We start from the raw sequence: 144,179 nt of genomic DNA on the forward strand, positions 1-144,179 counted from the left end.
TTCTTTACTGTCGTGGACTGCTCCTCCTGGCATGGGCTCTGTGCAGGTTTCTAAACTATTTCTTTTGGCTCTCTTCCCTCATGGCAAGTCCTCTGAAAGTCGAGGTGTTATCACCCTATCCTTCAGCCAGCTTGTTTTGACCATTGTCCCATGATCCAACAGACTTTCTCTATTTCAAAAAGTTTGTGTGTTTGTTTCCCACTTTTCTCTCAAGTTCCCTTTTTTATTGTCATCTTGATCCAGACTTTTCCATTTCGTATTTTTCTTACTTTATATTGACTTGTCTTTGCAGATGAAGTCGGTGAAATTGTTTTATTTTTTTGTTACATCAGGCATTCCTGTCCAATATTCCAAAAGGCCTGGCACAGCTCCACCGACAATGATAATGATTTCTTTTATTTTTTTCTCTTTTTTTTTTTTTTTCAGCCTGGGGCTGACTCACTGCATATTGAGTCCATCAACGATATTGCAATTTCATAAAACAAACATTCATGCAATATAGATAACTAGTTTCCCCAAATCAGCCCATTGTATCAGAATGAATAAGAGGTGATCTTATAAATCTGAAAGAACAACTACAAGCATTGGAAAAATGTTGGAAAGTATTGATTTAATTACTCAGTAATTGTGAGATTTTTTAAAAATAAATTTCATACAATTTTAGTTTTACCCTGAGTAATTCTCAAAATAACAATGCTGCTTGTCTTACCACTTGAAAAATACCAAGTCAAAACGTCACAAGATTTAAATACTCCTTTGGCAGATACAGGTGATTACAGTATTTCCTAGCCTGATAGAGAAGACATTTATTTACCTGGAATGCAGAATAATCTAAGTAACCTTTCCGGTTATTTAACTCATTGCTAACTGCTTTCCTGTACATACGTGAGTGTGTTTACAGATACCTAGAACTCTAGATGGAAAAGCATCAGAAATAACTAGCTTTTTAGCGATAGTTTAGGAAAAAGATGAGTTAAGGTAAGGATTGACTGTCACAGTGTTTCTTATCTAGTTACTATTGTCAAGACAATGAGGTTAATATGGAGTCTCACTAAAACAGGTTTATTTTTCATGTGAGTTTTCAGTCTAATGTTACGGTGTTTCAACCTATAATGACATAAATGGGGCTTCATATTTGAAAGAAGTATCTACTTAGAAATGGAGCCAAACAGTTCAAGCTTGTTTTAAACTGCTAGCTATCCCCCAAGAGCTACTTACTGATTTACCTCTGTTTTCTAGTTGAAGTATACATTTTCTTCTATTGTGTGGACCACACAGTCAAAATGCTAAGAAATAATTTTGAAATGGAGAAATAGTGTGATTGATTCCAGTGTTGCCACAGAGAATTTAACTTAATTTCCTCTGTAGTCTTGTATCATTGAGACATTGTTCATGAGAATCTCTAAAATCCTTTGGATCAACTTCCTTTTTGATCTGTTAGGAAGATCTTCAGCTAAGGGCTCTGACAACAGCTTTGCGGGGTTCATTTTGGTTTATTTTTGTTGTAGGAAAAAGCAAGATGAGCAAAAGCATTCCACCTGCAGGTGAAGGCATTTTTACACCTATCATCTGAGCTAAACCTGTCTAGATTATACACCAACACCAGAGAAGTCACTGCAACATTGCTGGGCAGCCACTGAAAAGGTCCCTTATCAGCATGTTGGCTATTGCTGGAATAGGAACTATGGCATTATTGCCATGGAAGCAAAGTCAGCAAAACAGCTTTATGGTTGGGTTACCTCTTCACAGCAAAGCTAACTGTGATGCTTAGTGCTAAAATGTCTGCATACAAGTTATCCCAGGCTGGATGTGAACCAGCACATCTCTCCTCAGCTCTACTTTTCCCCAACCTGATGCTGAAGAAAAAATGCATGCAGTTATAATCTTTAGGATATAAGCCTGGAAGGGTGGGGAGTCAGGTCGTTTCTGTGCAGCCAGTCTGCCTTGCAAGACTCACAGGTTCTGGGAACCTTCTCAGTAGGAAGACTGTGGAGAACTGTAGGGATTACTGTGTTTCAGCTTCTCCTGCTCTAGACCATTTTTTCCACACTGGAACATCCAGCATGTTCCAAAATAGTGTAATTCCCACAATGAGGGGTCCTGTCCATCAGGGTACTGAGCAATACCTCCCAGACCTGGAGCATCTGCTTAGTCTTTCAATTCCTGCATCTGATTTAAAAGTTCCCATCACTTTCAGTGGGTTTTTGAACAGGTTTAGGAGACCAATAGACCTAATTATATTTTGTTATCATGATAGTGACTTAGAATAATAGAATCCTAGAATCCTAGAATGGGTTGAGTTGGAATCAACCTTAAAGATCATCTAGTTCCAACCCCCCTGACGCGGGCAGGGACGCCTTCCACTAGACCAGGTTGCTCCAAGCCCCATCCAACCTGGCCCTGAACACTGCCAGGGATGGGGCAGCCACGGCCTCTCTGGGCAACCTCTTCCAGTGCCTCACCACCCTCACAGTGAGGAACTTCTTCCTTACATCTAATCTAAATCCACCCTCTTTCAGTTTAAAGCCATTACCTCTTGTCTTATCACTACATGCCCTTGTAAAAAGCCCCTCTCCAGCTTTTTTGTAAGCCCCCTTCAGTTACTGGCAGGCTGCTGTAAGGACTCCCCAGAACCTTCTCTTCTCCAGGCTGAACAACCCCAACTCTTTCAGCCTGTCCTCATACAGGAGGTGCTCCAGCCTCTGTGTAAGAGACTGTTCGTCTCTGTTTGTCTCGACATTCCTGCTGCAGTTACCGTTTGTTAGCCTCAACATCCTATTGCTGTGGGGAGTACGTGCTGAAGGGGAGAAAATGTCCCTGAAGAAACCACCGTATCCACCTGAAGCTAGCAGTCCCCGTGGAAATGGGTGGACTCTTCGGAGAAACTGCGTACTCCTCTCTCAAAAAAGGAACTGAAAGGAACTGAAAAAGGAACTGAAAGGCATTGAAATCAGGGCTTGGAACTGGGACTTTGGCATCGCCTGTCTGCTGGAACCTGGAACTTGGACCTCCATCACCTGCACCGAGACCGAGCCAACGGGACATCGCTGGCTTCGTGGTGGTGGCAACTAGTCTTGCTGCATCTCTTCCGTTTTCTTGCTTAGGACTGTCTCTTTTTCCTTTCTTCTTCCCTCTGTCCTGTCGCTATTATCAGTTGTTATAGGAAATAAAACTTAGAAGGTTGTACGGCACCTGACCTCATTTGTGTCTTAATCTCGCTCTTGGGATCATTTAAGAACCGTCCCCAATATTGGATTGGGACACCTTGATCATCTTCATGGCCCTCCTCTGGATCTGCTTGAGCAGGTGACCATTCCTTAAGAATAATTCTTTCAGTTATATGAATTCAGTGATTAATGAAAGCCTGATTTTCTATCTGACAATCATTGGGAAGAGTTCACTTCAGTTCTGCCATTTTTCCACTTTTTTCATTTTAAAATAGCTTTATTTTTCTTGACAATATCAAACCAAATAAAAAAGGATTCTTATCTGAACTACTTCTCTTTTGGAAAGGGTGCACTCCAGGAAACATCCACCTAAACTAGCAACTAAGTTAAATTACATAAACAGCTCAGATGAAGGATCCTACTTTTTCTTTTCTAGTATCCTGCATTAAAAGCCTGTGTTTGTTTTTCAGAAAGATGGAAGAGGTGTTCAATAGCAAAATAGATTTTGGACTACTGAAACCCTTTAATCAGCTGCTTGTACTAGTATCATTAGCTTTCTCTTCTAGGAAAAGCCAGAACAAGCATTTGGAAAAGCAGGGTTCCCATTTACACAGAATCTAATAAATCTGTATTAGAGTACTCCTGGGCACCAGAGTTGCTTGGAAACAAATGGACATGATTCATTGCCATTTATTAACACCCAAGACAGAGTTCTCTGAGAGAAGTTTAGTCAAGTTTGAGAAAAAAATGCATATAAGCCTGTTCCTGTTCAGGAAGTGGTAATATATTTAATCTGTCCTTTAGCATCTACTTATCTTTAATATATGCTTGCTCCCATTGTTTCCCTGTGAAAACTACATCTTTCTCAAATTATATTTTTGGCTGAGGTTTTTCAAAATAAGGCTATTTTTCCTCTCTGCCTACAAAACTCTAGTTGCTTTTTGTTGCCATCTGCAGTCAGAGGTAAATGAAGGAAACAGAAGTGATTTAGTAATATCAATATGATTTAAAAACCATTAAAAAAAAAACCACAAAAAACAACCTACATTTTTGAGTTCTAATTTGCTGGTTCTCTGGCCAGTTTTAGCAAAACTTCAGTTATCCTATTTTGTACTTAAAGGGCTAAGGGAAATCAGAGTATATTGCACATAGTGGTAATTCAAAGGCAGAAAAAGTTCTCACATTTCATTTATATCGCTCTTAACAGTAGGATATGAACAGGTTCAAGATTTAAAACTAAGTTCAGGGTTCATCACACCTATCTTTGTTCATCTTAAAGTTCAGTACCTATCTTATGCTTGTTGTCTAGACTCCTTCTAATGGGCAAGGCCTTCCTTACAATGTTGAATCCCATTTGGGATGGTAGAATGAATAAGGCCCCAGAGGTACATATGATGGAATTTAAACTTAAGTTACTGAAGTTGAACTGGTCCGTTGCCCAGTTTGTTTCTTTTGATATGTATGTGTAATTGCTATTAATAACATCAAGAATACAATGCATGAATTGAATATATTGCTCATTTGATTTATAAAACTGTTTTACTAATTCCCTGTGATTTAATGCTTCCTGACAAAATCATTAAAATTAGATATGATAGTGTGGTGGGTTGACCTTGGCTGGATGCCAGGTGCCCACCAAGCTGCTCTATCACTTCCTTCCTCTGCAGGACAGGGCAGGGAAGAAAATAAGCTTGAAAAAACCTCGTGGGTCAAGATAAAGGCAGTTCAATAAAGCAAAAGCAAATGCTGCGTGTGGAAGAAAAGGAAAACAAAAGATTTATTCTCTACTTCCCATCAGCAGGTGATGTCCAGCCACTTCCCAGGCAGTAGGGCTTTGATATGTGTCGTGGTTGCTCTGGAAGACAAATGTCATGATAACGCATGTTGTCGTCCCCCCCTCGTCCTCCTTTCTTAGCTTTTATTGCTGAGCAGACACCGTAAGGTACGGAATATCCCTTTGGCCAGTTTGGGTCAGCTGTCCTGGCTCTGTCCCCTCCCAACATCTTGCCCACCCCCAGCCTGCTGGGTGAGATGGGGGCAATGTTGGAGAGCCAGCCTTGATGCTGCGCCAGCCCTGCTCAGCGGTGGCCAAAACACTGGTGTGCTATCAGCACCTTTCTAGCTACCAATATAAAACTGCGAGGGCTGCTATGGGGAGAATTAACTCCATCCCAGCCAGACCCAATACAGATAGATATGAAGTATGGAGACTCTAGAAAAGCTCAATCTTATAAAAAGGATAAGAGATTTCGGAGAGTTTTTAATCTCAATAGTTTCTCACGATAAAGGGTTGAGTCACTGAAATTAATCTTAGCAGGAAAAGGTCAGCATCATTGTTTACTCTTCTTTACCTTTAGAAAGTGTCAAGATAAACAAAATCTGTGGCAGTGGTTCAAAACCGGATCAAAATTTAAGTTAATTCAAAGTCAATAAACAAACGTTAAAAGTGGTTCAAATATAGATGTATGTTTCATTGGACTCTAACTGCTTATTTTGGAAAATAAGGAAATTATATGACTTTGCCAAAAACTTTAGATTCTTGATTTTGTAGCTTGATGTGAAATTTTTTAAATCTTAAACATTTCTTTGAGAAACCTCTTGCATTTATACCTTTATTCTCTATCATTTTTACAAGTAATTTATGTTGCCTTCGGTGGTGGGTTAAGCTTGGCTGGCTGCCGGGTGCCCCCCAGGCTGCTCTCTCACCCCCCTTCCTCAGGACAACTGAGGGAGAAAACGAGATGAAAAATCTTGGGGGCCAAGATAAGGACAGGGAGATTGCTCACCAGTTATTGTCACAAAACAGGCAAACCAGACTTGACGTGGGTAAGGCTAATTAAATTAATTGCCAATTAATGACAGAGTAGGATAGCAAGAAATAAAAATAAAATTCAAAACACCTCCTCCCCCCCACCCCCTTCTTCCCAGGCTCAGCTTCATTCCTTCACTCCCAGCTTTCCTACCTTGTCCTCCCGGAGGGCGCAGGGGGACGGGGAATGGGGGTTGGGGTCAGTTCATCCCACGTTGTCTCTGCCGCTCCTTCCTCCTCACGCTCTTCCCCTGCTCCAGCGTGGGGTCCCTCTCAAGTTAGATGGAAGTTTTTTGCAGTATTAGAAAGACAGAAGGTGTGATTGTACCAGTTCCCCCATTGTATGCTGAAGAATATAGGAGAGGATTTGGCGTTCCCTTTGAGAAGCTTAAAGGTTAACATTGCCTACTGGTTATTTTGAGTGTACAAAATAATTTTCAACAGCTCTGAATGACTATTGTAAAATGATTTATTGCGTTCTGTCTGCACAAAAAATCTCTCTCCTCTAGAGTTCATCGCATTCTTTTTGAATGTCAGAAAGTTTCACAAATAAACTTTGAGAAGGTGATAAGTGTTATTCCTTAGCAGGTAATGTTCCGGACTGCCATACTGTAGTATTGGTAGATATGAGCTGATGTCCATGTGTAACTGCATCTTTTCCTTCCCCCAACGATGGGGACCCACAGTTCAGTTGCAATAAATATTAAAGAGTTCGAAGGAGGTGTCATCAGCTTCTTTCTGCAGTAATCTAAGCACAATCTTAAACAAAGAAGCCTTTTGTGTTAAACCGGTCCTAAGATCTTTTACAAGACAAATCTGTCTTTTACTTTTTTTTATTTGATCTTCTAAAAGAATACACATTTTAAATGCATGCTGGATTATAACATAGCTAATGAACATCAGTGCTGGTGCTGATCTCACTTAGCATCACCCGTCTTCCTCATAATTTTGGTATTCCTTGTCTGTCTGCAAAGATACCAATTACTTTCTTGCTGTAGTCTCTGTTATCTTGGCAATCACGTGACTGTTGCAGATTAGTGGTTTGAACATAAAGAAAAGTGAAGTGTCTTTGTTTTCTATGAGAGTGTTTTCAGTCAAACTTATCTGGCAGCTAAAAGAACATCTTATTCTCATCTTGTATAGTTAAAAAATGCTGTCTTCCTGGAATGATACCATAACATTTGACAGCCAAAAATCAACAAACAAAAATTAATAAATAAAAAAAAAATCAGCAATTCGTTTGTGAGCATTTTGGGTACGGCTACCTACCTCCTTACATCGCACATCCCATGAAGTCCCATCTGCTAAATACCCTCTTATGTAATATGTAAATATTTACTGCTTCCCCAAATTTGCAACCTAGCAGTGATCTGTTGTAAATAGAAATTACACATTTTGAAGTGTGATGCTCTGTAAAGTCGTTGAAAGGAAGTGCATTTGGGGTTATCACGGAATTTTGATGATCTTCCTTCTGCAGTGTGCTGCAGGATTCCCATGTTTGCAAATGTTTTCGTTAGTAATAAAATCATCAGAGCTTCTTTTATACAACTCATTCCAATTAATCCAAGTCTTTTGTTACATCTTAAACTCTCATTACAATTTACAACTAAATCTAACTGTATAAAATTATCTTTACTCCCACCGTTTCTTGCTTTGTGAGTTTTGATGCGTTATATAGCCTCGTCTCCTTCTGGGAAGATTTTGCTAGCTGTAGGCATGTTAGAGTTAGAAAGATCAGTGAGTCGGTGCAAGACACCTATGTACAGATACTGAGGGTTCAGTATGGGAAAGGGTAGCAGAACTTGATTTGTTATTAGTAAATGATCTATCCAGTAGCATCACAAGGTGTTTTAAGCATGGCATATGTGTTTAAGATCTTCAAGCAGACATTCAGTTGCAGTGATACTGATATATATATACCATCCAACTATTTGATCTTTTCTTACACTTTATGTACATAAAATAAACATATACTTATTTTCATTTGTACAATTCATAATAGAATCTAAAATACTGAAAGGATGCTTCTCCCATCCTTGATCAAATCCTGTAAGCCCATAAATAGGAGCAATAGCAGTGACAACAGCAATGGGCTTGAGACATTCTTAATCATACAGATCTTATAGATATGCTTATTTTGGACTATTATAGTTCAAAATGAACATCACATTTCAAGCACAGGAAACTATTAAGTCAGCCATGCTAATACATGTGCTATAAACTGTGGGACCATGCAGTATCTGTGCTATATAAACAAATCTGTGCTATATAAACAAGAGTGATAAAACTGGGCAGAACTCAATAGTCAATGAGTATGAATAAACCTTGGAAAGAACAGTATTCCTGATAAGTGAGTAGAAAGATTCAGCTGGGGAAAAAATTACACAATCAGTTATGAACCATTCCCCACTTCCTCCCAGTCTCTATAGCTACGGAGCTTGTTGTACTACTTTTTAAAAAAAAAACTTACAAGCTTGTGCATGGTTTCCATATTTCCTCCTTCTCTTTTTGTCAATGCAACTGATTGTACTGAAGAGCAATTTACCAGTACAAACTTCAACTTCTGAAGTTTCAACATTTTGATTTGCGCTGTTGAAAACCTTGAAAGAATTTCTGATTAATTCCTCTGGTAGAATTCCAGCAGGAAAAAAATTTAACTCCCACCTGATTCATAGTAAACTGTATTCAAGGTCAAGAACTTCATTAGAAGTTTAGAGATATCAGCAGAAGACAGAGAAAAGGGGAAAACCCAAAATACTTGGAGCTTTACTCCTACAAAATGGGGTATAGAAAAGAGAAAGCTGTGTTTAAAGGTAAGCTAAGGAAGGCCAAATTTGCTGTTATAGCACTAATAAATCCTGCGACAGGATGGGGAGATCATCAAAGAGTGGTTTTATGGGAAGGCACAAGCGGGTGTCTCACAATATCTCTTAAGGCTTTTTGGGTAGAGCCATGGCTACAACCACAGAATACTGCAAGAAAAGAGAGGAGCTAACCAATGTATCATAACAAAGACCATCAATTTAAAAACCAACTGATTGACCTTAGGAATATCATAGTTGTCCAGATGACAATATAAGGATATGCAACTGCATTTTAAGAAAATTTCTGAAAAACAGAAAAGATTTTCGGAGAATTCGTATTATTAAACCACACACAGTAATTTCTAGGAGGTGTTGGGTAGTAAATGATTACTTTAGGTGGGATTCCTTCCCAGGTCTACAGTGGACTAGCTACATTCAAAGTTTACATCTCATAATCCATTAATAGGCAGTGGACAGAAATAGGTACTTTTGGGGCTAACAGGCTTAGGCTGCACCCAGCTTTGATAGGTTTGTCTGGTAAAATTCAGACACCAGGGACAGGAATAGATCTGAGGCATTTCCTTAAGTCCTAATTAATTGTCAACTATTTTCAAACAAGAATCAATTTAGAGTAATTCGGTCCTCAGCCTTGAAATATGCATATTCCTCATTAGTGGAAGCATAGTTGTTATCTGAATGTACAAGGTGTGTCGGATGAATCTGGCAAAGTGGCATTTAAACTGACTATCGTTTCAAGACAAGAAGAGCTCAGGTGGCATGAAGCCTAATAAGAAATATCTTTAAAACATTTGGTTTACCCTGTTAGGTGGAAAAAAAATGTATTTCATTCTGGTTTTTTCAATAAACATGCTTGTCCCTACTTTATCCCCAAAGGTAGGAGTACGGAGAGATGCCCCCAAGAAAAGGGCAGTTGGCAGATCCCCCATTCCTGGACTGATATGCTCTTATCTCCCAGCGGAGAAGAAAGGCCACCAGGTTCTCTGTACAAGCCGCAGGGTGCAGGAGAATGGGTGCCAGTGCAGGAATGGGAAGGAGTGCACTGGGCCAACTGGGGTGCCCCATGTCCTCAGGGCAGGGAGCTGGAAAGAGAAGGGGAGCATCACTGGGGCTGTTTTAAACCTCACCTTTCTCCTTTCTACTTTGGCTTCTATTTAGACCCACCCAAACAACTCATCCATTCAATGTTATCTGGCCTTTGTTTGTGACATAAAGGGACTTGAGTCAGGGTTTCCATATTAAGAACGCAGTCAGTATTATATCTGATTTAGAGAGTACTAGAGGTAAAGAAGGCCAGTAGCATTGGCTAGAAAAGGCTTCTCAGCTTCTGTGGGAATGAAATAAGGTTCTGTTAGAAATTACTCTGAAATACAAGGAGTTGTGGAGAGAACATTTTCTTTGTGTGGGATTTAGAACCACTTTAGAGAATGCTGCAATAGGAACGTGCTATCATCTGTTATAGTCCACTAGGTCCAAACTAGCTCTGGTGTCGGAATACCTTTTAAAGAAGATAAACCTAGAGGATGTAGTGGATGAATGGAAGTTGCCGTTTGCTAGAGATAATAATAAAATCAAAATACTGGGAGAAAGGAGAGGAGCTTCCCAAATACTTCTGGTAAAGAAAATGCAGCTCACAATTTAATGAGAATCGAGGATAATCTGAAAGCAATTTGTTTTAGTCTTTACTGTCTACAGAGTTTGATGAATATTATTGGAAAATCCTGACTGCAAGAATCACATATTAGGCTAATCCGAATGAAGAAATGGAATGAGTTACATGTAGGTGCAAGGGTCTCTCAGGAGACCGTGGGTGATTACAAATGATGCATTGAAAGTCAAAAAGAGGACTCAAGAAGAAAAAAAATATAAAACGGTAAGAGATGCATATAAGTCAAAGAAATGCACCACTAATTTTATTCTTTCATCCTCTTAAACTTAAAATTGAAGGTACACTGTTTCTCTATTGTCGTGGTTGCAGCCCAGCCGGTAACAAAGCACCAGGCAGCTGCTCGCTCACTCTCCGCCCTGGCCACGGTGGGATGAGGAGAAAATATAAAGGCAGGCTCATGGGTCGGGACAAGGACAGGGAGGGATCGCTCACCACTTACGGTCACAGGCAAAAGACAGGTTCAGCTTGGGGAAGAAACAAAATCAATTTAATTTGCTACCAATCAAATCAAAACAAGGATACCAAGAAGTAAAACCCAACCTGGGAAGAGCTTCCCCCCCGCCTTCCCGCCTTCCCGCCTCAGCCCCACTCCCGCTTCTCTCTCCCTGGGGAACAGGGGACGGGGGCTGGGGTCGGTTCCTCACCCCTTGTCTCTGCCGCTCCTTCCTCCTCAGGGGGAGGAGGACTCCGCGCTCGGCCCCTGCTCCGCCGTGGGGTCCGTCCCTTCCACAGGCTGCAGTCCTTCAGGCACAGACCGCTCCAGCACGGGCTTTCCCCTGGCGCCCCGGCCTTTTTGGGTGGCCTCCGCTCCCCCAATCCCCTTCACGGGCTGGGGGGACAGCCTGCTGTGTGTCCTGATCCAATATCGGGGAGAGTTCTTAAACGATCCCAAGAGTAAAATCAAGACACAAACGAGGTCAGATGCCGTAAAACCTTGTAAGTTTTATTTCCCATAACAACTGATAAGAGCAACAGGACAGAGGGAAGAAGAAAGAAAAAAGGCAGACCTAAGCAAGAAAACGGAAGAGATGCAGCAAGACTAGTTACCACCACCACGAACCCAGCGACGTCCCGTTGGCTCGGTCTCGGTGCAGGTGATGGGGTAAGCTCCAAGCTCCGATCTCCAAGCTCCAGCAGAGAGATGATGTCAAAATCCCAGCTCCGAGCGGTGCTGCCCATGTTCCTCCGTGCCCAGGTGTTCACAGTGGTCACGCTGGGGAGGGGGGGGCGACCAGCGGCGTCTTCAGCCTCCGCACATCTTCCTCACCCCGATTTACTCTCCACCCGGCTCGCGCGCAAGCGCAGCTTGGTAGGCGCAGCCCAGGACGCTGTCGTTCGAGCTTCGGGAGGATATGGTGGTTTCTTCGGGGACATTTCGTCTCCTGCAGAGCGTACTCCTCCACGGCAACAGGATGTTGAGGCCAGGAAACGGTGGTGGTGCAGCAGCAAGGACGAGAGAAACACAGTCCAACGCAGTCTCTTACACCGTCTCACCGCGGGCTGTGGTGGCATCCCCTCCTCCTCCTCCTCCTCCTTCACTGACCTCGGGATCTGCAGAGCGGTTCCTCTCACATTCCACTCCCATTACTCACTGCAGGTTCCCCTTCTTAATTACGTTCTCCCTGAGGCGCTACCACCGTCGCTGAGGGGCTCCGCCTGGGCTAGCAGCGGGTCTGCCTTGGAGCCTGGGAACCTTCGAGCAGCTTCTCACAGGAGTCACCCCTGCAGCCTCTACCCTGCTACCAAAAAAACCCACACCACACAAACCCATAACACCTACCAACCCTGCAAAGCAGTTGCTTTCCTACTCTTCACACTGCAGAAAGTTTTCTGTCCAGAACTGAGTTATTTCAGCTGCACTGACATGAAATTTCAGTTCCTAATCAAATGCTTTTGTGGAGGCATGGAGCTTCCTTCCTAGATTTGGCCCTTTTCCACAAGATTCGTCCCACACCAACTGTGTTAAGGAAATCCTACCATCCCCCATATCCTGAAAGGTTGGTCATTTCTCTCTTGATTAATGAATACAGGCCAAAAATCTGAAGGACCTTTCAGAAGGTTCTCTGGTTGTTCATGGCCCAACTTGTTCTATGCCACAGCTACTTTCTGTGTCTGAGGGCAACCAATATTTAGTTATTGGTACTGGTGTTAGCAATGGCTGTAGAACCAGATGGACAAATTGATTTGCACTTATGAAACTATAGTTGAGGTACATTAAAAGTGCATTAAAATTATGTAATTAAACCAAGACCCCTTGTATTGGTTTTGTTTGGCAAGGTTTTGGTAGCGGGGGGGGGTTACAGGGGTGGCTTCTGTAAGAAACTGCTGGAAGCTTCCCCTGTGTTCAAGAGAGAGCGAGCCCATATTAGCCGGCTCTGAGACGGACCCGCCGCCGGCCAAGGCCGAGCCAATCAGTGATAGTGGTAACGCCTCTGTGATAACATTTTTAAGAAGGAAAAAGTTGGGACGGAGAGAAACTGCCGCCGGAGTGAGGAGTGAGAACATGTAAGAGAAACAAGCCTGCGGACACCAAGGTCAGTGAAGAAGGAGGGGGAGGAGATGCTCCAGGCGCCGGAGCGAAGATTCCCCTGCAGCCCGTGGTGAAGACCCTGGTGAGGCAGGCTGTCCCCCTGCAGCCCAGGGAGGTCCACGGTGGAGCAGATCTCCACCTGTAGCCCATGGAGGACCCCACGCCGGAGCAGGTGGGTTCCCGAAGGAGGCTGTGACCCCGTGGGAACCCTGCGCTGGAGCAGGCTCCTGGCAGGACCTGCGGATCTGTGGAGAGAGGAGCCCACGGAGCAGGTTTTCTGGCAGGACTTGTGACCCCGTGGGGGACCCACGCTGGAGCAGTGTGCTCCTGAAGGACTGCACACCGTGGAATGGACCCACGCTGGAGCAGTTCGTGAAGAACTGCAGCCCGTGGGAATGGCCCACGTTGGAGGAGTTCGTGGAAGACTGTCTCCCGTGGGTGGGACCCCACGCTGGAGCAGGGGAAGAGTGTGATCAGCCCTCGTCCTGAGGAGGTGAAGCGGCAGAAAATAACGTGTGATGACCATAAACCCCATCCCTGTCCCCCTGTGCCGCTGGGGGGGCTTGGTGGTGAAATCCGGGAGGGTAGTTGTGCCTGGGAAGAACGGAGGGGTGGTGGGAAGGTGTTCTGAGATTTCGTTTTACTTCTCATTACCTTGCTCTGGTTGATTTGTAATAAATTGAGTATGTTTTGCAAATTGAGTCTGTTTTGCCCGTGATGGTAATAGTGAATGATCTCTCCTGTCCTTATCTCGACCCGCGAGCCTTTTGTTATATTTTCTCTCCCCTATCCAGCTGAGGATGGGGGAGTGATAGAATGGCTTTGGTGGGCACCTGGTGTTCAGCCAGGGTCAACCCATCACACCCCTACGGGATATTTTACCTCCTTATGCGATTCCATTAGAAAGACATTGTTTTTGTTGAACCCAAAGGTGTAGCTCAAAAACTATTTTCTGATGTAGAGCTGTAGAGGATATTTTCATAATCTCCAGTGACAAATGAAACATATATTCCATGTTGATCCAGGCATGCTACTGTGTAAAAATCACAACATATTATCCTTTATTATTGCTTGTCTGGATAAACAATGTATTCAAAGATACCCAATATATACTGAGACTGTGCTCCTCTGTCACTTAAGATGTAAGTGAAGAAGATGCACACAATTTTGTTTTGTCATGTGATCTCTTTGTAATTACTAATAAAGTGTTGTTTATTTTTTCTTGGAGTTGAATGAATAAACACTTCTGTTCAGATTTCTGTATTTCATTGACATACCACTGATATGAGTAATGCATATGCAGTACGCATTATAATCTGTATTTGAGTGGTAGATGTTTCGTGATATTAATCTACTTCCTTTGAGTAAGAAGCCTTGCAACGTATACTGTACATAATCAGGCAACTGTTTATCCTTCTGTTCTTATGAACAGCAGTTTAAAAACTTGCCAGTCAGGAGGGATCCCATCTGCCTCAAATATTTTACCAACCCGTGTAGTCAACAAAAGGAAAGGAATATTTTGTGCCTCTCTCTGTGACTCAACTGCTTCAGTCTTCTTGCCCCGCTTTGCAGTAGATGGATGGAATGGAACCATTCTTTGTCTAGTTATATCGTAGAAAAAGGCAGGACAGATTTGTGACTGGGTTGAGGGAGCTCTGACCTTGCTAGCGTTGTGCTTGTGAATGGATTACAGTGGCAGGGAACAGGGAAATGTTTGCATTCCCACCCTTCATCTTTTATTGACAGAGGGATGGTTCACAGCTCTCAAAACTGTTCACAACATGTTGAGGCTTGCAACTCCAGTTTGAAAACATCAGTTATTTTTTTACATGTAGATGATTCCCTAAATCTTGATGGGTTTTGACTTGCATAAAAATTCTGAAGAACAATCTCAATGATTTTTTTTTCAAATATATCCAGTTGCACTCTGACAACTTGAATTTTGTGCCGCCACTCCAAGGTGAAGTCACCAGCCCTGACACCTCTGCAGTCAGTCATCCATGCAAAGACCACAACCTACCATTTTCTACCAGCAGGCCAAGAACGGACATGGACACAGCACATCTTTGAGGCATTGTCTCAGATGATAACGCGGCCAGTAAGGGTCGCTTAGTCAGACACTATCATAGTGGTTGTACCAGAGGACAACAGCAGTTTGTGCTTCAGAATTCCGAGGATCAGCACATGGCTGGATGAGGTTTCTGTCCTGGATATCCAAATACTGGTGCTGGAAGAAAGCATTCCAGTATTTTTGTTTTGTTTCCACTTAGTGCGTACTTATCATCATTAAAAATACTATAAATAAGTGATTTGTCTTTAAAGAGAAGCTAATGTTGGAGCTGAGATCTGACATTTAGAAGCTCTGGGAAATACTGCTAGGAGTGTAGCTGGGTGGAAAACACTTTTCTATCCTGTATATTTTTGATAATTTGTATTTATTTCACCTCTCCAAAAAGTACATAAATTAATTTTGACATTTTTTTATAACTCAAAATCCTGGGGAAATAGAATTTAATGTAACTTAGATATTTCATTTCAAACACTTTGAGAATTAATATTTTTTCTATAATTAAAAAAAAATTATCATAATTAACTTATACTTATGCTCCTACAGACTTACATCATGTGATTCTAAAGTTCTTAATGAAAATTCTGAACTGCGAGATTGTCAGGTTAAATTTCACCCATTTCCAAATCTTTGTCAAAAAGAAAAAAAAAATCTTCCCCGCGGGAAAACTGTGAATTTCTGCAGATGTAAAATGTTTCACTGAAATAAATCCCAAACTCCTTATAACAGTAAGTCTTTATTTTATACTCCTTAAGGACAGCAGCACTTTGTGGAACCTTTAAAAGTTAATGTTTCAAACGGTACCAAATGTTCTTTTCTAGCCATTTCTTTCTCAGCCAGGGTGTGGATAAAGCGTGTTTGCAGTATCTTATTAATCAGTACCCTCATATCCCAGTTGATTCAACTTTTCTGTCAAGTTGGTTCCCTGCTGTAGGAAATTCTATTTGTTTGTACCATTGCAATAGCCAGGAAATTAATGGAATGCAGATCTCCTATGTTCATCTTCTAAGCCTACAACACTAACTTTACCATAGCCAATAAAAAAAGAAGAGAACCTATTTATCATCCCCTGAGATGTCTTTCTGGCAGCGAAGTTCTTCTATTAATAAATACAGCAAAATGCATTTGTTTCACGCCAGTGCTTTCATGATCCAATTGTTTTGCTGAGCACGCCGTGCAGCTTGCACACCGGACCTTTGGTTCCTATTGCGTTCCTTGTCTGTCTTTATTGTTACCTAGTGCTGAGCTCCATAGGCAAGTCTGCCCCTTCCCCCAAAGAAAAAGAGCTCTAAGGACTTGAACAGCACACCAAAGTCTGCTGTCAAAATGGTTTTTCCTCATGCTCCGTCCTTGTTATAGAAGGACAAGTTGTGGATTTGGCCTTAGCTCTGGATTGCCCTTGGAGTCCCAGTGTAGGTCCAAGTGCCTGTTCGTGGAGCAGGTCATTCTATTCAGGTCACGTACAAATGGGGCAAAGCATGCACAGATTTACCCTGGAGCACCTATCCTGTCTTGGGGTTTTCCTAAGCCCAGCATGCATCTTTGGAGCTGAAAATCAATTCAAGTAAACAAGTAATAATACAGATGGAAAATGACTGGAAGATAGAGGTTCACTCTCATGCCTGCTTTTAATTTTGTGCAGCCGAGGCCAATTTGTGAGTGCAGTCAGTGCTTCAAAACATGTCTGAATCTAAAGCTCTTCACATTCAACATTCCTCCCTCTATTGTGACAGGGCCAAAGAAGGGAATTTTGCTCTTCAGTCCTTAGATTCAGAGATTGATTGTCATTCTTCATAAAGCACTCCAGGTTTAATTCAGCTGCTTGGAAAGCTCTCATGAGCTCTCATGGTAATTTCAGTGATCCCGCTGAAGGTAAACAGTCCAAGAGGACTGTTAAACTGACTTTTTCTATTAAGAAGAGGTATGCTGCGGAGTCTACGCCGACTGCTGGGTGGTGTTACACTGAGGCTGTGTTTGAGAAGGTGGCTGGCATTTTGGACTGGCCAAAGTTTTTGGAACGTTAGAATACCTGATCTTAAATTCAATAAACTCCAGTAATCCAGTTGTCTATCATAGTGTGCCAATTTGGCGAACGTTATACCTGGCCCATTACGCAAACAAAAATAATTTTTTTCTGAAAGGTGAAAAGACATTCGTGATTAACACCCTACAAAATGAGCCGTTGAGAAGTTGTCATGACAAAAAGTAGCCTGCCCTTTTTTACCAGCTACTCTAGCAAGGGGGAAAGGCTGTGGTTAATGATGTGGAAAGTAGTCCTTAGTATCTCAGCATCACTGCCTTGGCTGTCAAAATAACTATTCATTTCCGTGGCTTGAAATGGTCTCTGCACAGCTGTTTTATGAAAGTGCTTTGAAAGCCAAGCATTGTTGCCGTGTGCGTTTATGGAACTCGCATGGTAGCTTCAAAGAAGAATTACATGAATTTAAACTACATGAAGCCCTAACTACAGTGAACATGATGATTTAGATAATTCCTGATGGTCTCACATAGAAAATCAGACATTGCACACATTATTGTACAGTAAAATCATCCAGCTACTTCTATTCTTTAAGCATTTGTCTGCAACGGAGCAGTTTTCCCTTTTAGCACTGCTCTACACTAAGGCCGACAATGTGGATGTGATTGCAGTGTACTGATCTTTAATGCTATAATTGTCATACCGTACTTTGTGCTCCTGTAATAGGCCTGCACGATACTGGAAGTGAACGGTGACAATGGATATCCCATGGAAACTCAATAACCCACCTATGCTATGCGGGATACTGCTCCTACCGAAATCAATGGCAGTGTTTCCGATTATATCAATATGAGCAGTATTCTGTCTGTCTGTGGGGGAATAAAAATCAGAGGCAAAGAAGAAAGGAGCTGCATGAATCATGTACAAATTAGCTCCTCAGTGTTTGATTTTAATAAAAGGTTGTTGGAAAAACGGAAGAAAGGTAAGATTAGGAATGTAATTTAACCTTGGTTAAACTGTTCTCGTCAATATAATTTCATCACATGAACTTCCTTTTGTAATAAAACAATAGAAACATTAACTAACAATTGTCCTGCTTGAGATCTGCCTTCCTCTCCCCCCAGAGTGTCTGGCTCATCAGCTTAGGGATCGTGGGCTTTAGTGTCTGCCTTTCTGAAAAGCTACTTGGGGCATCTATGTTCATCGCTGCGGCCGTGTGAGTGGGACCTGTGATGGGTTCCCACCCCGTCCTGACAAACGCCGTCATTTGCCTGCGGCGGCTCAGCTCACCATCCTCATTACCAGAGACCTGCCTGGCCTGCCTTCTGGATGGCCTTTCCTCGTTAAGATACTTCCCTTTCTTCCCTGCTCTCTCCAAACTCTCCTCAGACTCACAAATCCAGGTACTCTCTCGTGTAGACAATTATTTTGTGTTTTCATACTTCAGGTCGTATTCTTTTACTGCAGCGATCTGCTGCCTGTTCTTGGTTGGCATCTACCTGCCATCTGGATGGACTGTCACTTTTAATAGAGCACCTTTCAGGAATACAGAAGAGCTTACAGGTGGGACAGGACCATCTGCAAACTGCTGGTAAATGGTCTCTATGATCTGTGTCAAATTCTCATCTTGTGCTTAATTCATGCAAAATGAAATTAAAAAGCAAAAATTAAGCCAGTGTTAGGATTCAAGCCGCACTCATGTTTTCGCAACTTTACTTTCAGAATTCCTTAAAAGCAACCTTCAAACTAAAGCTTTGTGTCAAATTTTTGTAGCTCCTAATTGGGCAAAATATCATGAGGGGAAGTTCAAAAATGGGAGCTGGCAGATGTGCATGAATGCAGGAACTCAGAACGGGTGAGATTTTCATGAAGAACAAGACACAATTCAAATTCTAATGCATCAAAATGAAAATTGTAACACAAAGTGGTGGGCCAAAAGATTAGAAATTCTTGCGGTTTACTTTCTTACTGTCTTAGTGTCATGGTTTAGCCCCAGCCAGCAACTAAGCACCAGGCTGCTGCTCACTCATTTCCCCCCACCCAGTGGGATGGGGGAGAGAATCAGGGAAAAACAAAGTAAAGCTCATGGATTGAGATAAGAACAGTTTAATAGGACAAAAAGGGATAAAATAATAATAATAATAATAATGGAATACAAAACAAGTGATGCACAATGCAATCGCTCACCACTCACTGACCGATGCCCAGTTAGTTTCCGAGCAGCGATCCACCTACCTCAGCCAACTCCCCCCAGTTTCTATACTGGGCATGACATCACACGGTATGGAATACCCCTTTGGCCAGTTTGGGTCAGCTCCCCTGGCTGTCTCCCCTCCCAACTCCTTGTGCTCCACCAGCCTTCTCGCTGGCTGGGCATCAGAAGATGAAAAATCCTTGACTTGGTATAAACGCTGCTCAGCAACAACTGAAAACATCCGTGTGTTATCAACATTCTTCTCCTACTGAACCCAAAACACAGCACTGGACCAGCTACTAGGAAGAAAATTAACTCTATCCCAGCTGAAACCAGGAGACCTGGCTGTTTAAGTGTAGCACTTTAGACTGTTCTAGTGGTATCAGACGTGAAGTATTATTGAAGCACGAAGCAAGAGCTTAATCTTAACTTTGAAGTGTTTATAAGGTACTGTAGACATAACAACACACTAGATGAGAAATATGGGATAACATTTTTTAAAAGACAAAGTAATAATATGTGTCATTCTTTTATTTCATAATAGATTTCTAAATTATATTATAAATTTTATGTATTCTGCCTTGTGAGTAATTCAAATATTTGACTATCAAACTGAAAAAAAAGGAAGAAGAAAGAAAAGGAGACATGGGAATGATAAATTTTTATTTGAACTGTGTGAAGCCTCCATTTTAAAATAATTATGTAACTTTAGTGTTTTTTTGTACTTATTAAGAAACTACAGATTAAAGTAACCTCAGTAAAGTCACCATGTTTAACACCATTTATGCAATGTTGGGTTACATCAAAAGCAGTTACGTTTCTTTATGAAATTCAATGAAATTTTCATCCAAAACACAGAGGTGTATGTTGTTGTTCAAACCAAAGACATGCACGAAGCAGTTCCCCGAACATTTATTTGTGGCAGGTTTTGCCTTGTTTGGGGAGAAAGTGTCTATTATTGCAGTTACAGAATTTCACTCTGGGATTAAGTTATTTCTCATATTTTTCCTGAACGCACTATCATAGCCTTTTCTGTTGACGACAAGAAGAAATGCCAACAAAGGCGTGTTTGTAGCGGTCGGAAAAGTAAAGGGGCATTTGGAGCGTGGTGAACACTAGTGGACAAAGAGCTGCATAAGTCCTGTAGGTGATGCTGTGCCTTGTGCACGAGGGGGAGAGAACAAGGAAAAATTAAACACAAGGAGGACAGATAGCTGGTGGTGGGCAATAATGAATGACAAAAGAGGAGCGTGAGGGTTGGGGGCTCAGACGTGGGTGGCAGAGGAGCTGGTGAGTGACACTCAACAGAACACTTCTGAGAGCACCCACTTGTCCTAGGAGGCATCCGTGGGGCTGAGAACACAGCACTGCTTGGAGGAGTGACTGGTGAGGGAGAAGAAGTCTTTAGGAACCCCTCTTCCACGTTGAGTTTCCTCCTCCAGGTGGTGGGTATGGACAGCACGGACAGGGCCAGGATGAGAAGGTGGAGTGAGTTGGTTGGGCCTCAGACAGAGGAAGAGGTGAGGAGACATGTGCAGCCAAAGCTTCAGCAAGAGGATCTGGAGGAGCTGGCAGTGTGACGACGATCCGAAGCGCTTGGGTTATACGTGTGTGCCAGGGTTTACCTTTTGCCTCAGAAAGGTCATGAGCGAGGGTTTCCCTAGGGAGGGGGATGTGCCCATGCCCACCAGCCTCGGAAGGAAATGTCTCCATGTGCCACCCCGCATCCTGACGTCCAAGGGGACGCTGGCTCTGAGGGGTTCTTCACACATGCCACCACTCTCCCCTCCTCCCCCGAAGACAAGATGTCCCATCTCTTGGTGTCCGGCAGGATGTCAGGGTGAGAAAATGGAGCCATTGGAGGACAGACATGGAGAAGTGATTGTGGAGCCCAGTTTTGGAGTAGATGGGCTCCAAGTGACACTGACGGCTTGGGGGGCATGCACGAGCAGCCGGGGGGCACACAGGGGCAGTGGGCTGAGGAGAAGGTGTGGAGAAGTGGGGCTGGGTGGGCAGGGGCTGCCGGCTAGCAGGGCACCCAGGACAGGACAGGGGGATGCACAGGAGGGTCCTGCAGTAGGCAACGAGGTGGGTGGGCCACCCCATGCCAGTGTGAGCAAATGCACCTCTTGCCAAGATGAAAGAAGAGGTGAGGGCACGAAGAAGAGAAGGCTGCCGAAGAAAGAAACTGAAATTCAGGACCGGCCCGGAACTCTCGTCCTGACCAAGGGTTGCGACTGAGTGGCTCTTGGCTGGTTTTTGTTGCGAGGGAAAACCAATGAGCCCGGTGGTGTCATCTGAGATCCAGACAGGCAGATGAGCCTTCAGCTCTTTCAGATGAGTTGCCTTTGTTCCAATGTTTCGTCTGAACATGAAACACAACCAAAATTCAAAGTGAGAGTCCCACAAGCCTGCAAGGCTAATCCCATGCTTTGACAAGGCTCAGAGCAAATCCCCCTCAGACGATTCACATGTGTTGCCTCGCTGATTTAGTGACATGACATGTTCAGCAGGATCCCCTCTGCTCCAAAATTAAACCCAAACAGTGCAAAGATCATTCCTCCATTCCCTCCAAGGATGAGAGGAATTGGCCGAAGGCTAAATCCCTTTGTAGCAGGAGTTGGATGCAGTTGCACTGTGGACAAGGGAAGGGAAATTGCAATGAAACAGCAGTTGTATTGGCTTGTGAAAAAAAAAATGCAAGCCATGTTCTGAAGCGCTGTGGTAAAGTCCAAGCATTCTCCACTACAGGGGTTTCAAATTTTAAAACCTCCTCATGCTTCACTGATGTAGCACTGCCAGCCAGATGACTTCTAGAAAGAGGCTGCATCTGCATCTGTCCTCTCTCCCATCAATACGTCTAGCTGCCAGCACACACAACCTGCATTAACTTTCCCTTTCTACTTTTTGATTTTGCTGAGAGCATAAAATAATACAGGGCATATTCTGTCGCTGACAAGTGCTTTTCAGCCTTCAACTGGCAAAGGCAAACCTGACATTTATTTCCCATAGAAAACACTCTTGCACAGCAGTAAGTGGACTGGGAAACCACGGTATGCTTTCCATGGCTAGCTGCTTTTCTTTCCAAGTGCCATAATTTCGGTTGTGATTATTGGCGGAACCGCAGCATTTCTGAAGCAAAGACCCTGTAACCTGAGGGATGGTGACTGGCATTTACTCTTGTGCGCTGCCCTAGACCTTTCCTGGGCATCAGTTTCAGGCGATGGGTAAAGTTAGATGGCAACTGGGTGCCTCACCTGCTCGGTGGGAGCAGTCACAGCCTCGAGATGCTGAGGGAACTTCTGGGTGCAAGGGTTGGTTCCCGGTGCCTTTAGGTACACGCTGACACTGAGGACTGTAACTTTGGATCTCGTATCTAAGCTAGGATTGTAATTTTGGAGCTGGTATCCAACTACCTGAAGTTTAGCCATCTGAAAGTTAGCTGTCTAGTCTATTTAAGACTCACTTTTACTAGTCCTAGCTCTTCATGCGTGGCACACACTATGTAATGCAGTTTAACTGCTCAGCTACAGCACCCTACCATGGCAGCTCTGCAACTTCTAGGTCTAAATTACTCTATATTTGTCTGGCTGTTATTTCTCCATGTCTAGGTCCTGTGAAATAACAGGCTGACTAAAGATCTGACTAAAGATTTTTATTCCAGATCCTGCACAATCTGGAATAAAAATAGTCTGCAGAGAAGGATCAAGCTAACATCAAAAATGTCCTGAAAAGCCTCACATCCAAACTAGATAGGGCTCTTCAGATGCTTTGTAAAGAATATGTTGACATCCATTCTTAGGTCCCTGATTTTGTCTATGTGATAGCTCAGGGAGCCTAGGAACCTCACTTCAGGCTCCAGATGATGAAACACCAGCAGTTGTATCCAAAGCTTTTCCGCAATTAATTTAATATTCTTTGGTTTGCACATACACTCTTTCAGTAAATTAGTGATAATGATGATGAGCGATATAGTGACGTTGTTATATTTCAGTTCATGTGGACTCCTTTCCTCGATTTACAGCCTTATCTATTTATGTGTAAGTTAAATTTGAAACAATTCCTCCTGCCCCCTTAATATCTAGACTGTTCATTCTCTGTAAGGTTTTGCCGGGGGGGGGGGGGGGGGGAGAATCCTTTCCTCTGAGAACAGCAGTATATGTGAGAGTTTGATAGGGTCTTAATGACCTAAATTGACCAAAGTTCTTCTTGATGAGACAGCTCTGCGAGCCATTTTATCTTCAGTTTGCAGGAGCTAATTAAACTAATTTGAAGACAGAGAAGACAGCACCAAAATGCAAAGACAGACATGATTGTTCCCAGAGGATAAAATATTCACAATGTCTTCAACCAAACTTTGGCAATACTCAGTGTTAGGCTTTGATTCAGACCCACCTAGAAATAACTAATTATTTCCAGAAAGTCTCTGCTTGAATCCTGATGAAAGTGTCACTTTGTAAAAAGTGTAATGTTTTCCATTTCTTTTCTTAACAATTGATTAGTATTGGAGAAACAGTACACATAATAACAATTGATTCATAGAGGGGTAGTTTCTTTTATCGTGTATTACTTCCTCGAATCAAATGTTCCAGTTGTGTTGGCCACGTCAGGCTAACAAGATCTCAATTTTCTGAACTCAGTATTTTTTATTTACCATAATTGACATACAAGTAATTGATTTCTGTCCAGAACAAACATCAGCTTCAGAAATCCTCCAGTTGTCATTGATAGACGTTGCCTCAAAGTAGTCATTAACTTAGTAATATTGATGCTTAGGGCTTGAAGGCAATGGGAATCTTTCTATTCACTTCAGTAAAATCTTCATCAGACCCCTCTGTGAGCAATGAATACGGTGGATATTAAAGCAACATTCTTGCATAATGTTGCAGCTTTTACATTTCCACATAACAATGAACAAACTCTCCTTAAAAATACTTTTGAGGAATTACCACAGCACATTCGGTTGGACAAAGAGGAAAGAACATTCGGGTGACCCCCATCACGCGCCCGCCAGAGTGTTTCTGTTCGACACATACGTGACACCACGTGCAAAGGCAGCGAGGAATTCCTTTCCTTTCTGTGCCTGTTAGAGATCCCAGCGTCATTAAAACGCTAATGTAATACCCATTTATTTTGTAATCCCATGCACAGCACACAGTAAACTACATGCTGAGTAGGTGGGCAAGTGGCATTTTGAAGGCACCGCGAGCAGTCTTCCAGGACTGACACACAGCGCTGTGATTAGACTCCGAATGAGAACAGAGGAATGCCACCCCAAGCACCTGTACGGTTATAAAACAAGCAGCCACTCTTTCTCCAGGGTCATTTTTGCCTCCCCTAGAGATTTCAACATGTGCTTTAAGGTATTTGCAGGGAAGCTTCTGTAAAAGCTGTCACAGGAGGGTCACGGTGTCACTTTGGAACAAGAAGACTGGAGCACTGTCTGGAAATATATCAGGAACTGGAAAATGGGGAACCAGTCAAGAGTGGAGTACAACTGTGAGACAACGGCTTTCCCAAATTCTAGGGTCAGGGTGATGGCAGAAGCGCAGCTATCCAGATATCTGCTATACAGTTAGGGCCAAACTGTGCCGTGAATTTTATTGATAAATACTTATTCTCAGTTACACTCAGAAACAAAAACAGAGCCCGGATGTAATCTTCCTGCAGGACACTTGCTAATAAAGCAAGGTATCTTGTTCAGCAGAGGAAGAACTGCTGAATCCTCTATGAGCTGGACACACTGAAAAAGAAACCTAACCCCCTTGCTCTGTGATCGTCTGTGACGGCTGTCGGTCTTCAAGTGGCTCAGGCCTATTTCTGATGTGTTCTTATTGTATGAAATTGTCTCAGACTTCTGAGCAAGTAACTCAGCTCTGCAAAGCCACAGGAAGGTCTGTAGTGAGAACGATGCAAAATACGAAGGGTAAAATTGCAAAGAGAGATGGGGGAGATGGTGTTTGTTAGCAGCTGACAGATTGAAAAGGAAAAATGTCAACACAGAAAGGAAGAAAACCCTAAAGGGAGAAAGGTGGAGTCAGCAGATGACAACTCGTCAGCATGGAGGTTTCAATCCAGGGACAGGGGCCAGCTCTTTCCTTCCCCACTGTCACCTTCTAACCAGCAAAACCTCTTCAGGTGTCTTTTCAGGGCGGCGAGCACGCTAAAGCTTAGACTTGCAGCGTTTGGGAGTGATAGCCAACAATTGCTTTACACTATAAATCTGTGCATTTCTTGCTTGCAGAGCCTTTTTTGCCCACAGCTCTTCAGCTGGCTCCTGCAGGCTCCTTTGAGCCCCAGCAAAGTGACCAGGAGAGGGTTGCAGAGGCGCGAAGGGAAACCTTGAGATAAGTCCATCAAGGCTCGCTGACCACTAGGAAGGATGTGGAGGAAGGGGAGATAAACATTTTTGGAAGAATAGGTTGCTTCAGGTTTCCGCCATTAATCCTCACCTCTTCTTTATCACGATTCAGCCCTTTTCATTGACCAATGCTTGGGTCAAACCCCCTTCTCACCCCAGAGGTCCATCAGGAGGAGTTAAGCTATGGCAGTCAGTAACGGGATAATTTAGGTTGGAGAACTCGAACCTCTTGTGACGGTGGTTCAGGTGGAAAAATACTCCAGGCCAAAGTGTGAGGTATGAGTCTGCTCCTGCTCTGACTGGGTCTGTAGAGACTTTATAGGCTCCTGCTGGTCATGGAGCTCGTCCTCACCCAGGAGACACCTGGCAGTATGAGGTTGACGGAGAACAAAAATCCTCACATACTAAGATGTGACAAAATGGATATCAGAAGCAGAGAGCCACTAAAAGAGCTACCTTCCCCTCTTTTTCTCTTCAGGAGTACTCCTAGGTATTTGCACAGCACCAACACAGACGACAAGCCAAAATCTGCAACCAAACTAATGCTGTTTTCTAAACATTGAAAATATTCATGGCTTTTAATTTTAATTTTTTTTAGTACCGTCGAGAAAATGACAGCCACGTCCAGTAAGTCGCTTGATAGTTATTTATATTTTCTTTTCTGTTCCAATTACATGAATTAAAATGCATGACGTGCCAAAGGTATGTATTTGGAAGGTCTTTGGAACTAAATATTGTTAGCAATGGGAGATTGTTGACTATATTCACGCAGCTCAGCTGGCTGTTATCAGAGGGGTTTTTTTGTTACAAGTATTTAGTCATATGCCATTTTGTGAATCTCTGCTATGCTTTGAACATTTCACAACTTCTACTAGCTGAAGAGCTTCTGATGTTTCAGACTTATTATTTATAAATCCCTATGAGGTTGCAAATGACATTCAGTGGCAATTAGAAGAAAGTTCATGGATCAAAAATTATGACTAATGGAGACAAATTAGACATTGTGTAGCGCTTTAAAATTAAACCCCACCAATATTAGTCTAATCAATACTGTTTATAGAAAAATTACTTGCATACTACAAACCCCCCCAACTTAAAATAAGAGACATTTTCCTGAAGCAAATGAGCTGTATATCAAAAGACAAAATAATTGCATATAAAAAATGCCACCAAAACTGCTTTTTCACCATGGAAGAATAACTCAAGAACAAACAATTTTCACAAAACTCCCACTAACAGCAGCGGTTCATTATAATCAGTAAGTCAAACATTCACTTAGCATCACTGATGCTGACAATTAGTCTTTTGTCTTTTTCGCATCTGCTGCTTTTAGCAAGATTCATTTAATCAAGAAGTTTATCCAGATACTAATTTATTTACTGATACACTCTCGGTTTATTTTGCAGCTTCCATTCATGATCAGAAGATCCTAATTCTTTCCTTTTTAAGAGACTCTGTTAATAACTGTATGATTTAAATAAGTAAACACATGGTTATACTAAATACATACATAAATAAAAATTAAAGGTTTGTCTACACTGACTTTAAAATAAGTGATATTAGGAATACATCCCAGGGTGTGATTTGTAATCATTTTTGTCACACATCAGAGCAAAAATCAATACAGATTTGCAGGAACAAAACAAGGTATGTCTTGATTAAAGACCAGATGTTACTCTCCTTCATTAATCTGGAAAACAGCGTGAATATGGGTGACAGACTTAGGCTCATTATCAGTGCTTGTATTGTGAAAATATTTTTTTTCAATCAGTGGCAAAACAGAAAAAAAAATCCTTTACCATAAAGAGATTTCTTCTCTTTTTCTTATAAAACAGCTTCTCTCTTCTCCCTGCCCTCTAGAAAATAATGATCAGGTTCAAAATGAATTGTCCATGGTGGGATAATTGAAATAACCTTTGAAGTTTTCATAGTTGTATCTAACTAGATTCAATTAAACAGTTTTTTTAAATGCAGCATCAAAAATATTGAATAAAATGTTTTAACTTAAAAACAAAATCACTTTTTTTCTATGCATTAATAGAACTCAAATCAATTCTATGAAATTTTGATGTAGACTGTATTTCTACTAAGCAAGCTGTTTCTCCGGTGCATATTGCCAGTTCATAATCCGCAACACTTTTCAGAATAGCTAATTCTCACGTGCGTCACCCTCCTAGCAGCAGCCCTTCAGAATGCCACGCAGCATCACCTCTCCTGTAAGCGTGCAGAAGCATTTTCGGCACTTACCCAAATTGCTTCCAGCAGACTCCCAACAATGGTCGTAACCTGGACATCTCAAAATGTAACCTCTGAGCTTATAGAGATCTTCACACAAATAATCGCCTTTCATGATCAATAGTACTGTGGTTTCCTTGATAAGAAAGCAATTTATGTAATTCGAGAAACTCAAGTGAAAATAAGCTTCCTTTAAAAGAAACACTTTGTTTGTAAGCCACAGAAGAAATAGAAATTGAAAGTCAGTCTTCTTTTTTTTGGTGCAATACCATTGATGCAGGTTTTGCTAGCAACTGGAATGATGTACTGAGATAGGAAATAAAAAATAAATTAAAAAAAAAAGAAAAAAACCTAAGCTTTTGAATAAGCCGGCCATCTCCAAATCCTAACGGTTCAAAGCCAGAAATAACTTTTCCAGACACGCCCCATCCTTTTCTGCTGAGTAATTCCTATGCATATTAGGAAGGATAGGTGATTTTTTTGCCAAGAGAGAAGAATTTTAGTTGAAAGAAATTAAAAGACAAGAAAAGAAAAAGGTCTGACAACCACCCTGGTTACTTGACATTTACCCATCCTCTCACCTGCTGAATTTCCCAGTAAAATGTTATGTTCTTTTCTGGCGCTGGGATTTACCTTAGGATGAGAAGAGCTTAGGGCCTGTCCTGCAGCTTGGGTCTGTAGGACTACATCTATAAATCTACTTTAGTAAAATAGCGGTGGTTTTGGTGCAGACATGATAACTTGTATTGTCCCGAGGGAGCACCCAATAAAACTGGCAATGGCAACCCGCGCATAGCCGGGCTGCTGGGGAGGGGCAGGGAATTTAGCTGTCGAGTTCCAGTACCGTCTGGCTGCACTGCAGAGAACCGATATTCTTTAGTAACGTAGCTCTAACTTTCATTCTGGCATGTGTCTGGAGTTTTAAACCGAGAGGCTCTGCCCAGCTCCCGTTCAGGCTTCCGAATCCTACTCAGCATACACAGACTTTTCCTATACTTCGTCACCCCTCAGGCACAGCAAAATGAATTTGTTTTATTTTCACTTGGAGGGGTATTCAGTTCTCAAAGGACAAAGCAAAATCTGTAAAGGAAAACAAAACAACTTTGGAAATGCTGTACTTGATTACCTTCCCCGGACACGCAGGCCGGTAGATGGAAGGGAGGTCGCTTTCCCTTTGAGTGCTGGAAGTCCCTAACGGGAGCTCTAACAACAGAAGTATTATCGTGAAGCCAGCTCATATAACAGCTGCTATTTCTAAGGGTCCACAGAGCAAAAGAGAGAGCTTAGCCTTGTCTCTTTTCTTAAAAAAAAAAATAAAATAAAAAGGGAAATGAGGTTAGTTTTGGACTGACTTGCGGCTGTCAGCACAAGGGTAACGTTTCATTGCTGGCTAACTTCACTTACTCTTTCAAAACTGTAGTGTAGCCATCTAATTTGGGGGTCTGTAAGTTCTTTTCTCAGGCATATTTCTTGTGTCAAAGAGGAAATGCTTGAGGTACCTTGTGGCTATGTAAATATGTGCCATTTCTGAGTCATGTTTAGACTAGACACACATTCATACGTTAAAAATTTAATTCCCCCAACATCGGCCTAAACAAATGTAGGAAATGCATTCTGGGTGTTAGAATGAGTTATTCTTATCAGGATGATTCTCTTAAGCTAATAGATGTTACATCAGACAGAAGAAGGTGTATGAAATGACTCGTTTTCAGAGTTTGAAGGCTTAAAAAATAAAATTACCTGGGTATCCACAGGCTTCCTGAATAAAGACAAATAACTTGTAAACTAGCAAAGTTTCAGAAAAGTGACTCCATTAATTTAAAGATTTCAGTGAAGTGTAATGAATTGGCTTTCTTCACAGTAAATAAAATTTGTAAATTGTAACCTGACAGATGCCCTTACAAAAGCTAGAGGAAGATTTAAAAATCACATGGCAAAATAATGTCTATATTGCTGTATTTTAAATTGTATGAAAGCAATAGCACAACATTTACAGTTATTTAGGTAATGACAGCTTATTAGGGAAAAACTGTTATTCTCTTTATCACATCTTCACTTGCTCCAAAAGTGTTAAGGCCCTTGTTTAATATTGACACAAAGCAGCAAAAATAAATCACAGCAGAAGAGACGAGCATATCTCTGGCTGGACAGGGCTGGGATTCTGAATGAAGACACATCTTGCGGAGCTGACACACATAGTGGGAGTACAAGAATGAATAATCACGATTCTAGGCGAAAAGTCTCCCATTAGATCAATCCCTCTATTAAATAATGGCTCCCGATGGCTTTTTTTCAGTGAGTTTGTGTCATGACACACCAGAAGAGCTGTAATCCAGCCCTCATGCTGATTTAACTCACTCTAAGAGCAACCAGCAAGTTGCACAGGAGTGATGGAGGGCCTTCCTCCTCCTCCTCCTCCTCTGCTGCCATCAGCTCTTGCATGTGCTAGGCATGCCCTACCAGATGGGAAATAACTAAGGATCTCGCTCGAAAAATGCAATTTTTCTCCTTCGTTTTCCCTTCGCTACACGGCTGTGGGTGGCGATTTGCACACACACAAGCAGGTTAAAATGAGACGGCTGCGTACCGTGCCCGCTTACCCACCGCCCCCTCTCACGGGCATGCCACCCCCTCTGTGGCAACGAGTGAACCGCATGTGTAACTCTGTCAGCCCCAAAACTAAATCAAAGCCTCTTCTGGGCTGTATGAACATGCCATGCTGTAGGCTGAAGACGGTCAGGAGCTGCTTCGTGTATGATGAAGTGCTTCCACTGCAAGACAACTTAGTCTAATAGCTTCCGGACAGATTCAAGCCTCCCATCACTATCTGAAGGCCCTTAGAAAGAAATTCTCCATCCTATCATTACTGATAGTCACAAAGGTATCACAAATGTTGTCTGCAGTCATTTGAACCAAGAGTTTAGTGGTTTGACAGGTCTGGTGATCCGACTGGAAGAAGTTTGGTGTCGTATATAAAGTTTTCTGGTCTCATTTCTCACACTTTGTGGGAGTGATATCCAAATATATTTTGTGTTGGCACAGCTATACATTACTTGAGAGCAAACCTGTTCCCATTAAAAATTCTGAGGTACGGGGAATAACTCAGGGATGACATTAACTCCTTCAATAATAGGTTAAAGAAATTGCAATAAGAGGGAAGAAAATAACTTTTACAAAGTCAAAGAAAAGGCTATGGCATTGCTCAGGTGTTTTTGGCCAATGTTGCAGATTCTCCATCTAGAAAAAATACTGATTTTTTTAAAAAAGCTTGCTGATAGTTTAAGGAATTATATAACAAAGTTTCAGTTTTCACAGCACACTATTTCAGAATAATTTCTGTAAGGTTCCCTTCACTATGTTTGCAAGAATTAATTTTGCCATGAAAATATTATACAGAGGAGGTGTCTTTCTCATATGTTTTGGGAGCTGTTTATTCCACTGTGCAATGTGAAAATTGCTCATGAAGTGATCTAGATATCATCGCATATAACAGCAAAGCAACAACACTTAAAATGGGTAAACTATGTGTCATTGGTGAAGCCAAAGAGGTAAGAATCAGATTTGGTGACAAATATGAGCCTGTTCTCTTGTTTTGTGATCTGGTTTATTTTCATACCATTTATTGCTTGATCTGTGTCTGCTGTTCCAAATTACGTTATCTTAATTAAGCAGAGCTGTTCTGCCAGAAAGCAGAGGGTCCTCAGCCTTTCTCACAAACATCGGACCTAAAGTAATTGAGGATAGCATGAGGATGTTTTTTGAAAATACTCTCGTGAATGATTTTCCTTTAGTGAGATTTTTTTGGTCATTACTATGTTACAGCACTAACCATATGGCGACATCTTAGTGAGAAATTTGCTCTTGTGAAGAAGACTTGAGCAAACGTATTCAGCGTCCACGTCTGGTCAGGATGTAGTGGAACATCTGACTGGAGAAATGCTCCAACCAGGTTGAGAACAATGCAAAAATGCACCTTACCTTTTTTTTTTTACTTAATAGCTCTGTAATGAGAGAAGTCACCCGGCACAGGAGATCTCTAGACTACTCCCTCTTTTCTCTGAGGAAATTCAGTTTCTGTATCTCACCTGATCACTAAATTATGAGCCACCCTGACAAAAAGGGCAGAGAAAGAGGCTGCTAGTCTCTTTTTTTTGTGTTTTTTTTTAACTGCATTCCTTTTCAAACAGGCTAATTGAAGCTTTATTAAATGAAAGGAAGAGAGAACAGTTAGACAACAACTAGGACATTGACCTGGGAAGTATGAGATATGACTTTCAAACCCTGTCTCCCAGGCTAAAGGAAAGATATGAACTTCTTCTCTACCCCTTGTTAAGCTGCTCCAGCCATCAAAAGACTGCGTTTGCCTTTGGCGTGTTGTGTGGGAAAACTGTCGTAGGCATCTGGGTCTGAAAGAGGCTCAGGGTGATGAGCTCAAACCTTCAGCTGGAGAACAGGGGTTCAGAAGGGAAAACTCTTCTTGGTCTTCTCGGTGGTTCACAAAGCTCCCTACCAACCCTGTCTGTCCCATCCGTTCTTTTCCAGGCACCGCACGGTAAACCCTGATTAGAAATAGGCTGTAGGTTTTTCTGATGCTAGCACAGATCCCAGTAAAGTCCTGTCTTTTTCTGGGTTGGTTCATGGTATCCATGTGCTGTTTAATTGACACAGAATGTGTGTGCCTTTCCAGTACTAATTTCAAAAAGAGAGGCTGAAGGCAAAACTGCCACTTGTTATACCGCTTGCTATATGGATAGGCAAAGTTAGGGTTACCAGAAATGTGCCCGCAGCATGCAGGTTTTGTGCCTCACTAGTTAGTTTCCAAAAGGATAAGGACATTGCTAAGGAGGAACGGAGCTCTGTAAACACAACTTTGGCTTTTGCAGCGCTCCCAGGGAAGATACAGCAAGAAGCCAAACAAGTCGAAGATGATAATGGATTATCTGTAGCAACTTACACTTCCACTTGTCAAGAGCTCTCCAAACCGAGGTCTTGACTGAGCACAGCTGCTCCTTCTTGGACCATCTCCTACGCCCAGGGGCTTCTATTTAGAAATACCGCAGACAGCACCGGCCCCGCTCGACACGTCCACATCCATCGAGTGTTACGCTGATGTGTGTGTTGTCTGGACAGAGAGGGGTATTTAAAAGATAAGATTCACACTAATGCTGAGGATTTTACAACTGAATGCAATCAAAGATGCTTTAAACTTTACACCTTACTTTAATTCTCATCTTATATTCTCATCTATCGTTTACGGTTGGACTCGATGATCTTAAGTGATTCTATGTTCCCTGATAATTAAATCTATATGTTAAATATCAAAAGGTTGTGGTGGAAGAGAGGTCGTACTGGGAGGCACTATAGAAGTCTGTCAAGCCCATCAGACTTGCCAAGGCAGTTTAAACATTACCAATGAGCATTTGGGGGAGAAGAAAATCAGAGGTACTGAAGAGCTCATTAACGTACCAGAACAAAAACTAATGTCTGGAAGTTAAGCCCAAATCCAGCTAGAACCGAGGTACCGCCCCTTTTAGTGATGAACTGGAATTTAGAAACCACGACCAAAGAGCAGGCGGTTCTCCTTCTCCTGCCGTCTCCAGATCACATCCAGATGCCTTCCTGTGATCTGCTTTGGCTGAATACAATTAGTGGTCTAGGAGAGAGAAACCTAGTTTGTTGTCTACGGGATATCTCACGGGGAAAAAAAAACAGTGGTCCTGAGCCACACGGCTGCAGCCCTGGTGGCTTCAGGTGTCTGGAGTGAGGTGCGACCTTGGGAAGAAGCCGTGACAACCCAGCTCCAGTCAGGTGTGGTGATGGGCATGGCTAAGTCACGGTGGACCACACAGAGATACTCGAGCCAAGACTCAAGTCTTGCCGAGATAAAGTCGGCAGGGCTGTACTTACATTGCTTCAGGGGTGCAGGTAGTACTTTTGGGCTGTGCGGCGCTCCTGTACCTGGTGATGGGCTTCTTTAGAAGGGTCCTCAAATTCCCCCTACACTATAAAAAAAAGATGGTAAAACTAAGCTTGAATTTATAGGGCTTATGACACGCAAATAAAAACTGGAAAACCAATTCCTGCAGCAGTAAGTGGAAGTCCTCTCGTTATTTTTCGTATTCCGTTGACAGACTGAATTTCACCCACAACTGTATATTCATTTTTAGAGGTGGGACAAGGAAAGATGGGCAAGGGGAGAAAGAGGCTGGGGCTTTTGCTGCCAGTGCAGCTCGGAACCATTCTCCTCTCCTCCATGTGATACAGGCAATGGATGCACACAGACCGTGCATTTGAACTGGGAGAGGGCTGTATTCTTGGCTCAGTGAATTCATATCCGATTTTCTTTTTAATGCAAACTGCAGTGTGTGCCTAAGAGATTAATCAAAAAGATGAAGTAGTTTTGGTATCCATTCAGGAAATGCTACATTAATCACTGATTTTCATTTACATTACAAAAAGAAATTATCTGAGAGGCCTGACGTCAGGCACTAAGAATTCCATATATTTATTGCTAGAAGTCTAATAAGAAGATAAAAATTGCTTCTTTTGTTTTGCTGCTGTCCCACATCAGTCCATTTCTTCAAGGCAGTACCTGGTTGATATACTGTACACTTTATGTTTAAGTCAATATTTTTAGTTCTACTTAGCTTTTGAAATCAAATATTCAGAGACTTGACCTGTTCTTCTGGGCAAAATGACTGCTTCGGATGCCTCTATTAAAATATTAATGTGAATTTAAGATTTTATTATAACTATGACTTTAGTCTGCACTTTTGATTCTAATTAAAAACAGTAAATCTGTCAGAAAAATCTAATTCTATACCTTCAGAAACATAATAAAACAGGAACATTTCATACCTCAATATTGTTTTCCAGTAATTCAGCTTTAAAATAGGAAGAAGTGTTGTTTTTAATGACAACATCCTAATAAAGAATTTACGTTAGTGTCCTGTTCTTAATCAGTAATAGTAACTTCTCATATTAAATCACCAATGGGTTTTATTTGAAATTAAGTTTTCCATTAAGGTTGTCCATCCTGTATTCCACTGAATAGTGGCAAAGCAAAAAAAAAAACCCAATGCATCCACAGTGGCCATACTCAGTAAGGTTTTATATAATATTTTCAACAGAACTTGATGTCAATCGCTAGTTTTAAACAGCTTCTTCTGCCATGTCTATGAGAGGAAGGGTGCTCGGAGGGATTAAACATGATAGTTAACTTCTCCTGCTGCCTTGTTTTGTATTCATAGTAATTGTTGTTGCTATGTATTTATTAATTCCTTTACCCACCAAGTTTCTGTGACTGTCTCCGGGGAGCAGTTTCAAAGCCAGAAGGGTAGGTGTGGAGCAGTATCTTCCAGAAGCTTGACATGAAGTTTGTAGTTCTTAGCTTAAAGAAACAAACATTGTGAAATGGGCTGTGAAGATCTCTCCAGGAAAAAAGGAGTGAGCATTTTAACATAAATACCTGATAAGGTGTGGAAAACTGTCAGCCACCCTCACACATACCCAAAGGTTTTTGCCATAGCTATTTGCAGAAACAATCTCCACAGTTGTGAGATTTTTATGGGCAGGAGACTGTCACTCACAGGCTGGGAAGAGGTTTTATCTCTGAATATGTAGGGCTGGTATTAAACTCGTGAGCTTCAGACACGGACCCTCTCCACCCAGAAACTGCCTCTCTCAGGGAAAGTTTTGAGCATTACATTAAGAATTCGGGTTTTCTGTTGCCTATTTTCTCTCTTGGGTCCTATGGATCACAAAATCATAGAAAAAAAACCCACCAGGTTGTAAGGGAGTTCTGAAGGCCTCGAGGCCAGGCCAGCTTTTAAGCTAGGTCAGGTTGCTTGAGGCCATGTCTGGTCAGCTTTTGAGTATTTTTGGGGATGGAGCTTTCACAACCTCTCTGGGCTACTGGCTTTGGTGTGTAACCACCTTCATTGTGGACATGTTTTTCAATAGATGCAGTTGAAATTTCTCTTGTTACAACTGGTGTCCATTGCCTCTTACTCTATTAGGGAAGAGACTTTATGCAGCTATGGGAAGAGTATGGCTCTACCTTTTCCACAACTCCCTTTTAGGCTGTGGAAGGCAGCAGTCAGGTGTCCCTGAAGCCACCTCTCCTCCAGGCTGAACCAGCCCAGGTCTCTCAGCCACTCCTCACAGGTCAAGTGCTCCAGCCCCAACCAGCCTGGAGGCTTTCTGTTGAACTTGCTCCCATTTGCTGATGTTTCTTGTACTTTACAGCCCACAAATGAACCAAGTAGGACAGCTGCAGCCCAGAGCTGCTAAATGGAGATGAAGAGTCATTCCTTTGATCTGCTGGCTGCATCCTTGCTCATAACTTACGAGGCTGGCCGCCTTCACTTCAAGGGCACACTGCTAACTCAAGGTTCAACTTGTCCATCAGGACAACAATTCACAGGTCCGTTTCTGCAAAATGCTTTCTAGCCAGCCAATGCGGAGTCTGTGCTGCTGCTTATTCCGTTCCAGGGGCTTTACGTTTGTCATTGCTGAACATCAGGAGGTTCCTGCCGGTCCATTCTTCCAGCTTGTGGAGGTCTCCGCAAATAGCATCTTTGCCCTTCGGTGTGTCAACTGCTATCCCCATCTCGTGCCATTCGCTATCTTGTAGTTTGTGCATTCCCCCACATCGTCCAGGGGAAGACACTGAATAGAACTGGTCCCAGTATCAGCCACTGAGGAACACCCGTCATTCCTAGCCACTCAGTAGACTTCAAGTGGTTTATCACTACTTTCGAAACCTGAAGGCCCATCCAGTTATTCACCCATCTTGTAGCCTCCCTATCCACCTACGCCTCCTGAGTTTGGCAAGGACTTTTGCATCCTTCCACAGAAGGAAGCCTGGTTTCAAGAGGAAGGATGGAAATTGCTTCCTTCCTTCCTCCTTTAATTTCTCCTGTTCCTTTCTGTCCTTACTGCAGATCGCTCACTGTGGGTGAGTGTTGTAGCATCCCATGCTTATATAAAAGGTGAGTGGCAACATAGATTTTTTGCTATAATTTTTGAATGAAAGAGGCTGTAATTCTACGCTGTTGCTGTGAATCCAGGGAGGTCTAAGTATGCCTACTGTAGTAAAGACATCTGCTCGCTGTGCTATATTTGAGCTGGCATTGAGGTTCGCCCACAGATTGAACATGGCTTTGATACCGAGGCACTTTCTCTCGCTGATAATTTATGTCTGTGCATGGATTCCTACTGCGCCTAAAAACACATTGGGCAACACATACTCTTGTTCCCAGCATGTTGCTGCTTTTCCATCAACCCTCTTCCTTCTCTGTTACCAGAGAGAGATGTGGGAATCTACACTGGGACTTTGTGCTACAACACAAGTGGAGACCTCAGCGATTTCCCTAAGAAAATCATTTATTTTAACAGGTTCTCCAGCAGAAGACCACCACAGCCTGGTATTTTGGGATTTGACCATCCGGACTGGAAACCTGCCTGGAAGATGCTGTATGTTCTGGGTTTTATTTCCACAGGAGGAAGAAGGAGTGAGACGGGAGATAAGAGAGGGTGATACACACCCAAGGCAGAAAGCCAGCATGCACACCGAGATCGACTGCTGCAGGTACAGCTAATATTGGGCACGGAGACGTTACGCAGATAACATCATGGCTTGTTTTCCATCAGCAGCCTCAGTTGTAGCATATGTGGCCCACATGCTGGAGACTGCTGCTGTAGCAATCAATCCAGTATTCAGTTACGAACTAGTTATGAAATTTGTTCTCAGCAGCCGGAGAGAGATCAAGTTTTGTATCTTTGTAGGCTACCATGTTCTTCCACATCTTTTCAAAACAGACAATGATCCATGCCCTACAAGTCCTTGAGGTGACTGGTAGTCCCATCTTCTTGTAAATCTTAACTGTAGTGCACAATTTCCCCACGCAGTCAGTATTTTCTGTGTTGTCTATTAGATGAGTATATACCAGTCTGTGTCTGTCGGGGCAGCAAGAGAAGAGAAACTTCTCGAGCAATTATTAAAAAGTATAGAAAGAGGCACATCTTAATCTCCACTTCCTTGAAGACAGCACAACCTAACACTTTGCTTGGTTGAGATTCCCGTCTCTGCCTGGGATTTACACAATTATTAGTTTCCTGTTAATTCTCACTGCCTTTAAAACAGCTTTATAGCAGTTCTCATTATAAAAAGATGTCAGGGTAGGACATCTTCTGTTTGACATAGTAAATAAGCCAGTAGTCAGGGCAAACATACCTGGAATTGTATAAAGCTGAGTTCAGGTCTTCCGTTCGCCCAAGTTTACACTTTCTGCTGAACCCCACCAGACTGTACAGTAATCTCCGGGCGGCGGGAGGAGAAAGGTGCCTCAATATTGCCTATGGAAGGTGCTGCCCTCTGCATGTGAAAATGTGAGTAAGAGAAGTTCCTTTTACCAACTATTGAAGAGGACGTTTGGGGCATTTCAATTCCTATTTTAATATAAATCAGGAATCCTATTGTAAAGCTTGACCTCTGATTAGATCACGCAAAGTGGAATTTTCAGAAGGATTTAGGACCCACTGCCCCAGGATGTTCTAGGGCACTGGCTTGTGCTATAAGGATGGAGAAAGGAACTTGAACCAGGATTTCCCATTTCGATGCTCATCCGCTGTGATCTTAGGGGGTGCGTAGGGGCTTCAAGTTCTCCCCTGAGGTATGGTTAAACTAGGGGAGATAAAGAAATATAGCAAACTGGTTTCAGCATCGGGTAAGTGTTGTGCAGCTCCATCCTGCCCAGGTGTTGGTGGTCTGCACGTACTCACTAGGAGGAACTTAAGACGATTGTGAAAATTCAGTGGCAGAAATTGATGTGCTGCAGAACTTTTACCTCATGGGGGCAAGAGAAGAAGAGGATGTGATACAGTAATTCAGGTCCCAAATCCTCTTTGGGCTGTTAGACCTCCCAAAAGCCTCTCTCTCCATCATTGTTTTATGTGGAAGAGCCAACATGACTGATGACTCTCTCTGTTTCCTCTACTGCTGAGAATACCTGTATATCGCGCCCTTCAAATCACCAACATGCTGCTGCACTTACTGAATATAGATTGCAATAATTTCAATAATTAAACCACAGAATTATTAAATGACTTGAGAGACTCCAGCAGGAATATTGGAATTTTAATGGCTTATGATAAAAAGCCCTCTTAAATAAGAATGTAAAATAGCAATAGTTGTGCTCACAAGTGCAAGCTGTACAAGTCAAGAAGGCTGAGTGTAGAACAGTTTGAAAAGAAAAAAGCCAGACTTTGTTTTTATCCTAATTTACTTTCAAAACCTGGGCTTTTGGGCACATTGCACTGTGCTCAGCCTGATTTACTTTTATTATTTTTGTTGCTGGTTTTGTTCTGTCAGTTCTTCTGTGGGCGCTCCCCCCCCCCCCCCTTTTTTTTTTTCTTAATTAATACTTTTTGTATATTTCTTGTTCTCAAAGATCATTTAGAAAAAAAGTTACAGGCTACAAATGTAATCATGAGGCTGGCAGTAGGGTTATTCTGACTAGATATTCCTCCCTGTGTGTTTCTTTTCTAAATCAGGTTTAATGCTGGCTTTCGCAGCACAGCCTACCAATCGAACAGAAAGTCACAGGGTACTTTTTGGTGTGACCACGCACACTTAACCTCATCTTTCTTTTAGTCTTTGGCATAAAGACCCCTTTGGTGGAAGCTATTCTGTAAAACTATGTACCGCTTTGCTTTTCTTCCATTTATGTTCACAGATAAAAGAGCATTAAGAGGAAAAATCAGTGTTGCTCTAACCTTGTTTTTCTTCGTGTCGTGAACAAAGCTATAGTGTAAACTCCAAAGAAGCGCTGAAGAATCATGAAAGATTCATATTTGTCATGTTTTCACGAAGTGGATTTAACTGAGGAAAAGTGATTTTGAAACCACAGAAGGGAAGTATGTGTTGCATACGCGATCGGATATTCTCAGCTGGTGAGGGGAATGTGTGACATACAGCTCGATGCCTGAAAGCAGTGATTTTCATTCATTCTTTGTGTTTTGCAAACTAGCTTTTCCACAGGAAGAACTGCTGCGCTTTCAACAAGTAGGGGGGTACAAAGAGTCAGACCCTGGTCTGAAGAGGGGGTCCTGGTGCTCCTTTATACCCCCCCCCCCCCAGCTCTTCCTTTCCCTCCTTGCTGCTGCATGGCACTGCTGCTGCTGCTGCTCTCCATACAGAAAAGCGAGCTCAGCCTGAGAGATGCTGTTTCTGGGATTCTTCCAGGCCCTGTTCTATGAGCAAGATGGAAGAAAGGGAGAAATTTAGGAAAAGCATTTTTCAGCCCCATGCAGCTTCATTCTTGCAGCTTTCCCTCAACCTATGCCTATTTTATGTAACGTTCGTTCTTGCTGCATGTCTCATTTAGCCTCCGGGCTAAATGGAGTGCCTAATAGTTCAAGCCCGTTGAAGATTGTTCCTTCATGCAATAAAACTGCATTTGCTTCATTTGCCATGAATGATAAGCAGGAACTTCTGCAAATCAAACATCCCTTCTTTTTTTCTCTGTTACACAATGGTTCATAACAAGAATTTAATTTGTTATTATATGAAAAGATTTTAATTTCTCCAAATGGAAGTCCATTTCTATTCTCTCTTTCCCATTACTGTATTAATGCTAACACTGTAAAGACAATCCAACATGGGGCCTTTCATCAAAAATCCATAAAAAATAAGGAAACAAATGATTTCTTCCCAGTGCCATTTTTTGGCTATTATGTTGCAGAATGTAAAAGCTCTGAAGACCTCTTTTGGTTTTGACTCTCCCTGTGAAACAAAGGATGGAAATACAGACCCATCTCATTTGCTGTTAGTGGGGAGGCAGTGAATCAACCCATTTCTCCCATTTCGCCTTTACCCAGAAAGGACAAATCCTTCCTCTCCGTTTAAAGCCTCCTTAATCCCAAGGCACTCCCATGCACCTCCAATGACACTAACTCCGCATCCTCCTGCTGAGCTGGCTCTCTTCCCCGCAACATTTTCCTTTCACTCTGTCCTCAGATGTTTTGTTTTTTTCTCGAACGCAGTGTATTTTCAGGCAAGGTCGGACGACGATGTCGCAAGTCGGAGCCAGCGCAGCTTCAGCGGGCTCCCGGGAAACACCTCTCCTCCTGGCACGCTCTCACCTGCTGTCACGGCTGAGCACCGACTCTCTTGCTTCTTGCAGGCTTGCTTTTAATTGCACAGCGTCGGCAACTCTCCAAAAGGCTGTTAAATGGAGCTGCTCTCACCCCGTCTGGCCGACATGAGGAGATGTGCTGGGTTTGGCTCAGCTGGAAGCGGTTCTCTCCGCGTCTTTTGAGGTACTTTCATAAAGCTCATGGCTTGTTCATTAGGAAAGTGTTACGGCTTGTAGGCACAGTTAATTAGCACTTATGAATAAAAGAAAAGTAGGAAGGAAAATTAGAGGACTAAGAACAACTTAAATGAACTGGAAGAAGAACAACGTAGGTCTATAAGAGCAAAGCACTCAAAAAATTAATAAAAAATATATTGATACTGTAGGTTTTACAGTGATTTTTCATTCCCAGTCGTCTAACATAAAGCAAGTACTATGTGGTGTGTAGTCTAGCTGAACCAGCACACACACCCAGAGGTATGTCTGTCTGTCAGTCAGGTCCCTCCCTGGTGCCAAACAGCCAGGAAACCGCAGAGTACTTCAACAGGGAGAACAGAGTAACTGTGTGTAGGGCTGTCATTGATGCTATCGTGACATTTTTAACAACCAGCCGAACAAGGACCACTAGTCTCACTTTACTTTCCTCCCTGTGGATGCAATCCACTTAGATTTTTTTTTTTTTTGCACAACTGTATTACGAAAAGCTTAAAAGCAGGAACTGTGCTGCAGAAGAGCAGAAGAGACAGGTTGCCCTCTTGATGGCTAAATACAGGCACTAAAAATCATCCTGGAAAAAAAGCTATAGTCTTGACTACAGAAGGATAAAAACATTTTGAACCTTGCTGCTAGAAGGCAAGAAATTGGGTGTGGCATGTAATTAAAGATTATACCATGGTACAAAAAATACAGAAATGGGCTGAATAAAGGCTAAGTATCACTTTGGGCAAAACTGACATTTTGAGTCTTTGGAGCGCTTGACTTTGCAATTCTGCTCATACTCGTTTAAGGAGTGTTGTTTCCATGATTGTATACAAGCATGATCACTAGGCTCAGTACAGCCAATGCATCCTATTTATCCATTAATCAATACGCACACTTTACATTGTGTAAGAGAATGAATCAGTAATCAGAAGAAATTTCTGCATCATCTATTGCAGCACCTCAACAATTTGGGGATAAATCAGGGCGGAAACAGCAAGGAGTTGTGGCAAACTTTGCTCTTCCTGTGGGAGCAGGAGGCTGTGGCTCTCTTCTAACCTTTTTTTAATTCCTTTGACTCTGAATAGTGCCAGCGAGGCATTTCAGGGAGGAAAAGCTGCCCATGAACCACAAGTTGGCCACTACTGTCTATCTATCTGTTTATGCTGGGCGTTCGCACCCTCCCTGCGAGCCTAATCGTCTTGTGTTACCCTTTTAATAGCAACAGCGACGTCGCAAGACACGTTAGCCTGGAAGACGCATTTCCAGTTTGTGCCGTAGCTGTCAGGGGTGATCATTTTCCCCCGATACTGGATTTTACAGCAATTCTGTGCAGTTCCAAAATTTCCTGTCAAAAAATGCCTTGTCAGTAGGCTGTCGGGTAAGAAGGGAAATCGAGATTCTCATTTTTAGCATTAGGTAGAAGAGGAAAAAGCAACCATGATCCTGTATGACAAGTCAGATGATCCAGGACTGGGTGATAGGAAACAAACATCAGGCTGGGAGTGAAATAATTGATGAGCCAAAGGTTTTCGTTCCTAGCAGAAATAATCCAGTAAATATAAAGGCCTTGTGCTCTCTTTCCCTGCCATCATTTCTTTGCTCCCAAGCTGGGTCAGACTCGAAGCTTGTCAAATATTTAAACAAATCAAATATAGTTCATAGCTTTCGCTTCACAAAATTCACTTCATAAATAGTCTGTGGATATTCCTGAATCATTATGCCAGCTCTATAATTAGGAAGAGAAATGGATATTTCATGCAAATTTCATCAAACATGATCTTCAGTGAGTAGCACTCATAGCTATAACATGAGACCCAAAGTTGCTCTGAGGCTTTTCCCTCCTAACTCTCAGTTTTCACCTGGCTCCTGCGAGAATCTCCTGCCCCACTGAGAGGTTCAGCACACCTCCCTCTGCCCTGACTCTCCCGCAGACTTAGAGCTGCATCCCCCGTCAGCAGAAAACATTTTTACCTTTTCCTGCCAATGAAAAGAATCTCATCTTTTACACTTGGGAAACAGTCTTCCTAATTATCTTTGAAAGCCTCAGATGCTCCACCTCCTGTGTACGAGGGGACTCCAGCTCCACCATCATATTCCGATTTCACACGCTGAGGATTTGTTTTAGGCAGCAATGACAGCACATGAGCGAGGGGTACAGGTACAGTGACATGACAGAAGCCTCAGGTCATCTTGACCCCCCTCCAGTCCTCATTTTGGGAACATTTTGATCATATTTATCTTTCTGGGTGCTAGCAGCTATAGACCTAGGTGAGGAACTCAACCTGGAGAAAGACTTAAATTCGGGTTTGCAGCTAAACAAACACCTGATGTCTGTAAGAGGAGTCTAATTTTCTATTTTTTTTAAAAACCAAGCCCAGGGTCAAACTTGACACGGTTAATAAAGTGTGTAGGGTGATGAGAACAAGAGACATCAGGAAGAGGGTGAAAGGAGGCAGCCCCCATCTAGCACGCACGTGCACACGTGTGCACAGCCTGCGAAACAACCCAGAGGGATGAGCAGTCCATTGCTGGAGGACTGGAGAGCTACTGGGACTGCCTGCACAGGTGGGTACCGGCTCTGCAGGTAAGACAGGCAATGAAGAAGAGGAGAGGAGATGCCCTCGAGGTGAAGAAGCAGCTCAGAGGTGCAGAGCATTTCCATGGGATAGGCGATGGGCTGGGCGCAGGCTCATGGGTCAGAATCAGAGGAGAAACCAGTGAGGGTGGCATCACCGTGGGAGGATGCCACCTCACCTGATCAGGGTGAGGGCAAACACGAAGGCTTCTTTAGACAGCTCAAGCCTTCGTATCACAGACAGACCTTGTTCTTTGGGGCACTTTCACCTCCTTTCATCTGCTGGAAGGGCAACACGGCAGGACACAAGCATTGGGGAAGATTTCTAGAGGTGTCAGGGAGAACGTCTTGATAGAGGTATTGGGTGGACCAAGCAGGGTGATGCTCCCCAGCACCCGCTATTCACTGACAAGGAAGAGCTGGCTGGGGACAGGGCAGTCGGTGGTATCCATGGTTGTAGCGACCGTTCAATAGTGGGGTCCAAGACCCCGTAAGGAGTGAGAAAGGACTGCAGCACAGACCTGGGACTCCAGGCGGGGAGCCTGCTGCTTGTTTGGGGAATTGGTAGGTGGGATGCCATGGGGCAGCTCTGAAAGATGCTCAGAAGAGCTGGCAAGCTTTTAAGGACGGCATCCTCCGAGGACAGGCAGGGCCTACCTTGGTATTCTGGAAGATGGGTGGGTGTAAGAGGAGCTGGCTTGGCTAAACAGGAGACTCACTGCAGAGTTTCAGCAGAGAAAGGCAGCATACAGGAGGTGGAAGTAGAGACAGCCTGAAAAAGAAGAGAGCAATTATGGGGAAGACAGCATTTATTGGAAATATTCTCTTTTCTCCAGGGAAGAAAGTATTTATAAGAATCTAGAAAAAAAACCCACAAAGAAGTCACATACCACTCTATCTTCAGGCAGAATTATCTGAAAAATATTTCCTGAGGGAAATCAAGTTCTCTCTAATGTCTCAAGTCATAGATGACATATGGAAGCTCCTCTAATAATTTTTGGCCTGAGACACTGGGGTAGCAAACCCAGAATGCTTTCAATAATAAAAGAAAAGTAACAAACTATCAACACTTGCAAATTAGCTCTTTGAGAAAGGTTTTATAGTGCACAGGGTGACACAGCCAATTTCTGTCGAGAGAGAGACCTTCTGTGATAGTGTCTTTTCAATTTTCCACATGACTTTCAAACTAATCAAACCTGCTTTGCTCCTTCATGAACCTAACAGTTAGAGGAGCAGAAGCCTAAGCAGAAGGATAAAACAGCGCAGCCATAACTTATCAGTAAAGGTGAAAAAAAAAAAAATTCCAAATCTTGAACTTACAGGACGACAACTAATTTCTAGGAAGGAACTTGCCTGAGGCACAGGGCTACGCAGAAAAGCAGGGCAATTCTCAATATGGGGCAATTGGTTGTAATAATGGAAGATAATGATGGAGGGGCTTGGTCTTGTCACTCACTTCATCGCCTGGCTTCCCTTCCTTTCCCAAGCACTGATTAGTCCAAGTGTCCCTGTAGTCTGTAATAAAGCTGGACCTAGCACTGCTCCCATAGGGCGGATAATGCAGCTGTTTTTTTCTGAGATTCAGAGGCATCTAGGCATCTAATTGTCACTTGTGGCTTTGGCAACCTCCCAACAGATGCTCATCAGTTTGGAAATAGCCATCTTGTTAAGTTTTGAAATTTGTCAGTATGCAGTACTGTACCTGGGGGAATCCTGTACACAGGGAGGTCAAATACAGTGAGGCACCTAAAATGGTGCTTTGGTGTATTGTTAATTTAACCCACTGAAAATGTCCCTCTTGCTCTGAAAAACGCATGGGCTGTATTCAGCCCAGAACTGGCAGTAACAGAGAACACAGGCAGGCTGAAGGATGGCAAGTATCAGCCTAGAGGGAATCAGCAGGGGAAGAAGGGAATGATAGAATAAGTACTGGTTTATGCATTAGGCAACTAGGGATGATAAACAAGCTTCCTTCATCAAGCTCTTAAGTCTGAGAATCTTAGGATGAAGATGTTGTTAGGATGTTGTTACCACAAGTAGCTGAACCGGAACAAACAAGACCCCTAGTCAGCCAAGACCCTGAACACAGCAGCTCACCCCTATAATGTTATTTTGCTTTGGCATTATTGCAGTTAGAGAAAGATGCCTTACAAAATGAGACTGGAGCTCTGGTGGTGTGGTACAGCAGCTTCCTGCTTCCGTCAGCCCAAAGCAGGTAGGAATACAGCCGAAGAGGCTCTGGGTGTTTTATATGCAGCACGTGGGTATCCTGATCAAGCCAAATTTCTTCTTTGCTTCTGAACCAGCAGAGCTCTTCTGACAAAATCTGATAATGGGAACATTGACCGCAGGAATCTGTCCTTAGTACAGCTGGCTTCACATAAAGCTGGTATGTGACAGGCAAAAGCATGAAAGGACAAAGACAAGGACAAAATGTAATTCTGAGAGAGGAAAGCTAGCTGAAGTTACTAAAACAGACCAAGGGCTCAAAAAGGGCTAGTGGGGTTTGCTCAGTTCCTAGCTTCTCCAAATCAAACGTTAAAAATGTTCATTAATGTTTAGATTTTACTGAAGTAGAGAGAAATGTGAAAACACTGAATATTGAGATTTAAATATTTAGTCTTAAAAAATATGTTGACTTTGAATCCTGTGAAACAGAAATTCACGTCTCCTTCACTCCCCAGTCACTGAGTTCCTGCGTTACGCTGGGAACGAGCTGGAACTCACACGAGTAAAACAAATCCTCTTCTGCGTCCCAGATGACGGGATGTGTCAGCTGATGGCCCTGTCTCCATCACAGCCCAGAAACAGGTACCATCTCTCGCTCCTTTCAGCTGAGCAGCCCAGTCCTTCCCACTCCACTTCAGGGAAAATCATCGAGTCAGTTCAGACCACCCACAGAAAGGGGTTTACCGCAAAAAGGGAAGTCTCTCCTCAGCCTCTCCAGGCATTCAGTCCCACATCTCTAACAGTGGGAAGACTATGCTACACATTGTCTGTTTAGATTGCAGACCCCTGGAGGAAGGACTTACTCTGTGCCATCATAAGCCAGTGACCACAAGATGCTGATACAAGTCCCTGTGCAAGACCCACAGGTCATCTGCCTCACCCCCGGCTCTGTGAAAGCCAGGAAGACAACCAGAAAGCAGAGCCCCAGGGACTGCAGGGCTCTGTATTTCAAAGTACGCAACACACGGTTTGAACAAAGCAGGCAAACAATTCATCAAGCTGCAAAGCATTTGTTTTACCCAGGTGTCATCTTCGAAGTTTAAGAACTAGAGGTTGCTCCTCAGCTCCTCAAAAAGGCTCCAGCCACGTACGACCCCACTTGCTGTGGTCTGCACCATTTTCAGGCAGCATCGAGTCACTCGCAGCAGTATTTCAAGTGCTACTGGGAGTGGGATGCAGGACAAGGGCTCTCTCAAGGTCAGAGCAAGCCAAAGCTTGACAGTTGCAACCCAGTGCAAGGGCTGAATCTACTTCTCTCTTGCTTTAATTTTGAAGTCTAGGGATGATAAAAATTTAAACGAAAATGATATTCTCCTTAAGCTCAATTAATGCTTGCAGATTTTTGGGTGAGAGATGCCAGCTTTACCAATCAATCAGACAAGCTTGTCCACAGAAGAATGAAACATGAAGCAGAAGAAAATCTCAGAGATCTGGCAAATTCTTAAGTATTTATTTCATGTCCTTTGTTACAGATTGTACGGAAAATATTCCCTAAAATGTTTTTACCCATCTGCTGAAAACACATACATTTTCACTTAAATAATTCATTTAATAAGATGTAACCCTGTCATAGCCTTGCTAATTTTCACAACCACCAGAATCCAATCACAAAATGCAAAGAAAACTTGACACCAAGGTCAGAATTGGGAGTCCTCAAAGCTCATGTGCTACATAGTGTTACAAACACAGGCTTTGGCATACAGCAGTAGCTCATTACTTCCTATTTCAACAATCTGAACTTCAGGCTATTTTAGAAAAAGTTGGCAGCATTTCCACTTCCCAACAAAGACTCTGGAGTACACTTTTCTGAAGACAGCAAACTGTTCCTGATTTTTCCAAAAGTGGTAGCAATTCGTTAGAAACCAAGTTCAAGCACCACTTCTCAAGCTGAGTACTCAGCCTGGTGTAGCCAGAAAGATACCAGATTTCAACTTAAGGAGTCAGATACTATTCTCCCATCACACTCACAGCTGGGCAAATCAACCATTTAATCCTTTTCTGCTTTTTGGCAATACTCATACTGTCTGCCGATTCTTTAGGGAGGAAGCTGCCTCCAAGTACATGCCCTTGCATCCTGAATTACAAGCAGTCATCCCTCTAATACACATACAGACAAAAAGTCTGGGTTTTTTTGTTTGTTTGTTTTTATTTGGGTCTTTTTGTGGGTTTCCTCACTTAGACTCTGATCTGCTATTCAGCTCATTGTGGCAGACCTGCCCAAGTATGTAGCCACAAAACAGGACTTTAATAGTTTATACAGAACATTAATCTGTCCTATCTCATCAGGCATCAGGACAAGGAAGACTTTTGTATACTCAGTTGTTGGTTAACATAATCAATATTTGTGCTAACTGTACATTTCTTGCTTTAAAACCCAGGTAGACTTATTTGGTATGAAGGAACAAGGAATCAAATTTATTCTTTTACCCTGCCACCTTAAACTTTATTAATGGAACAACTGTTGGAAGAGAGATTGGGAAGTCTGAAGTTTGAAGATGAAGTCTGGAAAGCAAACACTACTTTCTGCTACTATTAAGAAAGCAGAAGACTCCAGTGTATCCAACCACAACTGAATGCCGCAACAACTTGAAAAGGAAGCAAGGAGAAAAAATTTAGAAGAAAAAAGAAAAAGGAATTCCCTTGGTTTCTACGCTGTACTCGCTTCAGTTTATAAAGCCAGACATTAGAGTGGAATATTCCTACAAAATGGAGCCTGAAGAAGCAGAGCTGTTTGAAGGAGCTTTCAGAAACAAAGAGCCTTGAGCAGAAATTTTTAGAAAACTAAAACGAGCATTCAAATGACACTTTTAGAAGCTGAGCTGCTTGCAGCTAATGGCAGGAGGGGGAAGGCAGTGGAGAATACAATGTTTGGAACATGATGGAAAACAGAGAGGGCACAGTGAAAAGGAAGACTGAAATTCAGAGAGAGAGAGTCGGCACATGGTGACAGATGTAATGAGAAAGATCTGATACAAACGGTTCATGTGAAATAGTACAAAGAAAAAGGAACAGACAGATGCATAAAACCCACACAACTTCACTGCTGCAATCAGGCTGAACTGCATACTTAAGAGATGTGACAACAGTGAAAAATACAATTTTGCCTTTTATTCCAAAAGTTTTATTTTCCCTAAGCCTAACCAGCAAAGCAGGTAAGGTCAGATTAATCACTAATGCAGTTCCGGGTCCTTTGGCAGACTTGGACCTGCTAATATTAAATGAAGACTAGATTCAAACTTAGGACGTGTTCCTGAGAGGTTAGGCTAGTTTCCTGCTCTCTCAAGGACAATCAATAAAGGTTTTTGGAGGGTAATTGTATCCTCTGAATAACACAAACCTTGGAAATGCACCTTAAGGAAGTTACTAAAGCATCGTGCAAAGGCAGCAGTGATACAATGCAGTTCAGAACACCACTGGCTCTGTAAGATCCAAGAAGGAAAAATAGAGTGTGATTGACAGCTGCTACAAAAGAAAAGCTACACGGTGAATCTTATCTGGGGAGAAGTGTGAGTCAACAAATGTTACATCCCTCTGCTTTTATTAAAGCCCTTCTTGCTATCCCTAGAAAAGCACTAATTTACTGAAAGGAAAAAAAGAACCCTAGTGGCAGAAGACTGGTATAGTCTCCTTGGCTTACAGTTACTACCAGATGGGACATAGGCTAAGGAGAGAAAAGAGGATGTATACTTAATGCCCCAAATTCTTAGTTTCTAATACTGACAGTAGAGCAATCTCAAGCTGCCTAGACATCACAGCACCTAGACGCAACTTTGAAAGCTTCATGCACTTCTCTCTACTCTCTTCTCTCTACTTCTTACTCTGTTCTAACGCTGCCCAGTAAAGTTTCACGGGAGGAAAATCTGAGGGCAGAAAAGGGTACAGACCTGGCAGTTCCCAAACAAATGGTATCAAGACAATGAGCTAAAATTATGCCAACGGAAAAAAGGATAGGGAGTGTAAAAAGGGACCAACCTGACCAACAAAGAGCTCTTCAACGATCTCAGAAGAGAAAAGCATGCAAGTAATGGAAACGAGGACAGGTTATTTAAGAATTATTAAGTAGGACCAACAAGAGAACACTGGGACCATATCAGAACCGAAAGAGGAAAACAAAATAAGCAGCAGTTGACAAGAGTAAGAAGAGACTGCAATGTAAGTGCACCTGCATTAAAACAAAAACAACGAGGGAAGTGTTAGTTATGCAAGGTGGAAGAAAAACAAGTGACAGCTGATGACATTAGAAATGAACTGTTCAACAGCAGTTTTCACTGCAGTATTCCCCAGTGATGGCAACTGCAAGCAACTGTAGTCACATCATTGACAAAGGAAGATCTCTGCCTAGTAAAAGAAAAGAATGGGTTAGAATGTAGGTTTCTTGAAGTTCGATGTTCACAGGTTCTCACCGCCCCAAAGACTTCTCTATAAGGTATGCCAAAAACTGGTATGTTAATCTTACATTAATGATATGTTAAAAAGTAGCCTCAAAAACAGTAGTAATATTAGTTATATTTGAGAATTGGCAAGCTGAAATGCCTATTTTTAAACAGAAAGACAGGGAGAAGCAGCAAAAACTTCTTGAACAGAGTCAAGACCATTAATTTTTAATTCTAAAAAATATTTTGGAACAAGTACTCAAACTACACTTGTTTATGCTTTCCACACTGACACAAGTCAGCCAACAATAAGTCACATTAAAATCCTTTCTTCCACAGTAGTGTAATGAAAAAGCAGTAGATGAAGTATCTTTATCTTGACATCTGACTATCACAGGACATTCTCATAAGACAAACACAACTCAGATTAAACTATTACTGTGTGAATGCAGAGCTAGCTAGAGTTATCAGAAAGGAAAAAAAAATAAAGTCACAGTCTACTGTCAAAACAGAAAGCTGTAAGGATATTCTGCAGAATTATGTTCTAGGATCAGTTCCATTGATATTTTAACAATCTGGATGATGAAATCAATAGACAACATGGAGTTTGAGTGTCTCCCAGATCTACTGGAGGACAATATTCAAATTAAAAAATGATCTTGACAAGTTAAGAAGTTGTCTAGAAAAATATAACATTTAATATTGGTAAGTAAAGGAATCATTCAAAACTCAAGTCTGAATCAGTCGCTGCAGAAAACATGACCTCAGATTTTTGACACCTTGAATGCCATAACAAGTATTCCATACTGTTTAATTGCCCCACACTATTTACCTCAGAATTTTTTCCCCTGACACAATAGGGATATAAAGACAGAGAGTGTTGGATTTAAAAAAAAAAAAAAAAAGAAAAAAAATCCCCTTCTCCCCCCAGAAAGAATTCTTGACTTACTTCAGATCTACGAATCTTCTCCATGTTTCATTAAACTCATCAATTCGGAGTTCTGGCAAGCTTTAACAATTTAGAAGGGAAGAACACTGCCATCTCCTGGAGCAAGTGAAGCTTGCAGTTCTCTGCCTGCCTGCCTTCTGCTCTCCATCTTGCATTGTTTTCCATGCACTGAAAAATAACCTCAGGGACTTAGCAAGTCACCATCAGATGTTGCCTTTAGAAATACAAGCAAAAGGCTACAGTAGCATACTGCTTGCAAGATAAATCTTGGTGGCCTAAGTTTGGTAGTAACATGAATCGGATCTACCCACCTACTTCACCGCATGCTACATGCTTGAACAGATTCCTTTCAAACAGCCTTCCTTACCACATACAAATCCTGAACAGAAATCTCTGTAAAAGCAAGATTGGGACCAGCCTATTCTCATTAAAAGCACAGCAGACTGGATGGAGTTGTAGGTGACTCTTGGCCTACAGGTGTCAAACCCTTCTGCTATCATCTTGCTTTTACTGTCAAGGATCCATGTTGCAATCAGATGTTTTCATCCAACAGCCTTCAAGAAGCAGCTTCTGAGAATGCACCAAATGCTCGACTAGTATCCCCTAGTCAGGCATACACCTCTGTTCTACACTGAACAACAACTCATAGCAGTCCGTAAGAAGGTACAATGTATCTACAAAGCTGTATAAAATTACTTCAGTAACTACTCCCCCCCACTTCTATTAGTTACAGTAGTATCCCTGATACATTATCAGAAGAGCTTTACAACAAGGGGAAGAAATAGCCAGTTATGAAGTAACTTGGGACACACCTAGTAATAACAGTTCATATTGTGGGTAAGCTGCAAGTAGTGTTACATAAAGGCTCTTCCATTTCCCCAATAATGCTGACTATTCTACTAGTGCTCAGTTCCAGTTTCTAATTGGAAGCTACCTTAGGGATCTAGTGCTCCATTCATGCCCGTTGCTACTCAGCCCAAGGATGTAGCTCAGTTACATTTTATTTTTTTTTAACCAGATTATAGCTGAATTAGGATATTACACAACTGCAGATGTTTTAAAATTAGTTTTCCAATACTGACTACATAGAAGATAACATTCATACCTTTTCCTATTAATCCATATTGGAAGTTTGAAGTCTTTTTGAATGCTATAGCTGCTTAATTATTCCTCTGAAAAAGAGCACAACTACCAAAACAAGAGCACTAATGTCAGAAGGCTTCCACAGTCAGAGAAGCATCGGTAAAGCACAAGGGCTGAATCAGGATGAAAGCAAGATGACACAATATTAGTATGAGCAGGATGAGAGAGATAACAGTCAAGCCTAGAGACACAGGCAAATTTTTAGATGCTGCTACTTGGATAACTACATTTAAGTCTTACAGTGTACTTCAAAAGTGCTGTTATTTCCTTCTTCTGGTCACATGAACAGTATGAATAGTTTATTAGGCCTAATGCTATTTCCTGTCTCATCTAAAAATTTCAGGTGATTTCATGCCTTTGTCTTCTTCATACTGGAAAGGTATTCTGCTCACCTTCCTGAGGCTTCTTGAGGGCTTTACCTGGTTAGGAGCAACTGACCCAAAAGATAAGTTTCATCAGAATATTTTAAAAGTACTCTCCAAAGAAAACAAAAAGTGATTTTCCCCTATACTTTTAGTTTCATTCTACAGTATTTGGCTTCCTTCTATTCTGCAATTACAGTTGAGGTTCACAGGAACACCTCAGCTGTCAATGCTAAAACTCAGCTTTTGGGTAAACTCGAGTAAAAGAATTCTGGAATTTTTTGGCCATCATACCTCAGGTTTGCTTTGCACATTACATGTTCTGATGTGGTGTATCCTTAGAGAAGGATGACTTAGGCACCTTAATAAAAAAAAAAAATCCTTAAAAATTTAGTATCTTTAATTCAACATTCAGTTTATTTTCTAAAATAAAAAACACGCACATTTGTAATATACACCATTTGATTCTTACCAAAGACATGTTTATAAATAATTTTTTTTTTCCTTTTAATAAAGATCTCTATCTACAGTCCCAATCCTGAATGCCAATCTGCCCAATTGTTTTTTAGGCAAATAGATTCCACTGAAGACAATGTACATCTGTATTGTTTCAGGTGCTGGAAAGCAAATGTACCTGCAGAAGTAAATAATTATCTCTTCAGGCACTTGCATTTTGGCTAAACCAAGTTTAAGAGTTTCATTACTTATACAAAAGAAACAAAATTCCAGTCCTTACAGGCTTCTTCAGCTGATTTCCACATGAAAGAAGTATGGAAACAGAAATCTACGTCAGTCACCTCACTAGGACAAAATGCCATATTTCTTCTCCAATTCTTCAACAGAAGTGTCTTTCAATCCCATGTGGTTCACATGATTGAACAATACCTGTGTAACTGTAAAAGAAAATCCCAACATAAACTGTTATTTTTGTTACCCACACTCTTAAGGTAAATTAGTCCAATTCTTGCCTCGGTGAGAGTAAGGGTTGGATTATATAGCTGAAATGCAAGTAAATTTTTAGAACTACTGAGAGGATGAAAAAAAGCAGCAAAGGGAAGCTCTCACTTTGTTTTGATGCCCATGAGCCACCTAACATTTCCTTAAACAGGTATATAATCCTGACAACATAAACAGACGACTTTTATTGTTTACTATCTCGGCATTATGCCATTAAATGCAGAAGATAAAAGTTAATGCCAGATGGCAGACAAAGCTTACATCAGGTTAAAGGCGTGAATGCGATTCATAAGAGGAGTTTACTTGCACTCCAGTACGTTAAACAAGTAATTTTATTTTAAGGAGATTCACATATCAAAATTTTCAAAGTAGAATGGTTATTAGGGAAACTCAGCTGTAGATAGTAAGTTTAACATTATTTGGTCACAGAGGAATGTTTTGCTTTTAAGTGTCTCGCTGTTATATAGTCTCTCTGGTGTTTTAAATAAAGAAAATGTTTGAGACAAACCCCAATGTTATAAACCATGAACCCAAGTCACTGTCAACCTGAATTGCAAACTAATTTAAGTGATGCCTCAAGAACAGGACAGACGACCAGGCTGAGTGGTTTAGAGACATTTGCATTCTTTTTGCCAATTGTAAAGTCAGGATTGCCAAGAAATGGTTGTAAATTGTGGAAACTGTAATTTTGACACCTTGCATCTAAGATATAAGATTTCATACAAATTCATAGATTTGTAACATTACCAGCTACAAACTGAAATGCTAGAGAAGCTTAGTTTATCAGACTAAAATGCAGTAGTATTACTGATAAAAACAACAGGATTTAGCTGTAGTTTTCAAGTCTTTAACAATTAATAAGAAATCAAAAGATTAAGAAAATTTACACTCATATTAACTTCTAAAGCAATCAAAAAGCTAGACAACTAATCTTAACTGATTATTACATGGAATAAACAACAAGAATAGCACTAAATTTCACGTATTTTTTTGCTAGATTCTACAATATCACAAATGAAGTTTAAAAAGACACTACCAATTACTTACTTTTTTTCTCTGAGCCTGACATAAACATTACTGCCATATCAAATCTTTTTAATTCAGATAGCCTCTGGAGGATTTCAAGGATGAGAGATGGCTCCTCTTTCCTGAAGAAAATTATTAGAAATATAAAAATAACTACTGTTGATTAGAAAGATTCAGTAGCTGCAAGCAATATTAAAGACTTCAGGAATAAGAAATTAAAGGACCAATGGAATTCCCTTCTCTGTGTCTCTCATGTTCCCTGCCTTTCCCATCTTTCTTGTTCATTCTTCCACCCACAAAGCAGAAAGTCAACATCCAGAAATCTTTATGCAAGTATCATTCTGATACAGAGAAGAGTGAAGAAATATAAAATCCTAGACTGATGCAAACTGACTGCTGTTCACGTACAGAATAGCTGCTTATAGGTTTTAATGCTTACACCTTGCCATAATGTCACCATTTCTTACATATATCGGGGTGTTGTGAGGGGAAGTAGCACCTAGGGTCATAAGAAGCTCAGCAAAAAGCACCACATTACAGTTGCCATCGTTTTTATCCATACAGAAAATTCCTAGAATGTGTTCATTTTACATTCTTCTGGTCAACAGTAAACAGGCAGTGCCTTTGTTACAAATACTAACAACAAGTAGTATTTTTCTTTTGTATCTTGTCCTGTCTCCCCCCTGAAACATCTTTCACCTTACTGCAAACAATTTCAACTTCCTAGCCTTTATGTGTCATACCACCAAATGTAGGACTGTATCTCTTGAGATGTCATGTTTCACTCACAGGATGGATATCTACTTTTAAAGCAACCAAGGGAAAGGCTAACATTGATTTATGTTTGCTTTTCTCCATAAAACACCCTAAAAACATTCTGAGTGTGTGCTCTCAGACAGAGTAATTCAGAGAAGCAATACACTGCCTCTGACAGGCAAAATGAACTTTAAGACTCAAATAGTAGCACGGATAGAGATTTCCAAAATAATTGCCAGGTCCTGTCTTATCAGAACTTCTAGCTCCAATACACATTTACTATAGGCTACTGTAAAATGCTAGCGGGTAATTAAAAATAAAAGCCAGAATGCATCACAATAAGCACTGCACAAAAATGAAACCCTCTGTATTTCTCAGCTTTAGAAAGTTAATATAGAAAGCTAATATTGTGCAATTATATATGATAATAGAACATACACAGTAGTATGAACAAAAATTATTTCATACAGTCTAATATTCAGTTTCCAATGCTATTTAGCAGAATTGAATTCAACAGCATACAGTAAAAACTTTATTTCTTTACCTCTTTTCTATCTGATTTTTCAAGATACATTTAATTTCTTAAGAAGGAAAAATTGAATCATTCCAATTATTGCATCATGCTCATGTACTGCTGCATGCTGGAAATAATTTTGTAAGCCCAAGGGTAAGGCTAGGGAGAAAAAAAAACCAGAAAGGGCAAAAACCCAGAACAGCAATAAGCGATGGAAAACAAAGGAGGAGTTAAACTTACTCAATGTAGAAATCATGTAGAATTTTCAGTATCTGGTTAAACAAGTCTGGATCTAAGGATTTCTGGAACAGTTTTGGATAAAGCGAAGGCTCTATTTGCTTTGGAAAAAATAAAAAAGTATTACTTTAAGGCAAGAAAATACAGTTGAGTCATAAGAATTAGAAATGAGTTTTTAGGAGGTCTTGGACAATGCTGAACTGCATGAAAGCAAAAAAGAAACACAACTCACTATTTGACATGGAACATTAATTTGGGGTTTTTTTTGTGATAACTATTGGTAACTGCTTTTAGAAGTATTCTAAGCAATTTTTTTTTTTGCAAAATATATATAAGCAGAAGTACACATTAAGTAGATTGATGCGTTTCAAGCATTTTTTTCAGTTTAAAGAGATAAGAATGTTGCTATGTCTAATTACCCTAGAAGCATTAATTTGAAAAATTAGAATTTAACGTGGTTACTAATGTATTTATGTCTTTACAGAATCAGGCCCTATGTTTGAAAGAAGAGACAGATTATGCAGAGACTGTACTCAAAGTGAGGTAAGAGAAAAGTCAGGCACAAGAGAAGAAATACTCAAATATGGATCAAACTACTTAGAATTATGTGAAGGCAATTAAAGCAAGGGACTATTGTACACTGTTAAGACGCTCAAAACATAGCTACCCCTTTCCACCTAAGTTTGCATTATTTCTTCAATGTCAGTTGAAGAAACTGTCCAAGCACTGTCAATCAATACTACGTTTCATACCTTCAGGTACAAGTACATATTTTCTGGGCAGTCTTTCAACTTCCTGAAGTCAGACTCAAGCTGGAAAGAATTTGCAGGAATGGCAGGGACTGGAGAAGCAGATGTAAATGACCTTTTGATTTCTTTTTCTCTCTGTTTGTTCACAGGGAAAGATGGATGCAACATTGATGAAATTCCTTTCACGCTAGCGGGAAGCCTGCAGAGAGATTTTGAAATAGATAATCAAGAAAACTTTTAAGGAAATCTTACCCTGAGACCTAATTGGAAATTCTTCAATTCATTTAAAATACCAACAACATTTTTAAAAATAACGGGGTTTAGTTCAAGCAGGTGTCTGAAAAACCCTTCAAACTATGGAAGCTTTACACTCGATTCATCTTTTCTAAAAAAACCACACCTGCAAATACTTACAAATATACCCAGCCTTTTTCTACTTTGTTTCTGGAAATAACTGCACTTTATGGTACAGATTCCTACCATACACAGCTGCAAAAAAAAATATTACACTTTCTGCAAGTCCACGATGCAAAACAATAACACGTCAAACGAACAAACCGTTTTCAACACTGATTACAGTGGAGCTATTTTTGTCCTGTAATTTGTCAGTTCACTCCATTTATTTTTCAGAAGTTATATAATTGTTAAAAAATACACTTTTTTCTTCAACACTTCACAGTAAACCCTTCTGACTGAGCTGGAGAAGGTGGGTGTGAGACGGTATTTCTCATAGAAATTCTTCAATCAGCATTCCATAAAAAGCATTTACTGTTAAGAGAATGAGATGATGCCAATGCATACAGAGTTTTCCTAAGCAGACAACAAGTAGAGTTCCAGCAGGGGTAAAATTAGGATAGTGGCTTCTATACTTCAGCCTGGTTTCAGCCAGCCAGACTTGAGTTTGCCTAGCTAATACAGTGGAACTTGGAGCAAACCTGAAGTTATCAGCTGCCTGCACAGCAGAGGGAAGAGTGGTGACACTCTCATCTGCTCCTTTTCTCTCACGTAACTGGTGTGCAAAGACTGTTTGAACTCTGCTCAGAATCTACTCTAAAACATTACAAATAAAAAAACACAGCTAGGGAAGATGAAGTGCACAAGGAAGAGATACAGCATACAGGAAAATATTATGAATTCTTTATATTGGAAATGTAAAAACAAGACTAGTTTGCCATCTGACAGTAAATAGATCATACTTGTCTCAACCACTCCATGACCAAAGATGTAGATGTGTAATAACTACAGGTTTTTTTAATATCTTCTTTTTGATTCAAATTCTCCAAAATATGTTTGATACCTCATCAAATGTAGAATCTGAAAATGATGATTACATTTCAACTACATTTACTTTTTAAAAGAGGATCAGAATTTTTATACTTACTGTAATGGTGACGTATCACTGATTTCTTCTATTTTCAAGTGCTTTGCTTTTGGAATGTCCGTTGTAGTCAACTGATCATCCTGATCTAGATTCTCTGTTGTTTCAACACTCATTGAATCCCTCCAGTTATTGACTAAAGAAGTAGTGCTGGGCAAATCACTGTTTGGTGTGTCATCATCAATTTCTTCAATGGCTATTCTTCGCAAAGGCTTCTGAACAGAACACATAACTCATGTCATGTGTAGCCTCAACATCAGTGTATATACAAGCCCCAGAGAAACAGCTACGTTTAATTTTAAATAATTTCATGATAACCAGTTTCATTTGTAGTGGTGCACATGGAAGATACTTTCAATCAAGATAAATGGCAAAAAAAACCACCAAACACTTTATTACATTCTGCAGGAAGCCTTATATGACCATTTTATTGCTTTACTCTCATAAACCAGTGTATCCTTACTCTAGAGGATCTCAGAATCTGCATTCTGTTTTCCCAGTAATAAAAAATATTTTTTTTCCCCTACTAAGGTTGAGTGGGCAAGGACTAACATGTATTTTGACCAATGATCTGGTCAAGCTTTGTAATTTAGCTAAACAAGTAAGTATCCAGCAACACAGGCCTTCACCCTCAACTTAAAATTTTGAGACAAATATCTGTAACTTAGCCCTGCTGGTTGACCAAGTTACATACATTGCAAGGCAATTAATTCCACCACTACAGGTCGTGCTAACTAAAATGCTTCAGCTTGTTTAATCTCTGCATAATCACCACTATTTTTGACCTTCACAGGTCTTACAAGGAAGCACCATGGGGAACGGGGGGAAGAAAAAGAAATTCATCACCTTTTACTTTGGAATTTAATTTCCTGAACATGAACATAGTATATATTGGTCAAGAAATACAGATGCAAATACACACAATTAAACATACTCAACAATTTAGAGTTCTAGAAACAACAGATTTCTCTGTCCAACTCTAACACAATCCCATCGTAAGTCTTCACTGCAGTTTGCAAGCTGCTTTAAATCATGCCAAAAAACTCCTGTCTTGTTGGTGTATTGACAGATGATACACGGTTTGCTTTGCCAATATACCATGTTATCATTGTGCTAAGACTGGGAGGCTGCCTGTGGGTATGAAACAAAATTACAGTTCTCTACAATCCTTGGGCAGTACTAAAAGCATAGATGGTTCATCTATACTTTGTTCTACCTTAAAGAATAACAAGAAAAAACAGTCAACCTAGTATCTCCACTTAATTTAGAAGCCAAACTGAAAACTCAGTATAATTGTCTACAGTATTTCAGCTACTTCACAACAGATTCATTTAGGTTTCAAGAAATATTGTATCTGGTTATAGAGAACGCATAATACTCCCCGCCCTCCCCCCAAAAAAGGATCAAAATATCACACATTTTCTACTAAAACTAACCATCTGAATTACATATATTTAATGGAGATAAACAAATATTTTGAAACCATCAAAAGCAGAACACTACAGTACTCCATACAAAGTGTGAGCATGCTTTGTATTTTCACAACTCACTGCTGAATGTACAAAGATTAAATGTACTAAAAGGGGAAGCCTAATACATAAAGAAAGCTAATATTACTCCCTGTATTACCGCATTTTGCCACGTGCAACTCATTAATCTGACTACAACCACTGGTAATTCATAGTCCAAAAATACCGCTTCTTGAAAACCAATACCCAGCTATTCTACAGTTTATGTGAATGAAAATGCCGGCTCAAGGCTTCTGCAGCAGGCCTGGGTGACACCAGCATATCACATGGGTAAGCACCACATCTTGTTACCCACTACAGCTGCTATAGAAACTGTAAACAGCAGATGAAAAGAAGGCAAGTGTACCCAGAGCTCTCTTCAAATCTGCAATCAAGCACAGAGATTCAACTGCCTCCCCTTTACTCTCAACTGCAATGTTACCTCTGGACCCAGGACAGGGTTGTGGGGTTGCCTCCTCGTTTCATATTATAGATATGGGCGTACACCACGTTTCTCGAGTGTGGTACTGCAGGCTGAATGTTTACAGCACTGCTACTGTTACACGCATGGCAATGCTCAAATTACCTTCTTGAAAAACATCAAAAGAGTAAATCTGTAAATTTTGGGCTTTCCACAGGCAAGATGTATCTGTCAGGAGTTAAATTTTCATAAATAAGCAAGAAGTGGGTTTTAACTTTAAGTCCTACCTTTCCCATCATTACAGAAAGCAACTCACAAAACAAAACAACTTACTGTTGATTTCACATGTAATGGATTATCAATCAGGTTCACTATATTTTTTATTTCTGTTTCTTTTATCAATACTGCAGGATATTCTTGATGAGTCCACTGTTCTTTCTCAGCTAATTTCTGGGGGGGGGGGGGGGGGGGAACAAAAAAAAAAAAAAGGTAAGTTGTCCAAAAGACAAAAACTTTGAGGAATAATTATAAGGTATGTTAAAAATTATGTAATAAAGAATGAAAACATACTACTACTATAAGCTTACAAAAAAAGAAAAGCACAAATATACGTACATTCCTTATTTTAGTGAGTTCATTTATTGCTTGTTTATTTCCAGGTTCCAGCTTCAAAACAGCTTCAAAATCTGAGTGAAAAATAACATAGGAACACCGTAGACATTTCAAGTTACAAAGTAACCCTGGCAAATTTTTAAACCTTCTATTTTCCTCTCACAGCTCTAAAATAATTAAAGGCAGGTAAGTCATCCTAATGCTTATATCATGACCTAGTTTCTAAACACATTTTTCAAAGTATTTCTTACTACTTATCATAAGCAGCAATAGTTGTAATTTCACACAAAACTGCCTACTCATCATGTGCATACCAACACAAAAAACTTTATACATATTCAGTGAAACACAACAAAACCCCACCATTCTTAACTTTTGCACTGATAAGCTCAATTAGTCAGCAATTGATTTAATTTCTATTAGAAGATTAAAAAAAAAAATCAAGATGTCCTTGTGTTCATCTCTTACCTATCACACTTTAGCTAATTCAAAGTCATACCTTGCATAGCTTCTTTTAGCTTTCCAAGAGCAACTCTGGCAGCTCCTCTTCTGGCAAAGGCTTTAGAATAGGAGGCATCTAAGAGCAGAGCTTGCGTACAGTCATTTTCTGCCTCTTCATATCTCAACAAAAGATTAGTACAAAATTAATAAATCAGTTTCCAGAGGCAGTTTAACTGAAAAGACAGAGCTACCCAAAACAACTAAAATATGAAGACAGATCTTAATTTCCTATATACATACAAATACACACCACTGAGCTAAAATGTAAAATAAAAGCAAACATATAAAATATGATTTCTCAGCACCTTGAAATTTCAGCCAAATCTTTTGGTATCTCATGACACACTGCTGACTCTCTTTTTATCATCACAGAGAAATTCACTTCCTCTGTGAAAACAAACACTTAAAGCCTGTCAGAGCAGAGTCCACTTTAAACATTAGATAGCCTTAAAATGAAAGTTAGCATCATAGCTTTGTACTTCTGAAAACCAGAAATACCATTACAAACAAGCAAAAAAACAACAAAGGATAAGCAGGCATATATGAGAATAAATTTCTCTAAATATGAATTTCTGCAACTTGTCCTTAACTATTTCAGAACGAGAAGTCTGTATATCCTTGCATTAATTAGCTTCATCGTAAGATCAAACTTCCTCATCCCAGTTATATTTAGTTGTATTAGATCATGATTCCACTATGTGCATATTAAATCATTTTCATTCATTCCTCTTCTCCTTCTTCAATCTATCATTAAATTTATGGAAACAGTATTTTCTTTTTGCAGTTATCAGTTCTAGAGATTTATAAGAATACCAATGAGCTTCTGTTGCCTTTTATGTTTGGGTCCTCTCTGAAAGGTAAAGACCTATAATACACTGATTTATCATACAGAATCGATTTGCTCGCTTGGTTGTTCAATTAAAGTATCACTTCCTCTGATTCTCTGAGAACATTATTTGCATTATGCTGTCCTCTATGGCTTCAGTACTACATTATAAACGTTGTGTCAGAAATACTACCTGTGAAATCTATTTTATAATCTCTTAATTGGAGATCAATGTATTGTCTCTACAGATAACCAGCCACGTCATGTTAGAACAGATGACCAACATAATGCTCAGCAATCTGCTTCTCATGCTACCAGTTTAAAAGGTTTAAACTACCATACCATCAGGGAGTCAAAAAAACATTCAGACTTCAAAAATGGTCATATGGAATTTCTTTCACTTGCTAGAAAGTATGCATTTCCCACTGCTACTGGATTATTTGAATAAAGCTTAATTAAAAATTAACTACACATACATATCTCCATTAGTGGAGTTAAAGAAAAATATTTTAAAAGATGACAATTTCCAGAAAAAGCTCCTGTCCATTCCCTTTGAAGTCAGAAGTTATAATCCACTTCTTTTTACAGTGCAACATTTAGTAGCTGACTGGGTTTTATAGTCAAAAAAGACAAAAAGCTTTGGACAGGTCCTTTGAGAATGGTGAATATCTAGAATTTTACACACACAGAAGAATGAAAATCAAACTTGAGAAACTGTTTCATACTGATGCTTTTTTATTCTCTCAGAATTTCTTTCCTATGAAATGCATTGGCAGATCACACATACCGAGCTGTTCTCTCTCCCTTACTGTTTTCAATACAATTTATTCTACACTGAATTCTAAAAAGAATTAGACAGAGTGACAGTACCTTAAACTGAGTGAAAATCCACTGGTTCATTCTTCCATCTAGTTTACAACAAAGAATCAAAAGGCATAGCACAAGCAATCCTACTTACTTTTCAATCTTTAGATAGGCCATGGCTCTGTTAGCTGGCAGAAGCGCATTGGTGCCATCTGCTGCTATACCACGGGTATAACAGTCTATTGCAGTCTCATACTTTCCTTCTTTGAAATAACCATTACCCTGTAATATTGACGTTAGAAAAAAATAGCGTTCAGAAAAATCTAGTGCAATGAGCTTTTCTTATTCTTTTTAGTAGACAGGGTCACGATATCAAGAAAATGGATCACAAAGCGCGTCCACATCAGGGCAGATATTTATGGCATATTTCTTCATATCTAAGCTTGGAGGCAGATCACAAAAAAAACCCCAAACTTAAATTTTTTCTAGTACTTCAAGGATAAAAAAAAATTTTGCTACATGCATAGATTAAGTGTAAACCTACAAATCTATAGCTTGTGATTTATCTTTACTCTTGATGTGCCGGATAAGCCACCCTGTACCTCCTGAATTTAAACACAAGCTGAACAAAGCTGAACCTTTACAATTCCCCTTTCAGGACAACTTTCTGTACTGCATAAATCCATCTTTATCCTGGTACATCCATGAAACCGTTACCCTCAAATATTACTTGGGCCCAAATGTTGCTGTTATTTTCTAAGTAATGCTCCATACAACAAAATTACATTACTTTTTTTGTTTGTTTCCAAGAGACTAAAATTCTCTTTTGCATCTCAGTACTAATACAAAGCCGTGTATTATCTTCTCTGCTACTACTATACTCACTGGTAAAAAAAAAAGTGAAGGCCACAGCTCAGACTTGACACGATCCATGTTGCCAGGAACAGGCCCACAGTGAGTCAACTCTGCTACCAATGAAGTATTGCAGTAGACTGAAATTTCTTTTCTATGGCCTCTTCAAACTTTTGTTCCTTTTACCTACTTAACGTATGCTTTCATTTTTTTCCTGCTAATTACCTCTCACAACCACTACAGGAAACCTGAATATTGATAAAATGTCAGAAGTTAAATAGCTAGGTAAGAAAACACAGAAAATTATGTTTTAGTTGATTATGTTGTTTCTTAATTGCAACAGTCAGGAGAAGGAGAAATCAATAAGCTAACTGTGAGTCAAGACCATGTATCCAGAAATACATTTTTATTGCCATTGTTGCCTGCACTCCTTCAAGTCCTTTTTATAACTACTTCTCACCATGCAATCAAAGGTTTGAAAACACAAGAAACAGTCCACAACTCTTATTTGGACAAGCAGTGGTCAAGATGCATGTAATACTGGCTAACTGGGACCTTTGTATAAGAAAGTTCAAGTTCTACTTATCTTACTACATATTTGAAATTTATCATATACAATTTGGGCTGTAAAAGCTACCTTGCATAATTAAGCCTCCGCAAGAGTCTCAACAGAACTCACTGTCCCCCTCTCTCTCTATAGAGCCCAAAATGGGAAACAATTAAGGTTATATCAAGGACACTGTATTTATGAAGTTCAAGACAGTATCAGGTTTAATTTACACATTTGCATGCTAATAGCACAACACAACACTCTTCTTCACTAGTTCTCTCCTGTTTCACCAGAACCTGTGACTTACCAGATCTTTCTCTGTAATAGCCTTCTGCTTGAGCTGCTGGTCTTCGATGCGCTTCTTCTCTTCATCCGTTAATTCTGGTCTGACTGTAACTTCAAACTCTTTCTGTTCTGAACTTTCTTTTGATGACAGAGCCTGCAAAGATGTAATTTTTTTTCCTCAGTATTTCCCCCACTTACACATTTTCAGAACATAAAATTACGACAAATCCTAAACTTTTAAGATGAAAAAATCTGCCAAGCATTTTAAGAGAATTGCCTGTGTTGTAAGTTGAATGCAAATTGAAGAGACCATTCTAAATTGTTCTTGAAAATGTTATTTCTATGAGGGATGGCAAGTCAGAATATTACTTGGTAAATAAAAAGTATATAATTTCTGAAGCACAATGTAAAATGACCCATGGAACCTGTCTCTATATATTCCAGTTCACAGATCATTCATTTCTTCAATTACTGAAGACTTTGGTCTTCATTCTGAACATAAATTCTTCAAGCACTTTCAAAATACAGCACACAGTAATGACAGGTGGGCTTATATTTACTAAGGTCATCGTAATCAACATTCTTTCCCTGTCATGAAAGGGATCAGACTTGCACTAGAGTATTATGTTCTGCCAGGCTTAAACCCACTTTCTGGTTTGGCAAACCACAGCCATTAGTGCAGCTACAAGCAGGCTAGCAGTTTAGCTTCACGGCCAAGAGAACACGCAAGTTCTCTCATATGTAGTGCTACCTTGTACCAAAATACTAAGCATGACTGAAACAGTAACGTAGGAGATAGAAAAAACATCTGAGGGAAGATTTAAAAAAAACAAACAAAAACACAAAAAAACCCCAACAAACAAAACCACAGATGGTCCACACATCCAGTCTTAGTCTGCTAATCCACCATTACACTGATGTGTGCATGCATGCTAGTTAATCTGGAAGAAACTCAATTACAGATTTTAACCTCAGTGAGCTTCAAATGCCAGAAAAAGCTCATGAGATTTTGTTGAATTCAGTTCTTGTTATAAATATAAGTTGATACAGATACAAACTGAACAGGGTGTATTAATTTATGTTAAGGCCTATTAATCTTATTACCTGATCAATTTTCTTCAGTTCACTTTTTGCTTCAAAGTTGTTTGCATCCAGCTCTAAAACTTTTTCATAATCTATCAGAAGATCAGAAAACAATGCTTCAGGTAGGAACTACAGGCTAGTAACCGGAGTATAAAATAAGAGCACTCTTTTGAGATAACCCTTTCTTGTAGCTACCTAAAAAGCCAGAGACACTACAAAGAACACATTATTCAAAAACATTTAAAGCTGAATTATTCTATAACTTCTAATACCTACAGTAATCATTTAGACCTGCTGCTTGAATTTTACCTTGCTAGAAGAATATGCAATGTGGTTATTTAATTTCTTTGTTTACAGGAAATGAAAATTAAATTCCTACAACAAATAGGCAAATCACAAAAGCTTTAATCAAGCAGACAGAAAAACAGTTTGTATGTATTTTAAGAATTTTAAAAAAGACCCACCTTCTTTAGCACCTTGAAGATTTTTCAAAGCAAAGCGAGCAGCCCCTCTTCTGGCATAAGCCTTTGTGTAATTTTTATCTAAAGCAAGTGCTAAATTGCAGTCAGATTCTGCAACAGAATACCTATAAAAATATGAAAAAGTTAGTTTGGACACATCTAGGTAACAAACCCCAAAACTTCACCCAGTTAGATTACTCTGAAGCTTCACAGGTTCTCTCTAAAGTGGAAATCTTACATGCTTCAGAAGGGGCACAGAACAAGTAGTTAAACATCTCTCAATTCAGAACACATTAGAACAGGTGAGGAAAACAGAGGTCAACAATCTCTATTGCAACAGAAAGAATAACCAACTCTCCTATACCCTTTCTTCCCCCAAAACAAATTAGAGCCTTAGAAATAGAGCTCTCTGAATCTGAAAGGCAAATTAGATACTGAACTTTTTCCTCCCTCTTTTTTCTTTTTGAAGTCTTACACTGAAACACAGAAGACAGTGAACTTCCAACATGAAAGCAGAGGAAAAAAAAGATGAGAGAGACTACCAGATTCCTTATCCTGGCAATTCCTATTTTACTTTGAAACTGCAAAGCAGATTGCAACAGCAGTCTTACACAGACTATATTATGGCATGATAAATAATATAATCAAGACTTAAAGCCAGACAAAAAATCTGAAGGTAGCATTTGAAAGAAGAAAATATTAAAGATTTAACAATATAAGTCTTACTTCTTCATTCTATAAAAAGCCGATGCTCTGTTTGTGGGCAACACTGGATTGTATGGATCAGAATGCATGCCTCTAGTGTAGCATTTTATAGCTTCATCAAAGTTCCCTTGTTTAAAGTAGTTATTACCCTGTGAATAGAAGAAAGTCTTATTAGTGAAGTATACATTGACAGGCACACTACTAATTTTTGGTGAAAAAATTCGAAGCTCGTATTTGAGAATGCTAAAACATTTTTGTTTAACATCTCTCACAAGTACTGCTTTACTCTAAAACATTTAATTAAAATATTCTAAGCATCCCATATTAAATTTCTCACAATGTATGCAATAAGAGGGTTTTATTATATACTGATTTTCAAGATCTGTGGGTCATTTATAGAAACCTATAACAAGCACATACATAGCTGCTTAAATGGCCATAGAGAATTACCAAAGTTTTTTTTGAGTTTTTAGTAACTAGATTGGGCGTCTTTGCTTTCCAAGGTAAATATTCTCTTTTCTGCCTCCTTTGGGACACAACTTTTATCTTGTGTGCCCTCAACTGCTTCACCGCAGCCAAGATGATAATAGTTAACGACATCTCAATTTCTCAGTGTAGACTGCAGATTATACATCAGGGAATTTCTACAGCAGCAGAGAAAGAAGGCAGATGTCACCCATGCAGACAATAAAAACCCCCTAAGAAACTACTGAAGAAAAGTATGGACTGGCAAATGGTCTTAGGTGATTGTTTGTAAACAAAGAATTGTCTCAGAACTACAGAAGTTGCCATACAACTAACTTAGCCTATCTCACATGGCAATGAAGCACAAGATAGGTCTTGCTGTATTCTACTTGCAAAATAAGGTAAAACTGAACGAATACCAACTTGCCATTACCAAGGCAGGGAAGACATGCAAGTTCACCCATCATTCCCAGATGTAGTGGCCTCACAAAGGAGCCAATCTTAAATTCTTGGTGATTTACTTTGGGCCATTCAGACCTTGTGTTCAGGTAAACACCAGTTTGTTCCACATGGCAACTCTATACAGCAATCCAACTTCTCAAAGCAAAAAAACCCCACTACATTAATCATCATAAGTGCACATTAAGCAGAGCCTGACAGGCTTTGCTGCAAATGGTGATGAGAAGAAAGAGAAACGCAGTCAAAATTCTGGATGTTGGAATAACAGGCAGGAAAACAGACATATAAAATTCCAAACAGGCAATTCTTCCACCAGAAGTGTAGTCTTAGTGGACAGTCTTTTAAAAGAATCTACAAAAGCTCCTATGTCTACCTTGCTACTCTGCAAATCAGAGAATCATGCAGGTTGGGAAAGACCTTTAAGATCATCGAGTCCAACCACAAGCCTAACACTGCCAAGTCCACCACTAAACCATGTCCCTAAGCACCACATCTACACGTCTTTTAAATACCTCCAGGGATGGTGACTCCACCACTTCCCTGGGCAGCCTGTTCCAATACCTGACAACCCTTTCGCTGAAGAAATTTTTCCTAATATCCAATCTAAACCTCCTCTGGCACAACTTGAGGCCATTTCTTCTCATCCTGTCACTAGTTACTTGATAGAAGAGACCAGCACCCACCTCACTACAACCCCCTTTCAGGTAGTTGTAGAGAGCGATCAGGTCTCCCCTCAGCCTCCTCTTCTCCAGACTAAACAACCCCAGCTCCTTCAGCAGCTCCTCATAAGACTTGTGCTCCAGGCCCCTCACCAACTTGGTTGGCCTTCTCTGGACACGCTCCAACACCTCAAGGTCTTTCTTGTCGTGAGGGGCCCAAAACTGAACACAGGACTCGAGGTGCGGCCTCACCAGTGCCAAGTACAAGGGAACGATCACCTCCCTGCTCCTGCTGGCCACACTATTTCTGATACAGGCCAGGATGCCGTTGGCCTTCTTGGCCACCTGGGCACACTGCTGGCTCATAGTCAGCCGGCTGTCAACCAGCACCCCCAGGTCTTTCTCTGCCGGGCAGCTTTCCAGCCACTCTTCCCCAAGCCTGTAGCGCTGCATGGGGTTGCTGTGACTCAAGTGCAGGACCCAGCACTCAGCCTTGTTGAACCTCATACAGTTGGCCTCGGCCCATCGATCCAGCCTGTCCAGATCCCTCTGTAGAGCCCTCCTACCCTCGAGCAGTTCAACCCTCCCTCCCAACTTGGTGTCATCTGCAAACTTGCTGAGGGTGCACTTGATGCCCCCATCCAGATCATTGATAAAGATATTAAACAGAACTGGCCCCAATACCAAGTATAACAAACAGTTACAATGCTATAACCTTTTCTTTCTCTGCAAGAGCTTTTTCTGCATCTATACGGATTCCATCTTCCTCAGAGTCTGATTCTGGAGATACAGAATCATGGGTACTATCTTCTTTATCAAGTTCTTCAAGTATTTTATCCTGAAATCAGATAAAAAAAATTATCTCATTAGAATTTAACAACACAAAATAAATCAAGCAAGACTTTTAGGAGAAATAGTAGTGCATTTTAAAAAAATCTCTCTTGCTTAAGTCCTCTTTACCAAGGAGTATTCCACACTTCAAAACTAAGAGATCTGTCCTCTAATACTGCCAGCTGTGTTTAGTCTTATATTCTGTTAAATTATGACCTTTTAATAGATGTATCATTAAAACACTTTTTGTTTGGGTTTTTTTTTTTCCTTAGTCAAATTCAATCTGCTGGATGAAAGCATGGTCAATAGAAAACTAGTATTTCTCAATATCCCAAATTTTCAACCCATAACCTTTTTGGAAGAAAGCTACTTTCTATGTTCACACAGTACGATACTAACTTGTCAACTGAACTCTCAGGACAGTAAAAAAAAATCTTACTTAAGACAAAATCAACTGGGGATAAGACTCAGTTAACAAGCAAATATTCTGACTCACCACATCGAGTTTTCCCCATGCTTCATAATCATAAGACTTGATCTTGTTTTTCTTGTTTTCCTCAGTGGTTATCTTCGAAGGGACTTTACTTTTGCTTTTCTTCTTTTTCTTAAAAGCCCTGTTTCGAATTGGTGGCAAGTTCTAAATTGAAATAAGTAATTTTTTATAAAACAGATGTGTGAAAGTCACTTGTATTGAAGAATCTATAATACCTATATCCAGATACAGTATCTGTATCTACTCGCTAGCTTTATTTTAGAAATCCATCCAGCAAGCTGTTCTCAGGTACCCTACAAAACCACTAAGGACAGCAAGTATAAATCCTTCAAAAGGTAATAATAGCAAATATTACATTACATTACAAAGTTAAGTTTTAGAAGACAACTCTCTGCAGAGTATCACTGAAGTATCACATCAATACATTAAAAGTCAGCAATAAGTAATACTGATGCTGCAAACACAAATATTCTACCTGGAAGTGATTAAAAATTTATTGGCCCCACCACCTCCAGAGGCTAATGCCCCACAGCTGTTGGTGGAACAGTTTACAGAGGAATCTTTGGTCTGCTTCAGATGGAGAACAAGTCAGCTGGGTAAGCTCATACCTTCTATTCCGATATTTTAAGTCAACACAGGTAATTTTGCTGAAGCAAAAAGTAACTGCTATAAACACTATCACATTATGAATAGCTCAGTTAATAGTGACACTGGACTTGTAATTTTTACCTCTTCTGAGACACCACTCTGCTTCCTTAGCTCAGAATCCACTTCTTTAATATCTTTTTCCCAGCTCTCCAACTCTCTCATAAAATCCTGCAGCTCTTCAGCATTTTGCTTCATTTGCAGCTGTAGTTCTATCGCTTTATTTGGTGCACTCATTGTAACCTGACAAATTTCAAGGAAAAAACCTTTCTTAAGAGAACTTGGCAGTATGTACTGAAGGAAGCTCGCTATTTCAAAATGAATTAGTCTGACCTGCGCGCAGGACAGGCTTCCCAATAGCATAGTAGGAACATTAAGTAGTAAGAGACTAAGAAGAAACACAATTTAAATGTCTTTGAAAAAACGATGGGAAGCCATGTTATTTAGTTGAAACAAAGTATATCAGAACAAACAGCAACTCACGCTTTCCTAACTAAGTGTAAGGTAAAGGGCCCAACCAGTCAATGAAAACCCTGAAAGTGATAACAAGGTGTTCCTAGTTTAAAGCAATTTATGCAGTGTTTCCCAGAGGAAAGAACAAAGGAAAATGTAACATGTTAACTTTTAAGTTTTAACTAAAAAAAACCCCCAAAACCCACCAAAACCCAATTAAGATATACATGCTGCCTTGTATCTGAACAGAAACAAGATATCTGACAAACCGACTCCCAAAAGCACTTTTGGCTCCTACAAGTAAGTAGGTTTAAATATGTACACATTTTTAGCACAGGAACGAGTAAACGCATGAGGTGTTTTATTATGAAGTATAGCGAATTACAAGTCCAGAATATTCTTTGAATGTACACATCCTTGTACGCATCTGTAGCCCTCCAAGTCCTTAAACTACTGTTTAATAATTACTAATGCTTAATAGTCTTCATAAGTTTTGTTGTCTTAAGTTTAGTGTTTTAACTGAAAGACATTTTATTATCACATAAGTACCAAGTCACAAGTAAAAGGCAACTTTAAAAAAAGCCTTGGTTACAATTCAGGGGAAAAAAACCCCCCACATTTGTACAGTCTGTAGCACAAAAAGCCGAAAGGATGAAGCAAACGTATTTTGAAAACAATCATGATGAAGTAATTAATGATGAACTAAATACAAACTTAGACAAAGCAAGCTGTGAATGGTTGATACTGCAACCTCTTGACTGAGAGAGAGAGCTTCAGGGTCAGTTACGATCATCACGTAAGGATAAATAAGCTAATCCTAGTGATGGTACACACAACATTTTTAAGGAAGAAAAAGGACTAGATTTTTTATTCGTTTTTAACATCCAGTAAAACAATAACCTAACAGCATAGAGATATAACTATTTATGGGCCAATTGAAGCTAATGACTTCTGCAATGCAACGTGCTGTCCATAATTACAGACAAGCATCTCATAAAAGATGGAAAAACACACCGCACAATGACCAGTGAACCAACGCTCCCAGAGCAGAAGCGTTTTTCCACCCTCAGGAGCAAACGCCTGTGCAGGTGCCCCGACGCACCCGTTGCCCTTCTCCCTGGTTACCTCCTACAGGCAGGCGGTAACTTGCTTACCCTTAGCAACGTATTTTTTCCTCCAGCCTTCTCGATGTTTGGCCTGTTTGAAACGAAGCGGGAAAGTACTTCAGGTGAAGCCAAACCCGCCTATTTCCCACCGTGTTTGTAATTTTGGTGTTTATTGTAAAATTTTTTTCCACTCGCCTCACACAGCTGAGCAGCCACCTTCCCCCCCCCCCCCCCCGAGTTACAAACCAGGCCTTGACTCCTTCAGGCGCCTGAGGCGGGGCCTGTTGGGCCACGGGGAGGCGGGCACCGGGCCCGGCCGGACACCGGACACCCCCGGGGTCCCGGGTCGCCGGGATCCCGGGTCCCCGGTGTAACCAGACACCCCCGGGATCCCGGCGACCACAGGACCCCGGTCCCGCCGCGGCCTTACCTGCGCCGGCTCCCGCCGCTCTCCGCCGCCGCCGCGGCCCGTTGGGCCAAGCCTCCTCCCAGAATGCAACGCGGCCCCGCTTCGTCCGGCCGCCGCCGCTCCGCGGCTCCTCCGGGCCGGGCCGGCCACGCCCCCTCCGCTGACGTAGCGGGGAAGCTGGCGCAGCGATTGGCCACCGGCCTCTTCCCTTTCGGGTCCGCCGCCGCCGGGCGCCATGGAGCGAGGAGGGGAGGCGGCGGCTGAGGGGAAGGCGGCTGAGGGGAGGGAGGAGGAGGAGGAGGATGGCGGCGACGACTTCGGCTACCGGCTCTTCCCGGACCGCAACAAGAAGCCGCAGAGCTTCCTGGCCCGCAGCCTCTTCACCTTCCACAACAGGTGCCAGCTGATGCTGAGGATGACCCTGGACACGAGTAAGCGCTTCCCCCCTACCCCGGGCCCGGCACCGCTCCGGTGCCCCGGGTGGATCCCGGGGTGTTTGTGTGGTGGTGGGGGAGGTCCGTGTCCCCCGCCGGTGCGGCCTGCCGCGGTGACCTTGGGCCGCGGGGTGTCAGGGAGGGAAGGGGCCGGTTTGTGGGTCAGGCGGGGAAAATGGCGAATTTCCAGGGCGGCGGTGGGCTTTTTTTTTTTGTCCTGCCAGAAGGCCCTTCTCTGGCTTGTTTCTCTTGAAAATTTGAGAGGTTTTGTCCCTTTCTGGCTCGCTTGGGCCCTCCTCGCCACGTAATGTTGACTGCGAATCTTACTGAAAACAACGGTAGCTATAGGCCACTCTCTTTCTGTACACTACTAATAAAACAGCGTCAGCAGTGACTTGATTCCTGAATAGCTGTGTATATATCATGACTCTGTATCCCTTTACAGAGCTCAAGCTGTAACAGGATGCCAGCTGCATTGCATTAGGGTTAAATATTGCAAAGTATGAATTTGTGCATGTGTATTGCTTTTTCTTTTTTTTTTTTTTTTGACTGTCTATACATTTTGATTATAGATGACTTTCAAAACTTTTGTCTAGAGAAATTGATCGCAGCAATGTTTTTCTAGATCCATACGCTCAACTTCTTCTTGAGGCTATGAAGCAATCTGGTTGGTACGTAAACTAATTCATCTTGTTCTGTGTCATAACATCACCATTATATGGAGTTACTGGTCTCTTTCAAATTCTTCCCTACAGCTTTCTTTGTTTGGTCCTTTCAGCACTGTCTTCAATGACCGGCATTTTTCCTGCGAAAACTGTGATGGTTGTGTCAGTGGAGGTTTTGATTCTGCCACATCTCAGGTAAGCACGGGATGTTGTCCCCCCGTTTTTTTTAGGGTTTTGTTACTAGGATTAAATGTACTCACGGTGATATCTCAGTTGTGAAAACAAGATAAATGAAAGGTGTTCCATGGTATTGGAAGTAGTACACTGCAGAATGATGAGGCTGTTAATGTTGAAAAACACTGATCTAAAGAGTCTAAATGCTGTAGGTGATGTGTGCTGGGTCTCTGAGAAGTAAGGGAGATACTGAAACTTGTTGAAAATACTACCTATATCTTTTTTTTTTCCTACAGATTGTTCTGTGTCAGAACAACATTCGCCACCAATCCCATATGAACCGGGTGGTCACGCATGAATTGATTCATGCTTTTGATCACTGCCGTGCACATGTTGACTGGTTTAATAATGTCAAACACTTAGCATGTTCAGAGGTAAGTTAAAATGCTTCTAATGTTGTCATTATATTAATTACTGCTGGTTGTTAGGGGTGCTTCATGTTTAAATAGGCATGCTGTTACACAGACTTCGTTTGGTTTAAATCTCTTAATACATTTTGCCCATTCTGTCAGATCAACCTACATAGTTTCATTAAGGAAACAAATATTTAGTTTTCACAAATATGGTTAAGTCAGTGCCATATTAAGTACAATGTGATTACTGTGAGTGTAACCACAAGAAGAAGTGTTTAATAACAAATGAGAGTAGTCAGAGGTGAAAACACATTCGCACATTTATCACATGTTTATAGGGTTCTTTTTCTCGCCTGCAGGTCTTGGGATGTTGGGTTGTTGTCACAGAAGTATGGTACCCTTATTTTTGTTTAGATTTTTTTGGTTAACAGCAAACTTGTCTTTTCCTATAACATACGTTTCTTGATTAATTGTGGTGTTGCTAATAGTATGCTTTAGTTATGACTCCATGGCCATTTCAGAGGACATAGAAATTTGTTGCTTGAAAGGCCTTACAAATTGATGCATTAGGAGGTGAAATTACACTGAGGACAGGCTAGGAAGGATTCCTCTTGTGCACATGACTTGTGTGTATTCATATGCTTTTAGTTGATTTCTGATGTGATCCATATCATTTGACCACAGAAGAACTTACCCTTACGATTAATATTATGAAGGTATATTCTTGTGACTTTGTGAATTAGGTGACTTTTAAACTTTTTTTAAAAATATGTAAAATGATACAAAAATGTTATAGTGGCTTTGTCTTGGGGTTTGGGGTTTTGTTGTTGTTGTGGGTTTTTTTTTTGTTTGATTGGTTGGTGGCTTTTTTTAATGAGAACATACTTGATTCCAGACTTAAGATGTGCACAGGTTTCGCCTATAAACAGTATATGTGAGAAGCAAAATAACAAGTTTGGTACAGAACAAACCAGATTTCATAAAAATTAATTTTAATTCGTTAATTAAATTCATACTTGCTGTAGAAGAGAGTCACAGTCATGTATTATCTTTATCTTTTTATAGATAATGAAGTAACCCAATGTGGTATCAGTAAAGCCATTCTGCATATTTGTGGGGAGTTGACCTTGGCTGGCTGCCAGGCACCCACCAAGCCATCCTCTGGATCCCCCTCCTTGGTAGGACAGGGGAGGAAAAAAAAGATAAAAAAGCTTGTGGATGAGGACATGGAGGCCTTTTGATACTTGTTTTATCATATGGTGTTTACGATTTTTATTATCAGCTTTTTAATTCTTACTTTTCATATTTTCCATGCGTTTATTTTCACCCTGGTACTTAATTATAGGAAATCTAGTTTTAGTTGTATTTCCTAACAGAGGGGTAGGGTGTGGAACGGTTGGCAGGCAAAAGAAATTACAGTGCACAGGGCAAGACAGTTAACAAGCCAAAACATACATGCTCATTTAAACGTGGCTTTTCCTAAAGCGGGTAGGTTACTACTCTTCTGGGTATTGCAGCTGTAGTCTTTGAAAGGTATCTGCCTTTCTTCCTGACTGCCGTATCAGCCTCTGATATAGACTGGTGAGAATACTACTTTCCATGTTCTTCTGGCAGTTTGTGTGTGTGTATAGACACACACACACACATATGACCTCTTCTGCTTATTCATTTAAGCTTTGGGAATATGTGAGACTTGGTCCCTGGAGAAACTTACAGGTTCTATAGTAATACTTTGCAGTTCATTGAGGCTGAGAGAGTGGATGTAAAGGGTAATATGTAGTTAATGAGTAGAAGTGGCCTTGGGAATATTCTCTACCAGCAGTTACCAGAAAGATATTGAAGAAAAAAATGTTACAGCTTTTTTGACTTTGTTTTTCCATGTGTTTCTCTGATTGTGTGGCTTTTTTTTTCTCAATAGATTCGAGCTGCTAATCTCAGTGGAGACTGTACACTGATGAATGAAATAGCCAGGTTTAAATTTGGGTTAAAAGGACACCATCAGGTAAAGGCTGTAGATGTTAAAGTCTGCTGGTTTGTTATGAGCCATCTTTACCTACTTGATCGCAGCCTTCTACACTTTCATAGCTTAAAACATTAGAGAAAGAAGTAGATGCCATGGACTTGCTGCTTTCTCTTAATTAACCTTTAATAACCTTTAATGATTAGTGATAAATTTTTTTTCCACCTTGTTATTTTTGTTGGAGTGGAATTCCTCATACCGTAGAGCATTACCACTGACAATGGTAATGGGTGGTTAATAAGAACCAAACAAAAATCGGGGTTTGCAGGAAATGTAATGGGAAAACCTTACCCACTGTTAGTGGGTAAAACTAAAAAGACTTTGAAAACTGGAGGAAGGAGAATGACAAGGGTTCTAAATAACCACGTATGTTAAGTCTTACAGCAATTAATTTTTTTTTAGTAGTAACAAAGACTGTGGGTTCAGTGCCAAGTAGTCGCTCATGTTAGAGTGGCAGTTAGCTTGTAGCTGGGGGTGTTTACACCTTTTTTTATCTTTTAGTAGACAAACTGCGTAAGCAAAAGTTGCCATAAAGAGAGGTATCAAAATGAAGGCCCGTATAGGAGTCATTCCTTTATGTTTTACAGCATTTCAGTTGGGAAAGCACTAGCTGGTATTTATGGCTGTTTCTTTCAGACGTATTTTCTCCTGTGTCCAAGTCAAGTTGTACAAATACCTGGTACCTACAACAAATGCCCAATTGTATTTTAATTCCTGTTCTAAGGAATGTCTTTTACATATCTGATGGTTTATTTGCACATGGAAAACTAAACCACCTAATTAACACAGGATGGAGCAAAAATGTACTTCAAGGCTCATTACAGGCATTGTTTGACTCTTCTGCGATACAAAATTATTGTGTATGCAGTAGGAGTTAATACTTGACGAAATCTGGGAAAAAAATTACTTATCCTAATAATGACGGATTTTTCTTTATCTCCGATTCCCACCTTAGGCTTGTGTACGAGACAGAGCAATTCGTTCCATTCTGGCTGTTAGAAAAGTTAGCAAAGAAATGGCAGAAAAAGCTGTGGATGAAGTTTTTGATGCCTGCTTCAATGATCTGGAACCTTTTGGAAGAATCCCGCACAGTAAAACAGATGCAAAACGTGCTTATAGAGACTTTCAGAACAGAGATCGCTATAATGCTAACTTGTAAAGGAAAAAAAACCTGAAAAATTATGTTAATATCTGATTGTTCTGCAACATCTGGAGTTACAGTATATGCACACAGTGCTGGTGGAAAGTGCAGTTCTATCAAATGTGTCAATTAATTTTGTAAACTTTTCCAGGAGCCAACTTCGATGGAAGTAAACAAAGTAAATGAACAAGACAAAACCCCGTGTTTCCTCTCCTGCTATTCCAGTAACATAACTTAGTACACCAACTGACTTGTCAAACAATGATCTACGCGTTTCAATGCATATTTAATTCTGCGCAGTCTGCCTAGGACTTGGTTTCTAAAAGTTTTGTTGTTACCGAATAAATCTTTTCATAAAATCTTTACATTTCCACCATCTTTGATAGACAGTCATAAACTTGATTTTCATCGCTCCATTTTAAAAGATGGGCAAGTGAACTACAGCTCTTGTGTCTAGATTTAATAACTATATTAAATTTTGGGTTTAGCCAAACTGCCACAGTTGTTTTTGAGCACCTCCTGAAATTCTTGGAATTCTAGCTCATCTAACATTAACTTTACAGGTACATAAACCCCTTTGGCTTTTGGGGAGTTTAACTGACAATTCTGCTTACCAGATCAAACCTACAAGCTGGGTAAGCATTGGTGAGAGTCTGTCCATCAGCTTGAGCTTTGCTCAAAATGTTGGTGTAGCTTATGGTCATCGTCTTCTTGTTAGGTAAGTCCATCTGAGGAAAGCAAGAGGCTGCTAGCTTCATCCTAAGTCTGAGAGAAGCTGTCTTGTTCCTCTGTTATTTCCAAGTATAAGGTATTATAACCATTGTCATAGATGCAAGAGAATCATGTTTTCTTCTCTTGAAATTAAAGGTGTGGTTCAACCAGAGGTGCGGTTCACTGATGCGATGGAGATGTGGGTCCCCAGTCAAAGGTCTGTAGGTATAGCTGCTCTAACAGTGACTGGATCCAGACTGAAGCAGGAAATTTAGTTCCACAAAAGATGAGATGGTGCCGTGATTGCTACTGTTTCATATGAAGATTAAAACATTTCAGACGGGCTCTGAACTTCACAGGATGTTAAGGTCTGAGTAGTGGTGCTGGTGTCAGTTTTCCTGTGTAAAGTTGTTCACAACTGCAGAAGCACAGAATTGCTGAGGTTGGAAGGGACCTCTGGAGATGCTACTCTTTCAACCACACTGCACAGAGCGGGGTCAACTAAAGCATGTTGCTGAGGAGTGTGTCTAGTTGGGTTTTGAGTGTCTCCAGCAATGGAGACGCTGTAGCCTCTCGGGATAATCTGTTCCAGCATTTGATCGCCCATGTAGGTCGGTCTGGGTTTTTTCCTCCTATTGTGGTTTAACCCCAGCCAGCAACTAAGCACCAGGCTGCTGCTTAGTCGTTTCTCCCCCACCCAGTGGGATGGGGGATAGGATCGGAAGGAAAAAGGTAAAATTCTTGGGTCGAGATAAGAACAGTTTAATAGAACAGAAGGGAAGAAACTAATAATGATAATAATAACAATAATAAAATGGCAATACTAATAAAAGGGCTGCAATATACAAAACAAGCGATGTACAATGCAATTGCTCACCATGTGCTGACCAACGCCCAGTTAGCTCCAGAGAAGCAATCCCCCTTCCCCCCCCGCCCAGCCAACTCCTCCCCAGTTTATATACTGGGCATGACATCACAGGGTATGGAATACCCCTTTGGCCAGTTTGGGTCAGCTCCCCTGGCTGTATCCCCTCCCAACTCCTTGTGCCCCTCCAGCCTTCTCGCTGGCTGGGCATCAGAAGATGAAAAATCCTTGACTTGGTATAAACGCTGCTCAGCAACAACTGAAAACATCAGTGTGTTATCAACATTCTTCTCATGCTGAATCCAAGACATAATGCTGTACCAGCTACTAGAAAGAAAATTAACTATCCCAGGCAAAACCAAGACACATCCTTGTGTGTAAATGGAGTTTCCTGTGTTTCGCTTTGTGCCGGCTTTCTCTTGTCCTTTTCTTGGGTGCTGCTGAGAAGACTCTGGCTCAGTCTTCTCTCCTTCCACCCTTGCCCCATCAGGTATTTATGCACGTTGGCAACATCTCCCTGAACTTTCTCTTCTCCAGGCTGAAGAATCCCAGCTCTCGGTCTCCCTTTGTTGGTCAGGTGTTCCGATCCATTTATCTTCATGGCAGTTTGCTGGACTCGCTCTGCTAAGTCCATGTCTGTCTTGTACTGGGAAGCCCAGAACGGGGCCCAGCACTCCAGATGTCTTACCAGTGCTGAGCAGAGTTGGAAAATCGCCTCCCTCAATCAGCTGGCAATGTTCTTCCTAATGGGGCTGAGAAGGCTGTTGACCTTGTTTTTCCGCAAGGCTGCGTTGCTTGCGTACAAGCTGGTGTCCGCCGGCACTGCCAGGGTCCTTTCTGCCCTGTCAAGGTCTGTCTGAATGGCAGCACTGAACCTCTGGTGTATCAACCGCTCACCTCGGTGTTGTAATGTCTGTAAACTTTCAGAAGTTGCGCTACTCCTATCTTCCCGGTTAGTAATGAGGAGATTAAACAGCATTGGCCCTGACACCAGTACCTGGGGTACTCCGCTAGCATCCTTACACGTGTACTGGATGTGGTTAAAGAATTGACATGGACTTAGGAACATCTCAGCTAGATAGCTTGCATATGTGCACTCTGGAGATTTGAAAAGTTTGAAAATATAGATCTGATTTATTCTGTTCGCTTGCCTCAGGTGTCAGAAAGCCGTTCCAGGCATGTTAATTTAGTGCTGTAGGTGTGACGATAGGTCATGTACCTACCTGGAACTTGAGTCCTAAGCACAAGAATCTACCAATCATGTTTTGTTCACATTGATTTCAATTAGGCAAAAAACCCACTCTGCTCTGCTACTTGTTGGGTTAAAACTATCTGGAAATAGCAGTAGAATGACACCTGCTACCTGGAGGGGCTTAAACAGTGTGTAAGGTCACCATGCAAAATTGCAGTTTGAACCCAGACCTCGGGCTTGATCATTTGGAAGAACAGCTGCATATGCACAGGAATTTTATTTGTTCTCTGCTTATTGTGAAATGCAAAAGCAGTCCTGGGAGACCTGGACACCCAGGTCCTGCAGCGCAGGTTCTCCCTCACCCATTCCCAAAAGAATGTCTCTATCCCAGGACCACAATTTTGTTATTCTGCTGTTGCTTTCCTTGGTGCCTTGAGTTTTGCTTTCTTCAGCTGTCTTTCTCAACAAGGTTTGGAAAGAAAGCGAGAAAAACTGGATGAGAGTGGAAGTGACGACTCCATAAATATATTGGGAGAGGGAATTTAAGTACAAGGTTGAACAGTTATAAAATGGTCACGGTTAATTTAAAAGGAAATTAGAAGATGGTATATAAGCATCTGAAGAGTAAAGGTGTTCTAAATAAGACAGAGAACAAGGAATATGCATCATTTGTGCTGAGGATGAAAACTTTAGGGAAAAGTTTGATCCCAGAATGAGAAATGTTAAGTCCTTTCATATTCCAAAAAGGATGAACTGAAACTAGATTGGTTTGTGTTCACATTCATTTGCATTTTCTTTCTGTTGTAATAATCCTGTATTTCAGGATTCCTCCTAATCACCAAATTTGGGATCAGAAAGGAAATTTTCCTTGATTAATTTGATAGGGATGACCGGTATTTCTGTTGAGCGGCTGGATGCTATTTCGCGCTGTTCCGGCACCCGTGCACAGCTTTACGTGTGCAGCCTCTGAGCGCAGCGTCCCGTGTGACAAGTCCAGCACTGACCTGAGCTGGGACAGTGGCAAGGCTGGGTGCGCCTGATCCTTGGAAATAAGATCTGAAGCGGGCAATTACGCCTGCACGGTCCGGGTTACCCTGCACGCTGGGGTGTCAGTAGGGAGCTACGCTTCCCGAGCCTGGAGTGACCACTGGGACAGAGCGGTCAGCGAGAAAGGCAGACCCGGATGGAGCAGCCCTCTGAATCGCCGGAGAATTTCACATTAAGTGATGGTCTTTCTTGCTGCAGGGATGAAGCCCATTGGCGTGACCTCGAATGCTTTCTTTTTCCCGACGGCAGCACATCCCGGCTGGGATGTTGGCCTTTTTGCCGTAGGTCTACCACTCGTCAGCAATGGGAAAGCTTTTATGACTTGCGTCCCTTATGCCCTGAATTGCTGCTCGTGTTCTGGTTGTCTCCGGTGGTGGAGGACTGGGTGTGATGATCGGTGTTGCCTTCTCCTGTTCTGTGTCCCCATATATTTTGTGTCAACGGGACTGTCGGCGTACGAAGCTTTTTCTGGCAATACGTAACCTGTCCCCCGAGCAGAGCCGTCGCCGTTTCCCGAACAGCAGCAAAAACTTGGAAAAGATTCAAATGTAAGCGCTGTCCTCGCAAAGGACAAAGCAATGCATCCAAGCAGTGACCAAGCCTGATTTGTCTGACTTGTTCTGTTCCTGATGGACTGCGGGTGGGTTGCATTTATTCCCAGGTGTAGCATAATTCATACCCACGGGTGCCGTTGTTTCTGGGGCTAAGCATTGATGCAGATCCCTCGGAAAGTCATCCTAGTTGTCTTGGAGGAAGTAACGTCTTGGCCAAGATTCCCCAAACCTGTGATTTCAATGTTTTTGTGGAATTTCAAATGTAGATTTCACAATCTTATTTTCTTGGGGTAATTGCATCAGTGACTGACATAATCGCACGGCTGAATATCTGAACAGAAAAAAATGGATATAATACCCTACATACCTATAAAGAAAATTACACATTGAATTCTAAGCTTCCCATCTTTGATGTAATCTAGGTAGACCTTCTGGGTTTTCTAATATCCCCTGAGGAACAGAGATGCCTTGGAACAGCATAATCTTGTGTGTTAATATTCCCTTAACCTCTACTGCTTTTCAAATCCCCATTTAGTCAGTATGGTGTATAATACTGAGTTTTTTATAATACTTCTCACACACATTCTGGCAGATAATTCCTTCCCTTCATTATACCTTATTAACCAAAGTCCTACTTTAGTGAATGTGTGTGCGTTTGTGTGGTTTGCACTTATACTGCATTTGGACTAACACGTTGTCCAAATATATAGAGTTGTCTTCTATCTGGGATAAGCTTTGTCAAGTCTACTTAGAAATTGCTTTTCTTTAGCATTTTTGATAGATGATCAGCATCAAAATCTAGGAAAGAAAGTATTGCGGAGATATCTGCAAGAGATGTCTGTAATAAAGACTACCCTGAGTTATATAAAGACATAATTATTTTGGGGGAAAAAAAAAATCAGTATGAAACAAAATTACATAACCAGGAAACGTCAGCTTAAGCAACAGATACATTTCAGTTACACCAAGTCAAATTGTAATGGCAGAATATGTGCACTGCAACTCGCCAGAAAGCAATCAGAAGAGGCTGATGGGCTTCTTGTCATTCCCTGAGAAAAGGAGGGACAACAATGACATGAAACTTTGCACACACTGTTTATCAGTTCAGGCAATCATTTCATTGCTTGTGGCACAATTTTAATCTGCATCATTTTTTCTCATCAAAACAGAGGTTAAAAAAAAAAAGAGTAAAATCTCATTGCAAATGTGAAAAATATGGGAATCGATTAAGCAGCAGAGGGAGCTGAAGGACCGTGGAACATGATGCTGCTGTGGAAAGCCACCTGCAGACCATACACAGCTGTTGCTCAGTGTGCAGTTCAGTTGTGGTTTAAATCTCTGCTTTAATCAAATTTGCATAACTCTAACGCTAAAATAGGTTAAAAATTAAACATATTTCAATCGCATTATTCTGCTTCTGCAAAATGCTCGCTTCCTTTAGAAGACTACTGCAAAACATATATGGAAATGCTTTTGCCCTCTGTGCTGTTTTGGAGTGTGACTGTGTTTGCAGGGGCAGTTAGATAAATACTGGGGTGCCTGCGGCAGACCAAAACGTCAAGCTATAAAGACCCATCATCAGTAATCAGAATCATGCAAATTACATTAGCTCAATTCTTTATTCCTCATGCCTGAATTTCCACTACATTTTCAGTTTGTCTCTTATATCTGAAAGATGTTGAAGTTTTGGCAAAACCAACAAGAAGGAAAAAAAAAGAGCATCATTGTCCAAATAGTAAAGAGATATGATTTTACAAAGGAGAGTATTTTAATAAAAAGTCTTTTAGGTGTTTGTTGGTTTGGTTTTTTTTTTTCCTAGGGAAGAAGCACTAGCCATGACATACCTCACTGAATAGTTCCTTGGCAGAAGTATTTTTTAAAGTTTGCAGTACCTAGCTCTCAGTTGTGTGGATGTGTGTCAGTCACCACAGGAGCCTTCGTGTGTTGATTGTAGTTTTTCAGAACTGTTTTAGAGAACAGTGGCAATTATAAGTGAAAACAACAAAAATCATCGGTAAGCAGAAAAATCCAACTCCGATATAATGAAAAGTTCAGAAGTTTTCAGGGGATGTGCAAGGAATCTTACCTCTCGGTAGAACTGAAGAGTTCAGCACCAAGAGGTTATCGTCCTCCAGAACTCCATCCAAATTCACTAACAAGCATTCCTCCTCCAGCTTGCCTGTAAGCCTGATCAAAAAGAAAACTGGAAAACAAAGGTTGACATCATCTTTTTATTCAGTAAGGGGGTTTTCTTGCAGTTCTTTAATGGGACGTGAGAAATTCCTTCAGAGCTTGGGAGAGAGTGAAGCCATTACTCTCACTTTCCTTGAAAAGAAGATGGAAGGAAGAAAAAGGAGGAGAAGGGCATGCACAAAGGGCTGTAAGTGCTGGTGGGTAAGGAACCAGGATATGAAGAGAGATCTTGGTTTCAGCTCCTGCTCTACTGAATGCTAAGTAAAAAGCATTGAAGCACTCGCTGGATTTACACCCATGCTCCCCACTCGCAGGCATCAGCCGGGGAAAAGGCTGTAAACGAGGCAGGGCTGGGTGACCAGCCGGGCAGAGTGACGGCTGCAGGAGCAGGAGCCCAAATTTGGTACCCAGTAACTGTGGTTAGTCTCCTTCCCAGTGCAAAGTGGAGCAGCCTCCCTCTCCCCAGAATGCTTCACGGTTGAATGGTTTTCCTTCCCCGTTGCCATCCTGCTGGTTTCTCCTTGTTTGAGAGGGTTTCTTCTCAATGAACACGTTGCACTCATCCCTCCTCCCTCCTCAACCTCCTCCTCTGTGTATGTGTGTGTGTGAATGAATAAGGGATCATAGAATCAGTCAGGTTGGAAAAGACCTTTAAGATCATCGAGTCCAACCCTTAACCTGACACTGCCAAGTCCACCACTAAACCACGTCCCTGAGCACCACGTCTACACGTCTTTTGAATACCTCCAGGGACGGTGACTCCACCACTTCCCTGGGCAGCCTGTTTCAATGCTTGACAACCCTTTTGGTGAAGAAATTTTTCCTAATATCCAATCTAAACCTCCCCTGGTGCAACTTGAGACTGTTTCCTCTTGTCCTGTCAGTTGGGACTTGGGAAAAGAGACCGACCTCGCGTCCCTCCAACCTCCTTTCAGGTAGCTGTGGAAAGGCTGTAGGAGTTGTAGGATGCGATGCCCTTTCTTCTTTTCCTTTTGCTACTAGTTATGTCCTTCTCCTCCCATTGTGCATCTCCAACCCACGCAAGGGAGAAGGGAAATGAAATTCTATCCGGGGAATCGATCTGTGACGTTACATGTGTGAGAATGAAGGGTATTTCATCCCGGTGTCCTCTTTCGATTTCCACCTCCTAATCCCACAGCAGCGGATTTCACCCTCATCGCTTCAGTTTGGTCTGGTGGGAGCAAACTGGGAGCTCCCAGGAGCAGACTGTAAATGAGGAGGTGAATCCCCTTCCCCTTGGTCCTATTTTTAGAGCTGCCTTCTCACCTCCGGTCAAATGCCCACGAATAAACGTAGGCACGTGCGTGTGTCCTGACGGCATCTCCCCTGTTCCTCCCACAGCCTGGCTCCTGCGAGTGTCCTCCTCCGTCCCCCAGCTGCCCTCACGCCTCCCACATCCCCAGTGAGCTCTTGGTGGTGTCAGCCGATGGTCCGTCAGGCTTTAGTCTATTGATTTGACGCTGCTGGAATCCATTTGGGAAACCGTTTGGGAATATGTTTCTTTAGTACAGGAACAGTGGCAGGGAATGGAGATTACCGGTCAGACCTCACGCTGGGACCGAGCTGAACTCTTGGCAAGGCTGAGTATTCATTCATGGGATCTGAGAAGCATTCCCGGCTATCACAGAATATATATTACCCTCAGGTTTCCCACCTGCTGCCTTAGATCTGATATGAGGAGTAGGAGACTAATTACCTGTAGGACCGGGATACAAGAAAAGAAGGTCACAGGTACACATTTCCATCTCAATTCCTTTTCTGACTGCTGGATAAGAGCAGAAGTAAAAGTCCAGCTCTAACATAACAGCTCTCTCCTGCTCTTTGGATGCCTCCAATAGACTGAATTTGTCTGCCAGCCTCTAACTGAAGGGGACTGGCTATTACTTCAACTCCCACACACCTTTACTTATTTCATGCAAAAAAAGGTACCAAGGGTGTTCCCTTCCTTCTCTTCAGAGTACCAACAGTCTGCTAGGGCATTCCCTGAGCGGTGGGAAATCTGCGTTCAAATCCCCTCAGACTTTTGTTTAGAAAGGAAGAAAAGCTCCGTATTTCAGACACGGGGGCTCAGGAAGCCTTCCTGGGTTCAGTCAATGAATCCTGGGGAGCTGAGTCCTTGATGAGGGTAGTTTTATTTAGAAATCATGCTGTTCACAATCCTTTTTGATTATCCATCTTGGGTAGAAAATGAGCTTTTCTGAAGACATTTTCTAGAAACCCACTAACACTCCCAGAGAGGCCAGCCGTGTAACTTGCACACTGCAAATATCACCATGAAGTAAGGCACTTACTGCATGTGCAGTGCCAGAGTCTTAAGGAGTGTGTCTTAACGTGGGAAAAGAGTAAATGTCAACACTTGCTTTAATATTTCTTTTCGATTCGGTTTTAGGAAGTATTACAAACCAGTATTAGGAGTTTAGTTTGCTTCTGTCTCGCCATGCTGGTCCTTGCAGATGTTTTTTGAGACACATAACTGTCACCTTTCATGACATTTTTAACATAAGAAACCTACATCTAACCTAAATACTGACATAAAAGGCAGCAGATGCGGTCCCGGAGGCAGGGTGTCTGAGGACAGACGGTCTGAGTGTGGCTGAGGCACCTCTGGGTGAACTTGAGGAGAACACTAGGATAACAGACTTGCCTATTCAAAATCACCCTTCCCTGTGGCGACCCTCTCTCTTGCTTCTGTGAGACCCTCGGACATGCTCCTTATCTCCTGAGGGTCTCATCAGAGTGTTGCCTGCTCTCTCCATCACCACTGCAGCCGTGGCCGCAGCAGCTAATCGGTCCTCAGGCACGTTTGGCTCCGAGATACCTCTTAAACTAGTGGTTTTGGTAGATCTCCCTCTTATACGATCTTCACTGCAGCACCGGAGGTGTCTCTAGACACAGGCGTCTCGACAGTTAGTTAACAACTGTGTAGGAGTTTTTCAGAGACCTAGGTTTTGTCTAAATTTCTTCCAATATGTTTTAGACCTTTTTTTTTTTTTTTTTTTAACAGAACCCTCGTCCTCTTCAGCTCTAGCCTCATAAAGCAAATTCTCAAGGAACGGGTGAGAGAAAGAATTTTGAGGGGAATTACTTATTTCTGTCCTTAGAAACTGTGCCAGTGAAAAATACCAACCTCTCTCACTGCTTCTGTTTCTCTCCTTCCGGAATCTTGCTTTCAAGATGTGAAAGTCAGGCTCTCAGGCTCTCAGGGAGGCAGACTCTTTTACACAGCTCTGGAAGTTCTCATCAGTAAAGCACTTAAGCACTTACTTACATTTAATTATGTCATTTTTACAGACTTACCGTTTGTTGTCTTGTGAACCACAGTACTCAGCACCTTGAAGAACTGTGCTCTAAGTGCATCAAGTGCCCTTGGACTTGCTCAATGAGTTATTGGATGTATGGTCCTCTCAAAACACAAAAGAAAGGTCGTTAAATCGATGTGCCACACTTCCCAAGTAGTATGTTAACTTCAGTGGCCTCTTTGCATTTCCATTTGAAGTGTTATTGTCTGCCTGCTGAGACTCTTCCTGCTTTATAGTAGTCATATCTTGTCCTAAAGTGAACTAGACTTTACTGTGCATTGTTAAAAACCTTTCACAACAGAGGCTGCTGAAATTCAGTGGTGAGTGGTAAGATTCCTGTATGTAATTTCTCAAGTTTTTAAAGCACTTGGGTGTCCTTTGTCATAAAACCCACTCTACAAATGTAAGATCATTATGATTGCGACTTGTCTCCTTGGAGAGAGAAAACATGACTGCTCTAACAAATCTTAGCAGCATCCTCATCCCATTAAAGCCTTAGGTTTTGTTCATTCAAGTCACAAATTTCTGAGCAGAAGTGGAAATAATAGGATACTGATAGCAAATTGGTTTTTTCCACATCATGACTGTAAATAAGTTACCTAAGCCAACTTTTCTAATCCAATTTCAGTAGAAAAGTTTACACCTAAGTCCAGTGGAAGGAATGATGCAGGCATCATGCAGAGCAAGAATGACTATTGTTCCTTAATGCTGTTCTTTGATTAATACTTGGATCCCACATCTTAAAATAATGAACATTTCACACAGATTCAGGGTTACAAAGAAGGTGGATACATAAACTTTAGATTGTAAAACCTATATCGGGGGGGGGGGGGGGAATCACAAATAGGACAAGAGCCATGCTAGTAGTAAGGCAATGTATTTGTAGAAATTCTTTTGTCTTCTAAATAAGTTTTCGCTTCTGATATATTCATACCCCTTCTTATATTCTCATTTCTTTTATTTTTTTTCCATAAAATTAATATTTACAGTGCTATATTTGTGAAGATATAACAGCATGAAGCAAGAGAGATTTTAGGTGAGGCGGTTGTGGAAGAGTAGGTCGGCCACTGAAAGAACTGAAGTAACCAAATGTGCTTTAGGTGACCTGTGACACAAGTTCAGGCACCGAAACACGCACATGAAACACATGGAGAAAATGTTGATGAGCATCCCAGAAGCCAAAGTTTGTTTGCACGAAGCATTTCTTGAACAATCTCAAACCGAAACATTTTCTTAAAAACTGCTGTTTGCCAAAGTACATCTTTTATCACTTGTAAATGCAGAACGCTTTTTACTTACAGGCAAGCACTGATGGGGTGCTGTGGTCCTTGGTCTTGCCATGAAATGCTGACAGTAAGACCCTGCTTATTGCCACGGACCAAGGATATGACGGAACGTCAGGAGCTGCTCACCACGTTCGCTGCCAGTCTTGTCCTCTCACTCTTATTTCACACTCCTTCCACAAAGGGAAGAACGGGTGACACAGATTTGATTCTTCACCTGAATATTCCCCTATCTGTAGCTGTTTTGTGAGATGGAGGTAAATAGATTAGCTGGGCATTTGGCCTAGAATATGATATAACATGTGTAACTACTGTCAGAGAATTCCCTTTTGAAACGGATATTACAGATTTGTTGTTATGTAATAGAGTTCATAACACAGATGAACTTTCCCTGGAAATCGATATTTCTTCTCTTTAAGACAATTACGTATTTGAAATGCATAATTTTTCCTTTTTCTTTATTAATCCTGCAGCTGAATGGTTAAAAAATCACAGCTGTTAAATTTCTTCTGACTCCTACACATTAGTAAGATCAAAGCATTTAGCATGATTAAACCTGAACTGAGAACCAAGGAACTTCATGTACTAATGAAAAATATACCTTATGTTTGTATATTCGCTAAAGTCAAAGTTATGCAGCAGTGATGTGTCTAATTGAATGTCACAATATCAGTAATTGTGCTGTCTATGAAAGAAATTTGTTCCAAAGTCAAAGTGTCACCTTGCTGTCAAATAATCCCGTAGATTACCATAAACAGAGCTAGCGAAATTGTACTGTGACTGAAAAGATATGTGATGTGAATCCTAGTCATTACCAAAGACATGACTTCCATTGTAATTATCTGCCTATCACAATAGCTTCCTCCTGCCAGCTCTTGCTTACCTGCTGCCTCACAAACTCATTAACATTTTTGTCAAAGCAGTACCATTTGTACAGTTAACCTTTGTGCAAAGTGGGGTCATTTCTTCATTATGATGGATTCTGTAATACCACAACAACTTGCATTGAGGATTAATATTTCTCTTTTCTTCATTTATGGTTAAATTAGAAATTAGTCGAACACCTGGGTTCCATTATACTGAGTTGCCTTGTCATGTGTGGAAAATGCAATTTGGTTTAGAGGTAGCTTCAGTCTTCTCCATCTAAGAAGGGATTACTGTTGTCGCTCAAAGCTTCTTTTAAAGGCAGATAAATCCTCGCACATTTCAGCTGGTTTTTGATGGAAAATAAAAATAATTTTCAAAGTAAATTAAAGAATTATAGTTTTGACTTTTAGATATCAAACTGTGCAAAACTTTTTCTGTATCTGGACTTCATAATAAAAATGTTACAATTGCTTTTCTAGATGACGCTAGGCTAAAGATTGGTTTGATATCAGTAGTTCAAATTCATAGTAGCAATCTTAAGTTTTTACTTCATTTTTATGGTCTGCAAGCATAGCTTCTTGTTGCATTTCTTGGACGACTATGAACTATGAACGGTTTCTGCAATACCTATAGAATGCTTTCCAGAAGTAGTTACTTGATCCTTGTAAATTTAGATTAGAATTATTACTGCCTGACAGTTTTAAGATTGAAAGTAAATACATTTTTAAAATTCACCAGTGCTGAGACACATAAAGAGAGTCTTAGTGCTAGCCAGAGGAAATCTATTATGTTTCAGGTCTTGGGTGGGTCTGTAGAGCTTGTTGCAGTTAGTTTAGATGATAAATCTGACACTTCATCTAGCAATTTCATGAAGATTATTAGGCACCTGGTATTGAAATTAACCCGATATTTCTCACCGTGATGTGGTTTGTGAAGCTGAAGGTGAACATGATGCTAATTCTACATTTATGAGTTCTCGCCTTTGCGCATAACAGACACTGAGCTGCCTTCATGCTAATCATGACTCTTCCTCTCCTGAGAGCTCAGACTCTGCCGCCTCCCGTTCTTCCCACTATCCCATTCCTCAAACCTGCTTAATCCCTTTTTCTGTCCTATTCCTGCCATCCCACATCAGTTCCTTTTTAATTCTCTCCTAAGGTTGCCTGGAGTATCCGTCTTCACTTTACTGTGCAAATTTCTAGCCGAGTGGGCGCAGGGGCAGGGAGGCCGGTCTCTCACCGACGGCGTTTTGGAGATAGAAGAGGACTCTCGGCAGCGACGGGCTGCGTTAGGTCAGGACGCGTTTAGCACACCGATCAGAAGAGCTCGGTTAAAATCCAGAGCGTGAAAGTTTGCCAGACAATAATTCAGCAGGGGGATATCATACCATGCAGAGTGATCGGAGGCAATTGCCATGAAGCAAAATGAAAATAAGGTCTGGTGGTTTTTCATGAGATATGGTTATAGTTACAAAACACGCACTTAACTCGGTGACCTTGTAGACTTGCAGTACGGTGTTGACATTGCTAGTATCTGGCCACAGGCTTTGAACTGGGTTTGCAAGACCCAGGACAGAGCTGTGTCAGCCTTGCCCTGTCCGAACTGTTTCTGTTTTGCTTGGCTTAGCTTTAACAGCAATTTTCCTAACGATTGGGTGGCTGTCGCTAATTTGTTCTACTTTCCTTTATCTTTGTAGAGTATGATCATAGTTTTATTGAGATAACAATAATAAGCAGTTGTTCTATGTAGAATGAGATGTTTATGACGGCCATAAAGATGTAGTATACAGAAATACTGGCCTGGTGGGGTAGCAGCAGCATCAAGAAGTGGAGACGCAGCATGCGGCGTGGAGGAGGGCAGACACGGTTTGGTAAGAGATGGGCACAGTCTGGCACTGGAGCCCCACGGCTATAAACAACTCACCAGCGGTCAGCTAAAGAAAGGAAGGCCTGAAGCTGGACAAAACTGCTTTTCGGGATAACAAAGAAAATAAATAAACAGTATCTAGCATGGGTAAAAGGCACCACGTATGGTAAATTTGGCTGTAACGTGGAGCTTGAGATTGGTGGAGAAGGAACAAAACATAAAAATGTGTTAGCAAATGTATAAAAACATCCCCAGGTATATTGTAGAGCGAGGAAGAAGCCACCACCACCGTGAACATCGTATTCCTCCTGGTGAAGGACCCCAGATACTGACACCCAGCATAACACCCACCCCTGCCACCAGGCTGAAAGCACTGACCTCAGGACCTGCCGGAGCGGGGGGAGCGTGTGTATGACACTAGGAAAAGGGGTAGAAACTAAGTGTGTAAAAATGTTAACAACATCATCATCATCATTACTATTGTTGTTGTTATTACAGAGACGTTTCCCAATAGAAAAGTAGTCTTTCTGTTTCTGCAACGATTAAAACTAAACCCAATAACGTTTCTTGGATTGTGCTGTTATGGTTTTGAGCAAATTCTTGGCTTTACCTATAAGACGTGTTCTCCCTTTTCTTGTAAACAAATTTTTGAGCATAGCAACATTGATTACTGGAAATGGAAAAAGATCATAGGCAGAATTCAAGGAACTAAAAAGGTTCTGTCCCCTTATTCCTGTAGCTTTCTAAACTTTCAGAAGCCCTTCCACAGTCCAGCTTCAAGTAGAGAGACAGAGAATTTTCCCGTGGGCTGGTCCATTTTTGTGCTGGGGCACACTATATTTTCATTAACCTGTACTGTATTTATCAACCATAACCTCACTGGAGGCATACGTCCTCATTCAAAATCATACTCACGTAAGCAGCAGAAACCCAGGGAAATCACCCAGATTTAGGTATACATTTTCTTAAAATTGGGCCTATTGTCTTACCCAGGTTATTCTTAGGAAAGGAGCATTTTGTCTTTTGTGTAATAAGGTCTCAAGTGTGTGGTCACTCTCAGCCAGAAAATGACTATAGACCAACACAACTACTTGCCATTTTTCAATACAAGCCTTAGTGTATCTTTAAAATGCTATGTAATGCATGCGTTTGCTCTGGTATTTTGAAATAAATGAGACAGAAACAGAAGAAGGAATGTTTTCTGTGCTCTGTTTATATGAAAACAAGAAATGTATCCTATTTTTTGTATAATAAAGCTCCTAATATGGAAAACTTTCAAGATCTTTCTGAGCATTTGCTCAGAAAGGGTGGGAAATCGATATTCAGTGCCTGGAAGTTCAGCCTTAGGAGTATAGTAGTAACTTTTCACAGTGAAATGAAAAAAAAAAAAAGACTCATAATTACAGGTGAAAAGAAATCTTAATTGCTTCTGATTAAGGAAAAAAAAGTGAAGTCGCTTGATCAAGAGAAAGACATAAAAACATTTTATTTCACAGACAGTTTGAAACACTTCATAATTATGGGTGCAAGGGTTAAACCAGATAGCATACATTTTAAATAGGCACTACAGCAACATGTCAAATATGTCCATATTTGCATATACTTTACTTTAAAAAGATGCCAGCACTGCCTCATATATTCAGAGCCTGGCAAGCGGAAGTCAAAGAGGTCACCTGTACATCTGGTGCAGGTAATGGAATTCCCATCAGGCAGATTTAGAAACTCTGAAGAAATGTGCTGAACACAACACTCCATCTGTTTGTAACCTATTGAGACAAACACGTAATTTGCATGCTTTAAAAAATAGATACTTTATCTTTTAGCATGTTACCGTATTCTGTGTGTGCGTTAGTACATTTCAATATGTGTAATTTATCTGGAGAACATATTAATATGCACACAAACACCTAAGTCATGTATCCTAGTGTGTTATGGGGTTTGCCATCCCAATTCTGCTTCTGATAACGAAAATAGGAAGCACCATAGCGATCTTAATGGTTAACCTAACAAAGCAAATGCTGAAAAATATTTTATGGCCATGCTGTGCCAGGTGGTTGTTACTAAGACCTGTTTAAGAGTGAACACTAAATAAAATGATAAAATCAATCTGAAAGGGTAAAGCAATAAGCATGGAGAGCATAAGACAAATAATTGTGAGAGACATAATAGGCCAAATTCTTCTCTTAGACAGCCATGAAGGGCTTTCGCTAGATGCTATGTAGTAATTTTCCCACTGAACAGAACTGATGGCAATGTTTCTCATACCTACTTTAACTTTTAACTACTCTTTTTGCTCTATAGTGGCAACCACAGTAGCTTGAGACAACGACTGAATGCAAGATTTTGTATTGTACAGTAATTACTGTGCTGCAGCTTCGTAGCGCGTCCTGCCTGCAACTTTACAACAATCCTGTCCACGTTGCCTCCGGAGCAGGTGAGGGAATACGCACCTGCTCATGTTACCGCTTTTGGCAGTAGCCGATTGCTTTTATGCTTTTAGCCATTTTCTCTGGGACTTCTGGGTGCCCAGCAGTCCACTCAAAGGAGTAGCAGGCCAAATGACGGCTGTCTGCATTCGGGTCCCCTATATTTTGCGTGCTTGCTTAGTCCAATCGACTGCCCTTGGGTACGCGCTTGCGTTGGGAAAGCCTTGACCGCTGCGTAGGTGTCGCAGAGCCCGTCTGCTCACGCACGGTGAATCTGCTAAAACCGTCCTTAACTAGACAAGTTAGGCATGTGCCGATTAGTGGCACAGAGCACCCACACAGCACTCGGGATGTCCCAGCGTATCAATACTTCAACTCGTGTAACACAGCAGAGAGGACGTGGACAAATCTGTGCCGTAACGGTACGGTGCAACTTTGTCCCCTTTTCTACTTCGGTCTTTTCCCCGGCTGATGTGTTGAATATCGGGACATTGCAGGTAACGTCATATTTTATTGTGATACACTTATTTGAAAGGCACTTACGGGTCTGTATGGAGGAGAGGAAGGTTGTGCCGTCAGGTCTGCAAGGTGCACACACCGAAGTTTGAACCCTGAGTTTTCAGGAGGTGTGTTGTCTGCTGCGGCTTCCTTTGGCGAGCGAAGGAACCTGCTGGAGGAGGTGGATCCACCAGTGGGCTCTGAGGTACAGCTGGCAACCTCTGCTCTGTGGCAGTGGATGCCTCTCAGATATTGAGCTGAGTTTCACTAAGAAAATACGGCTTACGGGTCCATGCTGCTGGTGGGACCGTCCATCCATCCTACCCATTTCCCACATTTCCCCGAAAGTGCAGGGGAAAGAGAGAGCAGAGAACACCAAAAGTGGCTGAGAATAAATTTGGATGGGTGAGAGAAAAGTAGAGGTATTACAATTGACTTGCGGAAAACAGACTCCACGATCAGTGAGACTGTAAAGTAGGTATGTGCATTCAGCGCCGGGCGGCACGGGGGGTAGTCCCACCAAAGTCGTGCGCGCCTGACTCGGCAGTTCGCCCTCAAGTTTATACAGTCAGGTATTACATATTTACAATACGCCTATACATATGCATGACCTATCCCTGCTTCATATTATAATTAGTTCTGAGAGGTCATTTCCATAGTCCCCTCCCAACTGCGCTTGCACAGTGCCTCTTTATGGTGGTCGTCTGGTGGTCGCAGAGATGAAGACGGATGACTCCTCTTCGTCACCGCTAGTAACCTCTTTCCTTGCACAGGCTCAGCGATTCCTTGGTATTCACCCAAGCCGCAAGACCAGTCTTAGCTGGCTCTCGGGGCCTGCTCCTGCTTCTTATCAAGGACTGTCTCTACCTCATTGGCTGGTTCTTGGCACCAGCTCTTCTTATCAAGGACTGTCTCTGCCACAGCTAATTTCAACAATGCGAGCACTAAACATCATCTTTCACCCCCCTTTATTATGTCTACTGAGGTTCTTTGACTCCCCTTGTCTCACAAAGAAGGTCTGAGGCTGCTGATGGTAGAAGATGAAGAAGCTGAGAGTGTTGTGATGAAGGGAGAAGAGAGTAAAAGGTTCATGGAAAATGTGGGGAGATGTAGTTCTCTTGTTGTTGTGTTTTGTAAAGAACATGACAAATTCTTTGGAAACCAGGCTTCAGCCGCTGTGTGCTTTTCATTAGTTATTTTCTTGCTCTACAGGCCTTTCAGCTTCACCGTTTATGCATCTGATGTCTTAATTAAATGAAAGCTTAGTATCGCGTGGGTATACAAAGCGGCTAGGACTTCAGCCCTTGTCAGTAGTATCTTCTGATCATGCTCTATTCATTTAATAACTGGATGGGTAAATTTCTTGTCACCAATGAGCCAAACACTCCCACCAGTTTCTCTTTTTTCATGGCATCAAGAAAGTTACGGATAAAAGAAGTACTTTCAAGGCCAAACACTTGCAATTTGTATTTGCTCATGCGTATTAAATCTCTTCCTTAAAAGTATCTTTTTAAGACTATCTGAAAGATTTGCCAGTAATTTACTATTGACAGGAAAAGCATAAATGGAGAAGATTGTTAATAATGCAGTATTACCTGCCGTGTACAGGGGTTTAAGACACAGTAAGGTGGAGTACGAATAATTTAGTTATGAACCGTGTTACTCAATCTCAAAACTCTTAGCTCAACACGGATTAACGGCACAGCTTGCATTGTGTTTAGCCTGTACTTAGCCCATTACTGACACAAAATTTACATCTGTTTTTGTACCCTTAATAAAAGTGATTGTAAGTGTTGCTTCATTGAATTTATTAGGTAAATTACAAAGTGTTTCTGAGATCTTCCTTACCTTACAGCACCTCTCGAAGACGATCCACTGGGCACACACTGACTGTAATTGTTTCCTCTCCTTTTTCTTAAAGCAAAACTGTGTCTCAAGAAAGATCAGTAAAAAACATCTTCTCCTATACTGATAGGCACAGTATATATGTCACCCTCCAAAAATTGATTTAGTAACTACGGGCTGAGGTTGTGGGCTCCGGCTGTGCCGCTACCATGGCCCGGCTCTGCGGATGGGGGAAGGTGATGAAATCCTCCCTGTGCTTCTATTTCCCCAGCAAAGGGAGAGCGTAATGATGTTTAACTACCTTACGAACTGCAGATGAGACATGCTGCGAAATTGTTCACTGTTAGTAAAAAGAAAGTCATACCTTTGAAAGTGGGTCTTCTTTCCTAGACCTTAAGTTTAATTAGTGAAGGAAAGAAACATGATTTTTATCTTTGTCTATGATTTCTTGGAGAGTGACTATGGGCATATTAATTTATTTGGAAAAGTTTTGAAGAAATAAGACAGGGTTTATGTAATTGATGCAATATGGCAAAACATTCCTAATATTCAGTTAAAGAATCTGTAAATTCCAGTTTACAAAAACTGGTTATGAGGAAAAAAGATCGTAAGGTATTTTAAAACACACTGTTGGCATGAAAAATTTGTTTAACAGCACTTCTCAGTTATTGTGTGATAATTAGGTAAGTGGACTTGGAGAGAGGAAATGTTTACGTTACAAGAAGAATTTGTTTGTAGACAAATGAATATATGTGTATATATCTCTGTATAAATACACTTATATATGTATGTTGTAATTTGCAAGATAATCAAAGAGCAAGCTGATCCTTTTCTGCCACAAGGCAAGCATTTTGGGGCTCTTAGGCTCAGTCATTCATACGAGATGTAGAACATTTGTATAGACAGCTTCAGCGAGTGTGGGATTTGAAAAACACTGTGGTTACAAAATACTTCAAGCTGAGCTGTCTTTAGGGATAAAAGTGAAATGATAAACACACGCTTACCATCTTCAAAAACTGTTACCATTACTATTAGGAATATGCTAATAAACTAGTAAATTTCAACTCTACATTCATTGTTGTGATGGTATGTCAAGAGTTCATTGTCGTCTTATCCCCTCTTTGGTCCAAGAAATATTATACAAAACTAAGGGTTGTCAGTAAAACAGAAGAAAGTTACTCATGTGGTTCATTAAATGTAGAACAATGAAATAAAATTTTTTTGAATGGCATAGAGGAGATTAGGGAAAGAGAACAATACTACTCTCTTATAACAATTAATTATTGACATATCAACACATATGCTAATTGAAAAGGGTACTACTTGTAATAACTCTGCAGATCAGATGTGTCTTAGAAAAGTCAAAGGTGAAGAGATGACTTTATTCAAGTTAGAAATAAAAATTCTCAAGGACTTTAGTGAAGCCAAATAATTCGCTTTAAATAGGAATAACAGTATAGCAATTTCATGTTAGAAAATAATCACAGTTCTCATATGTTAGAGTAATACATAGGATAGCAAAAAAAGTACTTGATGATACGTATCCAACAGTCATACTTCACATTTTCTTACCAAATTGATTTTGATATCCTCTATAAAAACATATCTTAATCTAAGGATAATTAATATCTTTAATATCTTTCACTCTTACTGTGAAAACTCTTCTAAAGTACTATTTGCAAACTGTGTTCCTACTACTACCTTCAAATATTTTCCTTAGTAAAAAAAAAAAAAGAAATTAGATAATTCTCTTGGGGGAGAGAGGGAATATAATTCATATTTAAATGAAATGTCTTGTTACTGGCATTGCCTTGTGTGTGGTTTTGGTCCAGAATAAAATATTGGCATTCCTCTGGTATCAAAGAGATATTTATATGCAAGACTTTATTTCAGAGTTTCGTGTCAATAGCACAGTGTCACCATTTTTTAAACTGTCCTTTACGATATTATATGTACCTTTTATTTTATATGCAGGCCTGTGCGCGTGCGTACACACACTCTCTCCCCTTCCACACACAGGTACATAAATACACATATCCACATAAGATCTTTATCATATTGAATCGGGAGCTGGACTGAAGCTTTAACTTGTAATACTAATGCTGCAAGATTTTGAGCAAGTGCTTTTGAATTTTATAATTTCGATATGAAACAGAAGTTTTCGTTGGTAGTTTTAATAGCAAAATAAAGGATACTATTTCTGTGTCTGCTATGTAGGATTCTGATCTGAGTAAATTGTTAACGTGTTATACGCGTCTGACTAAATACTCAGTGAAGTTGACACCACCTCCTTGAAATCTGAATATATCCAGGCAATATGCCTAGAACATTTGCCTTGGCTCCATCCCAGTTGTTGTCATACGCTATACCTAACTTCTTGACGTTAATGTTGCCTTTAGAGGGGAGTAATATGGGGAAATGAGCCAAATGCTCCTCAAGACTCTGCTACTCTTCTTGGGCTTGACTTCCTACTGTGCGGAGAGAAAAAAAGAAATTATCAACCACCAACACCCATCACCCCTGGTGTCGTGGTTTTAGCCCAGCTGGCACCAAAGCACCAGGAGGCCACTCACTCACACATCCCCCCTCCCTGGGGGATGGGGAGGAGAATCAGAAAGGAGAGAAAAAAGGAAAAAAAAGAAGGTAGAACCTCGTGGGTTGAGATAATGACAGTTTACTGGGACAACGCAAGAAAAGAATTTACGGTAACAATACTATGAATAAAAGAATACACAAAACGAGTGATGCACGATGTGCATCGCCACTTCCCCTGCTGCGATACCACCCCGACCCCCCAGCCCGCTCCCCACTTACGTACCGAGCGTGATGTCACATGGTATGGAATATCCCCTATGGAATATCCCCTTGCCTAGTTTGGGTCAGCTGTCCTGGCTGTGCCCCCTCCCAGCTTCCTGTGAGAATTAACTCCATCCCAGCCCAACCCAGGACACATGGTAATAAAATGAATTATTAATTGCAAAATATTTCCATAATTTTATTCCATTTATCCCTTTATTATCAGAGCACCGAAATTCTTAACATTGTTGACCTAATTCTTAGTCACCTAATTTATTCACACTGGAATAAATAGCTACATGAGAAATACTAAAGTGAATAATACTGTTTTGATTAGAAATTGGATGGGGTGGAGCTCAATCATCGATTACAGTAAAGGCATTTAAAAAAAAAAAAAAGTTTTAGTGTTTGTTTTTTTTTTTTTTTTCTGGGGAACAAACAGGTTTTGTGATACATACTAGCCTGATCTGCCACTGGTACAGGAAAGCAAATGTAAGATCTACATTCCAGGCAGTGGTGATTTTTGCTTTTGGATCTTAAAACCTCTATTACGTGCAGAGGTGACACATAACTTGCACACCTAATTTATAATCCTTTAATCCTCAGATATGTTTCTCTTCCTAGGAAATTGAATGTTAGATCAATCTCTACTCTATACTTGCTCAAATATTGTTTAGTTGACCTTTCTTTCACACATTACTTATCTGAAGATTATGCTGAATGTATGTTCTTGACAAGGAGTGGCAACAGTTACACTTATAATGGCCAGATATCCCAGACACCTTGTCATTTTCCACATAAAATGCAAAAATCAACAAGCATTGAGGCAGAACTACTCTTTTGTCTTCGGTGTGATATTTCAAGGTCAGAAAAAGTCATGTTAATGGGGCAATTTAGCCCGTAATAAATAGTGCATTGCCATTGCATGTGTTATATTTCTTCTACTATCTGGATTTCTGTTTGCTGTATTTTCAATCCCACCTTTCCATGGATAGTAATGTTCAGGTTTTTAAAATGAAGTAAGATGACTGTATAACTATGTTTTCACTTCAATACTACCAATCATGTAAAGTATAATGTTATACTTCTCATATTGTTTTTTTCATTTTTTTTTTGTTATAATATCTGAAAACAGAATATTTCAAGGCAACTTTTCAAACATTGAAAAAAATGTATGTATTGACAGTATTGGCAGACGTGTGAATTTTGAGAGGCAGTTACACAGCATTTGATGGCCAAAATGTTGCTGACTGAAACGCAGAGGACTGAACTTTGCAACCCTTACGTAAGACTTTTATTTAAACTCATAGGCTTTCTCTTTAGAAAATTGAGCAATACGTGACTATAGAACTGAGCTGAAGGATGGCACCCTTCGGGAGTTCATTACTTGCCAAGTTAGCTAATTGCAGATGTGGTCTAAGCCCTACGTACAAATACAAATACGGGTAAGAACTGCTTATTCTTTAGGACATATCTCCTAAACCTGACAGCCTTATTTGCAATGAATTAACTTGTGAATGACAAGCAGGACCTGTTCTGCAAAGGTGGGTGCTTTCTCCCTACCTAAAGCACTGCTGTTACTCTCCCACCGGACACTGCACCAGTTGCCAGAGAAGCCTCAAAACTTCAGCATTGACAGTAACCGTGTTATTATGTCACTTTTTGCATAGTAACTCAGAATTTAAATTATTCACCCAAGACTAACAGCCGACCCCCAAAGGCCTTACCGAAATCCAGGTCGGCAATATCCACTGCTCTCCCTTCAGCTGCGAGGCCGGTCATTTCATCTTACAAGTTCATCCAGCTGGGCAAGTATGACTTCTCCCTGGTGAAGCTGTGCTGGTTGCTCCTGATGATTTTCTCACCCTTAATGTGCCTGGACTTGGTTTCCAGGATTAGCTGCTTCATCAAGTCCCAGAATTATGTCCTAATAACAAAACCTACCTTTTCCAAAGCAAAAAAAGAGGCTTCATTCTGCCTCTTGAAACGAAACATCTGTGTAGTCACAAGTGAAAAAAATCACAGACCTAGAAATAGGTGAAAGAGGGCATATTTCTCAGTGAGGGGTTTACAAATTCACTAGGGGGTGGAGCAGAACTGGGGTTCTGTTCCCTCTGTCTGGAAGAGGGTTTAATATTTTTTTTTATGGTCTATTGTAAAAATCACTTCTCTTCCAGGAGGCCCAGTACTGGCAGATTAAGATTTCGGGTGTGCTGAATTGCTCCATGGAGGTGATCACCTCTAGATATTGATCATAAGGGAGCATTTGGGACGCTCGTTTGCTGAGCTGGTTCCTTTGATTTACGTGCCTGAGTTAAGTGGGATGACCTTGGGTTCAGGAATTTTGTTTGCAGTTTTGAATCCTTAGCAATCTGCTTCTGATGTGACAACTTCCCCTGTTTTGAGCAGATAATCACCAACAGCATCTTTAAGGTGCTTTCGGTGTGTGTCCTCAATTATTTGCAAAGTTTCGTTTGTCGTTCTTTGTTCAGTTTTCGGAACCAGGCTTGCTCCCACTGGCTTCACAAAATGTGGGGCCAAGCCTCCAGCCCCTGACACAGCTGATGCGTGTCTGGATAACGCCAACGGAAAGGTGCGATGCACTTGGCGTAGCAGACGTGCGAGAGACTGGCAGAGCGCAACGCGCTCTTGCAGACCCAGAATCTTGTGGATTCTGAGACTTTAACAGACCAGAGCCTGCTCTCATCCGCATGGGCAGTACCCCCCAACGCCTGCTCCTTCTCGGTGACTTCTGCTGTCTTGCACTCCGCGTTTTGTAAATCTCAGCTCAGGACAACACTGTCATCTGCATCCATCTGCGGAGCAGCTGATAGTCAGTTCCGAGAGGCTCTCCGAGTCAATTTAAGGATGCACACACTTCTTTTTCCTTTAGCAAATGCATTGTGAGGAGTTTATGATGTTTGGACATTTTTTATTTTTGGACATGTTTTGCAGCTTTATACCTGGTGATCGCTCTGTCGCATTCCAGAATAACACTGAGGCTATCTACATAAAGAAACATTTGGTCCAAAATTTGAACTGGAAAATGAAAAGAAAAGTTACTCTTAACCACACTTACACATTACTTCTCACCTTGCCTGAGATTTGTTGCATTTACTATTGCAAAGACTTTCCAAAACACATTAGTTAAATGGAGCGGAAAACCATTCATGCATATTTTATGGAAAAAATTACAGATACATCTCCAGTTGTAAGTTATAAAATATGTCTTTTCTTGGACTATTAAAATATTCTGCCCCATTTAAAATAAGCTACATAATGAAGCTGATGTGCAGTAATAATTTTACAATTCTTAAAAACATAAAGCACTTTATCACAAAATGCATTTTGAGAAGTTTTATGCATAAATTCAAGCACTTCTGTTCAATTCTGCTCAGCAAATATGGTAAAAAAGTGATATGCAGGTACTATCTAAAACTGGGGAAAACGGAGAGAAATTTAATTTTTTTAACAGCCATGAAGACACTTGTCATACTTGCAAAAATTAAAGACAATAAGTTAAAGACAGCTGGGCTTCCTGGAGTTGAGGAAAGCAAGAGAGAATCATACAATGATAAATATCATACTTAAAGTCTACCTAACAGAGTTTTTTCAAATTTCTGTTTCAGAGAGAAGGAAGATTTTAGTGTATTTAATGTGTCTTAGACTGGCAGCTTACTGATTCAGAAGTTTGCTGACACTGAACAGGAGCTTTTTGATCATCAGCAAGCCTCATATCAGTACTGTACTTTAAGATGCAAATTTCCCTGGGAGATTTAGTGTCCCCTATCATCACCATCAAAGCCAAAGTACCTGACAACAGATTACAGGCATTCTGATGGTGTTGGCCCTAAGTTGTTAATAATTAAAAGAAGATGGAGTTGGAAACTCATAATATCTTTGCTGATGAAAAGTGAGTTATAAATCAGTGCCTTAGACTATAAAAGGTAAGGTCTTAGCATGAGTTAAAAAATAAAATAGTAACATGGAAAATCAAAACCAAACAAGGTATTTGTTACATTTAATTTGAACTGAAAAAAACCCTCTAGTAAGATATAAAATAAATAAAATAAAATAGGTAGACTTATTGCAAGACAGGTAGAATAGGAAATATTTTTCTAACCACCAGCAAACTCCTAGTTTTAGATGTTGGCCAGCATTTTGAAGGACTTAAGTCCATGGAAAGCCTCCCTATTTTATAAGTCATATTTGTCAACTTTTGTAAAGCTGCAGAGAGTTCTAAGACAAATATTAACATGAATGAAGTATGAATGGAATTAGGAAAGCGTGTGCAAGCCCCAGAAGAAAAGCAGTAGAAAGGTGGAAAGCATGACCTCCGCTGACACTGAGGGACCCTGACCCCAGCGCACGATTGCCAGCACCCCGTTCCCAGCAGCGAGATTGAGGAAAGAGATGTTTACATTGAGGTCACGCAGCTTGCGCTCCGATAAAACCCCAGCACAGATGTCTTGCCAACTGGAGTCCCTGCACCCTCAGACCAGAAAGATGGTGACAAGGTTTCAGCATGTCCCATTTACTGTTCCTTTTTCCCTCTAGCCCTAACACAAAAATTAACTACAGGCCGATACTTCAAACATATATTCCCAACAAGGGAAAGCAGACAACGTGCCACAACATGGTCTAAGATTTATGGACTACACAAAATTTTTATGTAAGGGAGACCCCATGAGAGCCAACAACTCCTAAAGGAAATGAAAGATCTGTCCAAACACGAGTTCCTCATTGCCAATCAAGAAAAGCCCCAGAGTTGTCCTGACAGTCATTGTCCCCCGTTCTCTGTGGGCAAACCACGTGGGAGTACACGCATGGCGCTTGTGAGTAAGTGGGTGCGAGCGTGTGAGTGAATAAAGCCTATAAGCAAATGAGTAAGTGCGTAAAATCAACTTACTTAATAATTTTGGAAATAAATAACACTTTCCTCTTCCTGTGTAGTGGGCTTAGAAAAATTGCAGCTGAGTCATACGGGCATGGGTGGATATCATGCGTTCACAGGCAGAATTCTGCTCAACTTTCAATTTGTGCGTGCTCTACACAAATCAATCAACTGATTTTACCAGGCTTTTGGTCAGGATACATCTGTGTGCAGATAGTGCTTATTGAAAATACAAATTGTTTTCCTCAAAACCTTAATTGTTTATACCAAAAAGTATTTATGATGATAGTTTTGCAAAACTGATTAATGAATATATATCAAAAGCAGTGCTTTCTTCCTCTGCAAGGAATTGGGGTGTCCCTTTACATTCTTGGAGTACTGAAAACCTCACAGAGTAAGTTGAGCAGTTCTGCTCCAGATCTAGAGTAGTTGCTTCCCTTGGGTTGTTTAAAATAAATCCTGCTGGCTGACATGAAGTTCTACTCTCAATACACCAAGTTTCTCTTGCATGGGAGAAATAACCTCTCTGAATGTTGGGTTTGAGCCGAAGGAAAGGTTTGTTATCTGTACATCCTGAAAGAACACTTGAGGAGCTGCCCACTTATGACCCTAAGTTCAGTCCTGGGTTTTTAATATTTCCTTAAAAATAGATGCTGTTCATGTAAATAATTAAAAAAAAAAATAATAGGGGGGTGTTGGGTTTTTTTATTTAGCTGGGGGAAACCAAATCTGAGGCACAATAAGAAGATTAAGAGCAATAAGAGTTGATGAAGTAGGTGTGTGCAATGAATCTAAGGGAGCTCTCTTTAGCTGAGAAATGTATTCTAACACACCCTTTGAGGCAGGACATGAAATGCAACAAATCTGGATTTTGTTGATACCTGCTGAATTCAGCCAACTCTTTCAAAGTAGCCTTTGCTACCCCACTGGTCATGATGCTTTGCTGAGACCCTCATGTTGCGCCGTTGGAGCTGGAGCCTTTTAAACCTTCTCATACGGTGTCCCTAGAGCAGCTGGTCGTGAAAGGTCTGGTCTAGACATTACTTGCTAGATTCTGTTTCATTTTAATCCTGTGCTAACCAGCCTTTGCAGATTTAACACTGACATATCTGCACAGAAAATTGTATACGAAAGCAGGAGTTGAACACAGTTCGGAAGAGAAGATTTTTTTTTTTAAACATAAAAAGTTAAACTGTGTCTTTGGCTTCTCTCCCAGCCTTGCTGGTTAATATGGCATGGAATTTTTATAGCCTGAATTAAAAATAATTACTGGAATCCTGGAAATCATATGGTTTCAAGTCATATGTCTTACAAATCAAAGCCTAACTAATTATGTTATTAAACAGTTGTTATTGTCTAGTGACTAGGAAATGTATGTTTTGAAAACCAAAGGAAAATGTACTGTAAAATGAGCTTAAATTCCATTAATTGAATCAAACAAGGAATGATAAACTGAAAACTGACTTTTTAGCTAGTTGCTGTGAATAGTACTCCAAACCTGGCACTATAAACCAGCACGTTTGCTGGCTGGGGATGGCTGCATAAAACCAGCATTCAGGCAAACCCCTTTCCTCAAGACTAGTTCTGTTTTGAAACAAGAATTTCAAATAGATGTAAATAAGCTCCAAATACTGAAGACCACCTCTTAAGAGGTGATGGAAAAAGCTACAGCAAGAAGCAGTTTACAGTCCCTGTCTGCTGGTTTGGTATTTATTTTGTACATACACGCGCAGACACTTCAGGAAACCCTTGTCAACGCTAGATGTTTCTCAGTGCCCATCGTTCTAAAACGGCCTTGACCAGTCCATCCTGACGACAGCGAAGAGATCCCCAGGAGGACTTACCTAAACCTGCGTCGCTTTTATCAGGCAGGAGTTTGCATGACTAGTTTCCTACAAACGATAAAAGATTTCCTAAGCCTACGGTTTGTGAACCTGAACCTTCATTTCAAGGGACTCTGACACACATATGCGCGTAGACAAAGGTAGCATGGCACATTATGACAAAACACTTTTGTACAAAGACGTTACACTTAGAAAAACCCTGGCTCAGGCTTCACTATCTGAAGAAACTGCTGAGAGATGGATCATTAACATGACAATTTAATATGATTGATTTTTTTCTTTTAAATAAGATTTTGTCTGACCTTCTATGTGACTTTCTTCCTCTGCTCAGTTGTCTGGCCAGTTAATATATCCCCACGATAACTGGCTAGGAAAGACGTATTAACTCCTTTGAATTCTGCCTTCAGAAATTCCATCTTTTATATTTTTCCTTATTATTAATTAGAGTGGTTGGAAAAGAAGCCAGGACTGTAGCGTAAGTTCTAACTGGAAATTCCCTTCCTTCTCCTCCAGGTATTATTAAGAAGTTTTTAAATGTTTGCTTTGGACAGAGAGCATGAGGGTGGAGGAGCTCTGGCACGGCATGGAAATGAAGCAGTCTGGTGAGCGGTGTCCTGTGGGGGAGTGATACCAGACAGGAGGGAATGGGGAAGGAAAAGGGTCTTTAGGAACACAAGTGCTACACGAAGGTCACGGTACCCTAGTAAAAAGAGAGATGCTTTCTGCAGGAAGATATATTGTACCTATGGATGAGGTGCCCTTTGCTGATCTTTCCTTAAGTTTCTCTTACCTGTACAAATTTTTGTGTTTTCCAGAATTCCTTCTGAAACAGAGCAGCACTGCGTGATTCCTGGTTCCAACCCCTGCTGTAAAGACACTCCCTGAATACTTAACAATATGCTACCATTTCTGCGGAGTGGTGTTTAAGCTTGCGAAGGAGAAAGTTCGAAAAGTGTTACTGCCTGCATTGAAGGTCCCTTAGTGCCACCGGTCATGCTGTGTCCTCAGGAGGAAACCTATCAGCCTGACTTCTTGCGTATCACCTGGAAGTGCAGAACTTCAGTGAAGTGGGACACAGCAGAGGTTTTCTGGAGACGTGGCCATCACGTGGGACAGCTCGCTTAGCCCTTCAGAGGCAGTATGACCTCCATGAGTGTTCTCAACACTTGGCGGGTCACACTCATCCCTGTTTTTCTATATCACTCACTCCTTAGGCCAGAACCGGTTTTTTAAATGCAGAGTTGCCACCTTCTTGGCAAGTGGTGTGCTGGTGGGATGATGAAGGTGTCCCTCCATGCCCCAGTCACCTGCAGGAGCCTCTGTCCTAGAATCACTCCCGTCTGTTAACCCAGCAGGGGCCCGATCACTTGGGATGAGGAATTAAAAATATCCCAAACTGCTAAGACGTCTTAGCCAGGTGGAACATGGCATCTAGGTAAATTAATTAAAATAGTAAAATGTGCTTTCCTTCACGACCCATGTCCGCAGCCCCAGTAGATCCAGATCAGTTCCACGCACGGACCGAGAGAGAAAAGCTGCTGACCTTCCCTCTCTGTCTGCCAGGGGTTTGTCTTGAACAGTGAAGCTGGAGTTCGATGCTCCCTTCCTATATTCTCCAAACCAGCGTGTTAAAGAACCTCTCTGACACAGCTGAGTATTAGGCCAGTAACTCTTCATGGGGAATAACCCGGTTGCTGTGTGGAGTCATTTACTGGGAGGCTCCACAGAGAGGTCACCGTTCCGCTGCTCCTCTAGCAGCGTTCTCTGATTTCCTTCTTTGCCTCTGGGCAAGGCAATATCTCACAGGCAGAAGATATTTTATTCTTCACATCAGGATAATATGCACATAAATATGTATAAATATGCCATCCTCGGTGCCCAAACCATCTGTACAAGTGTCACCACAAGAGCTATTGGTGGCTTTTCTGCATGTCTCTCTACTTATTTACAGTCTGATTAAAGCATTAAACTCCAACTTGACTTCTAATTAGCAGAGCAGCCGTTACTCATTATTGCTTTGCTACGGCCTGCTATCTGCTTAGTTCGAAGACAGCAAAGCTGTCTGTGGACCTACTGACTTGCCAAGGTATTTCAGCTCATCTTCAAGGAGCCTGCTCAAACTGAGCCCATCTTTGTTGGTCTTCAATTTACAAGCAACATCAACAGCGCGGGGTTTATAACGGGACGGCTCAACGGGAAGCAGAAGGAGACCACACACAGTTCCCAGGGGCATTTGTAAGTTTTGATCTGGCACGATTTCTGTTGAGTGTTCATAGTATTAAGTCTGTCTCATTTGGTTTTAGGTCACCTGCTGAAACTATCCCTCACATATGAAATTTACTTCTGTCACAGACTGGGCTTCTCTTAATCATGTTTTAATCTTTACCCATTTATTGTCTCTTTTTCATCATCTGATGATGCACCTACTTACAGATTTTTTTTTTTTCCAATTTATTTTTACCCCCCCTGAAGATGCTTATTTGAAGAGCAGGACATCAGCAATGATGGAATAACTGGCTGATTGACAAAGATCTGCACATTGACTCATTCAGAAGTGAGGGGCTAAATAAAATCAAGGATTGCAAAAGAAATAGTGAATATACAGCAAGAGTTTATTTGACAGGAAAAAGACCACATCCATTTGAAACTCTACCATGTGGGATGTCTGCAGTCTTCAAATGACTTTTGCAATTTCTTATCTTTATAAATGACTTGAATGGACTATAAACAAGTCAGATAGGCTAGCAATGCAATAATGAGAAGAGGAATGACTGCACATCAAGTGGCAAGAAAGATTCAGTATCAGCTTTGTAATGTGGCCGACACCTAAGAAATATAAATTATTCTTGATAAACATTCAGCTTTATTCAAAAGAAAAAAAGTAACAAGAACAAGAAAAAAAGTAACAGAATAAAACTAAGGAAATAAGACTTTCAAAAGAGGATCTTGGAGAATGCAATGGTGATTTTCTTGTAAGTAGTACTTCCATTATGGGGAAAGATCATTCACTGATATGGCAATATAGTGTGTCTTCCGTTATATTCAGCATCATGCATTCAGGTGAGTCCTATTTCACTTAAAATACACATCTAGGCTTTCTTTCCCCAAAGTTACGTTACTTTAATACAATGTGACTGAAAATTAAAATCATGCAAACATGTGTACACATCTGTGCTGTTTCAAAACCGGTGCCTCTTCTGTCATTCAGCAGCACCATTCCCCAGAATTCCTGCCAGTAAAACTGACATTGACACATCAACTTTTGCAGCTATTTCAGACAAACAGACATGAATTCCTGGTAACTCCCTGTCTGGAAAAAAACCAATAGGGAAGGTCAAGCAAATGCTGACGAAAAGTTACCCCAATTGGTGAAATACACAATGCCTATAACCTAAACTACCTACATAATATGTTTTTCAAGTTAAAAGTTTTAAAGTGCAGCCGTTCCTGCAGGGATTTCAAACAAAATAGAAAGAAAAAAAAAATCACTCTGACATGTAAAAGGGGACAAGAACACAAAAGTATGCAGTATTTTTTAAAAAAGTGTGTGGAGTCAGTTGTGAGATTCCCCTTTGCCAATAGCAGAACTCCTGCTGGCATCTAAAGGACCAGGATTTCATCCCTGGGCTCTGTATCTAGTGGAAGGAAATAGCAGAAGTATAAGTGAAAAATAAACAAATATATTCTCATGCTAAAAATAGCTTAACAGTCTACTAAGAGAAAACAATGCGTACGTCAATGAAACACTCAGATAGTTCTTTCTCCTTCGTTGGCACATCATATTTTACAAGTTCGGGCACGAAAACCAGCTTAGAGATGTACTTGTTTGCTTTCCCTTATTCCTAATATTTTACAGGAAAAATAATCCAGTAATATCAGAAGGATTTATGAAGAGCAGATGTTTCATTGTGATGCTGATGGAATTAATAAAACTTCTTTTCTATTAGGTAGTTGATGTCAAACATCTGGTAGGAGAGTTACTGAACATGAGGAGTCACGAAAACCAGAGAAGAGGAGGCTGGGAGGGATGTAAACAGTTTTCCAACAACTAGGAGTAGTTTTTTTTGAGAAGATGGAACCAATCTCTTGATATGGAAGGAGGATGAGAGATAGGGATTGTAAATCAAAACCTGGTCTGAGCTCAGACGTGACTCTGCTTTGAGCAGGAGGTTGCACTAGAGACATTTTGCGATTGGACATTTTAAGCTGTACGTTTTTATAGGAGGCCCTATCTACTTTGACCACAGTGAGAACAATCTTTTTAAACTCTCCCGGTCTGTATAAAGGACACAATAAGGTTCAGTTTATCCAATGAGAAATGTGTCTTGTTAGGAAGCGAGCACTGTCATCATCCTGAATCCTTAGTAGAAGGAGCCAAAACTAAGTTTTTGAAGTAAATCATGAACAGAGATCATGACCGAGGGTGACTTGGCTTTGGAAATTTCATTTACTGCCCATTGGAAAAAATAAACTATAAGATTCCTTTTTTTCCCCCAGAAAATGTTATTCGGTCAGATAGCCATTCTCAAATCCGTGGCTGCTGTGCTCCCTGGAGACAGGCTCTTGGACCTGACTGATTCCAGGGTATTTTGCGGTAAAGTGCCCAGAGCCAGGGTATCCACAAGACCTTCAGTTTGCTGCTAATTCTAGAAAAAAAAGTATTCCTAGACTCCAACCTTTGTGGCCCACTACGGCTTTTGAACAATCAGGAAAATCTTAGGTAAAACTTTTTATACTTTTTCTAAAGACAATTCAAAATCCCCATATCATAGAGGAAAGGGAAAGAAAAGATTTTGTTTTTCTTTTTGTTTCAGGACAAATTCAAAAAATGAATTAGAATTTCCAGTCAAGGAGGATTTCCAGTTTCCAGCCAGTTCCTAGCAGGAGCTGGTTATTAGCTTCCATGAGGCATGTGTGCCTTCGTGTCCATGGAAGGACTTTTTCCTCTGACACAGCCAGTTGTCAGAAAAGTTGTCATTCAGCCCTGGGCCATGATTTGTTTTGTTCCACTGTGATGATCTGCTTCAGTTTTGTGAACTTTAAAAAGTTCTGATACCATTTTGATAAAGAATTATCACAGTTATCATGTTTCTATGCAACTTCTGCATAGGAATTCTCTGTGTGTTTTCATGCAAACTGCAATATGCTATTATGACTATAAAGTCCAGACTTTACCTTTTGGCACAGATGGAAAAATGTATTTGATGTTTGTTTGTATTCTACGTCTTTTGTACTTCAACTCTGTGCTCTAATTTAAAATCTATCTATTATTTTCAGGATAGAATTGGCTGTATAACCATAGGACATTATGTTAGTAGCGTATAAACTATTCAATTAATTTGAAACTAATTCACTAAATGAAAGATATTTACAAATTGGAAAATAAATAACACAATTAGATTTTTCATTCTGGTTTCAACTGAGCCAAATAATATATTTTTCATTTTCCCTTCTCATTACAACTTGATAAAGTTTTGGGGTTTTTTGTTTGTTTGTTTTAAACTTGTTTAAAGTAAGGTTTCCTTTTCATAAAAAACATGTAGGATAAAAGATTTTCTCTTTTCACTTTCATTGCCTGTCACTCCCACCCAGATTCTTATTATCATACTTTTATATCTGTTCCTTCATTTTACTGCAACCACTTTTTCCTTCTCCTTACATGAAGCAAATGTCATAGCTTAGGAAAATCTGAACCTTTCCACTAGGATGGAAATAAACTAGATGTGGTCTTTTCCTTTTGTCGAACAGCTATTAGTCCACCAAGGAACTACAGAATTACTTTTGAAGCAAAGTGCTTCAGAACACAGGTAAGGGATTACGCTCCTACCCCAAACATCAGAAAATTAAAGTAACACGGTTTGTAAACGTCGTTCTCATGGTGACTTTGCTTGTATGTTATGCGGCTTTCTGAAACATTTATGTCTGGTTTTGGGGTTTTTTTTGAGGATGTAAGCTTTTGATTATAGGCATTGTGGTTTTGTGTATGTTTCTGCAGTGTCTGACCCACTGGAGACAAATCCCAATTTCAGCCTCAGACTGGTATTAAAATAAAAATATGTGATAAAACAAATGCTAGGAAGATTAGTGTGCTATTGACTCTCAGTAGGGACCACTAACACTATTCAACTGTTTGAAGAGATTTTGTGTGATACATTCTTGTGAATTTACCACAAAACTAGCTTTTCAGCCCAGTTTCCCGATAAATACTGAATGTGAGGTGGAGCTGAAAGCTGAAGAGATATTTGATAGAAAAGTGCTCATAGCATGTGGCTAAAGGCACCTAGGCTTGAGTGTGAATGGTTTGCCCGTTGGCAAATTTACAAGGGTAAATTTCTACACTTTAATTTCCTCAACATGAGCCCTTTGAAGGTTCAGGTATTGTAAATTAGGGACAATGGAAACATTCACCATCAAGGATACGATAAGATGAAAAGGAAATGAAAGTGTTATATAGATAAAGCAGTATACATTCAGTTTCCAGTATTTCCCCCAGTGTGTGTTACCAACTTACCACAAGCGAGAAAAAATACTCTGCTGGAGCAGCCATAAATGTGACCTGGTTATCATGGGGAAAAATATTGACAAAAGATGTCTGCTAAAATACTGACAGAGAAAAATCTCTGCCAAGCTGGGAACTGCTAGCCTGGGAACCTAGCCTGAGAAGCCGGAGCATCCTTCACAAGCAAAACTGGGAGCCCGGGTTGGCCTCGATAAGTGCAGCTGGGAGCCTGGAGCATCCCTGATAAGCACAAAACAGAGAAACTTCCATGGCCTGCAGAAGAGAAACTGTTTTAACTTACAAACTGACCTCCTAAGAAAGCAGAAGTCAGCAACAGCTGTTCTAGGAACTGGTGTCCTATGCCCACTCATAAATCCACATTAAAGGTATAAAAGTAAGTCGCTATCTTCCCCAAACGAACTTCTCCCTCCCAGATCTCCCCCCCTGTGAACTCATCGGCACAGTCCTTTGGCCGTGCCAGTGACGCCTGGTCGAATCCATACTCTGTGACTTTGTCCATCATTAATGGGCCCCACTCCTGGGAGTGGTTTAATGGAGTGTGCTGGTAATGCTTTGAATGAAAAATATATACATGTATGCATGCATAGAAGTGATTAAGCAACTTGTTGCTTAACTAGTGGTAATTCATAGTAACTTGTAAATATGTATATATATTTGTGTATGTGTAGGGGTGTGTGTGTATATATATATATATATATGCTTGCTTTACTAATTATAAGTATACCTACCTTACTAAAAGTAATTTCTTATAAATAAATTAATGGAAGCAAAGACTCCGTGTGCTATGAACCCATTACCATGACCAACCTGTGGGTTGGGTAACCCTTGTAGGTCGTGGTCATGACAGTTACATGCTCCCAAAGAAATCAGCCCGAACGGTTAGTTTTTAATATCAAGAAACAGCAAATTATCTCTTTTCTTGTAATTTCTAATCTTCATTGTTTGCTAATTTTATTCTTTGTGTTAATTAAATGATTAACATAACCACAGCATCTTGCCCACACACTCTAGGAGGAATGGAAGTATCTTTTGGTTTGTTAAAACATCTCTGTTAGTCCTAATCTCATAAATTTGCTTTGTCCTAATTTTGGACGAAGTTCACACACAAATTAATGGTCTTTACTTTCAGATTGCACTACAGAGTGGAATTTAGTACTCTGGCTGTAACCACCAATATTTGCAATTCTCTGCTGCTGTCAACTGTGTGTGTGTACATAAACATGCTCATATATAATATTTTACTATCGTATTATTTTTCTTACCCAAAGGTCTGCTAGTCCCTGTGAAAGACATTGACATTTATGTTTACATTTAGCTTAAAAAGTATTCCATACTATGAACTTCTTTGATCTTTATCTGCCATACTTAAAATTCTTTTAAAAAATCTGGTTTATATACTCATAAAGACTTTTAACAAAGATATTAAGAGCAGCATGAATGAAGTATAAATTGAAAAGAACGCGTGTGCATATTTGTGTGAAATCACCAGAAGAAATTGCACAAAAAGGGGTAAAAGAATGGCCTTTATCTGTAATGGGGGATATAATTCCCATTCTGTGAAGTTCACAAGTGCACATTTTTTGTTCCAGAGTGTGGGAAAGCGTGAACTTTGATCAGACCAGCACAGACGACTTGTTAGGGGAAGACCCTGCTTTTTAACAATAGAAGGATAGCAACTGGGTCATCCTCTAGATGTGGCCAAAACTAAACTGTGGAGACATTTTGCCCTCTTAAAGGACAAAATTTAGGTTGACCTGAAAAAAAATCTCCTCTGAGAATGAAGGGAGTTGTAACATGAGCTCCAAGTAAAGTCACAACTTGCTTAATCTGTCTTGATTAAAAAAAAATAAATAAAAAAGATATTTTTTTCTTCTGCAACCCAGGAGTGCTGTTCTGATTGGTGACTTCAGACACTGTTTTACTTAATTTGGAGAAGGGCCTTGAAAGAAATCAAAATGGATTCTTATTGCTGGAAAAGGCACTTTGAAGAAGGATTACACAGCTTTTGTGTGATCACAGAAACCTTCATGTAACACTTCTGAAATTAAACTAAAATCTTTCATTCCTCTTAGGGTGAATTGGACTAGGACATTAATAAAAGACCCTAATGTAACAATAAATGAGAATCATAAAATAGGTTTAGCCTGTAAAAGTCTGTAAGCTACACCTTAGAAGGTCCTTATTTCTTTCCATTCACAGACTTTTAACATCAACAGTGCAGGATTTGTCTTTGGTTTGTTTCTGCATTTTTTTTTGGCAGGAAGGAAGATTAATGGGGCCATATGTTATATCTGTATTGCATTTCCTATGGGGCTGAGAGTATACATGTTATGACAAAACAAGGTTTATTAAAAAAAAAGCAAACCCCCAAAACAGTGTAGTGAATTTATTTGTTCATCTATGTGTTTTTGGAACACCCTACTTAGATTTATTTTATTGAAACTTAGGAAAATATCCAGCCCCCAAAAGTTTATTTGTTCTGGAATTTTTTAATAACTGAAAATAGGAGTTTCCTGTGGAAATGTCACTTCAGCCATAACTGTAATTAAGAGCTAATTATAAGGGTGTTCTGGCAAAAATTAATCAAAATTATGATGGTCAAAGCAGCATAGAGAAGAATAGTTAAATCAAAAAGCATTAAAAGAAGAATTCTTTTATACATAGCTAATCCATTCTGACTAGAAATCAAACCAAAGACCTTCGCATCAAAAAAGCTTATCTGAGAGCCCTATGCTTTCTTTCAAAATCTGGCTCACAAAAGGAGATGTATTTTTTTTTTTTTTTTTGATTTTGTGTCCTTCCCTTGTTTCGATGAACATATATAATTTTGCTGTTGTCACACTCCCATGTGACTGCCAGGAGAGCAGTGGCCAGGGGAAGGAATTTTCCACATTCTCCTGGGACCCTTCTGTCAGGCCTGTAGTCCATCTTGCACCCATCAGCTTCCTCACTTTCAGTATTGTCTGTCTTCACCCCAGCATCAGTCACTATTTCTCTCTCACAGCTACCCCGGTATGCCTCAACACCAGTTCAGAAATCATTCATATTTTGCAGCTAAAACTACCCTGAGTCCTATGTAGCAGTCTGTTTTGACCTCACTCATGCCAACCTGCGTTGCCCTAAGCTGAGTCTTTTGTTAGGATCCAGAGAAAAGGAGAAATATGGTGGCAACGGCAGTGGTCTGGAGTGATGGGGATGAGGAGGTAAGAGTTTTATGGGAGACAAGTCTGCTTTGGGGCATAGGTAGAAAAAGGGAGAATGAAGTCAAAGGCTTTCTGGATCAAAAGGTCTGCAAAAAAGACCTTAAAACTGCAGGATCTGTAAAATGGAATGGAATGGAATGGAATAGAATAATAGAATAGAATAGGAATAGAATATTTCGGTTGGAAGGGACCTACAACGATCATCTAGTCCAACTGCCCGACCACTTCAGGGCTGACCAAAAGCTAAAGGATGCCATGAAGGCCATTGTCCAAATGCCTCTTGAACACTGACGGGCTCGGGACATCGACCCGCTCTCTAGGAAGCCCGTTCCAGTGTTTGACCACTCTCTCGGTAAAGAAATGCTTCCTCGTGTCCAGTCTGAATCTCTCCTGATGCAGCTTTGAGCCATTCCCCCACTTCCTGTCAGACTATACTATGGAAGACCAGTTCGTAAACCACGTCTCCAAATGGAAGTAGATCGCTAGTGGATTAATCCTACGCTGGATTTGGTGGCTTTTGGTGTGCCGTGTTAGACTTGCCTTAAGCGTTCTGGAACCTGTCTCTTTGTGGTAGATCACCTCCATCACGTAAGAACTGTTGTCACTGAAGGCGCTCAAATGTATAGCCTCATCTTAAGAAAAATTCAGGTTGTCAGCAGAGTCTCCAAGGAGCCTAATCTAATCTACTGCTTCTCACTCTGTGTTCAAAACAAACCAAGCTCATGATGGTCACAGCGGTCTACATATGTTGTTGTTCAGGTAGGAGACATCGCCATGCCTGCTTGCCTTGTTCTGTGGGCAAGGTGAAGATCTGAGTTTCCAGTGCTTCCGTTAGCCTTTCAGGGATATTGGAGAAGAAAAAAAAAACAGCTACCACTGCTCTGTAACAGACTTTCATTAATCACATGTGCAACTTGCTTTTACTACGGTGGGATTTCTCCATGTGAATTTGGGAACAAGATTTGGCCTTTGATGTGACTTTTCTAAACCGTAGTTCATTAATTCTTGGTTTGACAGAGAATTAAATATCTTTAAAGAACAATAAAAGACAAGAGCATTAGCAAGTAACTACCAGAGTCACAGCTTCTTAGATGACAATCATACACCTGACAAAATAGTCAAGAGTGCAAAAATCTGAGGCAGATTAATGAAGCGATTAACTAGAATATCATGTGAAATCACACTTGTTGGAGCTCTTTTTGTGATGCAGAAAGAGTCTTTCTGGTGGTAATTCCTGATTTGAACAAGAATTCCGCCTCAGACTGAATTTAATTTTAAGCTCAGTTCCAGGATTAAAGTTAATTACATTTATAATTCCTCTGGTATCAGCTTTGAAGAGATACCTGTCTGAAAAGAGTTCAGGCACACAATTGCTCTGACACAGATGACATTAAAGTCTGTCTAAATGATGGTGAGGAACATCAGGAGGTATGTGTTTTCCCCATATGAATCAGGGAAGGTAAATCTAGGTGACATTCTGGCTGAACCCCGTGGAAGCTTGTGCCCTTTCAGCTGCGAATTATTGAGGCCAAATTTTATTGCAGCAATCCCGATGAGTTATGAACAATTGGTGTAGGAAAAAGCAGACCAGAGAAGAAAGAAAGTTCACCACAGGACGGGCGCAAGTAAGCAAACTGTAATGTAAAATACCAGAGATAATGGGGCAGGAGGAAGTTCAGATCTGCTCCTGCTATGATTTTATATTTTAGGTGGCTTTAGATGAACCAGGTTTATTTTGACTGAACTAAGTGATACAATTATTGAGCTCAGTGAGTGCGCTACCAGGCCTTATCACAGGTGAAGCGTTTGTTTCATACAAAGGAAAGAAGTTATTTTTAAGGGCAAGACCAGATTGAATTTCTGCATGACACTACTGTGAACCTTGTATCTGTTCCACAGGAACTTTTCTGAAGTGTGAGTGGGTGGCCAAATCTTCACAGCCTTTAGATAAGATTTTTTTCTCTGTGAGTGAAGTTATTTTCTATGTTGCTATTTTTAAGAGGTCAAAATAGAGCAGAAGAGGTTAAAGCACTTCTTTTGCACAGAGCAAAAAATCTTATATTCTTCCTTTTTCATGTTATGAAAGAATTCAAACCTGTCTTTTCATGCCCTGGAAGAGTCCATGTACATAAAGCTGTCTCCACAAGGAAGAATCCCATGTACAGCTGCGCAGGATTTAATTCAAGACCCATAGAGACAGGGAAGCAGAGCAAAAAGGAATGGCACTGCAGTTTAGTGATGAGGAGCTGGTCCTGCTCCTGCTTTCAAGACTGAATCTCTTTTTTACAGGAAACAATCATCGTATAATGTGCACAGCCTCTTTCTACGTGTGAGTGTGTTAGCCACCATATAAAAACCTTGGGGAGATACAGAAGAAAGGAAATCCCTCGAAGATGCTTTGTTAGACAAAGAACTGTTAATGTAAATAGCACAGCCCAAAATGCCCTGCAGCATCTCAGAGTTTTGAGTGCCCGTGGAGTTAGGATGCAAGAAAAGAAGTGCAAGAATCACTTTCTTGGATTTCATTGTTTCCACTTGATCAGTTCTTTCCTGCTTTCCAGACCAAAGTTGTTTTGTGGATCTGGTCTTAAATTCATAATGGAGCTAGCTAGTCCCTGATGTTTGCAGGAGCCCTTGATAGTTGTTGTTGATTTTTTATTTTAACCCATGAATGGTAATAAGCACCGTAAAAATTATGTTGTTTTCTTGTTGAAACAGAAATGATGGATAAAGAACTGACGTTTGATCACAAAAATAAAAAGTTTTATTTCATTTTTAGCAAATATTTATCTTTCTAAATCCTTTGTCTTCAGATACTGTCTGACATTTTATTCTGCAATAGGTTAACAGGGGGCAGAATTATTTGAGGTATGGGCAAAAAGTGACAGGTTATCCAAAGCAAGGTGTCAGTTTATGAAGACAGGTTGTAAAAGAGAGCTACAAGAAAAATGCTTCATGGAGCAGGGAGAAAAATAATGAAGAAACATGGTAATGATAGGGGCACTAAGATTTCAAATTGCAAACGCTGCGACAGTTAAGCAAGCAGATTTTCAGCATTGTTGAAGTCTTTTAAGCCACATCAAATGAAGTGTGAGTGAAAATCTCTCTATTGTAAACCCTAGAAATATTCTTAGGCCGCATATGACACAGAAAATTTTGTAGGATATTGATGTCAGTGTTCAGTCTCTTATAAAGAGGATTTTGCTTAATTTCATTAAAAAAATTTACGAAAATTTTTCTATCTCCTAAATAAAGGTGCATCTATGTCATAAGGTTTTCACAAACTATGATGTTAGATAAAGAAATGTCTTCCTGAAGTGTTTGAATACTGCCAAAAAGCAGCAGTGGACTGTTTGCATAGCTGTCAATTTTCTCTAACTGCTCATAACCTTCAGGTGCTGGAAGAATATTTGCCATTAAACACCCTGATACTACTTCCCTTTCATGAGAAAATGTAAATACTATCTATTTAATAATAACAGCATGTAAAAGAGTTGGTTGTAAGTGTGGGAAAAGCGAGTAGTTTCTGATGGCAGCTGTCTGCATGGGGTGGCCATGAACTGCTGCTTGCATCTGATCTCCAGAGATCCTTTCGGACCTATTTCACTCTCCACTATGATTTCTCCTCCAGGAAGAGGGAGGGGGGCTGATGAATCCAGAGGGGATCCCAGGAGGATGAAACTTAGTCTCCTAGGTGTTTTGCCTTGTTCTTGATCTTTGAGCCTTGGGCTAGCACCCGGAGCAGCACAGAAACTCCCAGCCATTGCCCTTCTGAAAACCTGTAAATGCTTTGCTAACTCCGTTCTGTCTTACAGCTCCCAGCCCCTTCCCACTGCTCCTGGAACCTCTGTCGATTCCTCACAGCTCCCCAAATCTCTCGGATGTCTCTTCCTCTTGAATTGGCTTTTTACCATCACAAAATTAAAAATTGTTGACCCTAGCGCTAAAGAAAAATAAAATGATGGTGTATCTCCTACTAGACGCAGGAAAAATCAGTTCTGCCTATATAGCTCATGTTGAATGAGTTCTGATATGCACACACTCTATACTAGAGTGGTTTTAAGGTGTTGGCTAGTGTCCACACAGAGAGTTTAAAGCCATTTTCTACTTTGACACCTATATATGAAATCATAAGGAAGTTTGTTCAGTGCCTTCCAGGGCACTCAGGAGTCCTTATCCTTGCTGATAACCCTTAGAGCCACCTGATCCTTCAACAACTTCTTGCTTAATACAAAGGCTCAAAATAACATTTCTGCATTATACATGGCAGAAGTTTGCTTTAAATTGAAATGGAATCTCACAGTCCATCAGTACATTACACTGACTGTAAATCATTGCCTGAATTATACCGTTCACAGAAATTTTTCAGACGACAGGACTGAATTCAAACGTCTGAGATGTCTCTTACTACACATAATCTGTTGCAGTGTTTTTTAGTTCCACCTGTTGTGGAATTGAGTTATTGCAACCTTGATCTTTCAAAACAGCACTTGCTCCTAATGAAAGAGCTGCAACCCTTCAGATTGTCAGTATAGCCATTTTTACAAGATGGTAGAATTGCTGAGGTTGGAAGACGCCTCTGGGTGTCCCTTGCCCAAGGCCCCGCTCAGAGCTGGGGCAGCTAGAGCGGGTTGCTCAGGGATGTGCCAAGTGGGGTTTTGAGTATCTCCATCGATGGGCACTCCGTAGCCTCTCTGGACAAACTGTTCCAATGTTTGACCTACCTCACAGTTAAAAAAAAAAGTTTTCTTGTATTCAGGCAGAATTTCATGGTTTTTAATATGTGTCCATTGTCTCTTGTCCTGTCGGCGGGCACCACTGAGAAGAGTTTGACTCCACCTTCTTTACTCCACTCCACCGGGTGTTTATACACATTGATGAGATCCCCCCGGAGCCTCCTCTTCTCCAGGGTGATCAGTCCCAGCTCTCTCAGCCTTTTTTCTCATGACAGATGCTCCAATCCTGTTGTCCTCGTTGTGGCCCTTCACCGGAGCATAGCAGATCCCTCCAGTATGGCCCTGTCTCTCTTGTACTGGGAGCCCAGAACTGGACACAGCACTCCAGGTGAGTCTCACCAGTGCTAAGTAGAATTGAAGGATCACCTCTCTATCTGCTGGCAATGCCCTTCCCAGTAGGGAATTGCTGAGGAGGCCGTTTGCCTTGTTGGCTGCAAGGGTACCTTGCTGCCTCATGTACCACTTGGTGTCTACCAGGATCACCAGGGCGGCTTCTGCCAAGCAGTATTCCAGCTGTTTGGACCCAGCCTGTACCAGGACCTGAGATTATTCCTCCCCAGGTGCAGGACTCAGCAGTTCCCTTTGTTGAACTTGATGGGGTTCCTCTGCCCATTTCTCCAGCCTGTCAAGGTCCCTCTGATTGGCAGCATGACCCTCTGGTGTACCAGCCTCTTCTCCCAGTGTTGCATCACCTGAAAACTCACTGAAGATTTACTTGGTCCCATCTTCCAGGTTGTTAATGAGGAAGTTAAACAGTATTGCCCTGTCATTGGTACCCCTGGGGCACACCATTGATGTCTGGCCTCCAGCTCAACTTTGTGCCACCGATTACAACCCCCTGGGGCTGCACAGTCAGCAGGTTTCATGCCTTGTATCTTCCCCCCTGCCGCCTTACACCAGTGGGGCCTTCTTTCCTCCTTCCTTCTTACTTTTTTTCAATTACAGTATAAGCTTATGAAATATCAAAACTGAAAATTTGCTTTCTGTATCTTTTTAATGTTAGCAGTTATAAGTCTAAATGAAAAAACCCCATTGTTCTTCCAGTTAGAGAACCAAAGTGAAAGAAGTCCGGTAGTTTCTTGGTCCTGGTAGCCAAAATACAGATCCAGCATCGAATTGGATTGTCTGGGACAGTCATTAAGTCCATGAGCAAAAGCCATGTTGTCTACTCTGGCAGGTAGAGCCTGATTAGAGACGAGTATCCTCATTAAACCCTTCCAAAAGATGGCAGTCTACAGTTATACTTTGGGATTCCCTCTGTCTTTTTGAGAGCAAAACAAGATGATGCATTCTGCATAAAGCGGTAGTTCAGTGTATAAGTAAGTAGGCCCACTGCTGTGCACATCAGGATAACTCTCATGATACATGGAGGTAACACAATGGAAATCGCAGTTTAGAAATCCAATTTATCTTGCTGTGAATGGAATTGCATCCACTACAGACAGCAATTAGTTTTGTTCTATAACACCGTTATAGAAATGTGACATTGAAAAACTATTTGCAAACTATTAAGCATTCACATAGCTTGAGTTCATGGAGTTTAGAAAAATGTTAATTCCTGGTATGTGAGGGAGAACAAAGGATTTTTTACTAACTGTAGCCCAAAGGTCAGATCACAACTGCTGAGGTAATGAAGCAAAAGCTTCCTTCAACTTTAGTTGCTTATACAGTTTATAAAAGCATGATATTCTGCGGGTGCGTCTTTCTTGCAGCACTGAGTTTCTGTCACAGCTGAATTATGGATAGCTCTACTTTAACTCTATACCTTCATACCAGTGCCTATAGCCCCAAGACTGATAAACAAATGAGGCTTGGTATTGAAGTACTTCAACACTGACTTTTCCCCCTGTGCTTTTGCAAATGTCATATAGAAAGTTCATTCATAAAATAAATATATACCACCAGTCCTGTAGAAGCTTTAGCATGTTAATGTTTCGGTGGGTGTTTCCTGCTCACATTTAAGACAGTGACTGCTGTATTTATGTATCAGGTCTTCTGAGCTGATTACCTACAATAGAAGGAGATAGGGCTTAATACTGTAAGAAGTTCCTCATACTCCCATATTTTATCTGCATATGAGCCATCCTTCTAGCAGAGATTAACTTCTTTTTTGAAGAACAGGTTTATATGTTTTTCATTGCTTTCCCTCTTCCTAAATTCATGCTCAGCGTTATTCCTCCAGGCAGCCAGAAATGTATAACAGACATCATAGAGCTCAGCAAACCTAGCTGCTGGGAAGTATAAGAGCTTATGTATTCCCCTCATAACAATTAGAAATTGTGTCATTTGTTTCCTCTGGGAAAATTCATTAGGAGAAGATGGTGTTAGTCACTGTTCCTCTATGCTTTTACCTTAGAATTACTTCTCATTTGAGAATAAATATATTTTTTTTTTTTTTTTTTAGATTAAAAAGTCTTAATTAGATTCAGAACTCATTTGTTTCTCCATGAGAACTTCCCTATACAGAGAAATGTTCAGACCCAATGTTTTGAGGACAGCATCCTGTAATTTTCTACCCTTGGGGGCAAATGCAGCCTTCATCTGAATGATGGATAGAAGGAACTGTATAGATATTTGCCTGGATCCATGCCACATGACTCAGGAGTATGCACTTAACCAGCCAGTGCTAATGCAGAAATCCCTTTTGGCCTCCCCACTTACCTTCAATTAAACCTGCCAAGAGTCCCTGCTGCACCAAGTCAGTCTAGAATAAAAGGCACTCTAACATGGAGGGCAGCTGTTGCCTAAGGAATTGTGCCAAAATACTTAATCCAGGTCAATTTCTTTGTACAGAGATAGATGACTGCATGTTGGGTTAGTGTGGTTTAGTGAGTTACTGCTTGTAGCAAATCTACTTACTACAAGGTGGAACAAGTCTGTGCTGATACTATTACTTAGCTCCTACATGTCTTTTCTACTCATAAGTCTTAAAGGGGGGTGTTGGTTCCCTGTTTTACAAGTAGAGGAACTCTTAGTAGAGAAATTGAGAAAGGGCGAGGAAGATGGACTGCATCAGGATTCCCTCTGCATCCTAAGGTTGTGTTCCCACTGGTTTAAGAGCTTATAATCTTTTCTCCCAAGTTCCAAGTGCATAATCTAAAAGCAAGATGACTTATAAATATTGAGAAAAAAACCCCAAGTTTTCACAAATCTCCTCTGAGAAACATTGAGGAGAATCGCCTTATTTTTCTAAGCTGCCTGAATGTCACCTAGAAAAAGAAAAGCAGCTGCAGTCGATAACAAGAAACAGTCACCTCAGAAGGGTGATTTACTTATTCTGTTGCAGGTAGAGAAAGCCATGGTATGAACTCCCCAGTGGGTGGGTCTGATCCAGTCATTTAAAAATAAGGTTTTACTACCTTTTGAGGTAGATACCTTGTTGTATCTGAGAGACGTCTAGATAAGGCTGGCAGATATAACCTCACATCCAAAAGTTATTCGTACTTCTGGCTATCCACGTGGGATAGCCTAAGACTTCTAGAGGGCAACCAAGTAAAGCCTAAAATGTTTGTTATTCTTTCCTAACTAGTAAAAGCCTTGCTGATGCCTTAAAAATCATTCTTGGGTGACTAAAGATGGATCCAATCCACTCGGAGCTGTCACACATCACACAGGTTTACAAAGTGCCGGAGCCCCTGTTCGACACCAGGCTTGACCACTGTAAAGGGGGTTGCCTGTCTCGCGTCCGCAGTGCTGCAAAGATGAGCTTGTTGCAAAGTCTAATCCAATGTCTTTCCCAAACCAGCCAAAAGCGTGCCCATAATTCAACACAAAACAACTGCAGTGGCTGAGGCGTTCGAGGAAGCTTTAAAACAGACGCAGGACAGGAGCTTGAGTGACAACATTTTACTTCAGTTGGCTGGTTTACCTGAGAAGCAGGTAAGAAATCTGAGAGTGCTGAGGCTCTCTGGGCACTAAAGCTTTAATTGGATAGTGAGATGAGCTAATGGTCTGGTATGTGCTAGTTTGGCCATAGTTCACCATGCTGAGCTCAACATTAGCCATGTTTCACTTGCTGCCAAAGTGAAAAAACCCAGAAAGCCAAGACAGCAGGCAGCATTTCGAGACTATGTCTGCAGAAAAAATGTTTCCCGTCCATACCTCACAGATTGTCTACTGAGAAATCAATGGAGTTAAATAACTCATGTCAATTTTGGACACCATTTACATTTTATAGGCTTGGATTTTGATTCTTATATTGATTTTATGCTGATATAAATCCTTCACTTCAAAGGAGCTACTTGATTTAAATCTGTAGCAGAACATAACAGGACCTATTTGCTTTCATTAAAGGTCTTTTGACTTCACTGGTACCAGTATTAAACAGGAATGGTCAGAGGACTCCACCATAAATTGTAGGAGTACTTAATTTCATTTTAAGTACATGCCATGTAATTACATTGCTAAGACAAATTCATTCTGCAGACTATGTTGGTGCTAATTGCAAATAAAAAGAAGGCAAAGAGAAGAAAGCTCAAAGAAGACGTAAATCTTGAAAGTCAGAAAAAACCTAATTGGGGTAACTCAGTACATATATAGAAGAGAAAATATAAGTAAATCGGATCAGATATTCCAACAGTTCCTTTTATGTCCCTTTATGTCCCTTAGAATGATGACAGCGTATGTGTGTGTCTGTGTGCATATAGAAACAAAGAGGTATGTGCTTATGTACGTATATAGACACATTATGTATTTATATATTAAAGCCAAGGAGGAGGATTAGTGGGCCTAGGTAGGAAAAAAAGACTGTGTCAGAGCTCAAATCCTTAAGTCTTTGCTCCACCTGAACAGAAGAGTACGAATGAAACTCTGTCAGTTTACCATTTGGTAACGGCATCGGTGCTTCTCTTAAGGGAAAAGGCCATTTTCCCTTGAGGGATTGAGAATGAGAAATAGCAGTTCCAAATTTTGGAAAACATTTATGAAGAATTTTTCAGTTTAAGTCTTTTGAAAGAAAATTCCGGTTTTGTGACTTCAGAAGTATTTGATAACCTTTTTTTTTTTCCTGTTCAGAGACCACTTCTCGTGCCGTAAGCGGGTTTTGCACAGGAACCCACTGGGCTTTGGGGACACGCGGCTGCTTGACAGCTTCGTCTTGCACCCGTGGCTGGAGCTGCCCTCTCCTTGGTGACTCCTCCGGCTGCCCGGCTTTGGAGGGGGCAGAGGACACTGTTGGCATCAGCAGCTGCCTGTTCTTCAAGGATTTCACAATCTATTCCTTTCTTTCATACTCACAGTACTTGGGGAAATTTTGGACAATGCGCTTCCTTTGAAATTGAAATAACACCACATTTAAAATTGTAGAAAACTCCAGTGAACCGGTACATTTAATCTTTTTCTTTCAACTTTGATGGTTCAAATATTGCCTCTCCTGCTGCTCTTTCTCCTTTCACCAAGCTCTGCCTTTTTTCCATGTTGCATGGCCAAAATGTTTTTTTCCAGCGCTGCTCTTTAACAAGCTTATTTTCTTTTCCAAGTAACACCTGTCCATTTTTTTTGTCTTTGTCTGTCACACAACACAGGTTTATACCTACGGCTTTCTCTGAAAGATGGGCCTTGGGTAAGGACATAAAGGCCTCATGAGGGCAATTAGTAATAGTCTGTAAAACTCTCCTTCAAAATCTCTTTTCACAAGTCACCCCATCTGGCTGTGTCTGCTTTTGGTTAGATGACTTGTGAAAAAACCCTGAATAGGTTTGTCTTGCAGAAAAAAAAATCATGATTTATAGCCTTGTCCTTAAGGAGCAAACAGAGAAAAAGGAGAAAGTGTAAGAGACTGAAAATTATTTTAGACATCTCTTGTGCTGCCAATATCATTCTGCTTAACTTCCATTTTGCAGTTCATTACCACAAGTTCATGAATTCACAGGTGTTTACAGTGCTAAAAATGAGCTAGCACCAGCTTTGGTGTGCACCAACAGAGCTTTAGAGCTGCAGAGAGGGAATATCCTTCTCTCTCTCGATTTGTTTCAGCAGGATCTCGGCAAATGCTGGAAGAAGGACTGATGGCTCCACATTAAATGCTTGTAAGTGCTACTACTCAACTGTGTTACATTGTGGATTTACATTCATTCTTCACCATGTTTGTTGTGTTTTGGGAGACAGAATTACTTGCAAAATAATTACCTCCTGTATATATATCCTGTTATCGTGTCCTCACCTTGGACATAGTGACTACTGCTTCTAAGGAAGCTTAGAAATTAAAAAACTCTTACACCCATCTGTGATAATAGGAATGACACAGCTGATGCTTTGCCGCTCAGGACCTCCAACTCTTGAGAATTTGTGTGTTTGCTGGAGGACATAATATCACCACTGATGGCACTCTCAGTGACTGGCACATAAAAGCTGGTGTAGCTTTCTAATACCAATGAACGTTCATCAGGGTCTTGAAAGATAACGATGAGCAGAGCCTTGAAGGCTAGCCACAGCTCAAAGGGGAGATGATGACAGAATGGGATGCCAGGGGGTGAGATTTCGGTTGGTCTTTCTACAAGGGAAGATGCTATAAAAAACTAGATAAAAGCTTCACAGAAAAACTACATTTGGAGAAGTACAGAAAAATAAGTAAATAACTACTTATGGATCACGTGCCTGCTATTCGATTAATATGATTCTTGGAACTATAGTCACATCTTTAGGCTTTTAAGCTATGTGTCTCTTGCTAAAAAAGGAGAATGAATGAGCTAGAGTACTAGACTGCAATTATGCACGGTGCTGAATAGCTAGCACACAACTGGCATGGTAATGGCATGGATCAATTAGCAGTTTCTGAGAGATGGCTGGGCAAGGGTTGGGGGATTTTATGCACTGGGGACCATTTCCAAAATCAATATGGGTGAGCCTGAATGAGGTTTTGCTTCCCTCCTCTCAGGACAGGTCTCCAAAACTGTTTCAGGAGTTTCTCAAACACCTCTATATTCTCTTAATCCATAATTTAGTGGAGTAAAGCACACCACACCCCACAAGCAAAGACCATCAGTTTCACACTGCTAAAACACCGCTATGAAGGGCTGTGACGCAACCCTTAAAATATTTCAGACCTTTGAACTTAAGAAAACAGCAGGAATGAGAACCATGGTTCAGAAGCGCAAGGTTCTACTAGCATGGACCTGGAGGGTGCCCAGGAGCCAGCACTGTGCAGCGTGAATGGAGCTTTCTGGGCTACTTGGCAACTCTTTTTTTTAGGAGTAGGTGGGTAGTCTGGGACGCCTTACATATCGCTAAAATGTTTATTGAAATGCTCAACTGTTTGGTAGATTTCTTTCTTATCTTCTCTGCTTCCCTCCAGCACCTGGGTAATTACAGTATTTTATTACTAGTCTTTTAATTTCAGTTGTTGCATGCCTACTTATGCAGCTTTAGATAATCTTTAGGTGTAAGCGTCCTTGAAAATTGCATTTCACTAGCAAGAGATATAAGAACTGATTTTTACATGCCTCTTTTTTCCACCTACACATTCCTTATTCTATTCTCAGTGAACATCGTGCTGGCATTTTAACGATAGTATCCTCTTTATCACATTCCTCTTTCTATGTTGGCAGTACTTGGTATACCAGCGTCACGTATCCTGGCAGTTCCTTCTCTGTTTCTGGACAAAAGGCAGGACGATACCTCAAATCTTGGCACTCTCCATCCTGGATTGTCTTTAGTCTTTGCAGAAATAACATTAGAACAGTTCTTCTCAACAGCACTTCCCTTTCTGGGATGTGAGATATAAGTAACACTGATTGGACTGGTAACTTCTCCTAGACTTGGCTTTTCAGCTCAAAAAAATGTCATTACCAGTGCTTTAAGATACAAAAAAAAAAAAGTCTTTTCATGTGGAAGAATATTTCCTGACTACTATACCCTCATTTGCCAACATGTGATACTCAGGAACTAAACTGCATTACTATGCCTATAAAAAGAGCAATCATAGCAGTGCAAGCAGCCTTGACTGCCAATATGTCTTAGTAACCTTTTATATTATAGCAGTGTTGTTGCTGCCACAATAGGTTAGGGTATGTCACCATTTCTATTATATATGAAACCACATTTTTCAGGGCTTTATAACTTTCGTACTGTGATAAACACTGAACTGAATCTTTACACACGGCTTGTCAGATAAAATAGATGAAGACATAGTGGCTAGAACTTGGGTGGTATGTTACAAAATGGCAAAACGAAAGACAAGAGCAAGTGGATTTCTCATTTTTAATAGTACAAAAGTTAAACATTCTTAAAAGGAAACATCAACGCTACTCTGAAATTAAGCTTTCTATTTTTGATCCTCAAAAAGAAGATTCCCCAGTTATCTGAGCGAAGTAGGACTAACATCCAAGAGCTCTCAAGACCCAGGGTAGTATTACATTTTTACCACTTCTGTAGATTAAAGCAGGAAGCTACTCTCTTCTGGGGAATACCCCTTGCAAGAGCTGGCAGAGCAACACGTTCAGATTAAGGGAGGGTGTTTCTGAGGGCCATCTGGCAACACCGACAGGAATGCTAACAGGCAGACTGTCAAAGAAATGGAAAAACCGCATAGCTGACGAAATAATCTGAATGTGCTCTTGTAAGAGGGTCATGACATTCCTCCTTCCCATGGGTACCTTTCTGCAGAGTTTTCTGTGCGGTACAGGAACTGATACAATAAGCCAAGATTACAGATATGTAGCCCTCCTCATCAAAGATGGCAAAGCAAGTGCTTCCAGCTAAGGTATTAATTTTAATTCATAAATCCATGCAATAACTGAAGAGGAAAAAAAAAAAAAAACACTTAAACAGGATTATCAGATTGCAGCAGCATTTCTGCATCGCAACATCATGTCACCAAGGTAGTTATCCATGTCAAGTCATTAAGAAGGCCAATCCCCCAATCAACGGGCTGATAGACAGATGCTTCCTCCTGCCAGAAACTCCTGGCACCCTTTGCATCGTGTCGCTGCGTATCCGCAGGCCCTTATGCCGATTCCCAGCCGAGAGGAGGAGCGCTCGCCTTGCCCCCCCCGTGTTTGGGTGTGCTCATACCCACACCCTGCGCATCCTTCAGCATCTCTGGGTACGTTCAGGGCAGCAAATGAGTTCCAGCGGTAAATCGACGTGCAAAAAATTCTGCCTGCTCATCAGACCTGCACAATGCAAGCCTTAAAATAACACTGCTTTCTTTTTCCAAGGGTTTTTTTGTTGTTGGTTTGGTTTTTTTTAATTAAAGTTGGGTAAATAGCAGCAAGACACAGGTGATTATGTGGACCATTCTTTAAACTGCAACAGTCCCCCAAACATACTGACAAGATTATAAAAGAACAAACTTTGCAAGGGTTTATGGTCATATGTCCTTCCCAACTGAGATGAAAATCCTCACATGATACTAGAGGATTTCCTGAGATTCACAGGCATTATCCTATGTAACAATAAACAGCAAATATTAGCAATAAACTTTTAAAATGTATTTGTTTTATCTATGCTTATCCTTCACCTTCTTTGCTTGCCCTAAATATTTAACTATTTGAATTAATTCCTGCAAGTCATTATCTAAATTGAACTTTATGTGTACAAAATGCACACTGGTTTTAAAACATGAATATTTACACCAGAACTATTGCATGCTTATGCAAGAAAAGAAAAAAACGCAGCGTTACCTTGAGCAATTACAACTAAGCAGTATAGATCACGTCTAACCCGGCCGGCAGTCTTTTCTAACTCTTGAATTCTTGTGCACTGTCCAGCTCTGAGTCCACGCTGGGGCATCCACTGTTCTTTCTCCTCTGTATCCTGGTTTCAGTGGGAAAGGTACTTGTGTGGATGAACCAGAAGAAAATTAAAATAAGCTCCAGGACTACATGGTGTGCTAGAAGGCACATCTACTTTGCTGGTCAATAGAGACACATTTTCCTATTTGTTATTTAAACAATCACAGGGAAAGCTTTACAAGAAACCCATAGATTTATAAGCCAACAAAATTATTATTTTTTCAATAACGAATAAGATTTAGGAAATTTAATCTGCTCATAGATATTCTACAACACAGTCATGCTAAATTCATATATATACATATATACACACACACACTGGTTGATAAAAGCATATCTCCAATTTAGTGGAAATAATTTCTAGAAAATAATTTTTGAATGAAAAAAGTGCATTTGCATCAGAAGACCAAATATAGAAGTCCAGTTAATCAAATCAAGTAACAGAAATATGCCATGTGGGTGGTACCAATCAAAATTTCCTGGTTTTATAATTTTTTTAAAAGCTATTTACAAATTAATCATATACAAAAACAATTCAGAGAAACCGGGTATGTAGTTTAAAATAAATGTATGGTTTACATACATTTACATACCTTTTGCAGCCTGCTACAGACAGTGTATGAACCGGAAGAGAGGCAAACTTTAATCAATATAGCTATTGAACATTATTCACCCGTTCTAGCAGTCATCTGAATTTGGAGTTATCTTTCGTGTAAAAAATTTCATCTAAGTATGCAGGAAGAAAACAGTGTAATGAAAACATCAAAGAAATAAAGCCCTGATGTGCTCAAAGCACAATTTTGCATAACACATTAATGAGAAATGATAGTTAATAAAAATCCAATCATTAAGGAAACAACTCAACAGAGAAACAAAGAGAAGATAAAGCATCTGAGAAAATCAGTAATGTGGGTTTATAAGATTTGTACAATTATGTTTGTTTCTTTGGTTTAATTACAAGGTAAGCTATTAGTATACATCATTTTTATTGAGCTGGAAGGAAAGCTTTTCTCAATATGTGGCACAAAAAAATAAGTTGTTCTTGAGTTTCTGTGTATTCGTCGTTAAGAAAATATAGCCTTGAGGTTACTACTGTGATTTACAGCAAACAAATGTGATCAGATCAGTTCTTGAAAAGTTATATTGTGTCCGTTAATATTTATAAAAGAAATAAAGCATGCTTTGCATTTTTGCAGTGGAGAGGAATAGAATGTTGATGACCATAACAGAATCACTATAAAAGCTGGATTGATCACAATAAAGAAGGTACAAAATGCTTATATATACTTCCTAAATGAGATGACAAGATGCTAAAATATTAAAACTGTATTACTGTTCCTCATTTCCTCAACCCTTTCCACTACTAGTTTAGCATCAAAGATGGTGGTATTCAGTAGTCTTACCGACTCATTTTTCATTTCCAGAGTAATGGTGTATTTGTTCTGAACCTATTAAAGAGCCTTTAATTCAAAACCCACAGATTTTATTGCAGTGTTATTGGTAATTCTTGTATGTGAAGCCTGAAACAATATCTGACTAGTGCAGCCTTGGATATTTCTTGGATTTTTTTTTTTTTTTTTTTTTTCCTGAACACCAAGCACTAGAAGAATCAGATGATGAATATTTTTAAAGAGAAAGATCCTGGATCCAAGCAATGAAAGCTCTAAAATGACATTTTATCACAGTTCCATTCAGCATCAGCTGTAGTGCACTTACATATTCTAGGCACAAAGGCAACATGTGAATTAAAAAACATTAGACAAAATGGATGAATCCGTTTGATGAAATACTGGCCTAAATTTCATAAAGTGTTTTCCCTACACTTTTGTTTAGCAAAAAAAAAAAAGGAAGACCCCATGGTTTTTTCTACATTGCATTTTCTAAACATCACTTTTGCCTTTTTGTTGTGGCCATCAATGCTTGAACATTCAAAATGAATCCGTATGTAAAAGGAGGAATCACTGCAGTGTTATATGTAGATCAGAAGATGACGTTTGCACCATGCGCACTTTTTATTTTATCCTCAGAAATCTGTCCCCAAGATCCCAATTTTTTGTCCCAGCCTAGATATTTATTCATTTCAGTACTCGCATAGATATGCAATCGTTAATTTGCAAATGCTTGTACTAATCCTCTTGCATCCACAGGCTCCACTCGCTTTGCAAGCTCAGCACGTTACTTAATGTGCCCAGTGAAAATAAGTCATTCTACGTGTGCCAGGGGACTGGCACATTTTTATATGTACTGCCGTGTGCCAGGGGCCCCTGAGGGTGATGCCAGCTGTGTGCTTCATCGTTACTGGGCACCTCTAACCTTGCCAGCAGTAACATTAGGTTCTCCCAATCAATTTCTTTAATTAAAAAAATGCAGTTTAGTATAAAACTGCTAAGTGTCAAGCATTTTTATATCAGCTATACAGAAAGGCACATATTCAGTTTAAACAGGTGTTGGTGATGTGTTCTATCCCAGTAGCAACTGGAAGTCAAGGCCTGAAGGTGTTCAAAGGTCTCAGCTGCTGATAAGGGCAATTATCAGAGTTTTTTACCTGACATGCAGGCTTCCATAAAATGGTAGTGACGTTCCCTGAAGCTCTGATCTTAGCTGTAAGAACTATGTTATCAAATACTATATATAATATTATTTGATAATAATATGTATAATATTATTGAAATAACCAGGGAGCTGCCAAAGTCCTGTCTATAGCTCCCATCAGTTAATATTTAAAACAGGGAAACAATAACTAGACATGATTTAGGGTTTTGGAATAAACTACTAGACAACGGGGCTTTGTAAATAGGTAGAATGCTTTTGTCAGAAAAGGTAATGGATTGTGGTCTGATCAACAAACCTTGAAGAACCGCTTGGAACTGCCAAGATAGAGTAAGAAGTAGGTAAAAAGTAATTCCTGCGGCGGGGGAGAAGACAATGAAGGAAGAAGACAGAGTCTGAGCACTAATTTACATGAGAGGCGAAGAAGAAAGAACCAATCATTAAGGGAAATAATAATGAATATGCATTATTTAAGTATATAAATGTGGGAATTTTGGAGACAAAGGTCTGCTGTCTTGAGATGGGCACCTATTTGCGCGCATCAATGAAATTAATTTGAAAATACCTCAACTTTGTGTGTTATTGGCTTGCACACCAGGTAAACAAACCCTGTTTTTGAAGGAAATTTTTGAAGGAAAGTTTAAGAAAAGGTGCTCTCAAGCTGGGAAAACTAGCAGTACCTTCAGAAAATTCAGCCTACCCCAGGATGTTAACACTGTATTGAAGTAATGGATGGTTCCTGTGCTTCTATCTGATGGGAAATTTTGTGCAAAGATATTTTTTAACGATTCATTTTAGAAAGGCCATATTATTTTTTCAGCATGTATAGTCCAAGCAAGGCTACGAGTGTTTAATGAGTAATTAAAACCTACATAAAAGATGAGAACTTGGAAGTACCACTGATTCTTCGTAAAATGTTTTATCAATTAAAACACTAACCAAACTGTCAGACTGTATAAATACCTGCGTGAAGACCAGAACAGCCGCGTAAAATGCGGCGTGGGTGAATACGCGCTTGCTTTTCCTGTTCCACTGCATCAAGGTCACAGCCTTTGTCGTCACCCTCAAGGCCCGTCGCAATCGTTTTAGGATTTTGTTCCTTTTATTTTTTATTAGCTAACCTCGTTTGCCCGCCTCGCCCCTCCCAATGTAGTTACTTCTGCCTCTGAGGTATCATCTGGTGCCTCCTTTTTTGCATTGTCAGCAGTAACCCTGGTAAGAAAGACAACCGTTGCCCTGTAAAGCTGCCCTGACAGCTGCCAGCTGGCCAATACTTAAAAAGTGGGGAAGAAAGGGATTATCAGCATATGCTTGACTTCTAGTTTTGTGATACAGTACATGGCTACATCCTTGTACCAGCAGTTGTCCTTTCATGTTGTAAACACTTCGGGGCTTCGGGGCTAACGCATCCATTTAACTTCAGACAAGAAGCCTCCCAACAAGACAATAAATTACTAAGGTTGCAAAGTGAAGGATTCAAAAGGTATGAAACTCCTCGGTCAGCTTCATTTTCTCAGCAGATTATACACACCAGGATGCAGCCTTTTATTACATGATTACAAATTATTTTTTGCACAGTTGCTCCTTTATCTAGTGCGCTGGATGGCTGAGGCTCTGACGATTACGTGGTTATTCTTTAAAATATTCTCATTTCATCTTTAGCAAAAGTTGGAAGATGTGTACAGAATAAAGCAAGACTTTTGGAAAGAGTAGCCAGAGGAGGGCAGATGCATGCTGCCTTGCAGACCTGCATGTTTTTCCTCTGGCAGCTACAGGGTTCCTGTATGATGTGAAGCAAATGACTTAAGGATCAGATGAAATGCCTTGCTATTTTTCTTTATTTTCCTGGGTTTCTGGCTTAAGATTAGTATCTTCACTTGCATGCAGTTAATGCTCGTAACTTCCTACCACACAAGAACTTCAGCCACCCAGTGACCCTCATTCCCCATTTCCCTTGTGCTCCTTGTCTCATTTTCGCCCCACTTTCAGTTCCCAATCCCTGACTCCTTAAAAAAGCCCTGTTGTGGCCTCCCATTCCTCCAGTCCGCTCGATTCCCATTCTAGTCCCGGATCCCATTTCCTTCCCTCCTCTAAGTGTCTCCCCAATCCCTCCTCCCTCTGGCCCGGGGCACCCAGCAGGGACTTGCACCCAGAACAGCAGAACTGCAGGTTGGGGACCTTGTCCCGACCTGTCCGTTCTTAGCAAGCACTCTTCTGAAAGTTATGAACAAATTAAAAGATTTCATGCTGCATAGGAATATGGAAAATGACAGGTGAAACTTGGTTAATATATGAATTTGGCTACAACTGTCATTCAGAGAATTATATGTATAGATGTTATATGTAGGAAGAAACACCGTACGCTGTAAAGGGAAGAAAGCTTTCTGTCTGAATTAACACAGAAATGTTATCTTGCGGTTAAATACACATATATGCGTTACGCAGGACATCAGGATGTGACCTGATCTGACCTTACTACTTTTCTGAAAGCGTCTTCCTCCCTGTAAAAGCATGTAAAGACCCCAAAATTTTGTTTACTCAGCTTCATAGGCTGCACTTGTGCTTAACTCATTTCTCCTCTGGGCACAGAAGAGCAGCAATGAATTCACAGTGATTACTGAGGAGTCAGCAGTTTTACAAACTCTTGCTGTAATGAATAGTTTAAATGAGAACGGAGCAGAAAGCTGTACTGGAGAGTCCAGCTCCTGCCCTAGCTGGGAACCATTTGTTTCTTTAAAATAAGTGAGGAGCAGGACGCAGCTGGCCTGCAAATCCCAAACACCAGATGGCTGTCTCAGGCAAAGACTGCTCAGTCCACGCAGTTTAAACCAAATCAGAATCAAAGCGGTTTATCGATTTATTAACAGCATGTAATTAACCAGCAACCAGCGAACCATGTAAGCAAGATCGATACTTGCAGTGCAACGGAGAAACCACAGTACGGGAGGTAGAACGTAATACCAGATGCTTCAAAAGGTGCGTATGCGCCTATGAATTTCTAACTGCCCTTCTGCAACGCAGCCCAGGCGCAGGCTCCTCGCTGCGACGCTGGCAAGGCATCTTCTGGCAGGGCCACACTAGGGGATTCGTCCTTCACGCTGGTGGGAAGACAGGAACACTCTTTGCAGACCAAAAAAAAACCCCGAAGGAAATGAACAGCCCAAATGCCGGTTTGTTTGCTGTGTCATGAAACCGCGGAAATGCCCGCTGACATTTTTCATCTCCTGAATCCAAATGATTTTCCTCCCGTGCGTATTTTAACATTTTTCAGCTGATAAAAAAATGCAGTTTTCAGTCAAGGTCTCGGATATGTAGCTAGGGATGGCGTAACAGTAGCAGTAAGTAAATGGGGCTATTTAGAGATCGCCTAGATAGGGAAGTCAGGATAGAGTGAGCTTGAGAGTGAATTTACAATGCAAAAATGGCTTTCATTAGGAGGTGCAAGGAGTGGTGCTGTGTGGCTCTATAAAGCACAAGAGCACGTGCACTTCATGTCCACACCTCCTCTTACCACTGTAAAGGTTTCTGTAGTTTCTTAAATCCCACTGACAACATGTGATTCCTCTGTATCTCATTTAGTGCAGAGGAGAAGAAAGCAACAACTGTGATGAGATTTTAATTTAGAAATATGTATGAATAGCAAAATGTATGAATCCACAAGCTCCAGGCTGAAGACGACAAGTAAGAAAAAATCTTTGGTAGGTCAGTAAAGGACAGTATTTTCCATGGTTGGAGCCTACAACAGTATGTAACTGTTATTAACTTAACTAGTGAGCAAAAAGCTGCAATTTTACGATATCCAATAAGAGATAAAGCTCAGATTGGTGATTTCATAGTCCTTATTAGGTACCTAGAGAAAGGAATAATTGATGTGGAGGCATCTGACAGAATGACTTGCTCCCAAAGCAACTGGTGATTACAGATTTTTTGAAATGAAAACATGAAACTGTTTCTGAGGATGTAGCTAAAACAAATAAATCAAAGCACTGTTAGTTTACAGAACACTTAAATGGTGTATTAAGAAACTGAGTGTACTTTATTTGCAAAACAAAGTAATTTAAAGACTACTGCTGACAGACTGAATAGGCTCTATTATTTTAATGATGATGACTGCTGTTCATAATAGCAGGTGGAACTATCATCCTCATATAACCTAAACTACATATATAAAACATGTACAGATGATGTATGTCATAACCTAGACAACAGATTAGCTTCAATCAGGCACAGTAGGCAACAATGCCTGTGTGCTTTCATCATGAGACACGATCTTCCTACAAAGGTAGTTGGCTTGAAGATCAATCTTTTAAGAAGTTGCAGCAAACTGGGGGAAGAGGGAAGTGAAAATCAGTGCAGAGACCACAGTGAATAAATGATGATCTTGGTTCAAACTGTAGATTACAGCATAGAGTTTGCAAAGAATCTATAAATGTTTAATTGACCAGGCAACAAACTGAGTGTTAAAACCAAATTTCCTAGGAAGTGGGGGAAAAAACTTTCCGCAATAATATGATATGTGTTCTGCTGGTCCTGACATAACTACTAGAAATGAAGAGGGAGATTCCAGAAAGCTTCACTGTTATGAGAAATGCAATGCTCAACTTTGAATATCATTAGATGGGAAGCTGTAAGAGTGCAAATGGCATATACTAAACTTCTCCATAACAAAACAGAAAGATCCTGTGTTTTCTCAAAAAGAGCGTGAGATTCAGAAGGAATAGCAAACCACCTTTGCTGAGGAGATCATCTGTATTTGCTTTATGAATGAGAGGGAAAAGGATTCTGCAAGAGCATCTTGACCCCATTTTGAGCTCTGCAAACAGCTGTAGCATGCCTTGCTGTCCTGGTTTCAGCTGGGATAGAGTTAATTGTCTTCCTAGTAGCTGGTACAGTGCTGTGTTTTTGAGCTAGGTGTGAGAAGAATGTTGATAATACTGATGGTTTCGGTTGGTGCTAAGTTGCGTTTAGTCTAAAGTCAAGGATTTTTCAGCTTCTGATGCCCAGCCAGCGAGAAGGCTGGAGGGGCACAAGAAGTTGGGAAGGGACACAGCCAGGGCAGCTGACCCAAACTGGCCAAAGGGGTATTCCATACCGTGGGACGTCATGCCCAGTATATAAACTGGGAGGTGTGGGGGCTGGGGGATTGCTGCTCGGGGACTGATCGGGGGGTGGTGAGCAGTTGCACTGTGCATCATTTGTATATTCCAATCCTTTTATTATTACTGTTGTCATTTTATTAATATTATCATTATCATTATTAGTTTCTTCTTTTCTGTTCTATTAAACTGTTCTTATCTCAACCCACGAGTTTTAGTTCTTTTCCCGATTTTCTCCCCCATCCCACTGGGGGGGGGGGGGGGGGGGAGTGATTGAGCAGCTGCGTGGTGCTTAGTTGCTGGCTGGGGTTAAACCACGACACTTGCATTCACACATAGGAAAGGTCCATCACTGACTGAAACCTGGGATTACAGAGCTTGAGTTCTGCCCTCTGAGAGTATTTGACATCCAGCAACATGTGTGTGGAGAGTGAAAAAGGGAGCCAGAGCCCAATTCCTGAGTAACAGTGTCTCCAAATTATCTGTTCTGACATAGTAGTAAGTCACAGAAAACAAATTTGTGTACCTAATCTATTTCATCAGCTTTCCTCCCCGCTCGTCATTCACAGTCTTATAAATCAAATAAATTCCCAGCTCTACTTCACTTTCAAGAGGTCTGTTGGTTCCTTTTCACTCAGCTTGTCCCTAGATTTACATCTATGGATAATTATTTTTGCTTCATTCACCTATAGAAGGTGGGAACTAAGGTTATTGAATTCCAAAATGTCTCTTCATGGGTGGACCTGGCAGCTCATTGTTCATTTTCATTGCACTGGCATGTAAAAAACACAAGGGAAATGGGAGTTTTGTGCCTTCACAAACTGTCCAAAATGCCAGCTGAAGACATAACATGTTCTCTGATGTGTTGCCAGTGATCTTCAAGAATGCAGTAAAGAATTGATTTTACATGTAACTGTGGTGGCTTGACCTTGGCTGGCCACCAGGTGCCCACCAAGCTGCTCTCTCACTCCCCCTCCTTAGCAAGACAGGGGGAGAAAATAAGATGAAAAAGTTGTGTGTCAAAATAAAGGCAGTTTAGTAAAGAAAAGCAAAGGCCATGCATGGAAGCAAAGAAAAATAGAAAAGATTTATTCTCTACTTCCCATTAGCACATGATGTCCAGCTACACCCCGGGAAGGAAAACCTCTGTACATGTAGTGGTTGCTTTGGAAGACAAATGCCAACCCCTGCGCCCCATTCTCTTAGCATTTGTTGCTAACTGTGACATCATATGGTATGGAAAATCCCTTTCTTTGGTCAGTGGGGGTCAGCTCTCCTGGCTGTGTCCCCTCCCAGCCTCTTGCCCACCCCAGCTTGCTAGCTTTTGGGGATGGGGATGAGAGAGACATCCTTGACGTTGTGCAAACACTACTCAGCAGTAGCCAAAACGTTGGTGGTTTATCAACGCGGTTCTAGCTACGAATACAAAGCACGGCACTATAAGGATGGATGAATTGTGGGGTATGCATGGAGACAGTGCATATCTGAAAAACAAAGCCAAGCTTAAGATTTACTTGGCACACTCATGTAGAAACCCCATCGTACACAATAACATTCCAGCGAAATGGGCTAGAGCTTAAAATAGCACCCGCACCTCTTCTTTGGTAGAGAGCTCTGGATGAGATACCACTGGAAGTCAGTGCTGTTTCTTGGATAAAACACTGTCCGCAGGAGCTGGTGACAAGAGCACCTGAAGCACTCCGAAAAGATGTTCGTGGAGGTGGTCTTAGTATATTGGTTTCTCAGAGCACCTGCAGACAAGGAGAAGGCATGTTTGCCGGGGGGCATGGAGATGTTCTGGACTAAACTACATCCCAAGGGGTCCTGCGACTTCTACCAGCATCCAGTCTCTGTGGACTTTAAAGGAATCCTAGGCAGTCGCCTGAAATCCTGCCTTGGGCTGTGGTAAAGCTTGTGTAACCAATTTTGTTTTGAGTGAGACATTTCAGAAGGCCTGGATAACTGACATTTTTCAGTGTAACTTTGTTCTACTGAAAAACTTTTGACATCCAAAAGGGATAAAACCTGCAGTTGCTTAGATACAACTTCTTAATATAAAAGTTTTGTGCGAACTTCCAGCCAGCGTTTCAGCTACGTAACCAAGGCATACAGGGCACAATGGGCTATCACTCTTTCAAGATCAGCTATCCAGCTGTGTGTAACATCTCATCCGTCTCTAAGCTGCAGATACTGAGACAGATGAAACACCACTAATCACTCCAGTCAACTGAAACAAACAGCAGCTTTTCCATTTTGCACGCTCAAATTCATATCTCTGCTGAGTTTGTAAACACTACCTGGAAATCAAGTCAAAGGCTTCCCACAAGGGAAAAAAAATCTATTATCAATTAAAAGCTTTTGGTCTACTGGGGCAGTTCACCTTTTGAACTACTGTAAAGGTACTAAAAACAAGTCTTAGGGGAATTAAGTGGTTTATAGTGTCTGGGAATTCAACTAATTTAACAGTTTGTAAGACATTTAACAACCACCATATGAGAGAGGGCATTGGAATAAGTAATCTGGTATGCAGAAAAGAAATTAATTTTGCTTTGACACCTCTTCTTTAGCTCAGAAATTATGATATGTGCCCTAGGCTATCAAACATCAATGCACAAAATTATTCACAAAGGTTTTATGGTTCAAGTGGTAAATCCAGTCATTTGCAAAATGTTGACCCAAGTGAGTCAGCACAGAAAGCTTGATCTTTCAGTTTGATGAAAATGTAATTTTATGGATGTCAAGTCGAAGTTCAAAAGTGACATATAGTGTCATACAGATAAATAGTTTTGCCGACAGCAATGCCATACTTCATAAGTACTTGTCTGGCCAATAGTAACTACTATGATGATTAAGAAGGCTGTTAGTAAATGCACATTTTATCTCATTTTACATATCATGCAAGTCTCTAGAATTAAAAATTAAGACAAGCCTGTTTAAGAACTGCATTTAACACTTCAACTAACTGTATTTCATTTATATGTAATGAAGATCTATGGGGATATTTTATAAGTTATTATTTGCATTACTATTATATTATATGTTTCACTTTCACAAAATTAAAGATCATTTACGGTCACTTCAGTCTTGAACCAATGACAAATTGAAGTGAAAATGATGTGTAACATTACAGCATTAGTTACATTGTAGTTGCTAACAATCAAAAATGGAAATGAAGGATCACTTTTATTACGAAAAAACTTTTCCATTTTTCTTGTAACCTATGAGAACATTATTACTCCTTATGTATGTTTTCTTTCCTCTCCCTCAAATAATTTCATATATGAAAAAGCATATGAAAAGTAGTATGTAGAGCTTTGTGGCAAGTGCAGAAGAATGTAACGGCCCTGCCACTAGTTTATTTATGATGAAGAAATAATGTATAGCAATTAGCTTCTTTAATTATCTGTCCCTATTCAAAGCAACTAGGTAAAGTCAGTCTTTCAGTTCAAATGTAAGCTTTCTAGAACATTTCTTCAGTATCTTGACTCTGCACAGAGAAAAGGAAGAATGCAGGGGTCCAACTGCTATTTAGGACTGAGTTCTGTGTTTACGGAAAGGTATTGCATGCCCTAAGTCTTGCCCTTCTGAGTAAGTGAAGCTAGTGAAGAGGTTTGTGTCCAAATGTCTCCACCTCATGCTGAATTTCCACATGCTTTAAACACAGAGGCACACAGACCTGTTACCTAATCTTGTCCTTTCCGTACACCTTTCATAAATGCCTTGAAACGGGAATACAGGTGGTATACCGTGTTAATGACTCTTACCGTATTTATTATACGTTGCACTTGGACTGAAGCCCAACAGTTGTGGTTCCTGCGGTACAGCGTGCAGGATCAGTCCCCAAAGGTAACAGTCAATGTCAGGCACTCCAGGGTTGAGCAAATCTATGTTATCATGTACTAAAAATGTTTAGAAAATGATTAAATATGCATACATCTCATTGCTACGGGGTTTTTTTGTTCATTTGGAGGCTAGGGAAGGAGTCTGGGCACTGTTTCAGTAAGGAGACTAGATCAGAGAAAGTCTCGTGGGCTATATGCTCGACATGAGCCAGTGTAAGAAGGTCCAGTGTGAATTCTGTCCCAGAATTCTGCCCCAGCTTTGGGGAACTTTGGAGTGTGTAGGGTCTGGTCCTGCCTTTTCCATGGAGCTTCTCTGTTTGGTCTATCCTAAACACACCCGAGGTTGTAGGTCCAGATGCGGGACTTCGGGCTGCACCTTGCACAACCGTTTAGAGGGAAAGGTTCCTACTGTCTCGCTATCCACCATCACAACTTGCGTGCTATCCATGCATAGCAGACAGAGATTTTCTGTTTCATTCTTTGTTGCTTCCCCCAAATTATTGGTCTTGTTCTTTTTTTCTCCAGGTTCCTTTGGTCTATGACATTTAAAAAAAAAAAAAAAAAAAAAAAAAAAAAAAAAAGGAAAACAAAGGAAAAAAAGGCGGGGGGGAAAGAAGCTTTTTTGTATCAGGGTAAAACTGAGTTTAGTCCTGATGTGTATGCTAAAAGAAACCTAAATGTAGTCATTATAATTATGGAAGTAGATAATGAAATATTGCCAACAACGCTCATCAGTTTCCTTATTCTCATGCCTTTGGCAACACAGGCATTAACAACTGTCTTCGGCAACAATCCTGCCCAGGACGATGCTATCCCTGTGCAAAATCAGTGATTTTTAAGAACCTTGAAATGTGAACTCCTGCCTATCTCCTCCTCTTCACTCCTAAACCTCTGTCTTCTGTACTGCCTTCATCTCCATTTCTCCACCAAAGTTTTCAGCCTCCTACGGCTGCCAGAAACCACACGTACTTTTAAAGTTATTCGTTCCCAGTTTTTGGAGAAAGTAATTTTAATTTCTTGAGAGTTAAATGCCTTTTCTATGTAAGCAAAGTAAGATGAGCAGAATGCAAATGCCACTGGGGAATTTTCTCCAGGCTAGCATTCACACTCTGAGGATAAGGCTGATTGTTCACAGACATCTCCTGCTTCTTCTGCAGTAAAGAGTTCTGAAAGTTTGTTTCCCAACTTACCGTAAATACTTCCAATAATATTTCAGCAATGTCTTTTCTCCGTTCATCACTTTAGTTTGATATCTTTCAGCCGTGCCCTCACAACTATAACAGCAACTTTGAAGATATTTGTGAGCATGTAAGATATTCCATTTTGGCATACTTTCCTTTCCTCTTCTTGCGTCCTCCATATTAAGCACTTGAGTCAAAATGAGTTCCTTTCTACATGTTCGGTTCTTTCATGCCTGTCCTATTAACTTCTTGTGAAGCTGTAAAATAACAATCTGTGAAGCAATCCTACAAAATGCTCAGCAAGATTAAACTAAAGAGCAGGAACTGCAGTGGGATGCAAACATTGCAACTTATATAACCTTGCAAAGTTTACAGACTCAGATATATCCTTTGGGTACCTCTGAGTCTCTAAATCCCATCAGTCCTGCACCAAGCATCTTCTGAAATGTTTTCAGAGAACTCCAAAACGGCTGATGTAATATTTTTGAGTGCAATGCACTTAGCTACCTTATTCTTTGGATGTTCTATCTATTAGTGAAGTTTGCTCACTAAACTATATTTTTAATAAAAAAAAATAAAAATAAAACTTCTCTAAATAACTTTGGTACACTGGGCTAGACAGTTATTTCACATGACCCCAAAACGTCAGTGTCAGTTAGGAAGCAGTGGATTTCCCGAACCGGTTTTTTTGTTCTTTCGCACCAGTTAAAAATATTTTTTTCTGTAATTTAGAAGGAGGCCTTTTGTGTTTCTAAGAAAATTTCAAGAGGAAACAAACATAAAGGAACACTCATAAGAGGTCTTAATAAATCCAATTATTGTTTTATGTATTCAGCTTGCGAAAGAATTAGAGGTTTAAATTAGAACCTGTTACTGATTCTTTGCATTGAAGAGCATTGGTTTTATCATCTTCTAAACACATTCTAGCAGTAAAATATATTCTTAACTATTTTTCCAGCACTGAGTTTGCTAACAGCATTCTCCTGGTTTTTAGCCTATGAAAAGCATCACTCTCGAGGGAGTTCATTAGCTAGATGCTCCGCTGGCTCTGTCTCCCAGGTTATCTGCCTGTAGCATGAAGTAACAACAGCAGATGCAGTAGAATTGACCTTCCCTTTCTTATTAATATCTGTAGCTCCATTAAAGGCTAAGGACATATATATCATGAGCTGACTTGTACATCACGAAAACTCATTCACCACTATAACATCAAATATTTACTTTACCTAGAGCTACAAGTAATTATAAGCTTATTTTGTTGGAGCTCAAGCAACATGGACTAAGAATTTCTGTTAATTATTAGGTCGTGATAAAAAATACGATTTGCCCACTCCCAGAGATATCATATGCATATGAACTCTTAGTACCGGGGAAAACTTCAATTGGTGTGAATATATTCAATTGCTGCAAGGAATCACTTCAAATGTATCAACTAGAAGTAATTACCAGTCCAGGAAAGTGATTAAAATGGCTTAAAATTAAGATTTCAGCTTGCCATGGTTATTTCTATGCAAATATGCTGTATTTTTTCAACCGACATGCAAGTCTTAATTAAAAGCAGACTAAAGTTTTGAATAACAAGAAAATTTTAAAATTCATGCAGTAAACATAATTACTTGAGCCTCAGCTGCAAATGAAAGTCATATTTTTTGCTTGCTGTACTTGTTTTCCCTCCTCTTTTCTAATGAAGAAAGACATTGCACAATGCCCTATTAAATTGTAT

The 144,179-nt window shown here is 40.7% G+C and overlaps 2 protein-coding genes across 9 annotated transcripts; one reads left to right on the forward strand and one right to left on the reverse strand.

Moving 5' to 3' along the window:
* Window positions 1–39,484: 39,484 nt before the first annotated feature.
* Window positions 39,485–72,685, reverse strand: RPAP3 (RNA polymerase II associated protein 3). 6 transcript variants are annotated; one of them, XM_049813629.1, is made up of 21 exons: window positions 72,571–72,620; window positions 72,189–72,231; window positions 70,666–70,824; window positions 69,940–70,080; window positions 69,328–69,450; window positions 67,051–67,178; window positions 66,328–66,449; window positions 65,885–65,955; window positions 64,803–64,934; window positions 63,248–63,375; window positions 61,462–61,583; window positions 60,966–61,036; window positions 60,684–60,800; window positions 58,425–58,636; window positions 57,047–57,242; window positions 56,298–56,395; window positions 54,809–54,909; window positions 53,541–53,697; window positions 45,900–53,165; window positions 44,406–44,520; window positions 39,485–41,225 (listed from the first exon to the last, which is right to left on the reverse strand). In XM_049813629.1, exons 3-18 carry the CDS (start codon window positions 70,816–70,818, stop codon window positions 53,606–53,608), a joined length of 2,007 nt encoding a protein of 668 aa, XP_049669586.1. In that variant the 5' UTR covers window positions 70,819–70,824; window positions 72,189–72,231; window positions 72,571–72,620; the 3' UTR covers window positions 39,485–41,225; window positions 44,406–44,520; window positions 45,900–53,165; window positions 53,541–53,605. The 6 variants fall into 6 exon arrangements, with proteins under 6 accessions (XP_049669586.1, XP_049669588.1, XP_049669587.1 ...); XM_049813631.1 differs by lacking the exon at window positions 39,485–41,225 and having other exon boundaries at window positions 45,900–51,467; window positions 53,099–53,165; XM_049813630.1 differs by lacking the exon at window positions 39,485–41,225 and having other exon boundaries at window positions 45,900–50,315; window positions 51,300–53,165.
* Window positions 72,686–72,736: 51 nt separating this feature from the next.
* ATP23 (ATP23 metallopeptidase and ATP synthase assembly factor homolog) lies at window positions 72,737–78,221 on the forward strand. 3 transcript variants are annotated; one of them, XM_049813642.1, is made up of 6 exons: window positions 72,740–72,980; window positions 73,609–73,654; window positions 73,762–73,843; window positions 74,119–74,256; window positions 76,154–76,237; window positions 77,211–78,211. In XM_049813642.1, the coding sequence occupies exons 1-6, from the start codon at window positions 72,785–72,787 to the stop codon at window positions 77,412–77,414; spliced, it is 750 nt and encodes a 249-aa protein (XP_049669599.1). In that variant the 5' UTR covers window positions 72,740–72,784; the 3' UTR covers window positions 77,415–78,211. The 3 variants fall into 3 exon arrangements, with proteins under 3 accessions (XP_049669600.1, XP_049669599.1, XP_049669601.1); XM_049813644.1 differs by having other exon boundaries at window positions 72,891–72,980; window positions 73,556–73,654; window positions 77,211–78,216; XM_049813643.1 differs by lacking the exon at window positions 76,154–76,237 and having other exon boundaries at window positions 72,737–72,980; window positions 77,211–78,221.
* Window positions 78,222–144,179: the final 65,958 nt, after the last annotated feature.

The sequence above is a fragment of the Accipiter gentilis genome, chromosome 11 (genome assembly GCF_929443795.1).
Source record: "Accipiter gentilis chromosome 11, bAccGen1.1, whole genome shotgun sequence".
Classification (NCBI taxonomy): domain Eukaryota; kingdom Metazoa; phylum Chordata; class Aves; order Accipitriformes; family Accipitridae; genus Astur; species Astur gentilis.

Bases quoted from the DNA above. Each gene is read 5' to 3' on its own strand.
- RPAP3 (XM_049813629.1), bottom strand. From the start codon at position 70,818: ATGAGTGCACCAAATAAAGCGATAGAACTACAGCTGCAAATGAAGCAA. The intron at 66,450-67,050 runs GTAAGACTTATA...ATATTTTTATAG, and splicing joins GCTTTTTATAGAATGAAGAA to GTATTCTGTTGCAGAATCTG. The intron at 64,935-65,884 runs GTAATAAGATTA...ACATCTTTGCAG, and splicing joins AACTGAAGAAAATTGATCAG to GCTCTGTCATCAAAAGAAAG.
- ATP23 (XM_049813642.1), top strand. From the start codon at position 72,785: ATGGAGCGAGGAGGGGAGGCGGCGGCTGAGGGGAAGGCGGCTGAGGGG. The intron at 73,655-73,761 runs GTACGTAAACTA...TGGTCCTTTCAG, and splicing joins GCTATGAAGCAATCTGGTTG to CACTGTCTTCAATGACCGGC. The intron at 74,257-76,153 runs GTAAGTTAAAAT...TTTTCTCAATAG, and splicing joins AACACTTAGCATGTTCAGAG to ATTCGAGCTGCTAATCTCAG.